The 119,049-nt window shown below is 34.9% G+C and overlaps 9 protein-coding genes across 18 annotated transcripts in view; 6 read left to right on the top strand and 3 right to left on the bottom strand.

Moving 5' to 3' along the window:
- Positions 1–9,163, bottom strand: part of LOC126657578 (2-isopropylmalate synthase 1, chloroplastic-like) — a 9,232-nt gene extending 69 nt beyond the window's left edge. The window contains exons 1-12 of the mRNA XM_050352289.2: positions 8,368–9,163; positions 7,165–7,378; positions 7,002–7,082; positions 5,552–5,644; positions 5,370–5,456; positions 5,080–5,180; positions 2,779–2,812; positions 2,611–2,685; positions 1,343–1,426; positions 1,118–1,252; positions 343–488; positions 1–258 (exon numbers count right to left, since the gene is read on the bottom strand). The exon at positions 1–258 is cut by the window's left edge and continues 69 nt beyond it. Of these exons, the coding sequence (XP_050208246.1) occupies positions 171–258; positions 343–488; positions 1,118–1,252; positions 1,343–1,426; positions 2,611–2,685; positions 2,779–2,812; positions 5,080–5,180; positions 5,370–5,456; positions 5,552–5,644; positions 7,002–7,082; positions 7,165–7,378; positions 8,368–9,083 (1,854 nt within the window). The 5' untranslated portion in view covers positions 9,084–9,163 and the 3' untranslated portion in view covers positions 1–170. The remainder of the gene's footprint in view (positions 259–342; positions 489–1,117; positions 1,253–1,342; positions 1,427–2,610; positions 2,686–2,778; positions 2,813–5,079; positions 5,181–5,369; positions 5,457–5,551; positions 5,645–7,001; positions 7,083–7,164; positions 7,379–8,367) is intronic.
- An 18,930-nt stretch (positions 9,164–28,093) lies between these two features.
- LOC126670305 (uncharacterized) lies at positions 28,094–29,128 on the top strand. The gene is made up of 2 exons (XM_050364006.1): positions 28,094–28,611; positions 28,939–29,128. The coding sequence occupies exons 1-2, from the start codon at positions 28,094–28,096 to the stop codon at positions 29,126–29,128; spliced, it is 708 nt and encodes a 235-aa protein (XP_050219963.1).
- Positions 29,129–45,974: 16,846 nt separating this feature from the next.
- LOC126664820 (plant UBX domain-containing protein 11) lies at positions 45,975–51,415 on the top strand. The gene is made up of 10 exons (XM_050357383.2): positions 45,975–46,141; positions 46,223–46,338; positions 46,435–46,490; positions 46,596–46,677; positions 47,098–47,163; positions 47,269–47,336; positions 49,106–49,318; positions 49,409–49,901; positions 50,486–50,752; positions 50,942–51,415. Exons 2-10 carry the CDS (start codon positions 46,233–46,235, stop codon positions 51,184–51,186), a joined length of 1,596 nt encoding a protein of 531 aa, XP_050213340.1. The 5' UTR covers positions 45,975–46,141; positions 46,223–46,232; the 3' UTR covers positions 51,187–51,415.
- A 9,696-nt stretch (positions 51,416–61,111) lies between these two features.
- LOC126665796 (protein GAMETE EXPRESSED 2) lies at positions 61,112–68,484 on the bottom strand. Of its 6 annotated transcripts, none has more exons than XM_050358739.1 (16): positions 68,400–68,484; positions 68,071–68,178; positions 67,666–67,992; positions 66,901–67,239; positions 66,224–66,550; positions 65,671–65,871; positions 65,495–65,580; positions 65,241–65,370; positions 64,199–64,507; positions 63,715–63,839; positions 63,182–63,393; positions 62,859–63,086; positions 62,309–62,538; positions 61,979–62,217; positions 61,710–61,866; positions 61,112–61,529 (listed from the first exon to the last, which is right to left on the bottom strand). In XM_050358739.1, exons 2-16 carry the CDS (start codon positions 68,147–68,149, stop codon positions 61,384–61,386), a joined length of 3,135 nt encoding a protein of 1,044 aa, XP_050214696.1. In that variant the 5' UTR covers positions 68,150–68,178; positions 68,400–68,484; the 3' UTR covers positions 61,112–61,383. The 6 variants fall into 6 exon arrangements, with proteins under 6 accessions (XP_050214696.1, XP_050214688.1, XP_050214679.1 ...); XM_050358731.2 differs by lacking the exon at positions 68,400–68,484 and adding an exon at positions 68,301–68,391; XM_050358722.2 differs by lacking the exon at positions 68,400–68,484 and having other exon boundaries at positions 62,309–62,523; positions 68,071–68,291.
- Positions 68,485–76,805: 8,321 nt separating this feature from the next.
- On the top strand, positions 76,806–77,732 carry LOC126670323 (NAC domain-containing protein 41-like). Its single transcript, XM_050364029.1, has one exon. The coding sequence runs from the start codon at positions 76,806–76,808 to the stop codon at positions 77,730–77,732; it is 927 nt and encodes a 308-aa protein (XP_050219986.1).
- Positions 77,733–77,986: 254 nt separating this feature from the next.
- On the top strand, positions 77,987–85,332 carry LOC126669666 (uncharacterized). 4 transcript variants are annotated; one of them, XM_050363210.2, is made up of 12 exons: positions 77,987–79,079; positions 79,180–79,286; positions 79,356–79,482; positions 79,651–79,728; positions 79,935–80,006; positions 80,158–80,234; positions 80,399–80,449; positions 80,867–81,097; positions 81,867–82,046; positions 82,799–84,359; positions 84,515–84,731; positions 84,936–85,332. In XM_050363210.2, the coding sequence occupies exons 10-12, from the start codon at positions 82,873–82,875 to the stop codon at positions 84,948–84,950; spliced, it is 1,719 nt and encodes a 572-aa protein (XP_050219167.1). In that variant the 5' UTR covers positions 77,987–79,079; positions 79,180–79,286; positions 79,356–79,482; positions 79,651–79,728; positions 79,935–80,006; positions 80,158–80,234; positions 80,399–80,449; positions 80,867–81,097; positions 81,867–82,046; positions 82,799–82,872; the 3' UTR covers positions 84,951–85,332. The 4 variants fall into 4 exon arrangements, with proteins under 4 accessions (XP_050219167.1, XP_050219150.1, XP_050219158.1 ...); XM_050363193.2 differs by having other exon boundaries at positions 79,367–79,482; XM_050363201.2 differs by having other exon boundaries at positions 79,367–79,482; positions 80,867–80,983.
- LOC126670335 (uncharacterized) lies at positions 84,952–85,269 on the top strand. Its single transcript, XM_050364039.1, has one exon. It carries the CDS (start codon positions 84,952–84,954, stop codon positions 85,267–85,269), a length of 318 nt encoding a protein of 105 aa, XP_050219996.1.
- An 11,386-nt stretch (positions 85,333–96,718) lies between the features above and the next one.
- LOC126683822 (uncharacterized) lies at positions 96,719–101,058 on the top strand. Its single transcript, XM_050379440.2, has 3 exons — positions 96,719–97,508; positions 98,408–98,737; positions 100,820–101,058. The coding sequence occupies exons 1-2, from the start codon at positions 96,832–96,834 to the stop codon at positions 98,670–98,672; spliced, it is 942 nt and encodes a 313-aa protein (XP_050235397.1). The 5' UTR covers positions 96,719–96,831; the 3' UTR covers positions 98,673–98,737; positions 100,820–101,058.
- A 559-nt stretch (positions 101,059–101,617) lies between these two features.
- LOC126683800 (U11/U12 small nuclear ribonucleoprotein 35 kDa protein) lies at positions 101,618–106,319 on the bottom strand. 2 transcript variants are annotated; one of them, XR_007642015.2, is made up of 9 exons: positions 106,046–106,319; positions 105,876–105,973; positions 105,753–105,804; positions 105,566–105,636; positions 104,346–104,436; positions 104,036–104,111; positions 102,745–102,823; positions 101,886–102,459; positions 101,618–101,798 (listed from the first exon to the last, which is right to left on the bottom strand). XR_007642015.2 is itself a non-coding variant. In XM_050379439.2 (8 exons), exons 1-8 carry the CDS (start codon positions 106,185–106,187, stop codon positions 101,953–101,955), a joined length of 1,116 nt encoding a protein of 371 aa, XP_050235396.1. In that variant the 5' UTR covers positions 106,188–106,319; the 3' UTR covers positions 101,834–101,952. The 2 variants fall into 2 exon arrangements, 1 of the variants encoding a protein (XP_050235396.1); XM_050379439.2 differs by lacking the exon at positions 101,618–101,798 and having other exon boundaries at positions 101,834–102,459.
- Between the last annotated feature and the right edge of the window lie 12,730 nt (positions 106,320–119,049).

A 119,049-nucleotide genomic window follows, 5' to 3' on the forward strand; every position in this document is an offset into this window, starting at 1 on the left:
AGAGTTGGTAAAAGTTAACCCCCTAAAAACGCATGCACATGAACAAATTCTCGAGTCAATTTGCATAAAACACTTCTTGAACACTCACTAGTTTTACACTTTGGCATGGTGGATAGAAACTTGTTCCCGCAGATACTCCTCTCCGTTGAAGAAACTCTTTTTGTTGGCAACTATTGCTTTAAAGCTAACATCTTATTCAATGCACCAATATACGCCTTCACACTCGAAACAACAATGTCCATTCCAGCACCAGACCCACTAGCACCCACCAAGAAAATCAATTAAATACAAAATACAGAAGTAGTTATGTCAAATTGAAAAAAGCATAAACAAATGTTGTACCTAAATGTCCGTTGGAAAGGTTCGCCTGTTAATGCATGAGTAGATGTGTGATCACTCTCACCACGAATTAGTACGCGGGTAGTGGCTATTGCATCAATACCTTCAGTAACAGCAATCAGGGAGTATTCAAGAAGTTCAACCCGTTCCTGCAAAAACCAATTTCTGGTTAATTCCCGCAAAGAGCGTAACCAATGTTTTAGTCGGGAAAAAGTTGTCAAATGCAAAATATTCACCAGTAGTAAGAAAACCAGCACAAAAACTACAAGCAAACTGTATGTGTATGAACATACAAACCCCACAACTAGTGACAACCAACAGAAGTAGATACTCTATTCCCAGGAGCTTTAAGCAACAACATTATAAATCAAGGTTAATGTTTGGCATAAATAAATTTTAAAATACACCAAGAAGCCTATTCAGGTGCCTTCAATTATATATTTATGATTGCTGTTGAGTCCATCCTTTACAATTTTTTATGCAATTAGCTATGAACACAAAGCTTGGAACAGAAATATATTCCTGGGAGCAAAAGCAACGCTACCAATGACCCATACAGTAACTCTATTCAACCTATATTCCAATCCAACCGAACATCTCTACATAATATTGGCGAGTTTTGGGAAGATCCATCATCTGAACTTTCAAATTAAAACCCAGAAAACAGTCAAATCATAAACCCTAATTCTAATACTGAGCATAAATATTTTTGCAGCTCCGGTTTATCTTTATATGCTAAAATGCAAATTTGTGAAAGTAAATTAAGATTGCATAGAACCTTCACAATGAGATCAACAGCCTTGTATCCTGCATCTACCGGTCCAGAACCAACAGAACATGCTACGTGCTCTTCACCATCAGCACTAAAAAGTTTGACTGTTGCAGTAGAGAGACCCAGTGTTCCGCAAGCGACCTATGAGCACAACCGATGTCTATCAAACACAATCATTTCAAATCTAAATAAAATAGCAAGATGAAGAATTGAGAGCAAATACAAATTTACCTGCAAATCGGCAAGCTTCCAAACTATTTCTGGCTGGAAAACTTCATCCGACACCAACGCTATCAGGTCTGCATCAGTAACTCTCTAGAACATGATCAATTTAATAAGAGTCAACAGAAGCATCTAAATGAAAAGAACCATAAAAATCAAGAACTCAACTACAAATAGAGCCTTCAAATCATGCTTTTCTTTCCAAGCCAGAAGCTGGACAAACTAATTACTACACTTCCATGTATTTGTTAGTAATTCTCGTTTTAATTGCATATCCAATCAGCATTTGGATTTAAACAAGAAAGTTGTTTACTTTATTTGGATATATTGTTTCACCCATTTTAGAAAAATCAGTTGGTAAGTGCATATCAGACTAAACATAAGAAAAATTTGAAGTATGTTCGTATTCAACAACAAAATCTACTTTTGGTGATTGACCAAAAACAATACTTCTAGAAATGAACTTGGCGTTAGAGAATGAGGTTAGATTAACTATCGCATCCATAAAATTTTGTTTGCAAAATTAGTAAAGTGACTCAAAACACACCAAGAAGTTATAACTGAACATAAGCATTTCAAAACAGCACACATCGAAAACAAACAATTTTCAACAGGTAAAATGCAGATTGCTTGAAAGAGGTTGGTCAGTAGGATAAAAGCTTGTAAATATAACCATGTCATTCTTAAAAGAAGAAAATTGAAGAAAATAAACAGTTTAAGAGAGTACAGAAGATCAGAGATTTCTTTCGAAAGGCCTTTTTTAGTACAATCTTTAAAAAGTCAAAATTGGTTAAAAGAGTGTAAGGTTACAAAAGGGAAAAAAACATTGAGAGAGCCAACACATGTTGAAAATTTGTGGGAGCAAACTTAAACAGTGACAAAAGCTTTAAATGCCGGAAAAGCATCTTCCAAAATTCACTGATGGCATGCCATCCAAAGACTAATAAAGCTCAGGCAACGTATCATTATGGCTTCAAAGTCGCAATAAACAACATAAAGAAGATTTTATTTTAAGTGAGTCACACTCTCATCTCATAATTTGCATGCAATAAATAAAAAACTCAATTGAAAACAATTCAATGAAAACATGCATGTTTTTGACATGTTTATCCCTAAACGAACAATTTAAAGTCAAACAATTTCCCGAGTCCTGCAAAAAATTTACAGCTAGGCAGAGTGACAGATATGACAAGTGTAATGCATATAATAACTTCTGCAAACAAATTAAAATAATAAATTGAAGGTACAGGAAAGACCAAAAAAAGGTTACTGTTCACCTTTTTGGTTTCAGCTACAGCCTTGAAACGCCAAAAGATCGTGCTTAATTGCTCATCATTCAGGTCATACCCAAGCTATAAGAAGCATTTAGAGAACATAGTTTAAGCACCCATCATACAAAAAGATTAATATCTAATGAACTTTGACATCTGTGAATCTTTATTTACCTCCGTTAGTCTATCCTTCAAAGCATGGCGGCCACTTCAAAAAAAAAAAAACAGAAATCCAAATTTCTTTAACTGAGTACATAAAAATCTAGAGAATGTATGTGGATATTAAAATATTCCAGTAGTAGCATAGCATCTCCCAATATTTTAAAGATATACTATGATAGCATGGCATCATTAATTTCTTCGTCAACATGGTCCGCAAATCAGTTAGCTCGAAACGTCATTCGTATTGCCAAAGAATAACCACTACACTTATGGGAATTTATCTTCCCAGTACACCTTCACACTGAGGAAAATTGGCTTGTTTCTAACTATGTCTTCCCTTTACTTGGCTGTTTGGAATCCCAAGTATGTTTAGCTTAGATGGACTATAAATTACTCAACTTTTTCTTGTACATGCTATTTATCTTATTAATCAAGCCAATACCTATCACTAACCATGTCTATCCTATTAGCAAGCTGATAAGCTTCACAACCTTTGCATGCATTCTGAGACATACCAAATAATATTGAGCAATGACTGAAACCAGTGGCGGAACCACGTTAAGGCTCGGGTGTGCTTTAGCCCGGGCTGGAATACATTATCTTTATATTTGTGTAATACTGAACAGCAGCATGCACTTTGGCTCAGTGGTGAATAGCTTATTTTTTTCTTTTGATGTCCAGGATCGATTCCCCTGGTTTTTAGGAAAATTCTTACCTAGTCCCAGTTCATAAATTTTCCATGCACCTATCCAATGAGGTGTTAGAAAATCTAACACAATTTTCTCTTTCTTTTTATTATTTTTCTTTCTTCTCATTTCTCTAACATCTTATTGGATAGGTCCATGAATTTTTTATGGACCGGGTCTAGGTAAGAACTTTCCTGGTTTTTATATCATCCTTATTTTTCGATTATTTTGCTAATATCTAGTAAAATTCATCACTTTTTACTTTGCTAATCAATAAAGTTCCATCTAGCCCCTATAAATTAAGACAATTTAAAAAATTAAGACAATTTAAAAAATTAACTCTTACATTTTTACAAAAAAATTATCGGTGACATCCAAAATTAATAAATTATGAATATCTTTTTATTCAAAATTATGAACTTATATTCTTTTATTTATTTTTATTCCAATTGGAGGAGCGAAATAATTTGTATTGAAATTATTTTAAAATTATAAACATGTGCATATTTATGTTAAAATTATTTATATTTACATATTAATTAGCCCGGGCTGGAAAAAAATTCTGGTTCCGCCACTGACTGAAACCATGTGTTTATATAGATAGTCTCATAATCGAAGTTCCTACTGAATTCCTTAGTTCTCTCCTCATAGAGCATATCTACCTCAACTTTTTTTCGTAGATTTGGTTATCTATAGTTTGGTTAGTTTTCAAATAAAAACTCCGAAGAAGATATTTATGAAAAACATTTCATTTTCAAGCACTATTCAAGGTATCAAAACTAGCTAGTCAAATGGAAGAGGCCTTTCCTTCAAATACAGAGGAGTGCAATTGAAATGGGAATATATTGATAACAAGTATCATATTTTGGAAACAATCTACTATCTAAAGAATTGGCACTCTAAAATCCACATAAATAAGGAACTGGACTTTTCCTGTTCCAATAACTCTATAGCACAGTTTATGACTAGCTAGCCCCAAATATGATTATGGGTTAAATATTTTTACGGTTACCCAACTACACTACTTATACAGAACAGTAACTGACAGTCAATTTGTTACAATTTGGTGGTTCAACATCATTTTACAAACAACAGGTGGTTAGCCGATCAATTTAGGCCAAATTTTGTCAATCTGGCAATTCGTTGGTCAAGTGACACAGTGGCAACCGATCAATTTAGGCCAAATTTTGTCAATCTGGCAATTCGTTGGACCAGTGACAGTGGCAACCTGTCGCCCACATAGGAAAAATTTACCTGAAATGATCGGAAACCTCCCGTTGTTTGAAAATTGAATGTTAGGTTACTAAATGTAACAAATTAAATGTCGGTAACTGTTTGTTAAAAGTAGCATTGTCGGCTAATCGCAAAAAATATTAAACACCATGATTCCATTTACTCTAAAGTCTAAACTTATACAGGCACCATGTATAAAAGGAACTCAATTTCAGTCCATTCTTACATTTCAGTCAAGTTCCCATGCACAATAAACAGAACAATAATTGTGCTTTTTTATTTTTTAATTTGATCACCAAATATAGCTTCTGAAAGAATGCACAAGAAAACCAATATTGAGGTATGGATGCATGCATTGGATCTGTTAGAACTAGAAGAACAAAGAAAATGATACCTAAGTTTTCCAAGGACAATCCCAGCATCATTAGATCGTTCGAGCCCAATATCTTCAGGAGAAATAATTTCATATGTGCTTTTGTGTTTTAGCATTCCATCCTAGAGGAAAGAAAAGGAATACAACGAGATATAAGATCAACTGCATTTAATAGAAAAAAGAAAAGATATAAATATTAATTTATCAAGAATTGATTCTACACTGCTGATAGGGAACCCTGTAAAAAATTAAACAAATATGCACAGGATAAACTGGAAGAGAGAACAAAACCTTAGTGTCACAGTACAAACCTGATGTATACCACTTTCATGAGCAAAAGCATTAGCTCCAACAATAGCCTTGTGTGGCTGAACTTGCAACCCGGTGTACTCTTCAACCTACAGAATCAAAGGCAAGTTTGAAATATAGAAAACGCATCAATAAAGAAGAGAGAAAATATTCTCGGCATGCATTGAAGTGCTCATTATGGTACCATCTTGCTTGTCATAGTGATGTGCCTAGGATTGATTCCGGTGTAAAGACCTCCTAGAATATGCTCTCCGCGGCATTTTATCGCCATTACAACCTACAAACATAAAATTCAAATTAATATAGAACAAAGAAAAAATTACATTAGTGGTGTCTGGACTCCTTCAAACTTGTCAATTTAGAGTCTGAACTCTATTTTGACTAAATCCGTTAAAAATTGTGTAAGTATGATGCTTTTGCCCGATTTAGCCTTATGTATAGTATCCCAAAGTGACACATTCGGCTTTCTGCATGTGCAAATTAGGGTCTATATAAATTAGATTTGGAATCTAATTTTGCACGGTCATCATTTCGTTGAGACATTTTAAAATTCATTTTTGCATAGAAAATTCAACTAAGGCGCATTGAGATTCAATTTTTATGGACAGTTATGAAGCTAATTGATTAAAAGCACCCTATGGATACTATTTCGTGAAGTTCAACAACCAATTTGATCAAAAAATAGTTCAGGTACTAAATTGGAAAATTTGAAAGAGTTAAAACACTACTAGTGCAATTATTCCAAAAACAAACTAATTATTGTGCTTAACAACTAAATCCAAAACCATATGATAAGATGAAGATCAACCTAAATGGACATGCTTCAACAGCCATTAAAACATTCAAATCCCACGTTTTCAAGCGGAATCCTTTCATATCTAAGTAGCAATTGACATCACTCCATTTGCAAAATTAAATTTAAAAAATATAATATTATCAACAAATGCACAAGTTTATGCAGCTTTTTTTTGAACCGAGATAAACAAAGCAAGAAAAAAAAAAGAACTCATGCAACATGCTTAATGACGAGCCAGAAAAAATTGCTTATATCAAGCAACAACATGGTGGGAAAAAAAAGTAAATTTGGGGCAAACAAAGAATTAATAGGAGTTGATTCGCATCAATATGAGTAGAATCTACTACAATTGAAATCTAGGAATAGGACTTTGACTGCAAGAAGCTAACTTTAGGATCCTTAAAATAGTCGTTCACAGGCTTTGAGCAATAGATGGTTTCAAATTTTAAAGTGAAGAGAATTAAACATAATTCTTGCAGACAAAACATGAAACAGACCTGTCTCGTCATGCCAATCTTCCAAATAGGCCACTTATAACCTATTTATAAAAATTGCTAAAACAAATGACAGCTTGCTAAAAACAGTGTAGAAATGGTGTCCTTTTAAAAAAAGAAATAGTAAGAAAGAAAGGAAAATCAACTCAGCTAAAAACATTTGACCTTTGATGGTGTATAAAATGGTAAACAAGGGCCAATTAACTCCCATGTTACAAAGAACGGTAAACTAATCTTATGGTGATTTTCATTTTCCCGCAACTAACAGCTTCATATTAATTTAGCAGAATAAAATAGGCGACGAGATTGAATCCCTCAAGTCCATGCCCAAGATAAATGCTCACCTCCTCTAGGGAAGCGTTTCCAGCTCTTTCACCAATGCCATTAATTGTTACTTCCAATTGTCTTGCACCTGCATAGGCCCCCTGAATTTAGTTCACATAGGGATGTGAGTGCTTAGTTTCCAGCTCGACATGCATAAATAGAATGGAAAGAGCAATGACATACTGCTAAAGTGTTGGCAGTAGAAAGTCCAAGATCATTTTGGCAGTGTGTTGAAATAATGACATCATCAATTCCTGCAGTATTGGCTTTTATGTCTGCAATCAATTTCCCAAACTCGCTAGGCAAAGTTATACCAACAGTATCAGGTATGTTCAGAGTTGTTGCACCAGCCTTGATAACTTCACCCAAGATATGATATAAGAACTCTCTGTCAGATCTGTGAAGGCGTATTGAAAACAGGATACCGTTGACCACAGAAAAGCAATTCAGCATCGCATAGCATAATTTCTAACAAGAGAATTGCAGATACTTGGGGCTAGACGTTCCCCAGTCATGTTAACATCACAATTCAACAATACAAGAACGTGGAAATCACTAATTTATTATTGAAATGACGCAAGCATGCAGACTAGAATTCCAAGAGGCAGCCTATGAGAGAGAATTACGGCTCTTCAGCAATCGGTTATGATAAATTTCATAACACCAAAAAACAATCTCAAAAGACAGCAAATACAAACAACGAACTGCAGCTTCCTAACATAATTGAATCATTTAAAATTGGAGATTTTGAAGGCATACAGAAGGGATCCATTTCCTTGTGCCATTTAAAAATTGATAATTTGAAATTAATTTGCAACCTCAGTGCATCATGTAATACCTACAAGTCCCAACCTAAAACTCAAATCCTATTTAAATGCCTAATCGAACATATGCAACCTGCAAGATTCAATAAACAGCAAAAGAACTTAATCGTAAATTCTTTAGATCAGCTTAATATATCCATAAAACATTTTCCCTCCAAATTGTCAAAACAACAAAATTCGGCAATTAGTAAAATTTAAGATTCTAGTAACGTTATCAGAATCCAAATATTATTAATTCCAAAACTTAAGAAAATAAAGGATTCTTACAAACTTAACAAGGGTCAATAGTGAGAAATTAAGCTAACAATGGCATATAAAATGTAGAATAAAACAAACATGGATTGATACATTTCTATAACCAATTAAAGAAAGAACAAAAGTTATCAATACTTTACTTACTTTCTTTAGTCTTTAGTAAAATACTAAAGAATCTTTCTTTATACCCCCATAAAAAAAAACAACACTATTTCACAAAAGAAAAAGCAAAAGAATCTTGAACAAAAGGTGTTCAATCAACAAAATAAATAATCATAACTAAAGAATAGATGCAATTAAAACGAACCTGCCAGCATCTTCAGGGCTAAACTCAACATCATCACACCCTAAACTTCTAGCAAACTTAACCATACTTCTAGCTATCTCAACAACTTCCTCTTTACTCTTCCTCAGCTTATACTCCATATGTATCCCACTCGTCGCAATAAACGTATGTATCCTCGCTCTTTTCGCATACTTAACCGCTTCCCAAGCTGTCCTAATATCATTCTCATTACACCTGGATAATCCGCAAATCACGGGCACATAACCATCCCCATCAACCTCATTTCCAACCTCTTTCGCAATTGTTTTCACTGCCTCGAAATCATCCTTAGAGGCGGCCGGAAAACCCGCTTCGATTATGTCTACGCCGAGCTTGGACAGCTGGCGGGCAATGTCGATCTTTTCCTTTGAAGTTAGAGTTGCGCCGGGTGATTGTTCCCCGTCGCGGAGGGTTGTGTCGAAGATTCGGACGTAGTTGGGGTCCGGTATGCGGTTGGGGATGTAATCAGGGCGGGGACGACGGAGAGGCTCGCCGGAGGAGGAGGAGGAGCAGACAATGAGGGGTGGTTTGTGGGTGGAATTGGAGGGAAATGAAATTGAAATGTTGGGATTTTGAGTGAAACGGCGTTGTAAGTGAAGCTGATAATGAGGGAGTAGCTTTGAGGATGTAATTCGAGAGATTGGGAATGTGCGTGGTGGTGTTGCTGATGAGATAGAAGAAGAAGCAGCAGCAGCCATTTTTGAACTAAGGATGACGAAATATGAGTGATAAACCCTAGCTAAAGCTTGCTAAGCTTTTTTAAGTCAAGTTGTCGCTCTCTAATTTTAACTCACTAAATTTTTATATTGTTTTTAAAATTCTTTTCAAATTTTAACTCACCAAACAGATGTGCATTATCTTCTTTAAGTTTGAATAAATCTTCTACTTAGCAACATGGTGGCAATGATTTTGATAGGTTGGATAAGATTTTAGAATTACACTAAGTTAGTTGTTAGTAAAAATTAGCGGAAATTAATTATTATTATTATATATATTTTAAACAGACAATTCACGGGCTATAGGAGTCGGGGATGAACTCCCAACCTCGTGCACTTAAGAAAAGGTCTTGGCTTTTAGGCCAAGCCGCTAATGTACTAATAATTGAAGCAAATATATATTTCAAAAAATCGTCATCAAATGGCTAGATTTTAAATTGTTTTTTCTCTCTACTCTTTTTTCTCTAAACGAATGTTGGGAAACAGTTATTTTCTTCTCAAAGCTCACGTTCTTGCTACAATGATGAGGATAAATCTGTGAAAAAAAGATAAGTCTAGTTGTTGGGTCATCTCAATCAAAAGATAAAGTAGATATGTTTCGTTGGTTTTTTTTTGAACTAGATGTGGATTGTCAAGCTGCTATTGAAGAAATCAAAGTGGCGGGTAACCCTAATTTGGTGATCTATGATGCAAAGATTATTGATGTTGTTGAAAGTGTGAATACTGATATTGTAGAGGATATACTTGCAGTTGTTGCACCAAAGAGCTAGAGTACTCTATTCATTGATAATCGTTTAAAAAGTTCTCATGGAGAACTCAAATTTGTTCCTCAAGCGGTGAAGGATGAGAGTCGATCTGTCTGTTTTCATTTAAAAGAAACTACAATTGAAGAAAGTAAATGAAAGAATGCGATTGTTGGATGTGTTCTAAGTATGTTCCTAAAATTTAAAAGAATTGTTTCATTTGTTATGAACAAATGTGGAAAAGTTGGGTTAATGGATGTGGTTATGATTAATGCCTCCATTTTTCTGTTTGAGTTCAAATCAGAAGATGATTGTAAGAATGTGTTAGGCTCTAGCTCTTATACTTTTGATCTGAAGCCTCTAATGTTGAAATAATAGCATCCAAGTATGTCTATGGCTCTAAGTGAGATAAATATATCCCTATTTGGATACAATAACCATGGCTCGCATAGGAATTTTGGTCTTTGAAATTTTAAGCAAGATTGATAGTATTGTGGTACTCCTTTATTCTCAAATCAATGCATTGTAAGAAGAACAAGACTTGGCTATGCTAGATTGTTGGTAGAAATAGAGGGTTTTGGATCCTTCCCTAGACAATATGTTTGCAAGATGAAAATGGAGCTTGTTTCAGTCAGAAGATCGTATATGAACGAAAATCCTTTATTTTGTGAAGTTTGTAAGAGATTCGGACATTCAAAAGGGTTCCACAAAGTGAATCAAAATGCTAAAAATCAGGCGAGACAAACTAAGCAAAAGAAAACAAAAAAGATCCTTCAAGATGTTATCCTAGAGGAGATTGTATCTGATTATTTATGTAAGGAGGTTCAGGAGATTGATAAAGGGATTATGAACAAAAGTACTTATAGAGTAGAGGTAACTTGTCACGACCCAATCTCAGGGCCGAGACCGGCGCTAGGGAATGGGAGTGGTTGCTCCGAAACCCGTAGCAAGCCTAAAATCGTAAAATAATTTTTCGCGAAACATAAACGTCATGCATGACATAAATAAACACGTGTCATGCAGAAGCACACATGCCAGGCACACATATCCTCTGGCAGTCACAATATATATAACGCAGCAAGCGTAAAACGTTAAAGTAATATTTACAGAAAACTTTACATACAAGCTGACTGACAAAATACTTATCTACTGCAGCTCTAGGAGTAAAGTACTGTTTCTTTACATACTCAAAAATACAGACTTCTGAGAGTAGGATAGAAGTCCGTTGCTTCAAAGCGTCTTTATCTTGAAAGGAAATCTGTGAGGGGTCAGTATACTGGGATATACTGAGTAAGTTCATAAATTTACTAATAAGTATTCACATAAATCATAAAATCGTAATCAATCATATGCAGCCAAGTACAGGACCCGATTGAAACCCTAATCTTCAAACATGCTAAACGTATGTACTTAGAGGAAAACTTATCCAATAGTCCGACCCGGGAGTATTCACACTCTACCACGTCAGTCGCGACAATTCTCTTAATCCCAGTGGTGGGTCTAACCCACTAGATACGGGGCTCAGGTTACACTGTAACCGAGTTCACTCTCGTATCACAATCATACATCTGCCTTCAGAATTCGTGTACTTAATCGTATTCACAACTGTATCAAATCAAAACTGGTGATCACACAGTCCTATTGCCGCTCAATAGGTAGCACGTTCCATCGGATCAATACTGGTTTCAAATCAAGCATATGTGCAATTCATATAAAGATTTAATGTATAAATCATGCAATTTAAACAGAAAGCAATATAAAATAATTGCTTGAATAAATACTTTAAAAGCAAATTGTATAAACTCACAGAAAACGCTTATCCAAAAATACGTCGGGGCTTTAGAACGTCAAGCTTCCCGAATTACTGGTCCAGCTGCTTCTTGCCTCGCCGGATCTAAAACAATTTTTTTAAAACATTTAACTTGAATTAGAATCCTATTCTAAGATTGACTCTAGACTTGAGACTCGACACGTTTTACTTTCATTAATCGTCGTGCTTCTCACGTATACTCCGATAAACGGTATCAACCTCGTTTATGGATCGTATAACATTTCTAATTCAATTCGCATTTAACCCCGTTAGGTTAACCATAACGCTAATCAATCATTTACTATTTGATTTCCAATTCTCGATATGTGCGTATAACAAACAGGTGTCCAACTAATTCAATCGGGTACGAAGATTGGGGAGGTGCACGTTCGTGTAGGAGGGTACACAGTCGTGTACCTTGATGGTACACGTTCGTGTACCTTGGTACACGGTCGTGTACCATATGTTGGTACACGTTCGTGTACCATTGATGGTACACGTTCGTGTACCACAAGTACATGATCGTGTACTGTCGTGCACGATCCCCCGGAATCGATTTCTGGGGTTTCCGACCTGCTATATACGTAAAAACGCTCCAAACTCAGCCAAAACGCGTATTCTAAGCTCAAAACGCTATATATCAATCCTATACTCGATAAAACGATAAAATCGTTTCGTGGCCTAAAACTTTGAATCGATATAACTCAAAATATATTCGTTTAAACGATAAAACGTCAAGCTTACCGTGATTACCCGTCTTGTTTGGAGTTATAGAACGTCGGAAACGGACGAGAAACGGAATCCGCGCGACGAACCGTAATGAAAACGGCGATGAAATGAAAAGAGAGAAAGATGAATCTGATGGCAATCTGGATCCTTCCTTATGAAGGAAATCTTATGTATATAACGGCTAATTTGCACTTTGGTCCTTGAAACTTTTCAAAAGTTTCAATTTAGTCCAAAACCTATTCAATTAATCTTTCTATTGATTCATATACGTATTATTTATATCTGAATAAATAATACTAACTCAATATATATATTTCCATCGAAAAATCCTCAAATTTCTATTTTCGGGGCTTAATTGGCTAATTTGTACTTTAGCCCCTAAACTTTTCAAAATTTACAATTTAGCCCCAAAATACCTCCACATTCCAAATTTTCAAATTAACTCCTTTAATCCCGCTAATTGACTCATTAAATTTTATCCTGAATTTCCAATATAATTAAATTAAATTCTCCTTAATTTAATTTATCGGAAATCACGACACGTGGCACGACTTAATTACCTTAAAATATTTTGGGGTATTACATTCACCCCCCCCCCTTAAAATAAATTCGTCCTCGAATTTAAAATTTAACCACGTACCTTGAGTAAATAGATATGGATACTTCTGCCTCATATCCTCTTCTGTCTCCCACGTGCACTCTTCTACGGATTGACTTCTCCAAAGAACTTTCACCATTGGAATCCTCTTCGTTCGTAATTGTCGTATCTGCGTGTCGACAATCTGCACTGGCCGTTCTTCGTAAGTCAGTTCCTCGCTCACGTCCACCACTTGCGGTTGGATTATTCGAGAAGGGTCTGGTACATATTTCCGAAGCATGGAAATATGGAAGACATGATGAACTTGCGACATCTCTGGTGGCAAATCCAGCTTATAAGCAACTGAGCCTATGCGTTGTACGATCTGGTAGGGTCCGACATATCTCGGAGCCAACTTACCCTTCTTTCCGAAACGAATTACTCCCTTCATCGGTGATACTTTGAGAAACACGTAGTCTCCGATCTGAAATTCGATATCCTTCCTCTTGGGGTCCGCGTAACTCTTTTGTCGACTGGAAGCAGTATTCAAACGCTGCTTTATCAATGGTACTTTTTCTGACGTAATCTGGATGATCTCTGCTCCAGTGAGCTTTCGTTCACCGACTTCGTCCCAACAGATAGGGGATCGACACTTGCGACCGTATAATGCTTCGTAAGGAGCCATCTCGATGCTTGAATGATAGCTGTTTTTGTAGGCAAACTCGACTAGAGGTAGGTACGTATCCCAACTACCTCCGAAGTCTAATACGCAAAGTCGAAGCATATCTTCTAACGTTTGAATCGTCCGCTCAGACTGGCCGTCCGTCTGAGGATGAAACGCAGTGCTAAAATTCAATCGCGTTCCTAACGCGTCTTATAAACTTTTCCAGAAATGAGAGGTAAATACAGAACCTCTGTCTGAAACAATTGACACGGGAACTCCATGTAGGCTCACGATCTTATCGATGTAAATCTCTGCCAACTTTGCTGCAGAATACGTCATCTTGATAGGAAAGAAGTGCGCTGACTTCGTCAAACGATCCACGATTACCCAAATAGAGTCAAACCCTTTCTGTGTCTTGGGCAATCCGATTATGAAATCCATCGTGATTTGCTCCCACTTCCACTCCGGGATGGGTAACGGTTGAAGAAATCCGTAAGGCCGTTGATGTTCCAATTTGACTTGCTGACAAGTCGGGCATTTTGCCACGAACTCTGCGATATCTTTCTTCATTCCGCTCCACCAATACGTTGATTTGATGTCGTGGTACATCTTCGTGGAACCAGGATGAACGCTATACATCGTTCCATGAGTTTCCTCCATGATCTTTTGTCTTAAATCTTCCATATCTGGAACGCACATTCGATTACCGTATTTCAAGATTCCGTTGACGATACTGAAATCTTGACTCTTTTCTTGTTGAACTTCCTCAATTAAATGCTTCAATTGAGGGTCGTCCGCTTGCAACTCTTTGATCTGATCTATCAACGTCGATCATATCGTTAGCTGAGCCATTAGGTTTCCGAGAGATGAAATCTCGAACTCAACCCCTTGGCTAAACATCATATGAATTTCGTTGATTAATGATCTCCGCCATGTCGTTGTAACGTGCGCGAGACTTGCTGCTGATTTCCTGCTTAATGCATCCGCCACGACGTTGGCTTTGCCTGGATGGTATTGTATCGTGCAGTCGTAATCTTTTAATAACTCCATCCATCTCCGCTGTCTGAGGTTCAATTCTCGTTGGTCGAAAATGTATTTCAAGCTTTTATGATCTGTAAAGATCTCACATGTAGCACCGTATAAATAATGTCTCCAGATCTTCAGCGCAAAAATCACCGCTGCTAGCTCTAGGTCATGCGTCGGGTAGTTCGCTTCGTGCTTCTTGAGCTGTCGCGAAGCGTATGCAATTACTCTACCGTGTTGCATAAGGACGCATCCTAGTCCAATTCTTGACGCATCACAGTATACTGTCAATCCTTCTGTTCCTTCCGGTAACGCTACACTGGTGCCGTCGTCAAACACTCTTTCAGTTTTAGAAAACTGAGTTCACACTGGTCCGTCCAGCCAAATTTCGCGTTTTTCTGAGTTAACTTCGTCAAAGGTACGGCGATCTTTGAAAAATCCTGTACAAATCGTCTGTAGTACCCTGCTAAACCAAGGAAACTTCGAACTTCCGTAACTGATTCAGGCCGCTTCCATTCTATTACAGCTTCGATCTTCTTTGGATCAACCTTAATGCCGCTTTGTGACACCACATGACCTAAGAAAGCCACTTCCATTAGCCAAAATTCACATTTAGAGAATTTAGCGTAAAGCTGATGCTCTCTTAGCGTCTGTAGTACTATTCGCAGATGTTGAGCGTGCTCTTCTTCTGAACGTGAATAGATCAAAATATCGTCGATAAACACGATTACGAACTGATCCAAGTATGGTTTGAATATCTATTCATCAAGTCCATGAAGGCTGCTGGAGCGTTCGTCAATCCGAATGACATAACGAGGAACTCGTAATGTCCGTATCGAGTTCGAAAAGCGGTCTTCTGAATATCATTATCACGAATCTTCAGCTGATGATAACCTGATCTCAGATCGATCTTGGAAAAGTACTTCGCTCCTTGTAACTGATCGAATAGATCGTCAATTCTAGGTAACGGGTACTTATTCTTAATTGTCACCTTGTTCAGCTGTCGATAATCGATACATAGTCGAAGCGATCCATCTTTCTTTTTCACAAATAACACTGGTGCACCCCACGGGGATACACTCGGTCTGATGAAACCGCGATCAAACAATTCTTCTAGCTGATCCTTAAGTTCTTTGAGCTCTGCTGGCGCCATTCGATAAGGAGGTATTGATATCGGCTTTGTGCCAGGAGCCAATTCGATACAAAATTCAATCTCGCGATCTGGGGGTAATCCAGGTAATTCCTCTGGAAAAACGTCTGGATATTCCGACACAACTGGCACGTCACTTAAATTTTCACTTTTCTTCTCCATGTCACGTACTATCGCTAAGAATCCTTGACATCCCTTCGTCAATATACTACAAGCTTTAATAGCTGAAATAATACTCGTAGAAGATTCCATCTTATCACCCTGAATTGAAACCGCTTCAATTCCAGGCGTGTTAAACGTCACTGTCTTCTTCCGGCAATCCACATTGGCATAGTGCTGAGCTAGCCAATCCATTCCTAGTATGACGTCAAAAGCTAATACTTCGAGTAAAATCAAGTCAACTAACAAATCTCGTTCTTGAACTTTCACAGGACAAGACGGGTAAACGATACAAACTTCCACACTCTCTCCAACTGGCGTAGCTACGGATAAAGGGTTCCTAAGATATGCTGGTTGCACTCCTAACTTACTAGCGAAACTAGGCGAAACAAACGAATGCGTAGCGCCCGGATCAAATAAAATTAGTGCGTCTTGAGAAGCGATAGAAAAGGTACCCTGCACCACTGCATTGGAAGCCTGAGCCTCCTGAGGATTCAGTGCAAAGACCCTAGCCTGACTTCCGCCAGCCTGCGAAGTCTGACCAGTACCGCGTCCTCCGCCATTTCTTCCTCCACGATTTCCATAGGCACGGCCTCTCTGGCCAGTGAAGGTACTTCCTGTCTGATCATATCCTGACGCTATCTGCTGCGCAGTTCTCTGCTGCTGATAAGAAGGCTGTACTACAGTAGTCATCGAGCCTTGGGGCATCTGCCTCGGACAGTCTCTAGCAAAATGGCCCCATTGACCACAGTTAAAGCATGCTCCATTAGCATTGTAACATGCGCCGTAGTGCCTTCTATTACAGTTCAAACATACAGGAACTCCGCCTCCCATTTCACTTATAGATCTGGCACCAAATCCGGTGCCTGAGGTACTAACCCGTGTTCCACGTCGACGTCTTTTGCGTTCTCGCTGACGTTGTGTGTATCGAGAATAATTCCCAACATACGACTGAGTAGGCGCACTCTGTACGCTACGAAACGTATTATCTCTCACAGGTGCAACATTGGAAGGGTCAGGAATTCTTCCAAAACGGATCAGAAAAACTTCCATTTGCCTAGCGCTATCAATCAGTTGCACTAAGGTTCTTTCGATATCAGACGTCAGACTCACAAATTCAGCTCCTAGACCCTCTACAAACCTCGAGTTCACTCTGACTGGGTCTGTAGTCAGGTCTGGTGCAAACCTACTCACTCTGGTAAACTCTGTCACATACTCTTGCACAGACCGATTGCCTCTACTCAGGGTCAACCACTGACTACGATAACTCTCTGTCACCGCATATGGTAAAAAGTATTCCCTAAAGTGGTTTGCAAATTCAGCCCAGGTCATAGTGTCCATGGTTGGCTGAATATGCTGCCGAAACCAATCTTTCACAGGTCCTTTCAATGACATTTCCACCATAATGATGGTCTGTCTCTCATTAGCTTGCAGGTGTCGAGCATTACGTTCTACTTCTTCGAGAAAATCGAGAGCATCGCCTGTACTGTCAAACTTAGTTGGCTTGAGGCGCATATAAGCCAAAACGATATCTCGGTCAGTGAAAGCAACATTGCGTAGCTGTTGCTGTTGAAGTTGTTCACGATGCATATTCTGCACCTCAGCCTGATTAGCTTGCATAACCGCAATTCCCGTAAGAAACTGATTCAGATCAAAACCCACAACATTAGGTTGTTGGGCTTGCGCTTGCACTCCAGGTGCCTGCGCCTGGGCCTCTTGGCCACCACCTCCTCCACCCTGAACAGAAGACTCATCTTGAGCTTCTGGATGGACGTCATGCGCCCCTTCTATAACGTTTCGTGTTGCAGCGGCAGCTCGCTCTACTTCTTGTCGTTGGTCAGACATCCTGACCAAGACAAACAGCGTTACTTAGCCACATGATCGCATATTATCGCATATTATCGCAAACGCATACTGTATTAAACGCGCATCTCATCACATGCGAACACACACGTATGACAAACTCACATCCTTGAGGGAAAGCTGAAAGTTTGAAAATCAAATGAATACGTAACAAAGACAAGACTCGAGCCCTATATGCTGCAGTAGAATCCTAAGAAAATCAATCACTCTTCTAACATAAGCAATGGTATCTGGACCATGCTCTGATACCAACATTGTCACGATCCAATCTCAGAGCCGAGACCGGCGCTAGGGAATGGGAGTGGTTGCTCCGAAACCCGTAGCAAGCCTAAAATCGTAAAATAATTTTTCGCGAAACATAAACGTCATGCATGACATAAATAAACACGTGTCATGCAGAAGCACACATGCCAGGCACACATATCCTCTGGCAGTCACAATATATATAACGCATCAAGCGTAAAACGTTTAAAACTTTAAAACGTTAAAGTAATATTTACAGAAAACTTTACATACAAGCTGACTGACAAATACTTATCTACTGCAGCTCTAGGAGTAAAGTACTGTTTCTTTACATACTCAAAAATACAGACTTCTGGGAGTAGGATAGAAGTCCGTTGTTCAAAGCGTCTTTATCCTGAAAGAAAATCTGTGAGGGGTCAGTATATTGGGATATACTGAGTAAGTTCATACATTTACTAATAAGTATTCACATAAATCATAAAATCGTAATCAATCATATGCAGCCAAGTACAGGATCCGATTGAAACCCTAATCTTCAAACATGCTAAACGTATGTACTTAGAGGAAAACTTATCCAATAGTCCGACCCGGGAGTATTCACACTCTACCACGTCAGTCGCGACAATTCTCTTAATCCCAGTGGTGGATCTAACCCAGTGTTTTAAAAACCGAAACGGTGGCCGAACCGGTGAGGCCACCGGTTTCCGGTTCAACCGGTTGAACCGGTTTAATGGCCGATTCAACCGGTTTGATAAATTTAAAAAAATTAAAAAAAAATTCTGATTCCCCGGTTTTTTACCGGTTCAATCCGGTCCGATCCGGTTCAACATCCGGTTTTTTACCGGTTTAATCCGGTTTTTTACCGGTTTAATCCGGTTCAACCGGTCCAACCCGGTCCAACCAAAAGATCCGGTTTTTCGCAGTTTCAGACCGGACCACTGGCCGGTTCGCGGTTCAACCGTTCCGACCGGCCGGTCCGGTTTTTTAAACACTGGTCTAACCCACTAGATACGGGGCTCAGGTTACACTGTAACCGAGTTCACTCTCGTATCACAATCATACATCTGCCTTCAGAATTCGTGTACTTAATCGTATTCACAGCTGTATCAAATCAAAACTGGTGATCACACAGTCCTATTGCCGTTCAATAGGTAGCACGTTCCATCGGATCAATACTGGTTTCAAATCAAGCATATGTGCAATTCATATAAAGATTTAATGTATAAATCATGCAATTTAAACAGAAAGCAATATAAAATAATTGCTTGAATAAATACTTTAAAAGCAAATTGTATAAACAAACGCTTATCCAAAAATACGTCGGGGCTTTAGAACGTCAAGCTTCCCGAATTACTGGTCCAGCTGCTTCTTGCCTCGCCGGATCTAAAACAATTTTTTTAAAACATTTAACTTGAATTAGAATCCTATTCTAAGATTGACTCTAGACTCGAGACTCGACACGTTTTACTTTCATTAATCGTCGTGCTTCTCACGTATACTCCGATAAACGGTATCAACCTCGTTTATGGATCGTATAACATTTCTAATTCAATTCGCATTTAACCCCGTTAGGTTAACCATAACGCTAATCGATCATTTACTATTTGATTTCCAATTCTCGGTATGTGCGTATAACAAACGGGTGTCCAACTAATTCAATCGGGTACGAAGATCGGGGAGGTGCACGTTCGTGTAGGAGGGTACACGGTCGTGTACCTTGATGGTACACGTTCGTGTACCTTGGTACACGGTCGTGTACCATATGTTGGTACACGTTCGTGTACTGTCGTGCACGATCCCTCGGAATCGATTTCCGGGGTTTCCGACCTGCTATATACGTAAAAACGCTCCAAACTCAGCCAAAACGCGTATTCTAAGCTCAAAACGCTATATATCAATCCTATACTCGATAAAACGATAAAATCGTTTCGTGGCCTAAAACTTTGAATCGACATAACTCAAAATATATTCGTTTAAACGATAAAACGTCAAGCTTACCGTGATTACCCGTCGAAATACGATTGTTTGGAGTTATAGAACGTCGGAAACGGACGAGAAACGGAATCCGCGCGACGAACCGTAATGAAAACGACGATGAAATGAAAAGAGAGAAAGATGAATCTGATGGCAATCTGGATCCTTCCTTATGAAGGAAATCTTATGTATATAACGGCTAATTTGCACTTTGGTCCTTGAAACTTTTCAAAAGTTTCAATTTATTCCAAAACCTATTCAATTAATCTTTCTATTGATTCATATACGTATTATTTATATCCGAATAAATAATACTAACTCAAAATATATATTTCCATCGAAAAATCCTCAAATTTCTATTTTCGGGGCTTAATTGGTTAATTTGCACTTTAGCCCCTAAACTTTTCAAAATTTACAATTTAGCCCCAAAATACCTCCACATTCCAAATTTTCAAATTAACTCCTTTAATCCCGCTAATTGACTCATTAAATTTTATCTTGAATTTCCGATATAATTAAATTAAATTCTCCTTAATTTAATTTATCGGAAATCACGACACGTGGCACAACTTAATTACCTTAAAATATTTTGGGGTATTACATAACTTTAAACCCTTTTAATACTTTCCAATTTGGTGATCATAATGTGATTCCTAAAACTAGATATAAACCAAGTAATAGGAAAAGTTTTAGTGTGATTGGTGAGGGCTAGGGGTGTCCAATCGATTTGAACCAAACCGAACTAAATTTTTGATTTTTTTTAAAAGTGAGCTGAAATTTCAGGGAAAAATATTTTCGAACCAAACTGAACCGGTCGGTTTGGTAAGTTTTTTTGGTTTCGTTCGGTTTACATGAAAAACTATTTGAAATTTTTTATGCTCAAAACTGAATTGAACTGACCAACTAAATTTTTTTACAATCTTAAGCAGAACCAAATTTATCGGTTCAAATTAATTTATCGGTTTCGGTTCAATTTTGCATACTCATAGTGAGGGTAGGGTGAAACCTACTTGAAACCCCAAATACTACCTTAGAGGGGGTAAATAAGGTTATTTTAAGAAATTAAAAATGGATTAGTGTTTAGGTTAAGAGTTTTAGAGATAGAAGAAAAACACAAGAGATTTAGAGTAGTCTGAATCACAAGCCGATTATACTCCACCCAATCAAAGATTGAGATTTGCAATTAATCCACTAATGGGGTATTTTAAGCTTAACACCTAACTAATTACATAGAGTGTTTTTCTAAAGTTAAACCCAAACTCGCTAAGTGAGTTTTCAAGGCTAATCACAAACCTACAAACACTAAATGATAAATCAAATTATTGATTATCAACAGCAAAGAAAGGCAATCAAATAATTAATGCATGAAAGGAGTAAAATACTCCTATTTACTAGGGTTGTTCTAAACACTTTTATGCCATATTCATAGTGTTTTGAGATAATTTGAGTACCTTATTACGTGCTTTACCTTTTCAGGGCATTTGAGTGTTTTTAGAGCGGTTTTGGCTAAGGGAAGCGAAAGAATCGTTAAGGAAACAAAGAAGCGAAATCTTCGAGAAGTTAGAAGCTTGTCTCGATCGAGACAGACACAAGAGGAAGTGTCTCAATCGAGACAAGGCCAAGAAATCAGGCAGTAGCTTTTGAGCTACTAGTGTGTCGATCGAGACACACTCCTTTAATGAGTGTCTCGATCGAGACAAGGGATAAATAATGGGCTCAGATTTCGAATTTTGAAGAATCAAGACTTAGGCCCACTTCCTTATTTGGCCAAACACTCATGCAATAGGATGTCTTTTATTTCCTTTTTGGGAGTACTATATAAACCCTTTTATCTCTATTTTAGGTCATTACCTTATTGTTGCAAGAATCAACTAAAAAGTAGATAGAATTTCCTTTTGCTCTAGAAAATATTTCTAGTTATAGTGTTCTTGAAACTTTTCCAGATTTTGGGATTTACACTCACTTTAATGCAAGCTTTTATGATTCAATCTTCATTATTTTGTTTATGTTGGTGTTCTACTTTCTAATTAAGGTTATCTATCCTACTTTCATTATGCTTATTAGTTATTACCTTGTGATTAGTGCTAAATTAAATATGGTTGGCTAAACTCTTTGTTTGGGGGTTGTTAATTTAGGTTGTTAGTTGATTGGGATTGGGTTTGTGATTGGCTTGTGTTTGTTTTGGCTATGTGTTCTTAATGCCTAGGTTGGTGTGATCTATTAACCTAGGATTTTGGTCTAATTAATTAGGCGAGGGTCAATTAATTATACGGAATTGACTAATCATGAACCTAGGACCTAATCACGCGAGGGCGGTTTAGGGAATAGGTGGTCCTTTAAGTTTGCTTGATTAATTGTAATTTGCTAGTTTAGTCGATAACTAATTACGCTAGGGCCATTTAGTTATCGGTTAATTAGTTCATTGCAATTTTCCTAGGTTTAGACTCGAGAGAGCAAAACTTAGGGCTTTCGAATAGCTTGACCAAAAACCGGCGCCATTCAACAATCCCGACTCCTAGGATAATTCCAACTTAAGCTAGCAACACTTGAACTTACCTTTATTATTGTTTTAATCTCTTAAATATAATTGAGTAGTTGTTTGTTAAATTGAGTTTTGTTATTTAGTGAAGTGTTGTAGTTGTTAATTAAAAAAACCAATTGCTTTTATATTGCTAGACGAATTAGGAATTGAACGAAAATCATTCTCGCTCAACCACTATCTCAGTGGGTATGATCACTCGGACTTAAAGTCCACATTATTACAAGTTGTGAAGTAAAAATCTCAACAAGTTTTTGGCGCCGTTGCCGGGGATAGTGTTATATTGAGAAGATTGAGAGTACTTTAATTTTTGGTCGAACTAGCTTTTATTTTTTGTTTTACAATTGTTCTATTTTCTTTTTCTCGGTTCACGCGTGGTTTGTGTGATTTTGGTTTGTGTAGGAGATCAACTATAGTGTATGCACAATACATGAAGGACTAATCTTCCGCTAGAACCGTTTCAAGACAACCTCGGGGGCTTTGAAAGAAGCGTGAGGCGGGAAAATCGTAGACCCGCTATCATGGAACATGGAGAAGAGGATTATGAGGAGGAACAATATCACCCTCAAGTCGATGGAGTGAGGCAACACCCGCCCCCTCCACTTGATGAGGCAGTTCGACAAGGGCACCAAGGGCAAGACTGCCCTCAAGTTCAAGGCCATCAACCGCAAAGGCAAACTTTGGGGGAGTTTTTCCTCCCGAATGTGGATAATGCCACCTATGGATGATTTGCTCAACCGGTCCAAGCGGCCACCTTTGAAATCAAGCCTATCACGATTCAACTCCTAGAGAATTGGTGCGCCTTCTATGGGTTACCAAGTGAGGATCCAAATGACCATATAGCCAAGTTCTTGGGAGTTCTAGATACGTTCAAGCTTCACAATGTGACCGCCGATCAAATTAAGCTTCGATTGTTCCCAGTTTCATTGAGAGATAAAGCTAGCTTGTGGCTACATTCGCTTCCCAATGCATCAATCCATAATTGGAGAGATCTCGCCCAAGTATTTCTCAATAAGTATTTTCCGGTGGGGAGAACCGCAAAGTTGACGAAAGACATTATCGACTACTACCAATATGATGGGGAATCACTTTATGAGTCTTGGGAGAGATTCAAGGACCTCCAACGTCAAGTCCCTCATCATCGCCTCAAACGGGAGCATGTGATACAAATCTTCTATGACGGTTTGACCGAAACAAAAAGGGCCACCATAGATTCGGCATCCGGGGGTTCATTTATGCAAAAGACCTACGATGAGGCGCTTGAATTGATTGAGAAACTAGCTATGGTTAGTAGCAATTGGTCTTCGGACAGGAGAAGGCCACGGCTCACAAAGCTTTGATGACACTAGACCAATCAAAAGAATTTGAGGCTATGAAGGTTTCGAATGTATCTATGCAAAGTCAAGTGGACGTTTTGAAGAAGCAATTGGGTCCACGAAATGCTCCGGTGGCATATGTCCAAGTAGGGTGTGACCATTGTGGGGACTTCAATCATAGTGGTGGTGAGTGTTATGTCACGGGGCAAGCTTGGAGTGAGCAAGTGAACTACGTGGGAGGTCAAAGGCAAGGGAATGATCCTTACTCAAATACCTATAATCCCGGATGGAGGAACCATCCTAACTTCGGGTGGAGAAATCAAGAGGGGCAAGGCAATGCTCAAGCGCAACAACAAGCGGGTCCTAGTTTCCAAGGTGGGAATAGGCCCCAACAACAAGGTCCTTATCACAACAATCAAGGACAAGGAAACAATTATGGTGGTAGACCTCAACACCCTCCCGGATTCCATCCACAAAAGAATACGGATGAAGGAAATATGCTTTCCAAAGTGCTAGAGAAGTTGGAAAAAATGGAGCAAAGGGAGAAGAACCAAGCTTCCACCATCCATCATTTAGAAACTCAAATTCCCCAAATGGCAATTTCGCTTCAAGGTAGACCTCAAGCGGGATTGCCATCCACTACAGAGAACAATCCAAGAGAGCATCTTAAAGCGGTAGAGCTTCGAAGCGGGAGAAACCTTGAGAAAGCCAATGGGAAGAAGCATGTTGTTGAGGAGGATGAGCCTCAAATGGTGATTGATATTGCTAGCTCTAGTCAAGAACTACCTAATGCTAGTGAGGAGGTGGCTATTGATATCGAGGAACCATATGTGAGACCTCCACCACCTCCACCTTTTGTTCCGAAATTACCGTTCCCAAGCCGGCTAAGGAAGGCACCGGACAACCAAAAGTTCCATAAGTTCCTTGAGGTTTTCAAAAAACTTCAAATCAACCTTAGTTGGCGGATGCTCTAAGAGAGATGCCCCAATACGCGAAGTTCTTGAAAGATATAATTATGAATAAGCGTAGTTGGGAGCAAGGCGGAACAATACCCCTCACGGAGAGTTGTAGTTCTATCATCCAAAGCAACCTACTAACAAAGCTAAAGGATCCAGGGAGTTTCACTATCCCTTGCACAATTGGAAATACTAATGCTAAATTGCTTATGTGATCTTGGTGCAAGTATTAACTTGATGCTTTTGTTTCTTTTTAGGTCCTTATTTGGTGAGCAACCAGTGAAGTATACCTCGATGGTGTTACAACTAGCCGATCACTCTCTCTAGAAGCCGTATAGGATAGTAGAAGATGTGCTTGTTAAAGTGGATAAATTCATCTTTCCGGTGGATTTTGTGATCTTGGACTATGCGGTGGATAAAGAGTGTCCTATGATCCTTGGTCGCCCATTCATGAATACCGGGCGTGCACTTATTGATGTGCATGCCGGAAAGCTTACCTTGAGAATTGATGAGGAAAAAGTGGAGTTTGATATGAAGAGGGTGATGCGGAACACCATCGAGGAGGAAGAGTGCATGAGGGTTGATTTGGAGGAAGAGTGCACGAGGGAAGATCACTTGAAAGAGAATGTGGAAGCCATCAACCAAGGAGTCTACGAAAATTGGAAGATTTTGTACTGCAAGGGGTGTCTCGATCGAGACAGTAACCCAGAAGAGTGTCTCAATCGAGACATATGTAGCACAAAAGCTACTGCCTCAAAATTTGGCCTAGTCTCGATTGAGACAGGGGTGTCACGATCGAGACAAGGGAAAATCAATCCTTGTCTCGATTTGGACCCCTCTGTCTCAAAAGAGACAAGCTCTAATGGGGAAATTGCTGAGTTTTCTCGAGTTTCAAGGGTTGTCTTCCATTCCGATGACCTTGAGGATGAGTATTCCGAGGAAGAGGAGCCAAAGCCGGAGATCTTGATAAAAGAAGGGGGAGTTACACCCCCATCTTCCGAGGTGCCACCAATTAATGAAATGAAGCGCACTTCACCTCCAATATGCATTTGTGGGGTAAAACAAAACGCTCCCCATCATCATCTCCGATAAGCTTTCGGAAGATCAAGAGAAGAGGGTTGTTCAAGTAGTGAAGAGTCATGTGTTGGCCATGGGATGGCAAATTTCCGACATCCGAGGGATAAGCCCTCAAGTTGTGATGCACAAGATTCATCTTGAAGACGAGTCGAAGAGGTCAACTCAAAGGCAAAGGAGATTAAATCCGAATATGAAGGAAGTTGTGCACAAAAAGATCGTCAAGCTCCTCGACGCCGGGATAATCTACCCTATTTCGGATAGTGGGTGGGTTAGCCCGATTCAATGCGTGCCTAAAAAGGGAGGTATGACGGTGGTGGAAAATGACAAGGAAGAGCAAATCTCTACAAGAACGGTGACCGGTTGGAGAGTATGCATCGACTACCGAAAGCTCAACACGGAAACTAGAAAGGATCACTTTCCACTACCTTTCATCGATCAAATGCTAGAAAGAGTAGCGGGCCACAAGTTCTATTGTTTTCTTGACGGTTACTCCGGATACAACCAAATATTGATATTTCCGGATGACCAAGAGAAAATGACCTTCACATGCCCCTACGGTACCTTTGCTTATCGGCGGATGCCCTTCGGCCTATGCAATGCACCTGCCACCTTTCAACGATGTATGACCTCGATCTTCAACGATATGGTGGAAGACATAATGGAGGTATTTATGGATGACTTTTCTGTTTTTGGTGATTCTTTGGACAGGTGTTTAGCGAATCTTGATCGTGTGTTAAAGCGGTGTGAGGACACCAACTTGGTACTTAACTGGGAGAAATTCCACTTCATGGTTGAATAAGATATTGTGCGTGGGCACAAGATCTCAGAAAAGGGTATTGAGGTTGATAGAGCCAAGATGGAGGTAATCGAGAAGTTGGTTGCTCCGGTAACGGTAAAGGGAGTTCAGGCTTTCTTGGGCCATGCGGGTTTTTATCGGCGATTCATTAAGGATTTCTCATCTATCGCAAGGCCGTTGATGAATCTCCTAGTGAAGGATGCCCCATTTGAGTTCACAAAGGAGTGTTGTGAGGCATTCGGGAAATTGAAGGAAGCACTTGTGACCACTCTGATTATTTCAACTCCGGATTGGAGCTTGCCTTTTGAGCTCATGTGTGATGCAAGTGACCAAGCTCTAGGGTGTGTGTTGGGGCAACGTAAGGAGAAGCGAGTCCATGTGATTTATTATGCTAGTAGAACTTTTGCGGGGGCTTAATTAAACTACATCACCACGGAAAAGGAGATGTTCGCCGTGGTTTTTGCTCTTGATAAATTCCTCTTATCTACTTGGGGTCAAGACTATTGTTTTTACCGACCACGCGGCATTGAGGCATCTCTTTGCCAAGCAAGATGCCAAGCCTCGCCTAATCCGGTGGATCCTATTGATGCAAGAGTTTGACATCGAAATCCAGGATAAAAAGGGAATGGAGAATGTGGTTGCGGACCACCTACCAAGGCTTGAGAACCCGGAAGCAATCCCAATTGGAGTGGAGATTAATGAGCGATTCCCGGATGAAATGTTGATAGTGATCTCGGAAGTTGAAACACCTTGGTATGCATATATTGCAAATTGCCTATCTTCGAGCATCATGCCTCCGGATCTATCCCACCATCAAAAGAAGAAATTTTTGAGCGATGTGAAACGATTTTTGTGGGATGAGCCCTACCTATTCAAGATATGTGGAGATGAGATAATTCGGAGATGCATACCATTGAAAGAAATGATGCCAATCTTGAGCCATTGTCATGAAGCGGATTATGCCGGGCACTATGGGTCATCAAGAACCGCCGCAAGAGTTCTTGAGAGTGGTTTCTTTTGGCCGACCCTATTTCGTGATGCCAAGGACTTTGTGGGGCATTGTGATCGTTGCCAAAGGGTTGGTAACATTTCAAAACGAGATGAGATGCCATTGACCTCCATTCAAGAAGTGGAGATATTTGATGTTTGGGGGGTAGACTTCATGGGGCCCTTTCCAATGTCTCATGGGAAGCTCTTCATCTTGGTATGTGTGGATTACGTGTCAAAATGGGTAGAAGCGGAGGCTTTGCCTACAAACGACGCCAAGGTTGTCCTAAGTTTTTTCAAGCATCTCGTGAATCGTTTTGGCACTCCGAGAGTCATCATAAGTGATGGGGGGGTCCCATTTTTGCAACCGACAATTTGAAGCCTTAATGAAGAAGTACAACGTACATCATCGGGTTGCAACTCCATATCATCCCCAAACTAGCGGGCAAGTCGAGGTGTCAAACCGTGAGTTGAAGAGAATATTGGAAAAGACGGTGAATGGGTCCCGAAAGGATTGGTCCTTAAAGCTAGACGATGTTTTGTGGGCATACCGGACGGCTTTCAAAACACCGCTTGGTATGTCCCCTTTTTGTATTGTCTATGGAAAGGCGTGCCACTTACCGGTAGAACTAGAGCAAAAGGCTTATTGGGCCATTAAAAAGTTGCATTATGATTTCAAGGCGGCGGGTGAGAAGCGCATGTTACAACTCAATGAATTGCATGAAATCCGATTCAATGCTTATGAGAATGCTAAGCTCTATAAGGAGAAAACAAAAAGGTGGCATGATGCTCATATTTCACCCAAGACTTTTGAGGTGGGAGCCTTTCTGTTGCTTTACAATTCAAGGTTGAGATTGTTCCCGGGAAAATTGAAATCTCGGTGGAGTGGGCCTTTCAAGATCCGGTATGTAGCGAACCATGGAGCTTTAGAATTGGAGAATCAAAAGGGGGAAACGTTTAAGGTCAACGGACACCGTTGCAAGCCCAACTTGTGACCTTTGACGGATCAAATAGGCGAACAAGTCTATCTCGCCCCTCCTTTGTAAGTCTCATGTGCAAGAACAGTCGAGCTTTCGACTTGAAACAAGCGCACTCGGTAGGCAATCTCGAGAGGTTCGATTTTTAATCCTTGTCTTTTGATTTTCTTAGTTAGTTAATCTTAGTGTTTTAGTTGTATTTTTGAATTTTTGTTGTTCGATCTTATGTCGGGTGTGTTGTTTGTGTTGTGTAGGAAAAAGATAGAAAAAATTCAATTCCTCTCAGTTATGGGTGTCTCGATCGAGACAGTCATTGAAAGAACTATCTCGATCGAGACAAGAGGAGAAATCGAGGCAGTAGCTATTGGGCTACTAGTGTCTCGATCGAGACACACACCAAACCCAGGTGTCTCGATCGAGACAATCATTAAAGAGGGGGATTGAATTTGGTTCAAACACAAGCACATGGATTGATGAGGTGGCACGATCCTAGCCATTCTTGAGAAACACAAAAGACATGGATTGATGAAGTGGCAACATCTTGGGCTTCCATTTTGAAATTAGAAATTTTCCATAAAAGCTCACCCACCACTTCATCTTCTCCATCTATCTTAGCCATTTTTAGCAAAATCAAAGCTTCTTCATCTCTCCTCCAAGAAAATTCGGCCACCCTATTGCCACCACCAAACTTCAAACAAAGTACGTTTTCGGATACCCTTTTCATCGTTCTCATTATGGTCCGAACCGCTAAGTCTGTTAAAGAAGCTTCCACCGCCACCACCAATGCCGCCACAAGCTCAATTCCTCCCACTCAAGAACAACCAATACCCAAGAGAGCTACTCGCAAGCAATCTGCCCCCGGTGCAAGAAAATTCGGACCGAACACTCCCGAGGCCCTAACAAGACGTTTTGAAACTCCATTCCAATGTCGCTCGGTAAAGGAGAGGGAGACATACAAAAAACTCCATGCTAGGGGTATTGTCAAGCCGTTCAAGATTGATTGGAAAGCTATGAGGGATTTGGGGATTGAAGCGGATGTGAAAAGACACTTGGATGTGTTGGGTTTGCGTCACATGGCGGAATTTCCGCATGATTATGTGGAGGAATTGACATATGAGTTTTTCTCCACCATCAAAGCCGGAAAAGAGGAAGGTAATATCATCTTCCGACTTAGGGGAAATGAGTGTGTTTGTAATACTCACAACTTGAGTGTGAATTTGGAGATGCGGGAAAAAGGGATGAATACTATGCCGGACGATTTTGATGCAGATGTTGTTTGGAAGAAATTATCGGATGAGGACTTCTATGATCCTCACACCTCGAAGGTGAATGAGGTTAAGGACACCACTATTGTGGTGGTCCTAAAATGGTATGGACATTCGTTCATGGGGCGTAATGAATACTCTAAGGTGGAAAAAGAGGATTTGCTTGCTTTGAACTCCATTTTGCATCCGGAAAATGAAGACATCCGGCTAAACCTTTCATTCCGTTTGAAGCAAATGCTATTGGAAGTTCCGACCAACAAAACAAAGAAAGTGGGGTTTGGATGGATGATTCTAACACTTCTAAGGAATTGGGAGCGGGGCCTCACAAATGAGGATTTGGCGCCATGGGTTGTTCATGCTCCAAGGCGGCTTGGGATCGATCATTTGAAAGCAGCTTCTTATGTGCATGATGGGGAAGTGGTCCCCTATTACAAGCGTGCTAGTTGGATTAATAGACATGGAGCCGATGCGGCGTTTAGAGTTGAATTTCCAAGTACGGGTCAAGAAGAGGATCAACCGATTGCTCGGCCGGCTAAGGAGCGTGTGAGGAGAAAGGGAAAAGAAAAGGTGGGAGAAATGTCTCAACCCGAGCAAGCCACCGAAGGGGCCGAACCCGAGCTAGGGGGTGCTCAATGGTCGACTTTTAATTATCGCTTCAAGGAATTGGCGGAGGAAAACCGCCGGGCTTGGGAGGAGTAACGATTGATGCTAGAGCGAATGGAAGCGGCACAAAGGCGTGGAATGGCGAGACTCGAATACAAGCAAGAGCGCTTGAGAGCGAAGATGGACCGCCAAGATGAAAATTTCCGCAACTATGTGAATGGCTCGGGAATTCAATGGATCGACACTCCACCTCAATCCCCCGCCACCCTGGAATTCGACTAGCGAGATTTGCTTTTTCTAACTCTCTCATTACAATTTCTTGCTTTATTTTATATTTCTATGCTTTAGGGACTAAGCTAGAAATAGTGTGAGGAGGGTTGTGAAATTGTATCTCGCTCTATATTTATCGCTTTATGTTTGTGTGTTTCCTTATGTTTGTGTCGTTTGTGTCGTTTTGAGTCTAGTTGTTGTAGGATGTTTGAGTCGCGTCCACTAAACTCTTGTACCAAGCTTGAAATGTTGTTAGTGAAGATTAGTGAATTTGGCAATATCTTGAATTGCATCAACTTTTACTATCTCTTGTACTTAAATGTCATAATGCATATGTCTAGCCTAAACAACTATTCTTGATGCTTGCTTAATGAATTGTGATTGGTATGACATGTTGCAAAGAAATAGGGGTGAAATTGACCTTTAGTTGTTGATTCTTGAAAATGACGGTTTAACTTAATATGGATGCATGATTTGCGGTAATTTTGAAAAATTCGTGTTATCTTAATTTTGGGCATAATCTGGCATGAGAACATAGGAATTGAGCATAAGGAATAACACCACATTTATTTTTGAGCATTTTGAGCCTAATTGATTATTGTGAGTGTCGTTTTGTCAGAAATTCCTAGAATTTGCTCGGTGTCCATTCAAGATTGCATGGTTGAGTGATTGATAATTAGATGAGTGTGGTATTAGGTGTAACCATTTCTAAAGACCACTTTAAAGCTTACCTTTTACCTCTAGATAGCCAATTTTGGGCATAGACCTTTGTTGATATTTCCACATTCACATCATAATCTGTTCTTCAATTTCCACTTTTAATCACCCTAACTTGACTTGAGAACTAGTGTGAGGAGGAGAGGGTATTAGCTTGATGAAAATGAAGAAGTGTGAACTTGAGCTCCAAAGACAAAAATCTACGCCTAAGGAAGAAAAAGAAAGAAAAAAATTCAAAAAGAAAAGAAAAAGTGAGAAAAGAAAAGAAAAATATAAAAATAGAAAGTAAGAAAAGAAATAAAGGCGTTAGAATGAAAAGAGAAGTTCAATTATGCTAAAAAATCCAAGCTAGCCTAAAAACTCGATGTTAATGTAATAACTAGTTTAAAGTCAAGTTTTAGCCTAAATTATCAACTTTGACCTACCCCGACCCTTGGCCACGTTACAACCCGTGCAAAGTCCACATGATAATTGTCAAACACCGAGCTAAGTAGTGGAGTTTAGGACTATGAGCAAACCTATGGGAATTTCGTGTATTGTGTGCTTCAACTCTTTGCTTTAAACATTTATGTTGTGAGGACTTTATTGCCTTTGTTCAATGCCTATGTTGGATTTGCCATAATTTGCCCAATACTTGCTTGACCAAATATTCGCATGTCCCGTGGATGATGGCGATAGCTTGACTATTCAAATTGACAATAGACTAATGCAATGGTATTCTCTTTGTCTTCGGAATATGTCATTACAATTTCAATTGCTCATTTGTTTGCATTGCCTCTAGTTGTTGATGTTAGACATTTGCAATAGTTCATTCTTGATTCGGAGTTTGATTGTTGATGCTTGTTCATTATTTCCAAGTTGCAAAGAGTAAGTTGTGGTTCGATGCATTTCTTGCTTGAGGACAAGCAAGGTTTAGTGTGAGGAGGTTTGATAGGAGTAAAATACTTCTATTTACTAGGGTTGTTCTAAGCACTTTTATGCCATATTCATAGTGTTTTGAGATGATTTGAGTACTTTATTACGTGCTTTACCTTTTCAGGGCATTTGAGTGTTTTTATTGCGGTTTTGGCTAAGGGAAGCGAAATAATCGTCAAGGAAGCAAAGAAGCGAAATCTTCGAGAAGCTAGAAGCTTGTCTCGATCGAGACAGACACAAGAGGAAGTGTCTCAATCGAGACAAGGCCAAGAAATCAGGCAGTAGGTTTTGAGCTACTAGTGTCTCGATCGAGACACACTCCTTTAATGAGTGTCTCGATCGAGACAAGGGATAAATAATGGGCTCAGATTTCGAATTTTAAAGAATCAAGACTTAGGCCCACTTCCTTATTTGGCCAAACACTCATGTAATATGATGTCTTTTATTTCGTTTTTGGGTATCTCTATTTTAGGTCATTACCTTATTGTTGCAAGAATCAACTAAAAAGTAGATAGAATTTCCTTTTGCTCTAGAAAATATTTCTAGTTATAGTGTTCTTGATACTTTTCCAGATTTTGGGATTTACACCCACTTTAATGCAAACTTTTATGATTCAATCTTCATTATCTTGTTTATGCTGGTGTTCTACTTTCTAATTAAGATAATCTATCCTACTTTCATTATGCTTATTAGTTATTATCTTGTGATTAGTGCTAAATTAAATATGGTTGGCTAAACTCTTTGTTTGGGGGTTGTTAATTTAGATTGTTAGTTGATTGGGATTGGGTTTGTGATTGGCTTGTGTTTGTTTTGGCTATGTGTTCTTAATGCCTAGGTTAGTGTAATCTGTTAACCTAGAATTTTGGTCTAATTAATCATGCGAGAGTCAATTAATTAGACGGAATTGACTAATCACGAACCTAGGACCTAATCACGCGAGGGCGGTTTAGGGAATAGGTGGTCCTTTAAGTTTGCTTGATTAATTGTAATTTGCTAGTTTAGTCGATAACTAATTACGCTAGGGCGATTTAGTTATCGGTTAATTAGTTCATTGCAATTTTCCTAGGTTTAGACTCGAGAGAGCGAAACTTAGGGCTTTCGAACAGCTTGACCCAAAACCGGCGCCATTCAACAATCCCGACTCCTAGGATAATTCCAACTTAAGCTAGCAACCCTTGAACTTACCTTTATTATTGTTTTACTCTCTTAAATATAATTGATTGTGAGTAGTTGTTTGTTAAATTGAGTTTTTTTATTTAATGAAGTGTTGTAGTTGTTAATTAAATGAAAACCAATTGCTTTTCTATTGCTAGACGAATTAGGAATTGAAAGAAAATCATTCTCGCTCAACCACTATCTCAGTGGGTACGATCACTCGGACTTAAAGTCCACATTATTACAAGTTGTGAAGTAAAATTCTCAACAATGCACAATAAATGAAGTAAAAGTTTAATTGAATGCTTGTACTTGTTGTTGTTCTTAGAGTGTCTAATCACATAAATGTGGTGGTTGTGGGGTATTTATAACCCCCAACAACTCTCCTCAAAGTCATCTGGAAAGATGACAAAAATTGTGCTAGAAGCAGACAGGTCGCGCCTGTGTTGGGTATATCGCGCCCATGACCTTTAGTTCCAAAGTAGTCCTCCAATAAGCTTGAGCCAAGTGTCAACACCTCAATGGGGTGCTCAAAAATAGTCGTTGGGGCTCCAACGGTCATATGTGTTGTCCCGTGATCAGGTTGCAGCGCTCGCGATCCAAGTCAAAACCTAAAAGCGTTTGGTCAGCACAAATGTTGTGCCCGTGATGCTTGCTTATCACGCCCGCGATTCAAGTGTAGCGCCCGCGATTCTGAGAGTGCAGCGGGCACAAAATCCTATTGTAACTTATCGAAAATGCAATTGTTTGATTTTCGCTAGAAAGCTCTGAATTGATCAACGATGGTTTCTATAAGTTCATATACACCAATAAACATGATTAGAACCTTTGAATTGATTGTCAAACTTAAAATTAGGGATCAAAAAGGACTTGGTCCAACAATCTCCCCCTTTTTGATTTTGAAAATCAATTTACTCATGTGGCTAAGTTTGTGGGTGTTCAAATGAACTTTGGCTCCACCTCACTTTATGCACTAAAAATAGAAGCGATAATTAAGAAGCATAAAGTAAATGTGATTTAAAAAATTAGGCATTGAAGTAAAATTTAATTTTTTTGAGAGATATGTAAAAATTTAGAAATGCAAATATCTCTTTTCCTTTGTCAAAACCAAAAAAAACTAAGGCATATGCCAAAAGAAATGATAAATAAGGAAAATAGAAAAATAGAAAAATGCTAAATATGTAAATAATTGCAATAAGAATTAGAGCACATAAATCACATTAATTTTAATTGAAGTATAGGCTTGACATAAAAATTAAACATAAAAACACGTATTCCACAACTAGGTTAGAATACAAGGCATTTTTGGTAATAAGAAAAAAAATAAAAAATAAAAATGATAAGAATATGAAATGCATGAAATGCAATGGATCATTCTTCTCCCTCCTCAAAAAAATCTTCAAATTCCAGATCATCGCCACCATTAGGCATATGAGGAGTTGGAGGAGGATATTGAGAATCAAACCGAGACCTCAAAGAGCCAAAATCGAACCGATCCTCCAAACTTGTCAACCGATTGTCTGTATTTGTTTCCAACTTGTTCATCCTCCCGAACATACACTAGTTTTGGCAATAGATGAGTGTTGATGCTAAACCGCAAGTGACGATATCGCGCAAGTAATATTATCGGAAAGTACGAATATCGATCCCATAGAGACAATGGACTTAACGACTAATTTAAAGAATTCTTTTGACCGGTTAGCTGCAAAAATGGTTTGAAAATTTATGACCAAATTAAATAATTAAAAGTAACCAATTAACAAATAAACTTTAAATAATTTAAATCATTAAATTTAAAAGATTTAAAAGCTAGTATTTGGAAATAATAAGAGTAAAGGGCTCAAGGGTTGATAATTCCGAATAAAAATAAAAAATAAAAAATAAAAATGATAAGAATATGAAATGTATGAAATGCAATGGATCATTCTTCTCCCTCCTCAAAAAAATCTTCAAATCCCAGATCATCGCCACCATTAGGCGTATGAGGAGTTGGAGGAGGATATTGAGAATCAAACCGAGACCTCAAAGAGCCAAAATCGAACCGATCCTCCAAACTTGTGAACCGATTGTCCGTATTTGTTTCCAACTTGTTCATCCTCCTGAACATACACTAGTTTTGGCAATAGATGAGTGTTGATGCTAAACCGCAAGTGACGGTATCGCGCAAGTAATATTATCCGAAAGTACGAATATCGATCTCATAGAGACATTGGACTTAACGACTAATTTAAAGAATTCTTTTGACCGGTTAGCTGCAAAAATGGTTTGAAAATTTATGACCAAATTAAATAATTGAAAGTAACCAATTAACAAATAAACTTTAAATAATTTAAATCATTAAATTTAAAAGATTTAAAAGCTAGTATTTGGAAATAATAAGAGTAAAGGGCTCAAGGGTTGATAATTCCGAATAAGAATATAAAATCATGAACAATGAATATCTTGGTGATTATCTAGAATCGAGCTATTCTAAAACATTGAATCCCGCTCTTTCGAGCCTCAAAGACCGAAATAATCATAACTCAGTTGTATTGCCAAATTATGGTTCAGGCTAGTCTAAAGCACATATAGCTCTCTCTCGAGTTACTATAGATAAAAATAAACAAATAACTAATTAATAGGCAAATACTCACTCTCGTGTTATAATGAACCTAGTCAAGTGATTAAATGATATTCATTAAGAAAACCCTAAAGAACACGTATTCATTAACTCACTCTCGTGTTATTAATTCATATGTTGTTGATTAACTGATCTATTTTAACTAAGCTCTCTCGAGTCAGAATTAAAACACAGTGCAATGAACGAATTGATCAAATACATTCAAGCATGAAGAATATTAATCAACACCAAATTTTAACACCTATTAATTAATCGATAAGTAACTCGCTCTCGTGTTATTAAAAACCAATTAACCAACTGAATCATAATTATGAAGCAAACTCAAGATTACTTAAATTCCAACCCACTCTCGTGGCGCTGTCCTTTAAGTTTCTGATTACTTAGGTCTATTTAATTAACAATTTCTCAATTAGTTAACTAAACATGCATCATGAATCAATTTCTAAATTAAATCCAAGCATTAAGTTCAATAATTGAAACACGATAAATCGCACTATATTCAAAGTCAATCAATTATATAATTAAACATTCATATCAACCCTCGAATGAAAGGTTTAGTTACCCAGTGTCATATGGATTATAACAATCGATAAGTTATCCTTACCTCCAAAACCGATACTGCCCAAAACGCTAAGCAATACGATCACCAAGGACCTGATCGGCCAACCGAGCAAGACATACCCAAGAATACGATACCATCTCGGCATACCGGAAGAAACCCCAAAAATAAAGGACTCGTTCGGTCAACCGAACAGGACCCCTAAAAGCACAAAGACCATCTCGGGCAGTTGAGCAGGATCTGCCCTGATTATAAGGATAGAGTCTGACAGAAGATACATTCTCTACACAAACAAAGAGAACTACATCAGATATGTCGGCCCAGAAAAAGAGGCAACAAAAGACATAGTATAAAAGGATTAGAAAAAGTAGGTAAGAAAGGTTAATACTCTTTTTCTCTCAACTCTTAACTCTTTTCACTCCTCATTTCTTTCTCTCACTAAAACATCTATTGACTTGACCGTCAGAGAGGTTTGCCAAAATCCCCTCATGGCGCCCTTCTAATGAATGTATTGTGGTTTTCAGGTACACTCCTGAAGGTATTTCTGGACCTAAGACAGCCACCCCATCCGCAAGTTATCAAGGTATTTTTGGAAGAGGTTTGCTATTGTAATACCCCAAATATTTTAAAGTAATTAAGTCGTGCCACGTGTCGTGAATTCCGATAAATTAAATTAAGAAGGATTTAATTTAACTATATCGGGAATTTGGAATAAGCTTTATTAAGCAAATTAGCGGGATCTAAGGAAATAACTTTGATAATTAATATAAAATAAATTATAAATCCCGAGATAATAATTATTCCATCAAAGTCCGCGAAATATTTTATAGTATTTATGCTAAAAGTCTCGAGTCAATCAGAGACTGTTTAAAATTTGGACGCATATAGGTTTTGGATTAAATTGCAACTTTTGAAAAATTTCAAGGACCAAAGCGTACTTTAGCCACTTATATATAAGGAATGAAATGGGAAAGGAATGACCCAGAATCCATCTTCAGATCATTTTCTTTCCTTCGTCAAAAATCCATCGGTTGCGTCGCTCGATTCCGTTTCTCGCCCGTTTCCAACGTTTTATAGCTCGAATCGAACGTATTTCAACGGGGAATCATGGTCAGCTTGGCGTTTTATCGTTTGGATGGATAAATTTAAAGATATATCGAGTTAAATATTTAGGCCACGAAACGATTTTATCGTTTTAACGATATTAGGATTGATTTATAGCGTATTGAGTTTAGATTTTGAGTTTTCGATGTGTTTGAGCGTTAATCGGATTGCGGGAATGCGGAATTTAAAAGGAAGCACGTCGGAAACGAGGCTGGGCGAAAGCCCGTGGCTGTGCGTCGCACAACCGAGCTATGCGCGCGCAAAGTCTGCGGACTGTGTGAGCGCACAGTTAGGAGACTGCGCGGGCGTACAGTCTGCCTGGACTGTCCGAACGCACACTCCCCTGTGTAGCCGCACAGGCAGACGCGCGCACGCATAGTGAATCCGCCGATCGACCCGTTTTTGAGAAATTTGTCATACACGCGTATCGAGGTTGAAATCGATCAGTAATTGATTAACGTGAGTTGTTTGACCTACAAGGGTAAACGAGAATTGATTCAGAGAAGAGATACGAACCGTAAACGAGTTAGATACCGTTTATCGGAATGTACACGTGAGAAGCACAACGGTTAATAAGTTTCATATGTCGTGTCTCGAGTCTAGAGTCAATCTTAGAATAAGATTCTAATGAGAGTCAATTGTTTTTAAATTGTTTTAGATCTAGCGAGGCAAGAAGCAGCTGGACCAGGAGCTCGAGAAGTTTGACGTTTCAGAGCACTGACGTATTTGGATAAGTGTTTTCAGTGAGTTTCTATAATTTACTTTTAAAGTATTTACATAAGCAAATATTTTTATATTGCTTTACATTTGATTTGAGTATTTGCAATGCGAATTCTTTATATGAATTGCATACATGTTGGTTTGAAACCAGTATTGATCTGATGGAACGTGCTACCTATTGGGCGACAATAGGAATGCGTGATCACTAGTTTTGATTTGATACAGCTGTAAACTTGATTATGAATATGAATTTCGAAGTTGGATATATGAATGCGATACGAGTGAGAACTCGGTTAAAGTAACCTGAGCCCCGTATCTAGTGGATTGGACCCACACTTTAGGATTAAGAGGCTGGTCGCGACCGACGTGGTTGAGTGTAAACACTCCCGGGTCGGACCATTTGGATCAATTTGATTTGATTATATATGATTGATATGTTCGAGGATTACGGTTTCAATCAGATTCTGTACTTGACTGCATATGTTTTGAATGCTATTGCATTGTTTATATTTTATTTGAGAATACTTACTAGTAAATGTATGAACTCACTCAGTATATTCCCATATACCGACCCCTTACAGCTTTCCCTTTCAGGTGAAAGACGCTTTGAAGCAACATATTTCTATTCTTGATCAGAAGTCTGATATTTTGAAAGTATGTAAAGAAACAGTACTTTACTCTTAGAGTTGCAGTAGATAGATGTTTTGTATCAAACGGTTTTCAGTAAATATAACTTTAACGTTTTAAAGTTAGGAATGTTTTACGCTTGCTGCTTTATTATGGTTTATGATTGCCAGAGGAAATGTTTAGCCTGGCATCTTTGTGGCATGACACGTGATTATGTTTGTCATGCATGATTTTTGATGTTTGCAAAAAATTTGTTTACGTTTTTAGGCTTGCTACGGGTTTCGGAGCTAGCACTCCCATTCCCTAGCGCCGGTCTCGGCCCATGAGATTTTGGGTCGTGACAGCTATGAAGTTTTACATGCTCTTATTTCTTCTTTTAACAAGAAATCGTGAAACATTTGTTAGAATATTGACACTTTGCCTTTTCTATATCCCTATCATTTGTCTTTAAAGCACAATCATTAGCAAACAAACCCAAACCTGTTTTGTTTTAGAAATTTAATGAGTGGCTTTCACACATTCTTTCTTTTGATTTAAACATGTTGTCCCTTGAAGGCATTACTTCTTGAACCATGAAATTTCCTTTTCCCCTCATGGATGGTGCCCCCGAGCATTGAGGTTTAAATTGAGATTGTATAACCTCTTGCTCGTTGACACTATGATGAGTTTTTTCAACATTTTGAATAGGCCTAAGATTCTGGCCTTTTTTAAGTTCCACTTCATAGGTTAAGACATTGATATCCTCCTCTATTTATGGTGGAACATTGCTTTTATTGGGGGCCGATGGATTTGAGATTGGCACATGATTAATGCTTCCAACCTCTTAAATTTTAATAGATGATTGCCTCCCGACCTTTTGATTGGTGTTGTGTTTGGCCGTGTTTGAAGCCTATTGGTAAGCTTTCATCCTTTTGGTATGATAGTTTCACTACAACTATTAATTCAGCCATACAACGTTCTATTTTAACCATTGGTTGGCTCATTCCATCCATTACTTGGCCCATTTCACCCATTGTTTGGCTTATTTTAACCATTGGTTTTAATATTATTTGTGCATCTTGTCCAACCTCGGCTCGGAATTCTGCCGAGTTGGTGTTTGTTGTCCTCTAAAACCGGATGGCACATCTATGTTTGCCTCGCCATACATTCGAGAATGAAAAGGTAAGATTTCTTTTTTGATGTTTATGACCATGTGAGCCACATAGTCTTTATGTCCTACATTTGCAGCAGTAGGATCATCCATTATATCATGAGATACAATCAAATAATTTCCTTTTTCACTTTGAGTTTTTCGCATAACTCATGTGTCCCACTGGCGTGCCAAAATTGTTAGTTTTTTTTCTTCCAATTTTAGCAAGAAACCGTAACAAATGTATGTTGAATTACAGGCGTGCTAGGAAGCGGATTCCAAATTGTTGTAAATTTGACTTCGTAACAAGCAACTGGGACTTGGTTAATCTTATAACAAGTACTCCAAAAGTTTGCTAAGTATACTAGAATGAAAATAATACAAATAGCTTAAATTCAACTGTAAGTGTGTTTACAAATTGAAAGATAATAAAAAATAACAAGTATTTGTGTAAGCTTTTGCCGCGGGGCGGTGTTTTTTGGATGTTTGATCGGGGCTTTAAAATGAGAAAGTGTACTTTTATTTATAGGATTGTGAAAACAGTTGAAAACCTCTTTGAAAACTTGTTCATCACTCCAAAGTTTCTTCAAGTATCATTTTGTGCTTTTTGAGCATGTAAGTTGCCGTAACTTCTCTTTTAATACAACAAACGGTCTCAATGTTGCATATTTCATGTTTCACGTCCACAATCTCCTAAATACGGTTATTTACTCATGTTAATATGTTTGGTTGACTTCCCAACTCTCAGAAGTTCGTTTTTCATGTTTTTGGATAAAAGGCAATTTCTTCCCTATTTCCCTTGCCTCTTAAATGGCTCCAACCTCTTGTGTTTTTGAATTTTCTTGCCTATTTCCCTTGTCTCTTAATGGCTCCAACCTCTTGTGTTTTCACACTTCTTGTGATTCTTTGTTTTTGTACAATCTATGATTCATGGAGGCTTGAAATAAGCATTTATATAACAATTTAAGACTATATTCTACCCGTTTTTGGAGCACAAAGAACAATTCCACATAAAAATCATCACTATTAGTTTGCCTTTGCTGCAAACTCTTTCATATTTCCCTTATTATCTTTAATAGCTCAAACCTCTTGTATTTTTTGAGAACCATTTATAACTCTTTGTCCCTCAATTATTTATAATTTATGAAGGCCTATATAAGCCTCCATATTATTATTTGGGATCGGTTTAGGACCAAAAAACAAGGGTAAGAATGACAATGTTACTTAGCTTTCAAGTTGTAACCTATTTTTACATGCATGATTCCATGCAATACGTCCAAAACCTTGCAAATATGTTGTTAACATTTGAAGTCATACCCCCATCACTTCCTAACCTCTAAAAATTTGATTTTGATAGTTTGAAGTGAAGGCATTTGCTTTCTCCTTATGATCCAACTTCTTGTGTTTATGAAACAACTCTTGCAATTCTTTGTTTCCACATTATCTATGATTTATGGAGGCTTGAGAAAGACCTATAAGGAATGGCTTACAGGCAAAATTCATCGGTGCGGTCAAAAATGGCCATTTCTCTTTGAAACGCACTTTAGAAATGGAGGTGCACCTGCTGTCGAGCTGACCATTCTCCCCGAGCATGCCTTCCTCATCGAGCATGCCAGCTGGCCATGCTCTGAGCAGGCCATTGTCGTCGAGCTGGCTATGCTCCCCGAGCAGGCCATGCTCAACGAGCATGCCTTTTTTGGGATGTGGATTGCTTCATACTCTCATGGGTGGTTTTAGAAGAGTCTTGATCAAAAGGTTAACCTCTTTTCAAAATTGGGATGCTTCATATCGTGTATATTTAATTATTGAATGCCATCTTCTGCTTTTATGCATCATTTAGTAGATTCACACTAGTTGCTAATCCTAAGGCTTGTAAAAACTTCTTCAAATGCTAGCAATGCTACCCACTAGTTGTTCCCTGACAGATCACCAATATTTCCTTTCTTGTTTTCCCATACATGACAAGCTGAGAGGTTTAAATTCAAAACCTCTTAAGGAGTTTCAAACCTCTTAAAAAGTTTTCAATCTCTGAAGAAGTTTTCAAGCCTCTCAAGGAGTTTGGTTTCTCGAAAAATCCTTGGACCAAATAATTTTTTCTTAAAAGTGAGAATTGGTCTTGGATTTATGGTTTTAGGCCGGGTTCTTCTTAGGCTCGCGCTTTGTCAAAATCCAAATATGGGCTAATGAAATAATTTCAATATTTCCATCAATACTGGCACAAGACTTCCTTATGCATGCGATTTCAGTTGTGCATGACTTTACTCGACATTAGTTCTATCAAATAATTATAATATAATAAAAATAAAAATTAATTACCAACATAATAATATAATAATTGATGGAATAAACAAATAAACGAAAGAAAAACGTTAGAGCCACAAAATCCTTTATCGACTATGAAAGGAGGAAGAGATAAAACACGCTACAAACACTATAAAAGGGACACAAGCCCATAGGTACAAGACACGCAATCCGGACCAACAAACGCCCATTGTACTAAATACCATCCTATTAAAAGTCCTAAAATATATCTGAGGTCCTATGCTTGAGGTCCTAAATCCTCTTCTCATAGTCCGTACCCCAAGCCCCGAGTCGCACATTTGACTTCCGGATTTATCATTTGGCGTTGTCCGTGTGAATTCCTAGAACAAATTTCACTGATCAGATCCAAGGATGGCGGACGTTAGAAAAGGCGCTACGAGACAAGCAACTAAGGAAAAAGGCACCTTGCCAGGTGGACCAGGAGGATCGGCTAAAGATAGTCCCCAGACCCCCATAGCACCGGGGGCAATCGGAAAATTCGAGATTTTCTTCCAAAGCTTCGGCAGTCCAACACCCTCTTCGGAAGACGGTTTAGACCAAGACTTTCAAAAAGAAATGGGCCGCACGATGGACGGTGCAATGAGACGTTTCTGACAAGAGGTGGCCACTACAGTCGAAGAAGCAACCGAATGAACCAGGTCCCAGACACCCAACGACAAGAACCGAGATGTAACCGCAGGACGAGCGAGCGAAGGAGAGAAAACACCTCACACAGTTGACAACCCAGAAGGAAAAGAGCCGGAGGTGCTCACGGTAGAAGATGACGAAAAAGAAGAAGCGGACTTGCCCGCTCCGAGACGATCAGAAATAGGGACGGAAAGCGTGGATCTGAAGGAGGTGCAAAGTCTCATTTCAGAGGCAATGCAGAAAGCCGCCGAAGAGAAGTCAAGAGAGCACGTCCAAGCTTGCAGCATCACGGAAGGAAAGTCACCCCTAACAATGAGCGTGTTATCCGAGAAGTGTCCGAAGAGGCTCAAGATACCCAACTTCAATAACTTCGACGGAACCCGTTGTCTGGAGAGCCACGTCACAAAGTCTTACAATAAAATGATCTTATTGGACGTTCCAGATGCAATACTCTGCAAGACATTCCCGACCACACTGAGTGACACAGCATAACGATGGTACAACGGGTTGAAAGCCGGATCAATAGCTACATGGAGACATCTAGACTGAGAGTTCGTGATAAGATTATTCACGAACATCCCGCCCAAGAGAAGCTCAGAAGAACTCTAGAGATGCAGGCAAGGCGAAGGAGAAACGCTCGGAGCGTACATCAAAAGATTCAACAATGAAGCCAAGAAAATTGAAGACCTGAATAATGAAACGGTGGTGCAGGCCCTAAAGAAGGGTACACAAATGGGAGTGCTAGGGGATAAACTAAGTTTGAAGAAGCCAAAGACCTACCAAGAAGTAATGGCGGTAGCTCACAAATGTATAAATGTGGATGACATGAAGGAGACTGAAGACTAACGACGCGCCAAAAAAGGAGGAAACTAAGGGAAGTGCCTCCCAAAGACAATCATCACACTTGCGAAAAGATTATGGAACAAGCCATTGCAACATCGACAAGTACACCCCATATGAAGAGAGTAACCATTGGAGGAACGATAACTGATACACCAGAAATTATCGTTCAAGGTATGGCGACAGAGCCAAGGCATTCAAACCGCTGAACACCACAAGGGCGAATGTCCTGATGTCGGTCAAAGAAAACCGGACACCTGTGACATGGTCTAGAAAGATGATCCATATGACATGAGCGAGAGATGAAAACCGATACTGTAAGTTCCATGAGGACTACGGGCATGACATAGAAAGTGCTATGATTTGAAGAAGGAGATAGAAAAACTAATAAAGTCTGGAGCGTTAAGGAAGTTCACAAGCTACAAGGAGGAAAAAGAGCAGCGGAAAGGAGGAACCGACAAGGAGGAAAAGAAGGAAGAAGATAGGGGAAGGAAGAAAAAAATTGCGGGAGTTATCAACGTCACTATTGGGGGGAAAAGCATGAAAGAAGGGAGAAAAAAGAAAAGAAGAAAAAGAGTAAGGCCGTACCGGCCGCCTTAGATGTCAAGCGTCAGCAAAAGAGGAACGAAATAAGACACGAACGACAAAACGACATAGACTGCAATGATCAAAGCTCAATGATGGAATAAACAAATAAACAAAAGGAGAATATTAGAGTCACAAAATTCCACATCGACTAAGAAAGGAGGAAGAGATAAAACACACTACAAATACTATAAAAGGGACACAAGCCCATAGGTCCAAGACACGCAATCCGATCCAACAAACACCCATTGTACTAAACTACCATCCTATTAAAAGTCCTGAAACAGATCTGAGGTCCTATATTCGAGGTCCTAATCCTCTTCTCATAGTCCATTCCCCAAGCCCCTGAGTTGCACATCTGACATCTGAATCTATCATAATAGTTTATGCAACTATTAGAGCATGGTAATCACTCTTAATGCATGTTATCTCCACTCTGTTGCTTTTTTTTTTCTTCGTAATCTCTATTATAATTTTTAATATGTGTAATAATATTATAACAAATTGTTTTTAATTACTTATTTTTACGCCAGTGAGATCTAGCCAAAGTGGCTAAGACGCTTCAGTACATTCTTGAGATTTCGGCTTCACGTTTCAATAGAGCAAGTGGTTTAAGGCCTATTTTAAAATAAAAATTGAACTACTAACTACTAATTTAATTAGATTCTACCTCTACAAAAAAAAAACATAATAATTTGTTTTTATAAATTTTATATTTAATAACATTCAAATTAATTATTCTAGAAACGTTACGCTAATTAAAAAAAATAAATTTATTAAAAATTTGTTATAAATTTATTAAAAATAAATTTGTATTTGTATTATACTCCCTCCGTCCCACTCTAATTGACAAAATATGGAGTTTTTATTGTCCCATTCTAATTGACAAAACTAACATAACTATAATTTTATTCTTTAATTTTCCATCTTTACCCTCATTTAAAACCATGTCTTTTATAAAAAATGATGAGTATTTAATGAAAATTTGACTAATATACTAATAGCATTAATTAACTCCATTATTAATAGAAGGGCATATAAATAATTTTCTATGTCATTTATTAGCTTGTCTTGGTTATTGAAATATAGTTATTTTGTCAATTAGAGTGGAACGGAGGGAGTATTTTTTTTAGATTTTAAATTGATTTATACAAAAAAAAATTGAGAGACTAAATTGCACTTTATTTTAGCTGTTAACTCTCTATGATGATGTGGTAAACTCGGTCTACCTAAGAATTTCTCGAAAATCAAACCAGGCAGGCCAGACCGGATTGATGACGCCCCTGTAGTTATTTGTGTAAGCAAATTGTTAGTCATTATTACTAGAAATCGTCCCCGACTCGCGCTCCTACTATTCTAGACTACCCGCTGATTCCAACTTCAATTCCAATCCAACAAGGTGAAAATTATTATTATTCAATTCCAATTTAGGGTTGATTTTGTTCTTAGTGTTTAATTTTGTGGTGTTGTTCTAATTTAGTGTTAAAGAGATGGAGGGGGATCATTGTCTATCTGCCCTTACTTACAAAGGATCAATTCCTCAAGCCATTATTGAATCTAAGAACCAGAAGAAGCTTTTTGTTGTTTATATTTCTGGTTAGTCAAATTCATCTTCCTATTTATTTTTCTGACTTTTTTTTCTAGGTTAAGAAGTAATATTTAATTTGATGTTGTTGGGCCTTCTGTTTTCAGGTTCTGATGATGCTGCATCACTTGAACTGGAAAGATCCACATGGACTGAATCCAAAGTAATCAGCTCTATTATTATTATTGTTATCTTGGCTATTTTTGATTTCGAGCTGAAATTTGTATCCATTTCTTATGTTTTTTGTGTGTGTGTGTGGTGTAATCAGGTGGCAGAGTCGCTTTCTAAGTACTGCATTTTATTGCATCTTACAGAAGGAAGTCCTGATGCTGTCAATTTTTCTGCTATTTGTATCCTTTTTTGGTATTGTAAGCATTAGATGCTTCGTGTTATATTGTTATGTAACAATGTTTGAGCTGTGCCAATATTCTACGATTTTGTTGTGTGCTTTTCTATTGTAGACAAGGTATCACCAAAATAAATTAAGACATTGGATAGGATAACTCAGTTATTGACACAGAGGAAACTCTTACACATGTCCAATTTAAGCACTGAATTCAATTTCCAAACTTTAAAATTTGTTATAGTATTTTTGCATGAGATTGCATTCCAAAACTAGGGTCGGCGTAAAATTTTGTTCATTCATTCCCTAGGTATGACGATTACATTTGTTTCATATTGGTGGTATTTTCTACTTCATTTACTTTAAAAGAGTCTTTTTTGTAATTTACTTCAAAGCAAGACGGTATCCTTGCATCAACTTGTTACAGATCCATATAAGATTGTCCCATCTATAATAGCTATCGGTTACAATGGAGTTCAACTTTGGCAAAATGGTAATTCTAATTATATGACAACCTATGTTTCAAGCAAGCACTTGAATTTCGATTTTACAATTAACAAAAAATTCTTACTACTTTTTTTTTTGTATAATCCAACAGAAGGATTTGTCACTGCTGAAGTTCTTGCCTCCACTTTAGAGAAAGCGTGGTTGAGTCTCCATATTCAGGTTCACTTCTTCTGCCAATTGATATGCTTTGCTATAATTTTTCTGTAATCCTTTTGTTGGAAATTTATATCACACTTGGTCGTAATATATAAATGTTGACTCGAAGCACTTTAAACTTAATCACTACTTTGAGGCTTAAGGTTATTGAAATATCTATGTCTTAAGGAGAGCATTCGATACGCTACGGCTTAATGAGAGTCGAGAGCAATAAAGAGCATTGCATCTTGCCATCTTCTGAAAACTATTGTAGGATTAGAATTTCTAAGCATATTCTCTGTTCAATCTACATGTTTATTTTGGTTTAAGTTCATTTTTGTAACATGCAATCAATAATAATCTAAATACCACAAACGGCATCGCGAAACAGAAACTTCATGAAATGGATACGGAGAACAATATTTTCAAAAATAAAAGACTCAAATTTTGAGAAAAACATGTTAATATTAAACAAATTTGGGTTTGTCTTTTTAATTTTAATCTTTTTTATATATATTAAGCTACTTTTAAATAAAATAATTTTAAAAGAAAATCTTTTTAAGAAATTCCAAACAAATAATATATAATAACTTAAATATATAATAACTTAAATATATAAATAATCAAATTCTCCACATATAATATTTAAACTGATATACAAAATATAACACAAAACACAATAATGAAAACTAACACAAAATAAATAAAGTTTTAAAAGATAAAAATATTTTTTCCAAGAATTAATAATTTAACATCAAATTTTAAAAAGAAAAATTGCTATCCTACATGCATAGTCTAAAGTCTAAAAAATTTAAACATATTCAAAACTCTATTTTCATCCATCCTTACAGAAATTCAAATAAACTTTATTTATACTTTTTATTCAAATAACGTGTAACAGTAAAGGAAATTCAGTTTTGAATAGAAAACAGATTTCCTATATTATGTTAATTGCAGACACAGCCTGACATGTTTTTGTCAGTTTCTCAAAGGATTCCGTTTCTAAAATGTTGGGAAATGCTGAAACATTGGTCCATAAACTTTTCCGTGCTTCAGAGATAATAATACCTAATACATTGCTAATTATCACACCTCTATTAAGTCTTGCAATTATTATATGGCAAATCATAGTTCTCTATGTTGTTATTAAAGGTATAATTTCCGTCTGCCTCCATCTGCTTCTCAAGTCAAATTTCATAGCTATTAATTACTTCTGCAATACCTCCAACAAAAACATTACATAGTGCGTTTGAAGGTTTTTGGAGTAAAGTCCCACATATAAGAGCTTTTATTGAACTTAAAGTGAAGCCAGCTGATAAAGTTTAATCTCGGACTGAGATTTTTCCTTTTTAGTTATTCTTTTCATTTTCCGGTTCTTAATAAACATGAAATCAGTCAAACATACATCAATCTGGCACTGATCAGATGACATGCTACTTTTAGATTTTTTTTTCTTCTGAACACAGAACTTAAAATGTATTGTAGTACCCTCTCTTTCTACTTCCCCTCCTTCCTGACATGTGTATAGATGCATAATATCTGTACAGCTTACAGAGCTACTTTTCTTTGTGAGCCCACCAGCAAAAGTTTCTCTAGCATGGACTCTACAATGCGTTATTTTAAGGCAGATCAAAGTATAGACTATCTTGCTGTTAATAATTATAGGTGTATGTCCACTGATCCAAAGTTGCAAGGCATTTTGTACGTTAGTTATATGAACAGTTGATGCGCTCATATCTCACAGTTAAATTTCAACAGTCTCTTCAAATTGAATTTTCTGGTTATAATTACAGGATACAACTGCAACTGTCCTCACCGCAGCACTTGCTGCTAAGAAACCTGAACTATCTGCATCTACTTCATCAGATGTTGGCCTGTCTGGTGAAGGTAGTACTTCAGGTATTGCTGTGTCAAATTCAGCTGATAAACATGCACAGTCCTCAGATGCTAGACGACCAGCTGCTGCTGAGACAACGAAAGAAAATTACAATTGTGAAGTTGTTGAGGTAGACTTAAGCTTCAACTGTCTTCTTATTTGCTTTTTAGTATCTCAATAGTTAAATTAAGTGCATGGCTGACTTATATGAATCAAACAGGAAAAAAGTACTGAAGACATTGACGAGCAATCCCCAAAGTCTTCTAATGCTGTCAAGTCAAAAAGCAGTGAGCCTAAGGATTCCACATCCTCTACTAAAGAAGCGAAGGGGTTACCTATTCCTATGGTTATTGACCAAAACGACTCTTTTGCTGAGGGCATGACTTCTAGCTCTGAAAATGATCCTGTGGAAGAAAAGATTAGTACTCATCATTCAGGTGGTGGAGGAGATTCACATATAGCTACTAATGAAACAAATAAAGAAATGCGAGAGGAAGGGAAGGATGACATTGCTTGTGATGATAAGAGAGTCAATACACCTAGTGACGTTTATTTAAATATCCGATTGCCCAGTGGTGCTAACTTACAAGATAAATTTTCTCTGACAAGTACTTTAAGAATGGTCATAGACTATGTGGACAGAAACCAATCAAGTGGGCTTGGCTCGTATAATCTTGCTATTCCTTACCCTCGCAAGGTGTTCAACAATGAAGGTACGATTATTATGCATGTCAGCATACATGTCGAGGAAATGATTTAGCTAGCCCAATACTATCCTGAGTTGTTAATTGTTGCAGTTAGAACATCTATTTCACATGAAATTTATTGCATAGTTTGCTACAGGCTACATCTCTCTAAAGCTATGGAGGCTGTGACGAATTGCATTTCTTTGCCCAGTTCATTTTGGTATTCTTCGTTTTGCATACTAATATAGCATTAGATGGTGCAAATTTGTCATATTTGATTGTCCATGTGGGTTTAAGTTGTATTATTGGAGAAGATGAGTGGAGCTTGTCCAATTAATAAAATGTTATTATGTATTTGGTCAACTGGCTATGCATCTATGTCATGTCCACAATTCTACAGAATGAGCCTGATTAACCTGGCATTATTGCAGGGACTTTTGTGCTCTTTTAATTACAGTTTTTCTATTATTTAGTTTTGTATTTTATGATTTGGTACCATAGGTCTTAATCTCTAAGTTTAGTATGCAAGTGAAGAATTGTTTCATCATTAATCAATAGATTCGGACTGATAGTAAGGGGTTATGACATCAAACTAATTTTTTTTCTTCTAGATTTAAACAAATCATTATCAGAGCTGGGGCTGTTCAACAGACAAGCATTGATAGTAGTTCCTCATCAGAAGTCCACAAGTTATCTCAGAGGGGGTTCTTCTTCTGACCAGGCAACTATAAGGAACAGTGATTCAACAACTGCAAGCAATGGGGGATATTTTGCATACATCAGAAGCATCTTATCATTTATTAATCCTCTTTCCTATCTTGGTGGTAACACAAGCTCGTCAAATCCTGAACGGCCTCAACCCGGCATGTGGGAGTATAGTAAGTTTCCGTACTTTTTCTGACTTTTTTATATTCTGAATGCAAGTATGTCGAAGAAGTTGCTTTACTTATGCAGTTTTATGCAGACCAATATTTAATTTCTCATATATGAATTATGAAGCCTGTAAAATTTTTCTATATCCTCCATGGTTGCTGGATTTATAAATTACCTGATCGTTTCTAATACAGGTCCAAATCCAGCACTCCAAAACAACCCTGCAAGAGAAGAGAGGCCTTATTCCAGCAACTTGCAAAACCGAGACTCTTCTGCATCTGGTAGAAATGACATCAGAAATAGGCAACCAACAACTTCTCGTATTGGAAGCAATATTCATACGCTGAAACATGACGAAGATGATGGTCGGTTTGATGATAGGAATGCCTTCTGGAACGGAAACTCAACTCAATATGGTGGGAACAATGATGGTAAATAAGGTTTCTGGGATAGGGTTGCAGTACATTTTTCTTTTTCTTATCAGCTACTGACTTTAAATGGGTGCTGAATATGAGTACATACTTTACCATACTAAGACAATAATTTAGTAGATAGAAGAAACAATAGTTTCCGTAATGAATATGAAGCACTTGAAATTATTTTGTTCTTGTAAATAGTTGGAGCTGGAAGTTTATTGGTTTATTTTTAATTGAACTGGTTTTTATGTATGATCATCTGTGTTGGCATTAGGAGTGTGCAAACATTCTATCAAACTGAATGACTGAATTGAATTTGATTTAGTTCAATTTGATAATATAAATAAAATTAAGTGATTTTGGTTCGGATTGTTTTTTATTTTATACAAATACTTTTAGTGAAATTTTTAATACAAATCTAATTGAAAAAATTGAGTTGAATCGATTGATTTGAAATAATATTTCTGTTTTTTCGACTTTGTTTTACAATTAGATCTATCTATACATTTTCTTTCTCTAAAAATCTAGTTCTCTATCGATTGATTAAAACTAATAGGAAATTTATTGAAAAAAGAAATAACTTTATTGTAACTTTATTTGTAAACTATACTCAGATGATTCAGATTCCCCAGCGGTGAAAAGCATCGAGGTATTTAGAATTCAAAAGGATGCAAGTTGCAACCTGAGAGTGGCGGATCCAGACATTTAATATAGTAGGGTTTCATATAAATATATTAAAAATTTAAATTACAATTTTCATAATCTTTTGACTATATAAGATTTAAATAATAAAACAAATTAATTATAATCATTCTCGATGAAGTTAAAATAATATTTTTAATCATATAATATCTAAAATAAATTTATTATAATCATTTTCACGAATTTTTAGTTTTAAAAGTATCAAAGAATTGCATCATTATCACACTACTAAATCCACATGTATGTTATTAAATAATCATTCAATATTCATCAAAAAGTTCGATCACTTTTCATAATAAATATAATAAATATACACTATTAAGTTTAATAGAAATTAATAAACAAAATGGATGAACAAATCTATGTAATTTTTTGTATTTATTTATTATTGAATTCAAATATCTTAATTTTTATATATATAAATATATATATATATATATATAAAAATTAAGATATTTAAATTCAATAATAAATAAATATATTAAAATTGTGTATATTATATTGAATTTTTACTTTTATTATTTAGAATTTTAATTTTAATTTCATATATGTAGGTATTCAAAAGAGACCTACTTTGCTCATTTTTTTAGTTGTCCATTTAACCAAAATTGTGCATATCAAGATAGTACTTCTTTTGTCTTAACTTATAAAGAGAAATACTAATATAGCTTTATTAGTTAATAAATGTTTTTTAAATTAAAAACATAAAGTCATTTATTAGGGATGGATAAATTTGGAAGATAAGGATTAAAATCATCTTAAATATCTAAATGGAAAAATAAGTATAGATAAATATATTTTATTAAATGGACAACTAAAAAAGAACGAAAAGAGTAATTTTTATTATTTCAGTTTATAAATATAAATTACTTTTTTAATGGATAAATTAGTAAATAATAATTTTTGTTAGTTTATGCCCTATCTTCAATAAAAAAAACTCATAATATTTATTTTACTAAAATTTTACACACAATTATGAATTTTTATTAATAAATAATTTTCTTTTTTCAAAAAATGGGCGGTCCATAAATGGATCCCACCCTCTATTATGTGCATCCGCCTTTGCAACCTAATACTCCCCCGAAGAGAGCATCATTATAGTAATCCCGCCATAATCCAAAACTTTGGACATAGGAGAAATTGTTAACGTCAGAAGACTCCATAAAATTTTATATGCAACAGTTTAAAATAAACTTCATACGGTTCTTTATATTGTGGAACAATTACAGAATCTAGAAATTCAAACAATTGAATGCCCTTTGAGACGGCCGAGGGGATGTTGTCTCCTCTACAAGACACTTACAAGATAATTGACATTCAAAAGTTGAAATGGCCTTCGGGCCAGCTGAGGGGATGTTGTTCCCTCCGCGAGGCATCATACAAGATAATCTCCAAACAACCTTCAAGTCATTGAACGACCCTTGAGACGACGGATGGATATAGTTTTATTCCACAGAGTAAATTTTAGACAGTTCAGAAATAACGAATGACATTCATAACGGTTGAGAAATACTATTTTTAGGGGTAGAAGACAGTTGCATGAACTTTTCAAAAGCAGATCGGTAATAAGAAATTTAACCAGCAATGCTCATGCTAGACATAAGTGTTTCAAGCCACTTGTGAGTGAAAAACTTTATAGGTGGACAATATCCTTATTACTTGTTAAATAACGAGTCTTGTCTTTGGCAAGAATCTATTTTCTTTGTCAATTCTCGTCAAAGAGAGGCAAACTGTAGATACCTTCTTTTTGAGACAGGTAAAAACACAATAAGAGACTGAAGCGATCAATAATAATTTTCAGAGACATCCGTCCATATGACGAGCTAGTGATCCGCTTGAAAGAATTCAAGGGAGTATATCGACGTGCAACACCAAATTTGAAGGTTTTGTCGCATATTTGGAAGCCCTAAGAGATTTATTTTGGGATTGGTTTATAAGTGTCTATTTTCGTCAATTATTTATAAAGTATGCTTCTTCTTTTTTTCAATAAAAATACACTTTCTTTTCACATTTTTTTCTTTCTAAAAAGTACGTTTTTAGTAAACTTTAGTATATTATTGGTAAAGTTTTGGTAATTTTTTTTAAAAAGCGTATGATTAGATATTTTTAAAAATATGTTTTTATAGAAAAAATTAATAAAAAGCACATATAATATAATAGAGGGAATTTCCTACAATACACTATTTCCTATTTCATTTACAACTTTACCTTTTTTTGACAAAAGGTACAAAAAAACTCTCGTAACTTTTACGAAAGTACAAATCAGATCTTTTATTTTTTTGTGTATAATTAAGCTTTTTCAATTTTCAAATAGAATAAATAACCTCTTTTGTCCAACATGATTAAAAACACTCGTTAGTGGCTGACATGTCTCTCATAATCGTAAAAAAGTTCAAAAATAATTTTAATGTTTAAAATATTTATTAAAAAATTGAGAAAGTAAGTATCTCAAGAGTAAACTAAAAGAGTTTATTTGTTCGATTTTAAAACAACGAGAGTTTAGTTGTCCAATTTAAAAAACACAAGGGCTAATTGTGCCCAAAAAAAAATAAAAGGGCTGATTTGTATTTTAAAAAACAATCAAGCTACTGATCTGTACTTCTCTAACTTTTTTTACAAAAAAATACCTTTTTTTTTTTTTTTTTAATTTCACAAATACCTTTTCTCATTTTTTAATGATTTATTTTCTTTTTTTACAGATTTTTTTTCTTACTATTTTTTTAGTATACCTATGGTGTATAATAGTGGAATAATTATCCAACACAACGGTTGCACCATGTCATTCATGCAATAAACCAATGAGACATTAGTCATGTGCTCATATTTAATAATAAAAAAATAAACAATAATTAAAGATTCCCTATCGCAAGTGCTCATTGGTTTTATTTAAATGACGTGGCACAACCGTTGCATGGGATAAACACTCATAATAGTGTATCTATTGTGTTTTTTTAGTGTAATTATGATGTCTATAGTGTAACAATAGTGTAGTGCATTTATGACATTTTTGTAGTGTTTTTATGGTGTATATCATAAAAACACTGCAAATACACCATAAACACTGCAAATGCACCATAGATATATTAAAAAAAGACAGAAATACAACAAAAAATATGGATACACCGAAAAATACCAAAAATACACTATAAATACACTAAAAATACACTATAACGTAAATTCATTATAAATACATTATAAAAACACTGTAAATACACCATTAATCAATTTGTTTTTTTTGCAAAATTAGTAACAGTAGAATAAATAAAAAAACCTATGAATAAGAGAAAGAAAAAATAATTATATTAATAGTAGAACAATTTTATAAACAAAAAAATCACAGATCTACAATCATTTATAAAAATATTTAAATTATCACAAAAAAACCTAAAAAATTACAATAAATCTAAAAACGATGTCGAGAAATCCATAGCGCGATTGGAAGAGCCGAATGAAAAGCGCGAATGGAAGAAATGAACCGAAAATCGACAGAAAGAGACGAGAAATGCATCGGAAGTAGACGAACGGAAGCGCGAACAGAAAAGCGAACGGAAAAGCAACCGGAAAAGACAAATGGAAAATCAAACGGAAAATAAGGAGAAAATAAGAGAGAATTTTGAGAGAAAGAAAAAGAAGAGATCTAAAAGAGAGTGTGGTTATATAAAATTTTAACCGAAAATGAGATAATGTTGTAATATATAGTAGGTGTTTTTATAAAAATATTTGTTATTAGTGTAAAGTGGAAAACTATAAAAAGATGGACAAACTTGTTATAAATATGTTTGAAATAAAGATAATTTCAATATAATAGCCTCTTTTTTCATTAAATATATAAATAGTGAGAGACTAGATCCTAGCCGTTGAAAATATATAAATTACACTATATTATTTTTGCTGCTATCAGTCAGAAACTACATATGTATTACTACGGGTTTTTTTTTTCATTTTTTAAAATAAAAATTCCCACATCTATACTAAAAGACCCGGTAAATATATATTTAAAGATTTAGTATTTTTTGAAAATGCCTCATATAAATATGAGGAGATTTAAAATTTAATGTTCTAATTATTAAAGAATTTAATTATATTTTTAAATAAAAACTTAAATACCCATCATAAAAATGTCCAATAAAATTATACTTTATAAAAAAATTTAATATATATTTTTTAAGGAAAAAGAGTCATTTATGCCTTTAAGATTTGGCTTCATAATCAAGTAAGCCCTGAACGTCCAAAAAGGTTCAAATATGCTCCCAAAATTCTAAAAAATGAACAAGCAGGCCTTCCAATTTTGACAACTAAACTCCCAACGTTTTATTTGTATATTAAAATTGGAACCAGATTGTCCACTTTTTAAGATGTTAGGAGCATGATTGAAATTTTCCGGACGTATTGAGTGTTTACTTGATTCGGAAGTCAAATATTGAAAAAATATATGATCTTTTTTCCTTTTTTAAACCACATATTTATATAGGGCACTTTAAACTTTGGGGCCCCTATGCATTGGCCGTAATGACCTATGTCTAGGGCCGGTCTGCCAAATAGCCTATAAAAATTTGAAGAGATTATAGATAAACATTTAAAAAATTAAATTAATTTCTATACTAAAAAATAATATAAGTCAATTTGTAAATTTGATTGGCCAACGAACCGGTCATCCCATAACCCATCCCGTTTTACTAGGCCATGCACATGCTAATGCCTTATTACAACCTTCACAAAGGAGGATAAAAACAAGGCCAAATCTTAAAAAAATACCAAACATTTGTGATTTTTGTCAGTTATTAATAATTTTAAAAAATATTTATAAATATAATCCATTTTAAAAATTATGTTCCTTTTATAGCCATTTTTAAATCGGTTTGTTTTTTTTTATTGTGATTAATCCTTTTTTTATGACACAACATGCAAATATTTTATATTTTATTGTGATAAAATTTATATACATAGTTGTTATGTTGGCAAATAAATCGGTTTAATTCGAATTTGGCTATAAAAGGAACATAATTTGCTTAAAAGGGTTATATTTGCACATTTTGAAAGATTTGGTCATAACTGATAATATCGCAAAGGTTTGGTATTTTTTTAGGATTTTGTCATGAACTGATTTCCTCCTCGAAACTCGAGCCGAGACCCGCACTAGGAAATGAGAATGGTTGTTCCGAAATCCGTAGTAAGCCTAAAACCCCTATAAATATTTGCAAATATAAATCTAGATCATATCTCATATATGATCCGTTTCACAAAATATCGTTAAAACATTTTTTCATTTAACGTAAAGATAGTTCTGAAAATATTCATATAAGCAAAATGCGTGTTCAATAATGCTAGTTAAACAACTTAGTTGTTTTCACCCCGCCGCTTCTTTCTGAAAACCGGTGTGGTGATACTGAATCCGGGGACTTGGCTCATATGCCTTACCTAGAATGCAGTCCCGTTTCAAATCACACAAACCGAATAATATGTTTAATAAAATATCTCAAACACCTTTAACTTCAGAAGCGTTATATTAAACATATTACATAATCACACAGCAAACCAACCACACAAGGCCAACAAGCCTATACACAATGTTTTTGTGAACCAAAAACATAAGGTCTGGCCTACACGCAGAGGGACATAAACTAAATACCAAATGTCAAGTAAGTAGCCACCTAGTAGGTATAAACAAAAAGAGGTCTCTGTCAGAGTATATAGACAGAGGAACAATGACATGGCTACTCGCATAACACTCATATAATACACTACTGCATCAGCTAAGAGTACAAAGTTTTATGTACATATCAAAAGAGAAGCTTCCCTGAAACAGAAGACTGGAAGCTTAACCGGACCCGAAGCTAAGTACCTGAAAATGATAAACAACAACGGAGTCGGAAATATAAATATTTCTTGGTGATCAAACAGGTTTACAATTAAATACCAAAATCGCATATAGGAAAAATTTGTAAAGGTTTTTAGGCTTACTACGGGTTTCGGAGCAACCACTCATTCCCTAGCGCCGGTCTCGATTCGAGTTTCGGATGGAAATCGGGTCGTGACAAAGGTGGTATCAGAGCAATGGTTCTCAGACTCAGGAACTTAAAAACATTGCAGATACATGATTTTGGAAAATGGGGTAGTTGGTACAAGGATAAGTTTGAAAGTACTGCAGTTATAGGATCCGAGTCATGTCTTTTATACCTATTCTTAGGTTTCATAGGTTCTCAGCCTTCCATTTTGGGATATAAGACCGCGATATACGTGTGCGTGCTGTCTAGACGACTCGATATCGATGCTTGAATATCAAGCATGAAAATAACATGAAGACACTGTCGAAGTCATTCGATAGTAGTACGAGGAGACGATTGATAGAGAGAGTATGGAGTTAGAGAAGTTGAGTAGTTGTGGAGGAAATCTTACTAATTACAGAGTCTAGAGTCAGGAGGAAACTTACAAAACCAAATGATATAACCTATTATAGTTATTCATTTAAATGATTTTAAAAGTATAATTGTGTCTAGACATGAGACCTCATCGCCCTATGCACAACTATGCAAATGTTTAAAAAGTGAGTCTTTGAACAAATTGTTTTGAAAGGTCCCAAAGATGATTGGATTGTTTCAAACATATTTATTTTTCTTGTAAGTATACCTAAACCAAAACTCTGCAACAAAAGTAAATACTTGAGGTCAAGTTGTAAATAATCCTCGAGGAGGCAGCAGAAGAATGTAAGAATAAAAGTGAGAGAGTATAATGGCGGTTAGAAAAGTTTGAAGCGAGTTTGAGGTGATGTTTAGAAACAGATAGGATTTAGTAAAATCCTGATATCTTTTGATTGGACCGTTGAATCGGTTCAATATTGGAGTATGGTATTCTTGAGACGGTTACCTAAGGATTAGTTGCGATCCTCGAACGGAAAGCTAGACGATATGGTTTTGTGAAAATTATGATTAGAAATATGTGTGAATTTTGGAGATGAGCTAAAAGTATAAGTAACGGAAAAAGAGATTGAGAGTTATGAAGTTATTTGAGTCACCTGGTTTATATTGAAATTCGAGGACGAGTTTGTTTAGGGTGTGGAGAATGTAACACTCCATAAATTTTATTGTCGGAATATGCCACGTGTTAAGATTTTATTAGCCGGAAAGACGTAAATTAAATTTAAATGTAAATGTAAATTTAATTTATAAGTATTCTTAAAGATATATCGTATTAATAAGAGTTTAAAATTTAAATTAAAAATTTAAATTTTAATAAATGGATACGATCAGGACTAATAAAATAGAAAATATGACTGAACGTCATAAATAAAAATATATTGATAATTAATATATCAATATATTACCACTCTAATTGGAGAGGTTGTTATTTTGCACAAAATCTCAAAATTAAAATATCAAAATTCGAAAGTTTCAACGTTAAATTAAAGATTATAAAAAGATCAATATATATATATATATATATATATATATATATATATATATATATATATATATATATATATATATATATATATATATATATATATATATATATATATATATATATATATATATATATAAACAAATTCAGAGGCGGTGGTGAAGTGGGCATGAAGTAAAGGAAAATAGATTGTTTTAATCCTTAAATTTTTACTTCAATTAGTTTTCAATTATTAATTAATTAAATATAATTAGTTAGTCCGGATTAATATAAATAAATTGTACATACCGAGCGAATAATTTTAGCGTCAATATTCACGAAATAATTTGACGAAGTTACCTCAATTTTTTATGAAATTTAGACTTAATAATTTTAATCAAGCGGGATTGATTTGAACCTAATAAATTTTTCGGGATTTATTAGAAATAAATATAAATCGGATACGAATAAAAAATTTAGATTACAGACGACTAATTAAAAAGTTAGATTAGAATATATGATTGAGCTAGTAATAAATAGCACTTTGGCCATTTTTATATATATGTTGCCAATTCTTATAAAATCAGCGGAGGGCTCATTTTCTTCATTTCTCCTCGTTTGTTTCACTTGCTAGGTGAAACAGAGGACGCTTAAACTAGAAACAAACTAAGTTTTGATTATTTTCGATCCATTTTGCGATTCCGACTCCGTTTTTTTTTTTTGATAATCTACACGTATTCGGGGTAATAACCTTTAATTTGAATTCAGTTATTTAGAAATTGGATTATATTTGAGTTTTAAACGATTATCGTATCAAATCGATCGTATTCGAATCAATTCAACGTTCCGGTTGCAGAATTGGATAGTTTAGCGTATTTAGTGTTCGGAGCAGATTAAGCAGATTAAGCACAAACTCTCTGCGCGGACGGACCGCGGCTCGGATGTCTGGTACTTTGATGTTTTCGATTTTTATCGAGCCGTACACTCGAATTTGATTAAACAGACTCTGAAAAGTTAACTAGGATGTTTTAAAAGATTAAAACGTTTATTTAAAGTTAGAGATTCGATGTTGGAATATATTTTGACGTTTGAATCCCAATTAGATCCGAGGAGGTTGCGCAATAATTTTTCCAATATTTTCCCTTTCAGGTTATCAAGTACGAGGTCAGACTCCACAATAATTCCGGAAGTCGTCGTATGTATCTGTAGAGCTACAAGTAGTTGGGTACCAAGAAGTCGGTCTTTCTATTTCTGTATAAAAGATAAAATTTGCTCAGTGTATTGTATTTTAGAGATACAAAAGTAGGTGTAGTATAAAAGTAAAAAAATTGGAAAAGTTGGTTATTTGGATAAAAAGCCCTTAAATATTTTAGAGATATACATAAGCTCTTTTAGTTATTATTTTTACAATTGGGCTCTTAATATTATTTTTTTTTGCATTTTTTAGACAAATACCTATTAAACACCTATTTATTATCAGAAATACCTTTTGACCAAAATTAGTTAAAATTACGGATTGACCAAATTTTTTTATAAAAATATTTTTTTCATTTGCAAAAATACGATTTCAGTTTACTAATCGTTTACTAACAGTTTACTAACGGTTTACTAAACATCTGTTTACGGTAAGTTCACTAACAGTTTACTAATGATCTACTATTGGTTTACTTAAAAATTAAATTACTATTTTTTATATTTAAATTATAAAACGTTAAAATAAATTATTACTTAATCTACTAATATTATTGGTGGATCAGTACTAAACCATTAGTTAACCAACAACAAAACCATTACAAATAAACAAGTGAAAATCTTTTTACAGAAATAATCAATAGCATCATCAAAAAATAATTTATAAATTTACAAAACTAAACCAATAAACATCATCTACAAAATGCCATTCAATATAGTGATTCCAATAGTCAAGTTCATCGATACATCAATGCACGCAGAGAGGATATGCAAAACCTCGCTTTTTGAATCTGTCTTCTGCTGAGAAATCTGTATCTCTAATATATCATACAAATCGTAATCTAAACATACAAATTTAGCGAGTCAGAAATAACAGACTACAGTCATGTTACAAGTGTCTTTAAATAAGCAATGATAATAACTGGAGCTCTCTTGCACCTTCCTTCTGATTATTCTGCAGCCAAATTTTGCTGAGAGTTCTCGAGTTTTCGTCTTTCATTTGTGAGAAGAATCGCACATTTGCATGTAAAAAATAGAACAACAACTCCAAGACAAAGTACCACCAGGAATTCAAGAATGACAGCTGATCCAAGAGCTGCACCCACAAAATGAAATTGATCTGAATTTACAATTTATCAAACTGAATATGACTGCTCCTAACTACAAAAAAACATTCATCACAGTTTTTTCGTGATGAAAAAACATTCTGCTACAGAAAATGGCATATCAGGAAAATCTCATACCGAAGAAACAAGAATAGTAAAGTGCAACTTACTCTGAGCTGTGAAGGAACTCATTGGGGTTCTCCATATAAGATTTATAGTAGCCTCAGACTGCAATGGTATTGAAACCTTTTCGCTGCAATCTAAATAACAACCATAATGACCCAAATCATTTACTTTCACTGTTAAAACACCCCCATTTTCTCCGCCCTGTGCTCCAAAAACAAACATAATAGAATAAAACCAATTATATAGATAAATTACTTGCTTTAACGTAATTCATGTTTTCTTCTAAGACTTTCAAGTAGATGAGCTCACTCACATGATATGATAGTTGTTGCATTACAAGATTGCAATCATTAATGGTTCCACGGAATCTGATGCCATTAGCTTTCACCGTAAAATGTTTAGATATTGAAACATACGCCTGAAGCGATTGCCATTGGTAGCTATTCATTAGCTTCAGTTCAGTTGTATTTATGAGCTCAGCTGATAGACTGGTTACCAAAAATCCATCATCAACTTCTACAGAAAATGTGACTATAAAATGAGACTCTTCGCCTGTAACATGGCCAAAAGTACACAATAAACACCCGAAGAAATTTCCTGCTGATAAAAATAAATGAATAAAGTAAATGGCAATAAATCTTACCAGGAAAGTTGAGAATGTCTGGATCTCCAACGCAGAACTCAAACTTATCTTTAGATTTGTCAAAGATCAATGCTTTATCTCCGTCTCCATTCAAAATGATAAATTTAGGGACATTAATAAATGGAGGGTCATTGATAGGTTCAACAAAAGTTGGAATTTCCACATCATTTTTCCCATTTATGTTGCTGGCAGAAACTCTGATAGTATCACCGCCACTGAAATTATCAATACTGATTAAGATCGCCAAGTTAGTATTACACAAAGAAAACAAATTAGCACATGAGTTTCATTATATACTATTAATAAAGCGAAGGCACATAAGTAAAGCTATAGATACTATCTTCCAATCACACTTTCAAGGTCCAAAATTATTTGTTTCAAGAACTACGGTTTATGAATCATATTTGTACTGAAGTTCATCAGCGAAAAGAAGTAAGAATTTGAACCCTTAATAATATTGACAGGAGCATTCTGTGGGAGGTACTAGGCCAAAAACTTCATATATCTAAACTGAAAAAATAATTCCAGGAAAATGATAAGTAGATAGTACCCTAGATATTGAATCGATTGAATGGCTAGGTTAATTACTTCTACTGAACCCTGTAAGATTAAACTCTTGGCATCACCATCCTCTTTCTTGACAGAAAAATCTTCCCAAATTGGGTGCCAAAACTGAACCAGCATAGGAGACAAGAACAGGGTCCCAGAATCTGCTCTGAAAGTGACTGCAATTTTCTCCATTGGTTCAGAATATTTCACCTCAAACCCTGACAAACCACTGCAATGAGCAACAATCATGATAAACGAAGAGCACGCGGCGTCCAAAAGCATTGAGCATATACATGAAACTGCATAACAGTAATGTGCCCATACCTGGGACTAATCATGTCCTCAGTTGCTTGCAGTAAACTTGGAAATAAAATGAACTGGGGAGGAATATGGAGGATTGAAATGTTCACAATAGCAGAAGCAAGATTGCTGTTCACATCAGCCATTGTATACATAAAAGAATCGTTTCCAAAATAATCTTGATAGGGAGTATACCGAAACAGATGTCCATATTGTAAAAGTGAACCACGAACTGGCTGACGAGTAGAAATATGGCACAGTAAGCGGATTTTGCAACCATACATTTCCAAAGAAAAAATTTGCAATATAAGCATAACCTTAACTGTAAAGTTACTAATGCTATAGTAAATCTCAGGTACTAAAAACTTATAGTTATCATTTTTTCTTCAGCGCAGAGAGTAAATGGTGCATGTTTATGTCTGTTTCACATGGAGTCAGTTGTAATGCCATTTTAACAAAGTTGACAGATGAAAACATCATATGGTAGAAACAAAAACTAGATCGTTCTATATAGAAGAAGAGAGGATATTGTAGATAATAAGATTATTGGATCTTACTTTTGAGAACTCGACAATAGTTGCATTGTTTTCAGCATAGTAGTCATTCGCTAAAACATCCAAGGCAATAGATTCATCCTCCCATACATCAATATTATCATCATTGGCTTTGGGAAAATATTCATCTGAATTACATTGAAAACAACCATAGTGAAAAAGAAACTTTTTGGTATTGTGGATTATTTTAAAAAAGGCAATATAATCACATGCCAAGAGAAACCGTTGGAAACTGCGAGATATTTTTGTTTTAATAAATGAGGACAAAGATAAAAGATAAAGCAAATTCAGTTAAGACATTAGCAAAGGGATGATCCCTTAACTAAAATTCCTATAAGATTATGTTTTAAATCTACATAAACTTGAGTTTTTAGTTAACGTTCCATTTGAAACATCTCTGCATCACATATGAAGATCATAAACCAAGTTCACCAGTAAATAAGAGAGAAATCTCTGCATCACATATGGTGGTATTGTTATAACTTACCACTGTAGACATTGACGCCAAAGGGGCAGGGCGTGAAACGCTTTCCATCATATGAAACACACATTTCATAGGTGCCAGCATCCTTGGCTAGATATTGACATGTATATGACCCATTCTTATTATCCACAAACTTCCCAACTGAAAAACCTGACCTGTTAACTGAAGAAACCTCCAGGTTTAGCAGCGACTGTTGAGATAAGACAGGATTAGAAAATGCATCCATCAGTTGCACCTCTATTTCATTTTCAATCATCTTCGGAACCTTCAGATCATATTTCACAACCTTTGAAAGTGATACATCGACCTCTCCTATGCAAAGTAAGAAAAACTTTAGTTCAAATAGAAGGAGAACCTATTCATATGCCAAAATTATTGGTTAGCATAATTCAACTAAAGCGATAAAAGTACACCATGCAAAGAATTGATATTGCTAACAATTTTGATCGTTTATTAAATTCATATATTCTCCACCCAAGCAGCATCATATTTTTAAAGGTCAGTTTATATCACAGCATAAACACAGTTTCACTTTCACAGCTAAATAATGTGGATAAATGTACAATATGTTGTCTTTATTTCTTTTCTCTCCGCACTTGAATTCCATGCAGCATTCCAATTAGATTCCTTCATACCTTCTTTTTATTAGCTCAAATCTTGAATTAAAACATCAAATAGAAAAGAAGGAACATTATTGTTACAATCTTTTGGACCAGATAAAGAACATGCCTTTCTAGCTAGAGATTACTTCATACCTAAAGGGTTTAGGAATGTATAAATTTGGATAATGTATGAAAATATAAAGTAGATATCCTTGGTATCATCAGCTAAAGTGAACTAATTAACCTCAATGCCTCATTGTTAGCCATTTGAAATCTTGGCTCAATGTTTTGAAAAACTGAATCAATCAAAACATGTAGTCTTTTATTGAGAAAAAGAGTATTTCTGTATTTTTGGTCAAAGATGGGGATACCGACACAGACAGATGATTATAAGAATAAAGTAGGATTAATCCAACAATTAATAATCTACAGATTGTACATACCTGCTTTCACTTCCTTTCTGAACGAGTGACCGCCACCTAGTAAAATATTTCCAACAAATATATATATTTCATAGATCCCACTCTTCTCAGGCTTATAAGTTACAGTAACCGCACTTGTCAGACCTTTTGACTGTCCCACAGACAGAGTAAAAGAGAAGAAAGCAAATTTATAATCTAAAGAAAGAACCTGAATGAATATATAAATAAACTACTCAAACAGTTCATTGAAACAATTGATGGTTCAGACTACTCACGTTGTTCAATGAAACAACAGATGGTGCAGCAGCAATTTCTGTTTGCCTGATAGCGCCGAAGCTTAGTTCACGAGCAAGTCCACTCCCTAAATTCAGAGACACGAAATCTTTGCAAAATACTTCTAAATTTGAACATTAGAAAATAAACAACCTAAAATATACTAAAGTGTAGATACCATTGATGATTGGATGGATGGTCGGTTGCACATATAAAGACTCATTTTCCATTACTATCTGCACTTCAATGATTTCTGATTCAACAAAAGAAGGATACTGGAAAGTGTCAACCAAGTAAAATGAAAATTCTGCAATTTCTCCAGCAATCGAGTCATTTAAACCAGATCCATTCACAATGCTGGCTGATCCATCACAATAACCTGTTGAATTGAAATGCATAATTGCAATTACTTGATAGTATTAGAGAGTAAATATAAACATAGTTAGGAAAAAGAAGCATATTCTAAATTACTTGTTACTGCAAGAACTGTAAGAAAACTCCATTTAAAAACTTCAAATATAAGCAGATAAATAAAAATATATTGATCATAGAAGTAAAATATGCATGTGAAGAGTAAGCAACCCTAGTGGCAATGCAATGTCTGTGATGATTTAATAACAAATTAAAATTTTACTGCATTTTAAATAATAAGGGAACTGGAGTAGAAGAAGGTAAGGAATTGGCACTTGTATAGTTATACCAAAGATTAGTTAGCAGCTATATACACACACCTATGAACACATTATAAGAAAATGGCATGTTGGAGATGCTTGTATTATGCTTCGCATCAGAAATGGTGAGCAAGAAGTTTCCTGGTTCCAATAGACTGAAAGATAATAATTGAATTCCTGGTGAGACTTCTTCAAATTGCAAATCTGCAACTGGTATAGACAGATTTGTCTCTTTTTCAATGATATCAGCATCAAAATCATATAATCCAGAAACAAGGTTCCCATATTGATCTTGTTGGTTAACAAATATTTCCATCTTGGAAAATATTTGCCAAATGTTTGTCTCGAACTTCCATTTGGCCAGACAATTAGAAACATCAAGAGGCCCTGAAGAAACAGTTAAATCTATATCTTTTAACCTCATAACGAAACATCAAATAAGCTGCAATCATGCCAAATAGAACCAGGAACCGATAAAAAATAAAATTCCGAATTTACTTTCCACTAGAAAACAACAACACGGAGAACAAGTAAAAATTGCTTACATGATGAGAAAAGAAATAGACTTTAGGACAATTTGGCAATAACACACTAAACATAACTGTTGATTTCAATCATTATTGAGACAAAGAAACCTCACTCAGTTGGTTTTGGTTGTAAAAATCTAATGCACATTTGCAACTATACTACCTCTAAAACCATGGTATGAACAAATGAAAGAAGTCATAGAATATCACCTGGGTTCACTTTAAGGGGAAGCGGAGAGCCATTCAAGCTTTGGTTTCCTCCTTTCACATCCAGTAAAAGAATTCCAGCTTTTTCTGCAACAAACTCAATAGTAATCAAACCAAACTCATTCCAACCTATATGGCTGATGTTTGGAAGACATGCAATGGAACCGTTTGCATAAAGTGCAGACACTGAAAAATTATGAGGTTTCAAATCTTCAGCAGTCGAAGAAACGTTGTTCCCAAATGCATCTCTAGGAACAACAAAGACAACAACTTTTGATCCAGCTTCAAACTCATTCAAACCTCCCATCCATGAAGCTATGCAAACAGAAGGATAAATTTTCGCTACAATTACACGATAACAATATATGTTAGTATTCATCTTTATATGTACATGATATTAAAGAAATACTTGAACAAACAAGTGACAGTATTTTGGTAAGAATTTGTTGACTATAAATAGAGAAAAAGAGCACTAGATCTAAAATATCAGTAGCCATTCAGCAATTCAACTGGGATCAAGAACTAACTAAAGAACATTAGGGGTTCAATTCTGGCAACCAACCGCTACAAATGTCCACAATTTGAATCATGGAATTCAAAATAACTCCTAAAGATATAGTGTTTGAAATCCTAGCAAACAAACTTAAACTATAAGATCCGGATGCATAAACGCAAACAAAATATCAAGTTATTCATATAAAAGTAGAGTAAAATTGGAACACAAAGCATTCAATGCTACAAGTATTTAAGCAAATGAAAAAAAAATACCTGATACAGCATTAAAATGGAGAGATGAATCAAAGACTTTAAAAGGGTCATCAGCGACAAAGACATTAAAAACCCCAACTCTGATTGGAGTGAAGAGAATTTTCCAAGTGGAAGTATCCCCTGAAGTATCGACAGAAACCCCGGAAACAAACGAACTGTTCCCTTTCTTGCCATTGACTGTAAGTATAGGATTGAAAGCAAGTGAAGCATTTCCTTTACTATCAAACTCTCCTAAAACTATAATCTTAATGGCCGCAACTTCACCCGCTTCGAAAGTGTTGTTGTCATTCAACCAACCGAAAGCAAAACTGGGTACTTTTGGTTTGTCTGAAAACATATATATATACAAGGGTGTCAGATTGTTGAGTCAATTTTTTGAAGTGATTCAACAAAAGTGGAGTTTACCTGATGCAAAGGATGTGGGAAAATGAAAAGCTAAGACGCTGAGAATGAGAGTACATGACCAGATTTGAAGAGTCATCATAGTGATTCGTAAATTGCATTCTTCGAAACCTGCCATATTCATTAAGAATGCAATTAGAGAACAGCTAACTCCAAATTGCAATTTGAAAGAATCCATTTTGGAGCCACAAACAAACAAACAAAATTAAAATACAAAATCATTTGATGGGTGCCTGAGATCGTTGTTTTAATGAATGTGGAGGAAATTTGAATAGTCTTCTTTCAAAAAAATTCAAAGTGGTATAGTATAGTGATTGTTTTAGAGCAGTTACCAGCGGTTTTTAGCGCTCAATTTACAGGTTTTTGTTTTCTTTCAATAAATACTAAATAACATGCCCTTAACGGGCCAAGAGTACAAAACACCCTTTAATTTTTCTAGAGAAGCATATAAACTTTTTTAGTTTTTTCTTTGGATTAAGGTACAAATATGACCCTAATGTTTATCCTTAAGCTCACATTTTCTGCTAATTTTTTTTCCGGCTAAAAAATGACCCTAACATTTAATAAGTGGAACAAATAAAACACCGGTTAACGGTTGGGGTTTTTTTTTCAAAAACAACCAAGTTTTCACTCTGGTTATGAAAATATACAATGTACATTTTCATATTGTGAAAATACGATACACGCTGCCAATTCTATTTTTAATACGACATTTTTTTTCTCCTTCATCTTCCATGCCAAATTCTTCCTCTTTTTCATCTGATAAGTTCTTCAAAATATAACTGATAAGTTCTTCAAAATATAACTGTAATGTTGTCACCGTCTTTCAGTCCGCCGTCGGTCCCTCTTCATCATGCTTCCATTGCCGCCACCAATCAACCTCCACCATCCTTCTGCTGCTGTCGCAGTTCCGCCTTCACCGTCCTTCCGCCGCGCTACCGTATTATTTATTGTATGACAGTAAGCATTCATCAGGCCCGGCACTAGGGCTAGGCCACTAAGGCCTAGGCCTAGGGCCTCACAATTGTAAGGGCCTCTTAATTTGACAAAATTAATTCATAGTTTTAAGGATTATTTACTACAACCGTACTAAAAGAAAGATAGAGGGTCTAAAATAGGGATTATTTTTCAAATACCTGTTTTGGGTAAAGTATTTAACCATTTTGACTCATCTTTTCCTTTTATGCTACATTACCTAATAAGCTAACTTATTTACCAAAAATACTCACTATATAAAGAAGTCTTATCTCATTTTAGGTTGAATTTTTACATAGCCACTTTTTTTTTCTCTCTCTTCTCTCTCTTCTTCACTCTTCTTTTTTTCTTCTTTTTCATTTGATTTTCAATTTATCTCCTTTGATTACTTTTCCGTTCGTCTTTCCGGTCGCGCTTCCGTTTGTCTACTTCCGATGGATTTTTCGTCGTTTCCGGTCGTTTTTCTGTTCGTCTTTTCCGTTCGCGCTAGTCCGTTCGCCTCTTCCGTTCGCGCTAGTCCGTTCGCCTCTTCCGTTCGCTCTAGTCCGTTCGTCTCTTCCGTTCGCGTTATGGATTTCTCGACTCGTTTTTAGATCTGTGTAATTTTTTAGGTTTTTTTTAATGATTTAAATATTTTGTAAATAAATTATTGTAGATCTATAATTTTTTGTTTATAAAATTGTTATATTATTCATATAATTATTTATTTTGTCTTCTCTTATTCATAGATTTGTTTATTGCTACTGATTTTGTAAAGAAAATATTGATTTATGGTGCATTTGTAATAATTTTATAATATCTTTATGTTTTAGTGTATTTTTGGTGTATTAATGGTGTATTTCTGCCGTTTTTAGTATATTTATGGTGCATTTACAGTGTTTATGGTGTATTTGCAGTATTTCATAGTTAAATCACAAAAAACACTACAAAATGCCATAAATACACTACTTATACACTATATATACACTAATTTTACACAATATAAATACCATAAAAACACTATATATACACTACTGTTAGACTATAAAAAAATAAAATAAAAAATTTCAGGAAAAAAATCTATAAAAAATAAAAATTAACACTATATATACACTAATCTTACACTATATAAAAAAACTGCCGGTCGGTTCGGTTGACCGAACCGAAAAAACTGAAAACCGAAATTGAAAACCGAAAAAGGTATTTATGAAATTAAAAAAAAGGTATTTTTCGTAAATGAAAAAAGTCAGAAAAGAAAAGTCAAAACTTGCAATGTAAAATTGTAAATAAAATGCCAAAACATGTATTTTGGAAATTACCACTCCAAAATACTTTCTTTAACTAAACTATTTTTTAAGATTTAATATTTTTTATCCAACTCTAATATCCCTTTCCAAACAATTACATACAATTAATCATTATTTTTTGTTTTCTTAATTATTAATTTAGGTAATATAAATTATTTTAAAAAGCTAAATCAATAAATTTCTAAAAAGTTGAAGTAATTAATTTCTTTTCTTGTTTGTTATTATTTGTTATTTTGGTCAGTTTTATTATTTTTAGTTATTTTAAATATTTGATTGTTTATTATTTTAATAATGGCCTAATACATGACCGTGTCCCTGCACTTTAAATTTTTTGCATGTAAGGTCCCTACACTTCATTACTCTTATTATAAACCCTTGCACTTCTTATATCAGCAGCCCGTGGTCCCTCCGTTAACAGAAGTTGGCGAGTGTTTTGCACGAATTAGTCAGTGTTTGACACTGAACGCATTCATTCATCCACATCATCCAAGAATAGTCAATTCATTCAGCCACATCATTAAAAGAAAATAAGTAAAAAAAAAAAAGCATTTACCCCTTTCTCTCAATTCCTAATTCACCTTACTAATTAACCTCACTTGGTTCTCCAACTCACCCCACTCCACTCTCTCTGATTCTCCTCACAGCAAACTTGCTATTTAATCATCTTCTCCAAAATGGCTCCAAAAACTAATTCAAAATCACCATTAAAATTTCCTGAATGGCTGCAGAAATTCATCAACTGCAATAATTAAAGTATGTTATTTGAAATACCTAGGCCATCTTAATCCGTAACTCGTCAACGTTTGTTCGAAGAAAACTTGGAACTCCAAATCTCCCACTTGCAACCTGTTTAATTGCACTTCTTTTCGAATTCATGGACCCGTCTGAAAGAGACTCCATGAGACATGGTTGTCTACCTTCCTCGCCTTCAAGAACAAAATAAAGAAAAAGAGAGAAATATTTGTTGGAAAGCTGAGACCACACCACTTAATACTTTATCAGTCAACAAATATTATTATTTTCAAAAGGAATGCAATTTTTAAGCTGAACTATAATCTGGGTTCTGTGAAAAATGAAATAATATTAAGTGAAGAAGAAGAATGATGAGGAGAAGAAAGAGTAATGTAGGAATAAGATAGCGGCAGCTCCATGGTAATTAAATTTCTCTCTAACTATACCAATTTCTACTTTATTTTTTATTTCCATTGACCTAACTCTTCCTTATCCTCCCTTTCTCTATCTCTGTCTCTGGAAAATCAAAATAAGGAATTACTCCTATTCGTCTTGCTATTGCTGTGTGTATTATGCATCCATGGTATTAAAATCCATGTTGTGAGGGAATTTAATGAGTTTATTGCAATAACAAGATCATGATTGGATAAATCTTAAATTCATTTCACTAATTAGTCATTGTCACTTATTTTAGAAAACTGACGAACTTGGACGTGCATGTGCTACGGCTATAGCGATCGACGATTGTTTTGTTTGAATTTAGGACAAAGAAAAGTTGGATTCCAACAATTTCAGACCGGTTTGAGGTATAACGGCAATAGCCAGTAAATTAGTTGAAATATTCGGTGGAGAAGACGGACTTGAAGGAATTGGTCATTATCAGAAAAAGGAAGATGAAGAAATCATGATCAGACATGGTATTTTCTTGGATTAGTAGGAAATCAAGTTTAGCTGGTAATGAATTAGGGTTGACATATAAAAGTTATAGAGATGGTCACCTACTGTCATCTGCCACATAAGCAGATGCATTTGATAAGTAAACAAATGGATGGATGTCTCTAACGGCGTCATCACTCGCTTGGACTCAGGGACCACGGACTGCTGACATAAGAAGTGCAAGGATTTATAATAAGGGTAATGAAGTGTAAGGACCTTACATGCAAAAAGTTCAAAGTGCAGGGACACGGCTATGTATTAAGCCTTTAATAATCGATAACAGTAGCACTATAATGTCATCATAAGTTACTTCGTGAAATCAGATTGTATTTTTTTCATTTGATTTACCAATTTTAGTTTATTTTGATTAAAAAGTGGGTACTAAAAAGATATAAATCAGATATGTAAAATAAAAAATACTGCCTATAGCCTCATTTCACCTAAGGCCAGCCCTGGCGTTTATAAGGTATCAAGAAAAAAGTTTCAAAAAAATTACACGAACAGAGATAAGATTTGTTTTTGAGATGTTAATAGAGAAAGAAATTAATGATTGAATCGAATGTAAAAGGGATGGTTTTTGAAACGGCAGCGACGATCTCCTAGAAGCGGGGACGGTGATCTCTTTACGGCTTTGGTGGTTAGGTTTGTTTCATATAGGTTTAATACTGAAATTGATCGAATATGTCTCACTGTACTTTTAATTGCGTTTCTTTAGGTTATGTAAATTGAAGTAATCAATTTGGATCTGTATTAGAAGTTGTTTAAATTTTATTTCAAATCTGGTGGGTTTTCTTCCATTATTTAGTATCATTTAATTTGTTTTGCTGTCATTTTAAATATTTCATAGTTTTGTTCCTTTGTTTGAAGTAATTAGATGTTTATGGACACGATTGGCCTTGTCAGATTGTCTGTTTGTACAAATGAATGGGTATGGTGTGCATTTTCTTAGACTTTCAGTTGCAGAAGGTGGATGTGCTAATGTGGAGTTGACGGTGTACGATGACCAAACGATTAAAGTTGTGGATATTGTTGACACATTTAGGCTCTAATGAGTTTGTCCTCTGTGATATTGATATGAATTGTTAATGCATTTAGAAGTGAAAATGTTCAAATTTGTAACAAATTTGAGAGATAATATTATGGGAATTACAAAGACAGCAATTGGTCGTTTGGCTCGCAATAAAAAATTATAATTATGAATAATTGTATTGTTATAGTGTTGATTTTGTATTGATATTTTGTCGATTTTCGCATTAGCGAGAAAAACAATTATGATGTTGAATTATTTTAATTTTATATTGTCGATTTTGTGTTGATTGTGTGTTGAATTTCGGTTAATATTTTGTTGATTTTAGCATTGGTGAATAACATATAATGCTAAATTATTGTAATATTACAATGTTGATATTGTGTTGATATTCGGTTGATATCTGAATGATTTTAACATTAGTAAAAAGAACAATATTGCACGTGAAATAAAATAAAAAAATAAAAATTAAACTGAAATAATGCTGAAAAAATAAAAATTAGTGTAAAAAATTAAATTAATTAGTTTATTACATGTTGATTATCGATTGATCTTGTGTTGATTTTATGTTGATATATGAAAAAAATTAAATATGTGGTAAATAACAAATAGTGGTTAAAATTGAGCAAAAATTAAAGATTAAACAATATTTAAAAGTAAAAATCAATAAAAAAAAATAAAAAACTAATATTAATCAATTTATTAACTGTTGTTGATATTGTGTTGATAAAAACTGACGAAAAATGTCAACGGTAAAAAAAAGTCAAAATCCAAAAAAAAATTAATAAATATTAAGTGCAGAAATATAATGGTGACAAAAAAATTAAAAATAATGAAAGAAAATGGTGGAAAATAAAAGTTAGTATAGAAAGTAAAGTTTTTAAAAAATAGTATAAAAGAAAATTAAGTTGGTATGGAAAGTAAAGATTTAAAAAGGGTGGTATAAAAATAAATGTTGTAAAAAAAACAGTATTTTGCATAAAAAGCCTTTAACGGTTGTGCGTTGCAGCGTTAAGTCTACTGACATGAAATTAAAATAGTTGTTGCCAACAGTCTATGTGGCATTTACTCCTGCTACCTACCCCTCCCTTCATGCCTTGAACGAATTGAAGATCCTCTAAACCCTAAAATTGAAACAACAAAATTGAAACTTCATTTTCAAACAATTGAAACGTGCAACTTCAATCAAAAACCGAAGAACCCAGCATGTTGTCCTCCTCATCTACAGTCGACTCACACACTCGTTGGAATGGACTAGCTCTTCAATTTAATTATGAAAGGCCTCCAAGGTTCTATTATTGTAGAATTAGGAGAGTGAGGTTGAAAGCTCCATTAAAAACATCAAGGACTGTTGGGGGGGGGAGGGGGGGGGGGGGGCGGAGGTTTTTTAATTGTAGTTTCTCAGTTGTAAATTAGTTTTTAATTTTGTTTATTATTTAATATAAAATTGCAAAGTTGATAGGTTAGTTAACTGTGTTCTAACTTGGTGTAATTGTTGGTGAATTTGTTGAATTGATTGCTTTGTATTGGCATAGAAATCAATTGAATTCAAGCAAGTGCAATTATTTCGAGTGGTTTGATGATGCAGGTAGGAATGTAGATGTGATTAATGATTTTGTAGAAGAGAACTTTGAAGAGAGAAATTAGAATTCTAAAGTTGCAACTGAGGCAAGATGGAGGAGCAGATCATAGTGAGTTTGAAGCTGAGGTTGATGGTATTTGGACAGATTTGAGGAAATTGAAAAAAAAAAACATGTCATTGGCAAATAAGAAATCAAGACTGCAACAAGGAAGAAAAATGCGGCATATATTTATGCTTTTCTTTCATGGATTGTATTAGCATATATTCTATTAGTATAGGATTATTTGTTTTATAATTAGAATTTCCTCAGTAATATGAATGAGTTATTATTAGAGGTTCATCTATTTTATGAAAAATCCTTGTAGCAGTCACAAATGCATTACACAAAAGCTTGCAAGAGGAATAATCAGACCATAACAAATGGAGCATAAACAGTTCTTGTCATCACCATTGCACCAACATGATTACAAACCTATTGTTCATTACCCCTAGTAAATAGAGCATAAATATTTCATGTTCAGTGCCCTAACTTATAAAAAAAAATCCTATTTAATCCAGTTTGTTTGTTGAAGTGGCCAGGAGAATTTTGTTGTTTAAATAGTTTGATTTTCAATTTTGTAAATAGAATGAAAGAGATTAATTTCGTAATTTAAAATTTAGCAAAAAAGAGCAATCATAGTGAATTCTTTTTTTATCAACAATAAACTATTTATTCCACAAATTCTTAATAGTGGAGCTGAATTATGATGCTCTTCAAAAGAAAAAATAGAGCGAGAGGTAAAAGAAGAACGTACAATACGGAATTTGTTAAAGAATAATGGAGAAAAAAATAAGAAAAGTAATTCGTAAACTTTAAAAAATTACACAAATAAATAATTTCACACGTGATTATAATTGTTAATGGCAAATCTGTAAATAATATGGATATATATTAGACTTTAGCATATGCTAAACTTCCTAACAAATTTGGCACAAGTTTTAGCATATGCTAAATTTAGCACATGAAATAGTACAACAATGGAGATGTATTTTCTATTTTAAATGCTAAATTATAGCATTGTGAGGTTGTTTAGCATATGAGTGGAGATGCTCTAAGTGTAGTTTAAGCGCGCCAGAAAGAATGGCGGTGGAATATGACCGTTAGGAAGGAATAGCTAGCCCTAATTAATTTTGTTATAAATTACTCCCTCCATTTTTTTTAGTTGTTCATTTAGCAAAAATTATACATAGAAAGTGGGGTTTTTGTTTTAAATTATGAGAGTAAATACTCATATAACCCTACTATGTAATAAATACTTTTGTAAATTGAGTTATAGAGTCATTTATTAGGGAAGGGATAAATTTGAAAAATAGTAGCTAATGTTATCTTAAATTCCTAAAAAGACAACTATTGATAAAAAAACACATTTGCCTAAAGTGACAACTAAAAAAGAATAGAGGGAGTACTATGTTTTCTTCTCCGCGTTTATTAACAAGCAACACAAACAAATTTGATGAATATTTTTAAGATACCGAAAACTGTGATATCCGATTTATATTTCATTGCAAAAAGTATACACAATTATTTTAATCGTTTGTAATTAAGGGAGAAAAAATTATGATAAAATATAAAAAGATCGTTGGAGATATAAAAACATAAATATAAGACAGAACTTTACAAAAAATAACAAAATATTTCGTAAATATTTAGTATATGTTAAATTTTCATTTTACTTTAATTTTATTAGTTTGGAGATTACAAATTTATTTTGATATTTTTAATTTCAAAAAAATATTATTTATATGCGTAAATACGTGGACATATGACTAGTAGGAGTGTAAGTTACCGGAAAAAATAAACAATCATAAAAATAAAATGTAAATCTTCTTTATGTAATTTAAAGGTATAAAATATAAAGTGGTAGCATAATTAAAAGGTTGTTAAAAAGATTTATCATCTTACGTGGCATTTAAAATGAATGAATGGATTGGGGGGTAAAAATGTTTCCTTAAAGAAAACAAGTGAGTGTAATTAATGCTTAGACGCGGGAAGTGTAGTTTAAGCGCGCCAGAGAATGGCGGTGAAAATATGACCGTTAGGAAGGAATAGGTAACCCTAACTGATTTTCTTATAAATTACACTCTGTTTTCTTCTCCGCCTCTAATTCACTCTTCTCCGCCTCTAATTTCGACTCTTATCTAAATTTCCAAGAAAGAAAGTATGAAGTGGTTTAGTGGGTGTCCCCCTGGGATCAGGTTTTGTCCCAAGGACGACGAACTGTTCTGCCATTATCTCTACGGCAAAATCAAGGGTCTTGCTTTCTCCCCTCTCGAACTCTCTCTCGTTCAACACTGCGACTTGTACGGGGATCACGACCCCTGGACTATTTGGGAGAATTTCGGCGGGGAGTCCTCCACATTTATGGACGATCTTTTCTTCTTCACGCAGCTCAAGAAAAAAAGCAGCGCCAAACGATTCGGTCGAACCGTCGGCCGCAATGGAACTTGGAGCGGGGAGGGTAAGGGAGACGAATTTGAGTTGGGCAACGTGAAAGGGCTCAAGAAGCGCTTTCATTACGACAACTCGACGGTGGCCGAACAGGATGGGCGCTGGATCATGCACGAGTACAGCCTTCCGGAAGAAAGCGCCAACTGGGTACTGTGTCTACTGCGGAAAAATGACGCGGAAAAGAAGAAGAGAAAGCGGGATCAAAGTGTGAAACAGAGGAAGCCATCCAAGAGACAGGCCCTTTCTGAAGAAGTGGAAGCGATGGCGTTGAACATGCGTTCAGAAACTGGGCCGAGGAGCACTAATGCTTCAGATGGTTGTGCTAATGGTTCAGATAGTTGTGCCTTACAGCTCTGCCCCAGTAGCTCGTTTGGTTACAATTCGGCTCAAGCTGAAATTGGTGATGAGGCGTATCTGCAGCAACAGAAGTCAGCATTGGCCATGGAAGCCATGTGGATGCAGTCGGCTAATGCATCATACGAGCAGATGAGCCCAGTGGGGCCTTCTTCTTCTTCTTATTGTTATGGCGGAGTTGAGGGAGATGATATGTTGAAGTTGGGTCGGGATGAAGATGGCATGTGGCACTTGCTTGATGATTTTTGGGAGCAGAATATTGGCATAGACGATCTATTGGACTGATACTGAGTTAGATGGTTTTGGATTATTAGCTGTAGTTATATATTGTGAAGCATTGTTGTTACTTTACTTACAAGTCCTAACTTAGGACTCACTGAGTTGAACATCTTTAGCTTAGCTTTTTCAATTAGCGTATATATGAATGAATGAAGTTTTCAGTTTTTTTTTAATCATTAGTTTTGTTGTTATAGCATTTTTTTGAGTTCAAATGTGTTTGGATAAGCTCTCTTCATATATTCTGTATTTTTAATCCGAATTTCAGTTCATTAATTCATCAGAATTAGTTTAGAATTAATTGTTCCCAGAATCCATCTAATTTATAATATTTAATATTTGAAATTTTGCGTGTGATTTGTGAATGTTTATTAGGTTTAAAATTGTAGTGATTCAGTAAAATCAAAGGAAGATGAGGTGAGTATCCGCTGCTTCTTCTTTTGGTTCAGGCGACTGCTTTTTCTTTTCTTTTTGCATTCTCATCTCAACTTTTTACTTCATAACTAATTTCTTTACTAAGTACCAATTTGTCTTTTATTTTCTAGCAATTGCACTTTACCTGTTTGACAATATGCTTCAATGATGGTCTTAACTTTTTTTTTTTTTAAGAATTCGATGCTTACCCTTGTTCTAACGCTAGTCCTTAATGGTCTCGGCTCTCTTTTCTTCTCTTCAATTGTTGTTCTGGTGTTACTTATGCACAAGTTAAATGGATTTTTTTCTTTCTTTTATCAGTTTGAGTTGCTGTTTATTAATGCTAAACAGACTTGTTATAATTACTATGGCTCGTTCCTCAAAGTTGAACCTTGCAGCTGTTAAAGATTCTTTCTAGTGTTGTTGATACTATATCATCTAGTGTATCTGGAGATGAATTGCCATATCTATTGCTTATCACAAATCTGCTTTTGCTTAACGGGTCATTGCTGAAAGCCTGTCTGAAGAGGAAATTGCAGGACTTCTTCGATAGGATTGCCTATAGAATTGTTGATATTCAAGAATCTGGTCCTAGCGACCAAACAGAGTTACATACTAAAATTCTGGATTTTCAAGACCCTGGTCCAAGCAACAAGACTGAGGTTCTTAATTCAACTGTTAACGATGAAACTTTCCCTCCAGAAACTGAAGGTTTGCATGACCATGTTGATGCTTTTAGCTCAGAAAACCTCCATCTGCTGTTTACCCACCATCAACATGATGCATCGGAATCAAGCAGATCTTTAAACCAAGGTTTGAGTGAGAAACTAGTTCCTTCCCCAGTTCCGGAGGCAGTCCCTACCATTTCAGCAGCGTTCAGAATCCCCTACATCTGCATCACGAAATGCACCTCTGAAATTTTGGAGACACGGATTTCATTTGGTTAGTGCCTGACTCCATACATTTATTGGACCAAGATGGAAAGATGATTTTGCCCATGTCATTTCTATTTGAAACCAACTTTTCTTTTTGTATGTCTCAGGCACGCATCACCTGAACTTGCCTTAAATTCGCACCATCTGTTCAGCGGCCAAGTCCAAGGCCAAGAAGTAGAATGCAGTTTGATAAGACCACAGTATTAACTAATAGGTACTTCTCGTGGTTTGATTTTTAATTGGACTTTTATCATTTGACTCTGGTTATCTAATGTATGAATAGAACTGTAATAGGGTCATAAAAAAGGCTTGAAGACAAAGGCTGAACAAGCCCTCTATTTCTTTGGATATCTGGAAGTCGAGCAACATTTTGAGAAAGGAGCAAGTCTTTTTTGAGTCTGCATTAACTGGTGGGTAATCAAAACTATACTTTTGCACTTCTATTGGGCAATTCCCGGTCGTTTAAACTTAATGGTTGAAATCTTTTGAAGATATTGATGTTTTGTTTATTAGCAGGGTCTTGTGCTGATTTCTGTATATCCACGCTTTATAATAGTTGGTTTTTTATTGAATTGCAGGGTGATGATGTGGATTATGAAGGTGTCGTGCACCGTGATGGCTCCATTCTCATGTCAGTTTCGCTAGATCAGTTAAAGGTACTTGATTCTAATTGTTATTTATTTATTTTTCTATTTCCCAGTCTTGAATTAATTGCGAACAAAGTGTGCGATAAACCTCACCTCTTGTCTCCTTGTTCAGGTATCTGAACTCCTATACAAATCACTGGCAGTATATTACATTTAAATTTTTTGTTTTTTGTGAGAATAATGGTCTTATCATTAACACAATTATTTGTGATCAGGACCTATCAACTGTTTTTACTCAACCTTATTGAGACTTGAGAGAGCTACCACATGTTGCTGATAGTAATTCTGTAAGATTCTAACTCCTTTTGTTCATTCTTTCCGGAAAATATATATTTTGTCCATTAGAAGGCTGTGCCTTTATGATTGAACCAGTTTAATATAAAGATAGTCACTCCAATGAAAGAATCTGAATGACTTTATATTCTATCCCTTGACCAGCAACTAGCTGTCAAAAGACTTATCCATGAGCGTGGAAGTCATTGCTCCTTTGATATCTTGAAACAAGCTGCTAATAGGTTAGAATTTATGTTGATTTGGATTTGATATGTGGAAGTTATGAATCTAAGTGCTGTCAACTAAGAAACCTTGAATTGGTTATGAAGTAATTATTATAATTGTTCAATAACCTGTAAAAGTATATATACTGTTTATGAAGTATATCCAAAATTTTGAATTTCAGGAGGTCATAATATGGAAGAAAATGCTGGAAGAGCTTATCATCAAGCTGCAAGTAAGTGTTTGGGTCCCTTTACTCATTTAAATTCCCATTTTAACCTTGTTTTTCTTAAAAAAATCTGCAACATTTGTTACTAGAGTTTAATTTGATTTTCTTATTTTTCTAGCTGAAAAATTATCAGAAAGAACTTGAAGAAATGAATGGCATGACTATGATTTGATTAGAGGAACTTATCTTTACTCAAATAATAAAAATTGCCAAATTCATTCTTCACCTTGAGGTGAAAAACGTAACTTAGAACAGCCGTTTATGTTATTAACTCTTGTTATTTTGTCAGAGTTCGAAATTTTTCCAGCTTGCTTTCTTCTTTACGAATCCATAGTACCGAGATTGTTGGTCTTATATACTATATGGTTTTTGTGATGCACCAACTAATTTTTATCTAATTTAGTGTACATATTTGAGCTGCAGGTTGAGCTGCTACAGCTAAAGTTGCAGAAAAAGAAATATATGCAAATGATGCTCGAAAGAGCAATGGGAGGAGTTTCAAGCACTTTATCTCCTAGGCATAGGCATTTTGCAACACTGGTGATTTTACTTTGAAAGGTTGAATTCCAATTGAGAGGTTGTTTTTTGGGTTGGAAAGGCTACCTTTTTGGTTCAGTCGCCATCTTTTGGATGGGTGTCTCAGCCGGGAACTAAGTAAGAGACTACCTTGCATATGATGTTCCAATTCGAATTAATTGTTGGTTATTTTGCATTTCTTTACTTGTCATTGATAGATTTTGAGACTTCTAGTTGAGGTAATACGATAAAGTTCCCCTTTTATGCGCTTTAAGGCCTAATTACTTAAAAACCACCCATCTTGAACTTTTTTTTAGTTTATACCCTGACCTAGAAAAAAATTCATTTATACCCTGATGTATGTGTTTATGTTTCACCTCTACCCCGAGGCACTAAATTAATCTCTTTTTATTTAGAAAAAAGTTTAAAATAGTCCTTCATTTAAAAAAAAATTCATTTATAATTAAACTCTAATTAGCTTAGGTTAAAAATGAAGAACTATTTTAAACTTTTTTTAATGAAAAGAGGTTAATTTAATTGGTGTCTCGGGGTAGAGGTGAAACATAAATACATACATCAGGATATAAATGAATTTTTTTCTAGGTCAGGGTATAAACGAAAAAAAAGTTCAAAGTGAGTGGTTTTTAAGTAATTAAGCCGCGGTTTAATGAACTTGAATGTGAATTTCTAAAATGGATGAATTTTTTGTTTTAGATAAACATATTATGATGTGATGGTTATTAATTAGTAAGGTTTTCTGTTGAGTTTTTTAGACAAATACACCTAAAACGGCTAAATAATCTCACGGCTACCACAACAATTTAATGCTAACCATAATACCGTTTGTCATAAGTTTCTTATAATAAATAAGCTTCCTGATTTGCCAAATTACGACTCTCTTAAATAGGAGCTGTTCTCTTCCAAAATTGAATCAATCTCCATGTCGCAAGATTCTCTCAAGATCAAACTTACAGTTTCCATTCATAATCAGTAATTCAGAGACGATTCCAACAAAATCAAACGCAGTACGCGATTCAAGATAAAAATCGAGGAATCACAGCTGATATGAGTTTACTAAGTGATTCAGGTTAGTCTCTGATCAATCGCGACTCGAATTCAACAAATTCTTTTTCAATTTTGAAATTGATCAATCGCGACTCAAATTCAACTCATTCTTTATCAATTTTGAAATTGATAAATCGCGACTCAAATTCAACTGTTATATCTGATATATCGCATAAATAGGTTTCTGTTTTCAAATTTAAATTGAATGATTTTATAACTGGATACATTGAATTTTTTTTTTGCAGTTCTTAATTGATAATTCATTCAATTTTGTGATAGTTAGTGATTTTTGAATTTACTAAAGCTGTTATTGTAGTTTTAATGATTATTGATGTGTTATAGTTTGCTAAATGGTTAATAAGGTTCTACTAATAGTTTGAATGAACATTCATTCAATTATGTGATACTTAGTGTATTTTTAGTTTGATAAAGCTGTTATTGTAGTTTTAATGTTTAATGATGTGTTATAGTTTGCTAAATGGTTAATAAGGTTCTACTAATTGTTTGAATGAATATTCATTCAATTTTGTGATAGTTAGTGTATTTTTAGTTTGATAAAGGAGTTATTGTAGTTTTAATGTTTAATGATGTGTTATAGTTTACTAAATAGTAAATAAGGCTCTACTAATAGATTGAATGAATATACATTCAAGTTTGTGATAGTTAGTGTACTTTTAGTTTTATAAAGCTGTTATAGTAGTTTTAATGGTTATTCTGTTTATAGTTTACTAATGGTTTAATATGTGTTACTAATGTTAAATCATTAAAATGCAGCAAAATGACCACTGAAGGCTCTTGTGCACTATGATGGAGTATGGGATGAGCATTTTAATTACTCCAACTACAAGATGAAAGGAATACTGATAAGGGAAAACACAACCTTTGAAGAAATTAAGGAATTGATAGCAGGTAAACTAGAGGTAAACAGTTGGGAAACCAAAATGGAAATCAAATTTCAGTTAAAAAACAACTACCAAACTTTACAAATTGAAGATAATGTCAGCCTGCAATTCTACATTGAAATGAAAAAAGATGAACCGCGAGTAACCAGTTTTCCATTATGTGTTACAACAAACAAATTTGAAGGTCAGCCACAAATACAAAATATCAACAGTGAAGCTTCTATTGGAATTATTAAAGAACAATTTGTGGATACAACGTCTAGTAGTGGCACAGCAATTGATATTATAAAATATGCAGAAATATTATACAACCAGACAAGAAAAGAAGATGAGGAAGCTGAAAGTAAACCACAAGAAATCAACATCGTCACTGATCCAAAAATAACAGAAATCTATGTTGGACAGATCTTCAAAGACAAAGAAACTATGAAGACAAGTTTCTGTTTCTACACGATTGCTAACCAATTTCAGTATAAAGTTAGTAAGTCTTGCAAAAGAGAATATATAGTCATTTGCATTGATGAAGATTGCAGGTGGACAGTGAGAGCTTCAAGAGATGGAAAGACAAATATGTTTGTGATTAGAAGAATGATAAACATCCACACATGCCCACCAAATATAAGAATGGATGACAAAAGGCAAGCAACAGCTTCAATAATAGGGGAACATATAAAAATGAAGTTCTTGGATATAAAAACAATCTATACTCCAGCTGATATTCAGAGAGATTTTGGGATTGTTTTGAGTTACAATAGGGCATGGAGGTCAAAAGTAAAGGCACTAAACCAAATTAGAGGTAGTCCGCGCGACTCGTATTCAATTTTGCCTGGATATTTGCACATGCTTCTACAAACTAATCCAGGGTCAGTTGTAGATCTTCATACAACTGATGAAAACAAATTTGAATATATGTTTATGGCTCTAGATGCTTCTATTAAAGGTTGGAGATACTGTAGACCAATAATTGTAGTAGATGGAACATTTTTGAAGTCGAACTACGGTGGAACATTAATAACAGCAAGTACACAAGACGGAAATGGTAAGATTTTCCCCCTTGCTTTTGCAGTTGTTGATTCCGAAAATGATGATTCCTGGGAATATATTTTTTTTAAATTGAAAGAAGCATTTGGTGGAAGAAATGGGCTATGTATTGTTTCAGATAGGCATTTGAGTATATTGAATGGGGTCAAAAAGGTTTTTCCTGAAGCAAGTCATGCAATATGTATGTACCATTTGCTAAGTAACATCAAATCAAAGTTCAAACACGATCCGGATACATTGAGAGACTGTTTCTATGGAGCTGCAAGATCATACACAACTAAGGGATTTGACTACTACATGAAAGAGCTTGATGCCATTAATGCCGGAATTCGAAAGTACCTAACAGATATTGGGATCGAGAAGTGGGCAAGAGCACATTGTAAAGCTAATAGGTATGACTAAAAAAAAATTATATTAGTTAACTGATAATTCTTTATAAGTTTGATATGACTATTCTTTATATAGTTAACTGACAGTTTCCTTTATATTTACTGTAAGTTTGTTATATAAATTACAACAAGTTTGATCATAATTTATAAAATATTAGGTACTCGACAATGACATCGAATATCGCCGAGTCTTTGAATGCAGCAATCAAAGCAGCTAGGGAATTACCAATAACAACGCTCCTTGAAAGTTTGAGGCGTTTGATGCAAGAATGGAGTTATGCTAACAGAAATATTGCAATTTGTACATTTACTAAGCTGACAAACAAAGCAGAACATGAACTCAGAAATCACTATGCATCATCTTTAAGAATGAAGGTAAATTTTCAATTACAGTACATTTTAATTTCAACTATACTATATTAGCTAACTGTTTTCTAAGAGTTGCCTAATGGTAAGTTAACTGTCAAATATATGTTTTTCACAACATGCTTCAACATCTGTTAGAGGTTTGCACAGTGTGGAAGATGGTGATAAAACCTTTATAGTAAAACTTAATGAAAGAACATGCACATGCTGCAGATTTCAATTGGATGAAATGCCATGTCCACATGCTATTGTTATATTAAGCAAACTACACCAAGAACCATATCAATACTGCTCAGACTTTTTCACTAAAGAAAATATGCTTGCCACATATGAAGGAGTTGTCTATCCAATGCCTAGCCAAAATAATTGGGATTTACCTGCCAATGTTGAAAGTATGGAAGTTCTTCCGCCAATAGGAGCAATTCCAGCAGGAAGACCAAAGAAAAGAAGAATCACGGCACCAAATGAAATAAAGAAGACAAATCAGTGTGGAAGATGCAAACAAAGAGGACATAATAAGAAGACATGTAAAAATATACCAAAATAATAAAATTTAGTTTTCAAATACATTTCCTAAATACATTGATTAAATGATTTGTAATTCATTGAATTTTGGCTCAATTAAAGGATTTCCTTCTTTTTTTTATTTGTTTCTTATAATTTTAACCATTTACCAATTATTTACTACTGTGTTACCAGAGATATATCAAAAAATTATATGTCACTACATATTAAGACAGTGATAAATAATAAATTACTTACATATTAAGACAGTGATAAATAATAAATTACTAAACTATTACTACATGTTTTATAAATTACTAGAGGTTTACTAATATGTTGCTTAACATATATTTATAAAGTTACTATAGGTTTCCTAATAGGTTACTAATAAGTTACGTAGCATCTATTTATAAAGTTTTATTAAAAAGTTTTATTTATAGTTTATTTTCTTTACTTAAATATTAATAATATTTATAATCTCATTTAAATCTATCAACTTTTTTAATATATTTAATTTGATATTTAAAATGATATAATCTTAAAAATTTCTTTATAGACTACTAACTATAAAGCACTACCTTACTATTAATTTACCAAAACAATATCAAAAGTATACTACAACATACAACTGATAAAGGAAATTTAGTTAATATCTATAAAATTATAAAAAATATTATAAGTTTACTAACCAGTTACCAAAACATTACTAACAGTATAAGTCAATTACCATTTACTAAAACTAAAACAGTAGCCATTACAAACAAAGTCATACAAACAAAGTCATAATAGGAAAAAAACAATATTGTTCAGATCTTGTTCAGACAAAACACTAAAAAACTTAAAAGTACTAAGCTAAAATGATAAGCTTCAGATCTTGTTCTTCCCTTTCCTCTTTGGATTTGGGACCTCCTCTTCAACCTCTTCATCGCTAACAATATTTCTCTCTATCTTCATATTGCCATAGCGGTACAGAAGAAATGCAACACGCTCACGATAATTCTCAATATTAAATTCAGAAGGTATTTCTTTACGCATACACAAAAACTCCGCAAAAGCAAGCAAAAACGCACCACAATCGCTGAATAAAAAACATAAAAATGAATTATTCAACAAAACTGCATAATTTTACAAATAGTAAATTTGAAAACATACCAATCCTTTTGATTTGGAAGATCATCCACAGTTTCAATACGGAAAGCATCAGTTGAATTCTTATTCAAATAAGGCTGAGAAGTCAGATCAATGTCACTGCGCAACTCATAAAAATTCATCTGAGATAAAAAAAAGTGGAATTAGAACAGAATATTTTGTAGTTGCTTCAACTGCAGACTTCTTCGCCACATTTGAACTCATAGAGTTATACACATATATGCATCTTCCTTTGAAGACCAAACGCCCCAAAATCCAGTGCTTCTGCTTCTTCATGTTCATTGGAAACAACACCTCATCTACATTCTCCCAATGTGTATTGCAAAGCATCTTGTATCCACAAATATACTTTGCAATAAGACTACGATCAGTAACTGAAGTAGATTCAGGCTTCTTCCTCTTCAAGTATGCCACATAGTATGAAGTCATTCTATCATCGAAGAGGCAGTCAGTTGTCGTAATTCGCACACCACCAACAGGTCTATACTTGGCTCTTTTACGAATGTAGTACATAACAATGTTGATATGCTGTAAAGAAAAGTAGAATTATAAATAACTATAACAGTTAGTAAACATTTAGTAGATAAGTAGAACATAACATCAAATGGTAAAAATAGAAATACTTACACGACACTGTAATAATTCACCCGAGTAATTAAGCGAATGAAACCAATTTTTGTTATCCACCTGATCCACGCCATAATTGAATGGAGTTTCGATAATGTCGAAACCTGCTTCATAAGCATTTCGACTACAAAAAAAGAACAAATAGGAGGTAAAAAAACATTCAAGCAATCCTTCTAGCAAAAAATGGTAAATATAACATATCACAATTATAGTCTTACTTAAACTTTTCGTCAACCCAGTTATTAAACTCCATCTGTCCCGCATAACCTATATCTCTACAAATATCATCATCAAGAGGATACAATCCCTTCTTAAGAACCACATCCGGCTTAGCCTTAACAAATGCTAGAGGCACCACATCAGTAACTTTGAATTTAGAGGCAATCTTTTCAATTTGCTGTAATTGAGAAGAAAAAGAAAAATGCAATGAATAAATGATAGTTACTATTATTAAAATAAATATGATAATAATTAGTAAACCATTAGCAAACAATTAGAGAAAATATGAAAAGTAAAACTGTTCGAAAACACTTAGAAAAATAACTGTTAACTACATAGTAAACAACTAGTAAACTCTTAGAAAATAAAAAGTTAAACAAAAACATGAAAAATTCTATAGAAGTACTATAAAGGTAATTTTTATTTATATTTATATTTACAAAATAAATATGGTAATGATTAGTAAACCATTAGCAAACAAATTAGAGAAAAAAATAAAAAGTAAACTGTTAAAAAACAATTAGAAAAATAGTAAACCACTAGTAAACACTTAGAAAATAAAAAGTAAAACAACAACATAAAAAAATCTATAGAAGTACTACCTCAGATGGACTGCCTCGATACACAGCAATTTCTTTCAAAGCTGCCTTCTTTATCTATATAAAAAGCATAAAAAAATATATTGGTAAAGTACTAATATGCAAATAATAAAAAAACAAAAATTTTAAAAAAGTAAGATAAAAAATATACCTCAGATTCTTGTTTTTCAACAGAACCAGCAGCTTCCTTTTTCAACAAAGCATCAGTAGCTTCCTTTTCAATCTTATTGACCATATCAGTCAGTAAGGACTCATCATATCCGACATCCTCATCAACGCCATGGCCCAACATCTTATCAGCAGCTTCTTTCTCAGCAAGCTCTACAGCTTTTGTAAGGGCATTAAGTTCGCTAGAATTGAATGTAGAGCAGGTTTCTGCCCCAATGGTACTTTGACTACTTAATTCATCGAACTTAAAACTTGGACCGCTATCAAAACAGAAACCCTGAAGAAAAAAAAATTAATAACAATATAGAAAACGCAGCAGACAATTTACATTAAAAACTTAAAAAGTAAAAGTACCCTTCCACTATATTTCACAGCTGTGTCAACCACTTTAGAAACTATATGACCCTCATCATATTTCTTCTCGCCCCTATCAACATCATCCTGCTGCTCATGTCCACTATCATCAGCGACATTTCCATGACTTGAACCATCGTTCTTCTCATTATCCTCGTCTTCATCCGGTTTCTTACCATCTTCTTTAGTCTTACCGTCATCATTCTCATTATCATCGTCATTACCGTCACTATCTTTATTGTCATCTTCAGAATCTTCATTTTTATTGTTGTCGTCAACAACATCTTTCTTTGCATCTTTCCCACAAGCCTGATTAAAAATACAAAATTAGTTAACCATTAGAAAACTACAAGTAAATTATTGGTAAACTAAAACATAAAATAATAAATTCAAAAACTAGTAAAGCATTAGCAAACAGCTGGTAAACTACAAGTAAATTGCTAATAGTGTAAAAACCTCAGCAGGAGGAACAGCAACTTCTTTTTCAGATTCCATTTTCAGAACAGCAGCTTCCTCAAGGGCACTAAGATCGATGGAATCAAACGTCGAAGAAGTCGCTACACCTATAGTACTTTGAGTGTTGACTTCTTCAACATTGGAAGTTGAACCATCATGCAGTGAAAATGCCTTAAAAAAATAAAGTTTATTAGTAAAAATATAGATATTAGACCTTTTACTTAAAAATATAAATTAAAATTAAAATTACCTTGATATAATCTTTTGTAACATTGTGACCCTCATCATCATTTTTTTCACCACTACCAACAACATCATCATCTTCCAACTTATATTCATAATTGAACCTCTCACTCAAAACAGAATCAGAAGCGAAATTACCAGCACCATCGTCCTCTTCATCATCGTCATTTTCTTCTTTCTTATTATCTTCGTCTTTGTTATTATCCTCCTCTTTCTCGTTGTCATCATTACGATGAAAATCATTCACACCATTATCATCATCTTCAACCTGAAAAACATTTCAATAAAAAACAAGTAAATACACAATTAAAACTAAATGAACAAATTTGGTTTACTAACTGTATACAACATAGTAACTAAGTGATTACCTGAATAGGTTGTCCACCAACACCATTTTTTTATCAAATCTTTCAGTTCACCAAACTGAGTATTAATACCAGAGAACTGAGTCTCTACAAATATCTTGAAATTCTGAAACTCATGGTAAAACTTAGATTGATCCCAAAACAATTTATGAATTTTAGTTTTCATTGAAATCCCTTCACTTGCTTCTGGCTCATTCTCAACTTTCCGCTTTCCTTTGACAAACAAACCTTCTAAATCCAGCGCTGACCTCTCCTCGCCAGTGGGATGTAAATTGCTTAATTTCAACTAAATATAAATGATAAAACTGAGTCAGTTAACTTAATGGTTACTAAAAGTGAACCACCAGTTTACCAGAACTATATTGCACAAATAGATATTTAATGAATAGTTAGACTAATATATTAAAATACCTGGTCAGCAGTTTTATCAAATAGGTTTCGCAAGAAATACGATCGTTCTTGGACCTCTAACACCTCCCAACGCAGTATACGAGGAATTTCATTTCCTGAACTAGTAGCAACTGCGCTTTCAATTGTAGGGCAACACTCAAAAAACCAAGTTTGGAAAGCCAAAGGGAATCCATCATATCGGGAGGAATTAGGATGACCAGTTTTTGAACTTTTTCTCTTTAAAAAATCACAATTTTTCCAAGTACTGAGTTTACTTTTCAAATACTCCACTGTAAAATGAAACAAATCCTTCCCCCAAGGAAAATTTTCAAATTCCCCACTACAAACAAGATCAAAATTCTTATCACGAACATTTGACTCATCTTTGTTGTTATATAGAAAATTCTCAATAAAATACAAAACAGCCATTTGAAAAGCCTCTTCCTCATTATTCCAACGCTTAGAAACAAAGCTATCCTCCAAAAACTTTTTTGAAACTTTTTTTACATTTCCAAAACAGTTTTTTCTAAAGTCAGAAGACACAGTATTCTGAGACTTAAAATCAACACTGCCATTAACTTTCAAACCGGTTATTAAAGCAAATTCGTCGATTGAAAACTTAAGAAACTTTCCTGACACCTTAATCCACAACTCATATTTAACAGGCTGTTTAACTTCTCTAAGCAGTAAACAGTGAATCAACTGCCCTTGAAGTTTATACTCTTTCATGCGTAAAAAATATCCAAAAACAGATTTTGAAAACCTTTCTAAAGTTTCAGGTTGTAAAAGTTTTTTGATATTAGAAGACAGAAACACCAGCATTATGAAGAATCTTGTGGGGAAAATGCTCATGAGGCCTAATGAAATAGTCCCAATCCTGAAAAGTAAAATTAAAACTGATAAACATATGAATAGTAAAATATATAATATAGCAAAAAGAAAAAACATCATTAGAAAACATATAGAAAACCATATAAATATTACAATAATATAAAGTAAAAAACTAGATTCCCATTAACAACCATTAGGTAAACTATGATTTAAACTAAATTTAAACAAAACATTTGTAATAAAAAAAATGAATGAAAAACAAGCTCTTAACTAACACATAGTAACACAAAAACAAACCTATATACAAATATATGTATATTATAACAAAATTAGAAAACAAAAATAAAAACAGATAACCATTAGAAACTAGTAAGATAATTATAATATAAATTAACAATATTAAATAAACGAGTAAATTAACCACATAAGCATTTATAAACTGATTAAAAATTCCAAATCACACAATATTCACATTATTAACTAATAAATAACAAATAAAATGCAATTAATAAAAAAATGTAACAAACAAAATAATTAAAATACCTTAACATTTCTAATAGCTTTAGAACTTTCACCAACAGAAAAGTTTGATTTCATTTTTTTCTTAACTTGCATCGGAACTTCCTGAAAATCGTCGTCATCGTCATCATGATCATCTGAAACTCTCATTTCAGTCTCCACAAAATCAATCTTCTGTTTCATCGCTGGATTTTTTCGTTTAGGGATTTTAGAGGGAGATTTAGGATTTTTTTTCGAAACTGAGCGAGTAGTAACCATTTTGTGAAGAGTATGAAATTAAAAAACTGAACGCAAAGAACACTAAGTAATCGTGGTTGAGCAGTTAAGAAAACACAAAGTCAGTAAGGAAATGGAGCGGTTAAAAGAGAAAAAGAAGGAAATTTAAACATGCAATGACAGAAAAAACACCTAGATTATAGCGAAGGATTAATGGCTGAGAGATAATTGAAATGAGATTAACGGTAAAATAAGAAACGAAAAGTACTAATCTGCAATACAAAAACAATAAGATCGTAAAAAAGATGGAGGATGGGCCGCGCAGTGCTGATGAGATTATTTAGGCCTTTTAACGTGCTGGGCCTAATTTCCACTTTTCTGTTTGTCGATGGGCCTTTGGTGGAAATAGGCTCATTTTTATACAGACTTAACTTTTTCATTGTTAAACTACGATACACAGAGTAAAAATAACATTTATACGGACTTCCATTCTTTCCCATCTTCTTCCTCTAATTGTTTTCATTTTCTTCAAAAATATGCTTCTTCTTTTCTTCATCTATGTCCTTCGCCATTCATCCACCAGAGTTTCGTTGTCGTTCTTTTTTTAGGTCTTAAAATTTTGGTTTTCTTTTCTTCAAGTCCTACATCTCTTCGGCGTATTGCTTCAGTGAAAAGATAAGCATCCTCAACTATAAATTTTGAATTCACATGCGTTTTGATCGGTTATTTGCAATTAGGTTGTGGGTATTATTAGTGTTTTTTTTTTTGAACAGTCGAATAATCTCTCATTAATAATAAAGAGCAGTTACAGGTGTAAGAATTCAGAAAGGGTATAACCGTTCTTAATAATCTGACATGGAACAAGATATAAACCTTGATTCGCAGATCGACTTATAAAATAAAATAAAAATTATATAACTGCTCTAACACAATAAGATCCAATCCTTTTCTGTCTAATAGAAAACTCACAAACTCTTCATAAAAAATAACAAATCTTTCATATAAAAAGAACAGCAAAACTTTCAAAAAATAAAGACAATCGCTGTAAAATAGTTTTCAAAAAAAAACTAATATAACCTATAGCGATTTCATCTTCAATCTTAAAAGATCTTGATCCATCTCTGATTTTTTATTTGCATATATATTGAAATTGATGTAGCTCGTTGATAGATTTACCAACCAAAATGAGAAAGACAAAAATGAATCAGTCATTTATTTTATTTTAAAGCAATAAAAATGAAATGCCTACCGCCAACGGCAAAAATAAACCATTGACGGCAGCGGAAGCGAAAAACAAAAGAAGAATGCTTGACGGTTAGGGTTTAATTTTTATAATTTAAGTGTTCTATCTTACATGAGTTGACTTACTAATAAATATTCATTTTGCTTTGTTGCCATGTCTTATATTCTATTCTTTTTATGTTTTTAAAACACATTTGATGCTCAAATGATAGTAAACTATTAGTAATCCGTTAGTAAATTAATTTATCTTTTTAATAAATTGATAGCAAACCATTAATACATTTATTTTTTTTAAATAAACTGATAGTAAACTTATTTTTATAGTAAAATAAAAGTAATAAAGTTAAAACTAATTTAGTATATTTTTTATAGGGTTAATTTCATATAAATGACCTTTACACAAAGTTTCAAAAATAACATTACCTTTAAAACGTGTCAATTATAGACAACACCTTTCATTTTTTTCGATTTCATTATGTGCACAATTTTTGGTGAATTTTTGCTGACTTGGACAGCCGATGGGTCTGCCACGTGTCATGCCACGTCAGCAAAAATGCCACTAAAAATTGCCAACGTTATTTTTGAAAAAAAAAATGAAAAGTGTTGTCTATAATTTACACGTTTCAAAAGTTATGTTATTTTTGAAATTTGGCGCAAATGTCATGATTTTATATGTAATTAACCCTTTTTATAATACTGTTGGTAAAGTGATAGTAAATCAAGTAATAATTCATTATAACATGTTATAGTTTAAAAATAGAAAATAGTAATTTGGTTTTTAAATGAACAAAGGATCACTTTACCCCCTGAACTTGACACAAAATATCAAAAACGTCCAAATTAACGAAACGAGGTCACTTTTATCCTGAACTTGTCAAATTTGGTACAAAACCCCCCTCCCCACTCTCACCAAAGAGAGTGAGACACACTCTCTGGTTTTAAAAGTGGTTTCTTTTTTCTAGGTGGTTTTTGATGGTAAAGTATTTAAAATGATCCTAATTTTTTAACATTGTATCAATTAGTCCATAATAATTAAAAAAGCACATTTTAATTTTAAAACCTTACATATTAAAATTATATTAACTAAAAATATAAACGACCTTTTTATACTTTTTACATAAAAATTTTAATTTTTTTTGTTTTCAGATGAGCAGCTGCCGGAAATCTTTTCCGGCAGCTGCTCAGTTCGTCTCTGTGAGACGAACCCGGGTTCGTCTCACAGAGACGAAGGTTCGTCTCACAGAGACGAACTGAACCCAGATTTGGGTTCAGATCTGGGTTCGTCTCACGAACTCGGCAACTCCGATGGGTTTGGGGGGCGGCGGGTGGTGTTTTAGGCGGTGGTTGATGGAGGAAGAGAGATATTGGCGGTGGCGTAAAAAAAACCGATTGATTTATCGTTTTTAAAAATTAAATTGAATATTTAACTATATTAAATTAATTAGAGTTAAATATTTAATTAGATTAAGTTTTTTTTTTTAGAATTCAATTAGATTAAGTTAATTAGAGTTAATTAGGGTTAATTAGAGTAAAATTAGTATCTCACTCTCCAATTAGGATGCCACATCAGCATAGGGGTGTTTTTGAAACGGTTTTGCCAAGTTCAGGATAAAAGTGATCCGGTTTCGCTAATTTGGACGTTTTTGATACTTTGTGCCAAGTTCGGGGGGTAAAGTGATCCTTTGTTCGTTTTTAAATAAACCGATAGTAGATCATTAGTAAACTATTAGTAAACTTATAATAAACAGATGTTTAGTAAACTGTTTGTAAACTGAAATTATATTTTTGTAAATAAAAAAATTATTTTTGAAAAAGAAAATTGTCAAACGGTAAATTAAACTAATTTTGGTCAAAAGATATTTCTGAAAATAAGTAGGTGTGTGATGAGAAATTCTTATGTAAACTCAGTCCATCACGTCATCCGTGGTAAACCTGTCACATTATGACACGTCAGTAAAATAATGGCAATATCGTAATATTACTATTTAAAAATGTAAAAAAGTAATAAACAAAATTATAATAGTGTCACTATTTCAATGACATGTCATAATATAATAAATTAGGTCATATATAACGTGGCAGATTGAGTCTACCTGATAATCTCTCGTGTTTGATATCTTAATTTTGTGATAAACACATTTTGAAATAAGTTTATTTATATATAAAGTAATTTAGAATTTTTAAAGTAAATTGACTACTAAATAAAATAAATTTGAAGTAGAATTGAATTATATAAAGACAATTAGATTTAGATTCTGCATTAATCAAGCTATAAAATAAGAATAGTTTTTTTTCGACATAAGATGTAAAAAAAATTCATTTTTTTTAAAATACAGATTAGCCCTTTTTTGGCACAATTAAGTCTTTGCGTTTTTAAAATTGAGCAATTAAACACTCGTTATTTTAAAATAGAACAAATAAATCTTTTTAGTTTACTTTTGTGACAATTATCCACTCAAATTTTTGATAAGCATTTTAAATATTAAAATTATTTTTGAATTTTTTGCCTATATAATTATGATATACATGTCAGCCATTAACGAGTGTTTAAAAATGTCGGACGAAAGGGGTTATTTGCAGTGGCGGATCTATGTGTACAAGGGTAGGTTCCATGGACCCCACCTTTTTTTTACTAATTCATTACCTATATATGTTAATAGGAAGTCATTTATCTAATATATGAATTAATAAATTTTAATAAAAAATTAAATAACTATTATGGACTCTAGTTGTTAAATTCAGCCCATAAAATAACAAAAATATGTTATCTAATCTATTTACCTATTTATCCATTATAAATTTAATATTTTCTATAAACACAAGGAAAATAAATAGATTCTTTTAAAATTTTAAGTTGTCCCAAGTGTTAACTAGAAATACAAATTTCATGTTAATAAAATGGGTACAAGTGTATATTGCAAATTCTAAATTGAAAGTAGAACTCAATGCAAATTACAGTTGTAAATAATCGAATTACAAAATTAATATATGTAAATATAAATATACAAGTGAAAATTATTCATAGTTATTTACATATTCACTTATCAAAAACTATTAATTTTAAAGTATTTATATTTATTCATTTGCTTACTTAAGTTTTATTTAATATTTATAATATAATTTTTTTTATTGTTTAGAATAATAGAGTTAAAAAATTATTTTAATTTTTATTTTTAATTTATAATATATGGACCCCACCACACAAAATGTCTGGATCCGCCACTGGTTATTTGTTCTCTTTGAGAACAAAGCAGTTTAATTATATTCAAAAAAATAAAAAGACTGATCTGTACTTCTATAAAAACTATGAGAGTTTTTTTGTATCTTTTGCCTTTTTTTTTTTAAATTAAAACATAAAATAGGAAAACACGAATATGAATATGCCAAAGGTGTAAGAAAAAGGCTAAACCTATTTTAAGATCCTTGAACTATACGTTTTTGGTTTATTAGATCCCTCAACTTTTATTTGACTTCTTCAAGTCCTTAAACTTTTTTTTTTGGTTCATCAGGTCCCTCAACTTTTATTTGATTTCCTCAAATCCCTAAATTTTTGTTTTTTGGTTCCTTAAGTCCTCAAACTTTTGTCTTTTTATTTCATTAAGTCCTTAAATGGATTTCCCTTTAAAGACATAATGAACCAAAAAACAAAAGTTTAGGGATCTGAGAAAGCCGAATAGAAGTTGAGGGACCTGATAAATTAAAAAATGAATGTTTAAAGACTTAAGGAAGTCAAACAGAAATTGAGGGACCTGATGAACCAAAATTGTACTCACTCCGTCCCATTTAAGAAGGGACATTCATTTTTATTTGTCCCACTTAAAAAGACCATATCGTGTTTTTTGTGTCAATTTATATGAATTTTTCTTTTTTATCCCCTTTTCTTTTTCCATAATTAATGACTATAAACTTATACACAAAAAACAACACTATTATAAATAGGGGTAAAATAATAAAACACTATAGTAATTAATGCTTTCTTAATATATGAAAAAGTTATTTGTCCTTTATTAAACGGGACGGAGGGAGTATAGTTTAAGGACCTCAAAATGGGTTGGCCTAAGAAAAACGAGTTTAAGACCATTGGATGAATTTAAAAAAATCTGATCGAAGGGTACTGAAAACATATAAGTTTCCGACAACTGAGCGGTTAAAAGACAGACCCAACACAACACAAACATCTTTTCTCTCTCTCCACCAAATCCCACTTTCTGTTTCTCCGGCGAGTCCATGACGGCGGCTTCTAAAAACAACCACCAACCCTCTTCTTCCCGGCCACCCAAAAACCCCAACCCTAACTCAATTCCAACAACAGCAACATTAAATAACTCCCAAAATCAAGACACCAACCCTAATCCTTGTACTAATAATTCATCACCACCGTTAATTCTATCGGAACAAGACAATTATCTGTCACGCGCCACCCATCTCACGCGCTACGAGCTATTAAAGCGGCGGTCTTTCAATCTAAAACAGCTGTCAAAATGTTACAAAGACCATTACTGGGCTTTAATGGAAGACTTAAAAGTTCAGTACAGAGAGTACTACTGGAAGTATGGTGCCAGCCCTTTTAAAGAAGATCAACATCCCTCTCTACAGCAACATAATTTGGAGAGAGAAAGTGGTGGTATTTTAGAGAGAGAAAGCGGCGGCGGCGGCGGCGGCGGTGGCAATAATGTAAATATTGAAGTAATTGGAGAAAATAATAATAATAATAATAATGGTAATTATAGTGGAGTAAAGGGTGATTTGGAAGTGAAGAATAGTAATAATAATAATAATAAAAATAGGTGTTTGTTTGTTGGATGTAAGTTAAAGGCAATGGCTTTGACTAGTTTTTGTCATCTTCATATTCTGTCTGATGCCAAGCAGAAGCTTTATAAGCCTTGTGCTTATGTCATCAAGAGGTCTGTTATTCTCATCCCCCCTTTTTTTCATTTTTTATTGGCTCCAAAAATTGTATCTTTAAATGCTCTTTGATTCACAATATGATAGTGTGATTGTATGTCAGTTTGGTTGTAATTTGATGTTTGAATTGAACAGTCGGCATTATATAATCTTGCTGTGGTTAAATCAGTTGGTGCTAGATAAGAATTTTTGGTTTTTTTAAAGGCTTGTGGACATTCTTATGGCAATTTATAGGACAATTTATTTGAAGGCACTAACTGTGGCATGTGTAATGCAGTTGTAATTGTGCCTTTAAACTCCCTTTATCCTTTTTTTTTTTGGTCGTTGCTATTGTTGCAACCGCTGTATGCAGTGCTGAATTACATTAGTTGTAGCTATACGGACAACAAAAACTAGTATTACGGAACCTGGCCTTGTTAATTAGTGCTTCATGTATAGTTGGAGCCAGCTCTTGAGCTTGACTTTAAACCAAAACTTATGTTCAAGCTCAGGTCCTCTCTTCGGAAACTGTCTTTTGTCCCACCTTAAACTTGCTAAGAAGCTTTCTGATGCCAGATTGTTATGCAAGTTGCTCTCAAACAATTTAGATTTTGAGCGGCAGTTTCTAGTCGGTTGGAGTAGCTGCCAAGATTTGGCGAGTTCATGAATTAGTTTTTGCATCAAGATATGTTAACTGTATCATATTTTTCTTTCTGATATTGATATCAGCTGTGATTGAGTATTTCATTATCTTTGTAGGAAAAGATAAAATTGAAAGAGTTCTTTTTGCTTTGTGTGATTGTGTGAATTCCTAATTTTATCTCGAGTTGCTTCATGCTTTTTTGTCTAATTTATGAAATCATTGTTCTTTCATGATCATTGATCCACTAACCATTTTCACTTGAATTTATACCTCTAGTGCTCAGGCAGGGCCTATAACATGTGGAAAGCCAATACTGAGATCAAGTGCTCCTTCGCTATGCACCGTACACTTCCAAAAGGCTCAGAAGCATGTAACACGGGCTCTGAAGAAAGCAGGTCTTAACGTTTCTTCATCCAGTAAACTAGCTCCTAAGTTCCATGTCATAGTGGCAGAATATGTACATCAAATTCAATTCAAAAGAAGAGCTGCTAAAAGGGCAAATAGATTTAAAGGTTCAGATAAGGATGCCAGCACTAGCTAAGCCATTTGATCGTGGATATGACTGATTAGCAAGCATGGCATTGTAAATTTTAGCTAGAATCAAAGGTTAGATCCTTTCCTAATCAATCACTAATTGAAATATTAAAATGATTTATGATTTTGCTGGTCTTTAACATAGTATCTTGTACTAGCATGCTATTAGCATATTTCCTAAGCTACTCTTTATTGCTCTATTTGGGTCCCTCGTTGTCTGTTAACCAGCAAACTTTCAAACAATGCTGTCTACATTATTTTAACTAGTTCATATCAGCCTGTGATCACTCTTCATCTAGATATCCCATGGCCGTCAAAAGTAGGCAAGGGTGACATAAAGAGTTCAAGGTGTGCATAATTTAATGTATCTGACGTTTATCAACTTAGGTTGCTTTATGAGACAATAAAATTGATAAATTTAGAATGATGAGAACGGAACGATTGCAGTCCCAAGTAAAATGCGCAGCTTGGATGCAGCGACATATTTCCATCCTTAAAACCTTATGCTGGTGTTTCAATTTAAGATGCTTCTTTTTTCTTTAGCAATTAAGAAATAATCTGATTTAAGGTCTGCCTTAGACGCTGATGGTTTAAGTGTGTGTGTGTGTGTGTGTGTGTGTGTGTTTATATATAGAGTGAGGAGATCATTTGGAATTTTACATCACATTACTAGATATAGACTTGCATTTTACTATTTTAGAAGCATGGGCTGATTTAAGCACTGGACTAAGGGAATAGTGGCTGTAATTTGTTTATGGTTTAGTAAATGTCTAAATACCATTTGGTCATGGTCTTTTGCTTTTTGAGGATCCATTATAATAGGTGTGTGGCAAGTTTTATACAAGCTTGCACCTTTAGTATATCTAACCAGCGTTGAGGCCTTTCACAGTTGAGCATGATGGACATTTGAAACTGTTCATTACCATGTAGACCTGGCTTACAATTGGGGATGACCTTACATGGAAGTTTAGAAGTCTTAATTGCCCTTCTACATTTGTGATGTGATTCTGGATTATTTGTTACAGCAATATTTGATTACATATGTGTTATGGACTTATTCTATGGTAAGTCTTATTCCACGAAAGAAGAATCAAGCAATTAGGTTTAAATGGCAGTTTATTATTTAATAGCTATTAAGTAGTATTATATTTCTTATTTAGTTTGTTTCTTATTTAGTATTGTTATGTTTCCTAGTTATATTCTAATTAGGAATCTTCTTTTATTTCCTAGTTCTATTAGGAGTCTTGCTACTCAAGACTAGTTGTATTATAAATAGCTGTTTCAGCTTATTAATAAAGACAACCAGAAAATTATAAACAACTCAGATAGGCAACTCTCTCTAACGAGTTCCCGGATAGGCAGCTCTCCGTTTAAACTCCAACAATCACCATAGCTCGAAAACGTAACAAGTCAAGTACAGGACAGCCTTCAAACGAAGGTCATCGCCCTGTGACTCGATCCATATCAACGGGTCATAACAATATGTTATCAGTTCTATATAGATGACCATCACTTTCTCACATTTAACTACAAATAATTTCTTTATGTACCTGTCTTGCACTATGTTGGTCTCTTCCGAGTGTTTTTTTAATACTTGCATAATTTATATATAGTACCAAAGCCATCTTAAACTACCACATTGTTTGAAGAACTGCTTTGCGAACAACAAATGTGTATAATGTCTGTAGCATAAGTTACTATGCCAACACTTGTAAACATAATACAAATGGTGAGGCAGGGTTGGTGGAACTAGTCTAAGTTTTGATAATCTCAATCTTTCTACGGAATTTCATTTTATCGCCTGTGAAATTCAAATGATGTATCATTCAAAAACCATTCGAAGTTTAGGACCCCTCCCAATAATTTTGTTATAACAGCCAGCAGAATTTACTCACTGTATTGACATTATTTATTTTTCTTCTTTTTCCAGAAAACACGAGTGTAGTGTAAAAATTGTACTATGTTCAGGAAGTGAGTATTGCTGATGGGAAAACTAATTCTTTAGGCATATTTTGTCAGAATCATACTATTGCGTTACAATTAGTTTTTCTTTTTCTTCTTACACATTGTGACTTTAGTTTCTTCTCTTTTTTTTCGAACTTTTCTCCTAGAAAGTAGTTCTGATTTATTATCTTAATCTACTTGTGATGCCAGGATTTTTTCAGGTGATGATCTTGCTGCCATATGAGATGTGACTAGATAGTAGTGCGAGGGTTTCTAATGTGTATCTATATAATACCAACCACACGAAAGCCATTTGTTTTAAAGTTTGTCTAAACAACTGGCCTTTTCGATGAGCCTGCTAGATGTTCTAATTCAAGCCCTTGAACTTAAACTGTCAAGAACAATGGAAATCGTTTGCTTAAGCTTATTGTAGAGAGCGTTATTTTGAAGACCTGTGTCAGTTATAAAAGTTTGTATAGCTATTCAGCTTTAATTGGTACATGTTTGGAGTCTCATGTGTAGCATAAGTATAGGTGAACTGATCCAGTTCCATGACCTTGGTTTGCTTAGTTTGGGTCTGCATAGCGCGAGCATCTTTTCGTAATTAATAGGATGAAGATGAGTTGCGACTTAAGTTGTCTGCAGAGATTGACCTGTTCGGACACTACACTACTGTTCATACGAAGGATGGTGAAACATTTGGAGAAGAAAATGTCTTTACTGATCCAAATTTTACAATTATTGTTATAACTGCGACAAAGGAATGGTGGGATATCATACTGATCATTGATTTTATTTTATTTGGGTAGAAACTATTGAATACTTATTCGGGCAGCTAGTTGACTTGGAAACTTGTTATTCTTGAGAAGGTGCTCTTTTAGGTAGATGTACTGAATGCCAATGAGATGTTACATCAAACTCCAAGTCAGTCTTGTACTTTGTTCCCAATTTCATGTAGTCTAATTTAAAAAAAAAATTGCTTGTTTTTCTGTTTTCCACACATAATAGTTGCTCTGTATAAAGTCTAGGGTTTAGCTGATTAATCATTAAAAAATTTAGTAGCAACTGCAGAACAAATTTATTTAAGCAACAGTTGCACCCTCCCTCAACTGTATTTTCAACTTTAGTGAAGCTACTTACAAATAAAAAAGGTCATTTATGTACCGGAATCTCACATAAGACTTCTCACCTGCATAGAACAAACATATCTCATTACAGCTCAGCTGCCAAAGGTTATTTTGATTATGTCAAAAGAGTCCCAAATGCACAAAAATACCTTACTACAGCTAAACAAAAAGACTCCCTTGCCATCTATGGTTTCACTGCAACTAACTTGTCTATAATCATCTTTCAGAAGAGTGATCCCGCCGCCTGCTTTTATGTCTATCAGATTTACTACTGTGCTTGTGGCGCTTCCCTGAGCTTTCTTTTCTATCCCTAGAACTTGTATGATAAAAACCCTCAACATCTGAGAACTTTTCTTCACTGCCTTTAAGGTTTCTTTTCTGGTTGTGCATTTCTCTGTCCAAGGAGCTCCTTGAATAATGGTAATCCTCTCTTTCAGGGAAGTTTCCATGGAGAGGCTCCGATATATCAACAGAGCTCCCTTTGTGGTATTCTGCCTTCTCTTTGTAGTCTTCTTTGCTCCTGCTGTAGTTTTCTTCCCTCTCCACTGATCTGCTTCTGTGTCTGCGTTCCCTGCTCCTAGTGCTTCTTTCGCTGTGGTGTTCTTCCCTCTCCACGGAGCTACTTCTATGTCTGTACTCTTCCTTGTGGGTGGACCTAGATCTTCTCCTGTGAGAACTTTCTTCTTCTATTGAGCTTCGATTTCTTCTAGGTGGCGATGGGACCTAAAACAATAATTGAAAAGGAGTCTAATTCTGATTATGTTTAGTAAAACGACACTTGGTAATCCTTTCCGATACAAAATACTAGAGGTGCCATTTAATATATTGATGAATCGCAACAAAATTAAATTCTGCAATAATTTTGACACTTCTAACATACAAATATATCTAATCATGCCCTGCTGGTGAGATTTACGAGTAGCAGCAGCAACTGCAGAACAGGTTTATAAAAGCTGCTTGCATCCTAAGATGAACATTTAAAAGAGCTTCAGATTAAAATACTTATACCTGAAAACGTGACATGTATCTTCCTTCTGGTGGAGGAGAAATGCCAAGCCTCTTCAATTCATCAAAAGGAATTGATTGCCTGCCTAGTATTCCATCAGTAATGTAGTAAATGCAGAACATTTTCCATTTACATGACGTTGTAAAGCAACAAAACAGAATAAATTCTATCCTCGGCCGTAATTACTACTTCCCCACAAATGGAAGAGGCTACATGAACGGTAGCATATGTGACAGGTATTCGGTAGTTTAGCCCTCCCTATGTTTTCTGCTTTTGAGTTCGATTTGGTTGGATAAGTTTAGGGAACAACAAAGCAGAGAACAACATGCAGATAATAATCCCTAAACATATCCAGCTAAATCTAATCCAAAAGCAGAAAAAAACATGCAGACGAAAGGTATATCACTCTATCACATAGTCAGAGCTTGGTTTCAGCATAATATTAAGCCAATCCACCAGAAATCTGCTAAAATTGACCAATTGAGGAGAGTACAATGAAGTAAAACAGTGTTTAATGGAAAATTAACTTTGAGAGAGTTGGCTACATACATATCAACTTCTACAGTGATGCAACATCTTACTACAGTCAACTACTACAAGTTTCATATATCATGCATGTTTCTCCATGAACTTAAAGATGGTAAGTTGCTAATATGAACGTATAGCTAAAATAAGCGCAAAGCCTAATTTTAAGGAAATCAATGACATCTCCCGGGTTGAATTTCTCTGATGAGTTCCTTTTATCAAATTATTACTGTTGTAATGTGCAATGAGAAGGGTTTGTATTCAAGACGGAATGAAGTAAATAAAAAGGACAAGAGAAGCATAGGAACTCGGGGCCCGGGCTTCAAGTAACGGGTGAAGTAATTTGAAACAAAAGCATGTCTCAAATTTCTACTGTCTTCTCCAATAACCTTTGAAATCGAATGAGAGTTTATAGTTTGTTGCCCATCATTTTGATATCCAATAAGCAGGAACGATAAATCCAATTCAATAACAGTCACTCAAGAGAAAGATGATGATCATCATTCAACTTCTTGTATACTGGGGTCATAAAATTCTGTAAATCCCTTTCCGTGTTCACTCCACCATTCAAATACATAATTTAACATAAAGCTCAGATACCATGTTTGATCAGTATGAAACCAAAATCAAATGAACACGTAAATTAACTATATTTACTGATACGAAACAAAACAAATAATTGAAAGCGTTAACTGACAGATGCTGGGGAAAAAATCCAATGTACAAGTCAAATGCAGCAGAACACATAAAAAAACAAATGCTACATACAGAGGAGCTCGAAATGGTCTTTCCCGTCCACCAAAACGCAGCTGTCCAGACTCTTTCCTTCCACCAAGGCCTCCTCCTAATTGGAAATGTAATAGAAAACAAGGAACAGACTTCTCATAAAAACATAAAATCACAGATTGTTATATGAATGCATGAGATTCCTGTTATCTCTTATGCAACTACTCTGAGATCACAAGGTTATGAGACACTTCTTAATGGGAATACTATCTTTAGATGGTCAAGAACCAATTAATTACTTGGTGGGCCACTTAGCATGATACTATAATAAACCAAACATGATTAAACTGACCTAACCTTCTTGGGATCCAGCCACGCATCAACTGCTGCCTGTTATAATCAACTAGTACTTCCGAGTCATCAATGATGGAATGATGACCATCCTGCAATACAGATAATTGCATCATTAGTTAGTTCAAAACAAGTTCACAACAATGGAAACTGACATAACCTTGCACAAGGCACTATGCAGGCATGGAACCGATTAAACAAATGGTTGATATGTTCAAATCATACATTCATTCAGTAATACCAGCAATGACTGTGGGTTCATCCTTGTCTGCTACCATATAAATGTCCACAAAAAGTGACATGGTCTTCTTTTATTTTATCAAGAAAAAGGAAAGATGTAGGGCTACTGGATCTTATGCCCCAAATGTACTAAAAAGAACTCTATGTAGTCTATGTTAGTGTGTCTTCACAAAGCACTAGTTACCTGTTCAAAACATTTCAATACCTACAAAGTCGCATATCAATTAAATTTCCACACCATCTCAATTACTTGCAGATTTGCTTATATCTCTCTTCCTAAACACAAAATGAGCCCATATTCTCTATACCTCATTATTAAACACCAGTTCTGCTATCATTTAACCAATACACTTTTTAAATGGGAATTTTTACTAAGGATTAATACATGAAAACTCAATATTTAACAAAAGTGGCCAATTTTCACAAAGAAAATTATGGCATAAGAAAGCAAGTAAAAGTACAAGAAAAGAAATAGAAAAAGAAACTCACTAATTACTTTTTTCTCAGAGATTAAAAGAATATAAAAAAGCATGGTTCATGATCTTGTTCATCATATTACCGTGTTGCATGGAAATGCTGAATAGGAAACATTATTTTTTACAATAGATTATAAATACATAGTTTTGACATTTCGAAAGCGTTCACCAAACAGAAATGAAACGCGGAAATGTAAGATTAGATAAGTTTCCGAGCAACATAGCCATATTATGGAATAAAATAAGATGGGAAATCTTTATGGTGCACAGTTCAAGTATCACACAACATGCTAATACAATAATACAAAATACAAACAATGTTTTGTGCTATGCAAGAAAATGTTCATGAATTAGACACGAGAACCTGATCAGCATACAAGGTATCTAAAAATCAGACATCTAATTGACGTCATCGTCACCAACCAATGCCAATATACAAAAGAAAACAGAAGAACAGGTTTTGTGTTATTTTGCAAAAGAAAAGAGAGATAGGTATAATAAAAACCATGTAAGCACGGCGCATCTCTCTTTCAGTCTCGTATTCAACAAAGGCATAGCCTCGCGACGCACCAGTTACTGCAAAAACAATCAAGCATAGAGTTAATTAGAAAAGGCAGTACTATATCAAATTGATAATTCAAATAACAAAACAAGTATAACAAACGCATAGAGTTAAAAAAGAAAAGAAATACCAATGTCTCTGACCAACCGCAAGTTCTTAACTTTGCCATATTTGCTCATAGCCTAAGATCACAAATAACAGTCTTATTAAGACAAACACAAGCAAAAGGGCATTGAATAATCAGTTAAATTACATTGTGAAGAGTTTGTTGAGTGGTGGAATGAGAAAGGCGACCCACGAAAACAGTGCAGTAAGGGTCGCCGATAACTTTGGGGTCGCCAAATGGGTCATCTGCATCGGCAATAAAAAATTAAAAAAAAACATGAATTTGAAGGTTTTAAGGAGGGGGGGAAGAGGAATTACAGAGGGCGGCAGAAGAACAGAGGAAAGCACGGTAAATAGCGCTGTCGTGGGGGAGGATATCAGTGCCGTCGATGCTTCCGGCTTGAATTGGATGATATGATTTTGCATAGAACACTGAGTTCATACCGCTGCTTTCCCTCATTTTCCTCTTCCTCTCCTTCACACTCACTTCATGCTTCGGCCTACCGTCGCTTCAAATTGCTTCCATCCTTCTTCTTCTTTTCTGGGGAAAAACCACTCACCGGCAGTATGCCTATTTAAAATATGTATAATATTATTAATTTCCGCTAACTATCAAAATAGGCTATCTATCTTTGACAAAAAAAAAAAAATATATTATATTATATTTTATATTTATATATATTATATTATTTATTATATATATAATATATTATGTATTTATATAATATATAATATTGTATCATATATGTATTGTAATTTATACTATAATATTATATATTAAAAGTTAGAATTAAGTCTTTCCTCTTACGAAATTCAATGGCATAAGTTGTCCCAGGGAACAGAAGTTTTGTTCCGCTCCAAACCTGCTAAATAAACCGCTAACGTGAAGATAAACTAAAGCGGAGACGGGCAGTCGGACCGGACAAAGCAACCAAAGAATCAAATAAAAAACCCTAACCGTCAAAAGTTCTCCTTTTATTTTTTACTTCGACTGCCGTCAATTGTTTATGTTTGTCGTTGGCGGTAGCCATTTTTTTTATTACTTTAGAATATAATAAATGACCGACTTCTAAATTATTACATCTGTAACTGTTCATTATTGTTAATGAAAGATTATTCGATTGTCAAAAAATAATTAGAATATTATTTTTTAACACAATATAGTTGGTATAAATTTTCAATCAAATTATGCTTTTTTACTTTTAAAGTCAATTTTTTATATATATTTTTACTGCTACATATATATATATATATATATATATATATATATATATATATATATATATATATATATATATATATATATATGCATTATTTTAGTGTTATATAATTAACTTTTGTCTTAGTTAATTGTTTGTTAAATATAATAGGGTTATTCCTACCATATAGCACAACATTTAGTGTTTTTTGCAATTTAAGCACATACTACTATTTGTCTCAAATATTAGAACAATCTTTCAAATGTTTTTATTTATTAGCCTGTCTTGTTTCCGGCCATTGGAATTCAACGTGGCTCGCCGGATTGCCCTGTCAGCGCCGGCGTGGCCTTTTTTATGCGACGTCGTTCTGGATTATTCCCACCATATAGCATGAACTATCATTTTGTCTCAAATATTAGCACAATCTTTCAAATATTTTTAAATTTTAGCCTAAAATCTGTTTTCGGCTATTGAAATCCAATGTGCACATTTAAAAATAATAAATGCACATTAAAATAACATATGTAGGGTTGTGAATTTATGTTATAAAAATTTGCTAGGTATTCTGAACAAGACTATGCTTTAGAGGTACATCACTTCTGTTATAAAATTATCGAGTACTAAATTAATTTAGTTATTTGGATGTTTTGATTCCGACATCTTTTTCTTAAATTTTGTTGGATGTTTTAATTGAAAGATTTTATACTTCTAATTTTACGTTATTGATGTTAAGATTGTGAATTTCTAACTGTGATGTTGGAGTTTATGAATATTTCTGGCCAGTAGGTTGAAGCCCACTTAGCAAGTCGCTGTCCTTTTTGAGACAGTTGGAATGACTTACATGTTGTCAAGGGTAGGACCTATTGAGACAAAATTATCTCTGTAAGTGTTTCACTTTCTTATACCAATTATTCAATTGACTAGTTAAATAACTCGATTTTACCATATGTGCATATTAAAACGATTGAGCATAGCATTCCCATCAGGCAAGACATTACATAAATGAGTAAACCTAGAATTCATCATCAACTCTGGAATTCAAATAAAATCAAATAAATAAATTGTTCAAAAATATCTGAATGCGAAAATAAAAACTAAAACTAAAACTAAAGCTATTATAAAGCAGGATAGTTTAGGAGAATAGATCTCCGAGTGCCCCGAACATGGGTGGGTCACCACTTTTGTTTGTCTGGTTGCATCATATATGCTGAGGTTGACACAGGACGCCCCGCCTGCGGAAAATCGAGTTTGCTTGTCTTTGATATTTGATCCTTTATGCGTTGATTTAGGCTTCTGTCATTCTCTGGTTCTTTTATTCTTCAATAGAGTCGATGCATCGTTCTTGCGCAGGGAGACCCAAACCTTGTAATACTTGCCGGCAATGTCATTCTTGTTTGTGTTTAAATTTCTTGTATTCGTCTTCTTGGCCACTAAATTACGACCTTATCTAAGAAGCTTTGCCTGAGAAAGAAGAGAGGAATTCCATGATTTCATGCGTCATCTCGTACTGTCGACACAATCGGTTCAGTTCATAACAAGATACGGCGTGCAAGCCTTATAAGGGGCGCATCTCTTTATCTTTCTCTTCCATCATTTTTTTGTCTCTCTACCTTTTCTCTCCTTGGCCACTGCTTTTGCCTTTTTTGGAGACACACTTCTTGAGCTCGCCCACCTCGATCATCCTTTCGATTTCTACTTTGAGATCTCGACATTCATCAGTGTCATGTCCATGCTCATCATGGAACTTGTAGAATCTTTTGGTATCCGGTATCTCAACGCTTAGCTTTAATGGCCACTTTACGTTCCGTACATTCTCCTTTATCCAATTAGGACGTATGTCCTACTTATGCTGAGCGGTGTATAATTTAGTTCATCGTCTCTAGGATCGTGTCTCGCTTCGTACCTATTTTATGGGGCGAATCGCCTGCTTTCCTCATGTCGATGACTTTTCTCTTCTAGCCTCGACATTTGTTTTTCTTTTGATTTTTCTTGTTTAGATTCCTTCGCTTTCGGTTCTTTCCCTATTATATCCCTTCACTCATCGTCGAGGTCGAAGTATTTCTCTGCTATTTCCATCAGGTTCATGAAAGTTGTAGGTTTGTTGATTAGCAATTTATCTAGTAACTTCCTGAATCGGGTCCTTTACCTGAGGGCTTCAATTGTCATGTCGATATTGAGATTGTCGATCTTCATCACTTTTTTGTTGAATCTTTCAATGTAGCTTCTCAGTGTTTCTCCTTCCTCTTGGATGCATGACCTCAAAATGTTTGTGGTGGTCTTGGCTGGTATATTTGTCATATATTTGTTCAAAAATTCATTTAACAGAACTGTGTAATTTTTGATAGATCGTGGTTTCAGCTTGCTGAACCACCTTTGAGCGGTCTCGATAGGAATAGTGGGGAAAACATGACACATGACAACATCTATCATATTGAGTAACCCCATTGCTGCATAAAATCTGGATGTGTGGTCTCTTAGGTCTCCTTCGCCGTTGAACGTCGACAAAATTGGAAGTTTCACATTGCGGGGGATGATTTCTTCATTATTTCAGCTGATAGGGGAGAGCCCTTTAGCTTTAGGTCGTCCAAGTCTAGCTCTTCTAGTTTTATCCTTTTTAGCGCTTTGGCGATCTTTTCTCCTAGATCTTCCTCTACTACATGCGTAGCCTTGCTCCGATGTGGAGATTCGGAGGATTTGCCTTCATCCCCATTGTTTTTCTTCTTTGATTGTGCCTTGTGGGGTATTTTTCCTGCTCCTTCTTCCAATCTTTTGCTTCTTATGGGAGTTTCTCCATCTTCTCCTAATCCGTTTTTCCTTGCGTTTAGTTCACTTCTCGCGTCATTTTTTTCTTCGCCACTTCATGTGGTGTTTCTTTGATTTTCTGGGACTTTTCCTTCGCCTCCATTATTTTTGGTGGTGTTTTGCCTGGTTTCTTGGGCTCTCCCTTCTTCTTCAATTTCATACGTCTTTTCTTGAAACTCTGGGTTTCTTTCTTCCCGATTCCTTTTCTTTGTCTCTACTCATTGCTTATGGCAATCATGAGGTGGGGTCACGAACTGAGTCTTTGTAAGTTTATGCTCTCTACATGCGCGTTTGCAAAATTTCTGGCTTCTTCAGTATTTTTATCCAGGTTGGTTTGGATTGTTTCTAGCATCTTCTTTAACATATGGTGGTATATTTTTATGAAAACTACCGTCAGAGTTGGTTCATCAGTTCCATCTGAACAAGAAAAAAATAATAGGATTTGATTCTCTTATCTGCTGCATTTGATGTTGGGGTGTTGCACTTAGGGGGTTCAAACATGAACTCCCTGTTGTGGTTGAAGTCACTCCGGTGATATTAGCAGTGTCAACCCCGGTGACGTTGGAGGATCATAACTTTCAAATCTTCTGGATCCATCGGTTGTTTTTTTTTTTGGATCAGTTAAGTTGGAACTCATTTTGTCAATAGATTTGTTTGAGTTCAGAAAAGCTCCTTCAATATGCGAAGTTGTCAAGATTTCCCACAAACGGAGTCAATTAATGGAGTCTGCCTTCTCAACGAAGATTGAAGCTGCAAAACAGTGGTTGTCTTATTAGCGCTCCGATGCTTAAGGCGGTATTTGAGCTTAAGTGAGTTGTATTGGATGTAATTGTGTTGTAGTCATACCTCAAGTCCTTTATATGGTAAGTATGATGAATACCTTTTAGAGTTGGAATAGGAAAATGATTCATATTCAGTTGTATGAATCTAAATTGGAAATTCCTATTTAGCAAGAGTCCTATTTATGAATGTCTTCCTACACAAGATTAGCCTTCTAGATAGGAATATGTTTTCAAGTAGGAAAGTGATTGCACAAGATATAGTCTTCTAAATTTTTTATAACATTTGAGTTATTCACATAATCAGATTCGATGGCGACGCACTTTAGATGTGATTCCGAGATTCACCGAATCTTATAGGATTCAGCCCTTTTGGAGATTGGGGAGAATTCTCTTGAGCTTTCATTAGTCACGGCTGTAAGCAAAATACTTTGACCTAAATCAAACAATTGCAAGATCTATAACGCAATTTAATTCAGCCATATTTACATACCTTGATCCATGCTTTCAAACCTTAGTGAATAGATCGAAGATAATCTTTGTTGCGGAAACCTTCTTCTTCGATCAATAGACGAATTTCTCGTCTCTCTTCCTTTAACCTTTTTTGCTTTTTTGATGATTAGAAAACTGCTGTAATTTTGTATCGTATGTGTTGTTCTTTTCACTTTAAGGTGACTTTATATAAGGGAGAGGTGAAGGTATTGAAACCCTAATTCTAACCCTTAAACCTAACAACCATCACATTGGGCGCGTACTGTTAGAATTAACCATAAGTCACATGGGCCATAAATTGGATTAATTAAATAAGTCCTACATTCTCCCACTTGACCCATGTAGACGACTTGATGATCCAACTACTTTAAGATGCGCACTTTACGTTGAACATTTCAAGTCATCATCTTTACTTAAGTTAAACTGTTGGAATCATGGCGGTCATAAGTCATTTAATCGACATAATTCCTTCCATGTATCACGCAACAATCCAACTTAAAGAAAACCATAATTTGAGGAACACTGTACGTCTCAACTATTATTATCTTATGAAAACCATAATGTATACCATAATACAAACAACAAGTGAACAAAGCAAAAACATAACCATAATTGATATCATCAAAATGTCACTGTAATATGAGCAAACAAAACCATAAAGTATATATACTACATAACTATCATGTTAACAAGGACTTGTCCTTAATACCCATACGTTCGACATGACCCATAAATGTCTTGGGCGGCAAACCTTTGGTTAACGGATCCGCTACCATCAGATCAGTACCTATATGCTCAATTGACACTTTCTATTTTTGCACTTCTTCTTTACAAACAAGTACTTTAAATCCATATGCTTAGCACCTTTAGAGTACTTGTCATTTTTAGAGAAGAAAACAGCTGCGGAATTATCACAATGCATTCTCAGCGGTTTGCTTATACTGTCGACAATACCAAACCCTGAGATAAAGTTCCGCAACCACAATGCATGAACTGTGGCCTCAAAGCATGCCACAAATTCGGTCTCCATAGTGGAAGTAGCAATGACAGACTACTTACCACTCTTCCATGAAACTGCTCCACCTGCAAGCAGAAACATGTAACTAAATGTAGATTTTCTAGAGTCTACACATCCGGCATAGTCTGAATCTGAGTAACCTATAACATCAAGACTGCTTGATCTCCTGTACGTGAGCATGCAATCCTTAGTGCCTTGTAAATACCTTTGAACTTTCTTTGCAGCTTTCCAGTATTCCATTCCTGGATTACTTTGATATCGGCCTAACATTCTAACAGCAAAACTGATATCTGGCCGAGTACATGTTTGAGCATACATCAGACTGCCAACTACTGATGCATAAGGAGTATTGCCATTTCTTTACGTTCTAAGTCATTCTCTGGACATTGCATTTCACTGAATTTGTCCCTTTTCTGAATTGGAACTATCCCTGCAGAGCACTTATCCATTCTGAATCTCTCTAAAACTTTGCTGATGTAGCTTTCCTGAGACAGTCCCAACAGTCCTTGTGATCTTTCTTGGAATATTTCTATTCCAATCACATAGGATGCCTCACCCATATCTTTCATTTCGAAGTTTTTAGAGAGAAATTCCTTTACATCATGTAACAACCCAACATCATTTGCAGCAAGAAGAATATCATCAACATATAGGACTAGTATGATAAACTTGCTCCCACTAACCTTCATGTAGATACACCGATCAACAATGTTTTCTACAAAACCATAAGACAATATGGTACTATTAAACTTAAGGTACCATTGTCTAGAAGCTTGCGTTAGTCCATATATTGACTTCTTTAATTTACACACCAACTTTTCCTTTTCTATGGTCACAAAACCTTCAGGTTGATCCATATACACTTCTTCCTCTAAATCATCATTCAGAAAGGCGGTCTTTACATCCATTTGGTGAATCTCCAAATCATACTGAGCTACCAAAGCCATAACAATTCTTAAAGAATCCTTTTTAGAAACTGGAAAAAAGGTTTCTTTATAGTCAATGCCATCCTTCTGAGTGTAACCTTTAGCAACAAGTCTGGCTTTATGCCTTTCGATGTTACCATTTGAATCGTGCTTGGTCTTAAAGACCCATTTACAACCGACTCATTTTGAACCTTCTAGCAACTCAATTAATTTCCAAACTTTATTATCGCTCATTGATTTCGGTTCTTCCTTCATAGCATTGAACCACTTTTCAGAATTGTTACTTTCCATGGCTTGTCTGAATGAGACTGGATCTTCATCAATACTTATGTCACATTCATGTTCAAGTGCATAAACCACATAGTCATTTGAAATAGCATGTCTTCTTTGCCTTTCAGACCTCCTCAATTCTATTCCATGTGGCTCCACATTCTCTTCTGTTACTTGTATATTGTCAATCGGTTCATTATTGATATTTTCATCATGTGGGTTTGGATAATTCATTTGTTGTTCTTGAATGTTGTGTGGCTGTGATACAACAATAGGAACAACAACTTGAGAAGAAACATTGGGTATTAATGATTCACCCATAGTTTCTTGAATATCCACCTTTCGTGGTTCTCCACTCCTACTGATTTGCCCATTCTCAATAAACCGAGCATTTCTAGACTCAACTATTCTCGAACTATGGTTATAATAGTAAAATTTGTATCCTTTTGACTTCTCAAGATATCCTATGAAGTAACCACTTATTGTCCTTGCATCCAATTTCTTTTCATGTGGATTATAAAGCCGCACTTTTGCAGGGCAACCCCAAACATGTAGGTGCCTTAAACTGGGTTTCCTTCCTGTCCACAGTTCAAAAGGGGTCTTAGGAACTGCCTTACTAGGAACCCTATTAAGCAGATATGTAGTTGTCCTTAATGCGTACATCCACAAGGATAAAGGAACATTAGTGTTACTCAACATGCTTTTAACCATTTCCATAAGAGTACGATTCCGCCTTTCAGATACACCATTCTGTTGTGGTGTACCAGGCATTGTATACTGTGCACAAATGCCTCGATTTTCAAGGAACTTTGCAAATGGACCTGGACATTATCCATTCTCATTAAACTTTCCAAAATATTCATCACCTCTATCAGACCTCACCACTTTTACCTTTCTATCTAGTTGCCTTTCCACCTCATTAATGAACACTTCTAGAGTGTTCACTGATTGAGACTTTTCATGCAGTAGATACACATAACAGTACCGTGAGAAGTCATCTAAAAATGTGATGAAGTACTTTTCACCACCCCAAGATGGAGCATCAAAAGGACCACAAATATCAGTGTGTATCAATTCAAGCAGTTCACTGCTTCTTGTGGCTGAATTCTTTGATATGTGTTTGGTTTGCTTACCTTTAATGCAATCCACACACACACTTCCCATTCAACAAAATCCATTTGAGGTAGGATATCATTTTTCACCAACCTCATTAACCTTTCTTTGGATATATGACCTAATTTTTGATGCCATAAGAAAGTAGAAGATTCATTATGTGCACTACGTTTACTACCAATACTATGATCAACATGAAACAAGGACTCAACAAAATCAACATTAAGATTGAAACGATATAAACTGTCAATTAAAGTACCATGACCATAAAAGTACTTGTGTTTATATAAAGAAAAACAACCATTTTCAATCTTAAAGTTAAAATCTAAAACATCCAACTTTGCAACAGAAACTAAATTTCTAGCACATCCAGGAACATAGAGATACTTTTCAAGATCTAGGTGAAAGTCAGAATCCAAGATCAATCTATACATCCCAGTTCCTTCTATTCGTGCCTTCATTCTGTTTCCCATATACAAGAACTTTTCAGTTTCGTCTATGGGCTGGATTGAAAGGAATCCCTGTGTAACATGAGGTACATGAGTAGTAGCACCAGAATCTAGCCACCAAGTATTACTAGGAACTTCAATAAGATTTGATTCGAAACATACTGAAATATAGTACATACCTTTCTTTTCAAACCATTCTTTTCTCTTTAGGCAATCCTTCTTGAAGTATCCCTCCTTACTGCAGAAGTAGCACTTAACCACCTTTTGGATCTGACCCTCATTAACCGTTGCAGGGGTCTTCACCTTCTTCTTAAATTTCTTTTCTGGTTTGGCTTACTGTTGCTACCTTCATTATGGACTGTAAGGTGAACTGAGTCCCTTTTCATCTTCTTTAATCTCCCTTCCTCTTGAACCAGCATGGCCTTAATTTCTTGAAGGTCCCATTTTTCCTTAAGTGTGTTATAATTCACATGGAACTGGCCAAAATCTGATGGAAGTGAGTTGATGATGAGCTGTACAAGGAATGACTCACTCACATCCATACCCAAAGTCTTCAACTTTGCTGCTAGGTTCACCATACCTGTTACATGATCATGAATAGGACGTGACCAATTAAATTTCTTGGTTGTCAGCTCACTCATCAAAGTCCCAACAATTGACTTGTCAGTTATGTCAGATTGGGAATGCTCTTTGATCTTCATCATAAATTCCTTTGCATCTTCTGTTTTGGGCATAGATGGCTTGACATTTTCCGCCATCGTCATTCTCATCAAGTTCAAGCTCCGCCTGTTGGATCTCTTCCAAGCCTCGTCGTAGGATTTTTCATCCTCAGTATTGGCTTCCGTAATTATTGTAGGTTGTTCTTCAACAACTAAGGCTAAGTCCAAATTCATAACGCCTAGCTGAAAGAGCACTTGTTCATACCAGTCAGCATAGTTAAGTCCATTGAACTTGACTACTCCATTTCCCATAACAAACAAATTAGTAGTAGCTACAAAGACATTACACATGCTCACACTTTTAATACTTTGACTTAACCATGATTCAGATTCAAACTATAATAAACTTTAATAATGTATTTAAGTTCACCTTTGGGTAATCCTTAAACACATAACCATAAACCATAATGATGCCAAATATATAAACTTTAATAGATAATTCATCATACTTAACCAAAACACAATTTCTTTGGAAATTTAGTGTAAAACTTTCATGTGATAGAATCATGTAAATAAATACTTTTCAACAATATTTTCACATATTGAAATATGATCTCTATACAAAGTATGATGATTTATCTCTTTAATTTCATTAACAATAAACAATGGTCTACCTTTGGGTCACCTCATAGCGTCATAGTTTATGAACTCAATTGTTCAATTTATCTCAAATGTCATATAACCGCATCAATTAATATAAACAATTGAGATATGCACATTTGAACGTTAAACATTTTATAGCAAGGTTACTTTGGCAACTAATATGCCATACCATATACAAACATTCAATTTAGCAAATAATCTTTAATAATCAAACGTCTAAAACCTTCAACACGGTCACTTTGGTAACTAACATGCTATTCAATATCTAGACATTCAATTAAATAAAATAAACTTTAACAATCAAATGTCTAAAACCTTTAACACGACCACTTTGGTGATTAACATGTTATCCAATACACAGACATTCAACTTAGCAAATAATCTTTAATTATAAAATTATAAACCCTAATCTTTACTTGTTGTAAATAAGCAACTTTAATTGGTTTATAGAATTTTATAACGCCTAAATATGATTAGAGCATCCAAATATGTGCAAATCAAAACTTGTAATTAATCTGAAATTTTCAATTTGCATCAGTTTTACAAAACACTCGTTTTGATATGTCAAATCAATTTTGTTTCGAGAACTGAAAAAAACTCAAATCAGTATTTAAAAATATATTGTAGCTCCCGTAACTCATCCGGAGCAAAGAGTTATGACTGTTTCAAGTCAGCTGATTTGCAGTGACAAAAAAACTGCGAATCTACACTTTAAAAAATCAATTCAAACAATTACTACCAACAAGCAATTACATCAAATCACAAAATCAATTCATGTAATTTGAATAATCAAAAACTTTAATGTGTTTAGAAATTCAAAACCCTAAACACCCATTAATGGTAGTATATGAATAAAACTTTTCATGGCGAATCAAAAGCGTTATAACCGCTCTGATACCAACTTTAAGCAAAATACTTCAAATAATTGCAAGATCTATAACGCAATTTAATTCAGCCATATTTACATATTGTGATCCATGCTTTCAAAACTTAGTGAATAGATCGAAGATAATCTTTGTTGCGGAAACCTTCTTCTTCGATCAATAGACGAATTTCTCGCCTCTCTTCTTTAACCTTTCTTGCTTTCTTGATGATTAGAAAACTGCTGTAATTTTGTATCGTACGTGTTGTTCTTTTCACTTTAAGGTGACTTTATATAAGGGAGAGGTGAAGGGATTGAAACCCTAATTCTAACCCTTACGCCCAACAACCATCACATTGGGCTCGTACTGTTAGAATTAACCATAAGTCACATGGGCTATAAATTGGATTAATTAAATAAGTCCAACAACGGCGAGTCTCCATAATTCGGACATAGCTAGATTGGGCGAGTCCTTAAATTCACTCTGGTGAGCGTATCCTGTACGACTCGATTCATTATATAATACTAGAGTTTGGTTTCCATCAATTAGTGATATGATAACAAAAAAACTAAACATATTTTTTTTATAAAAAGAATAGAGTGAAATAAAAGAATATCTAATATTATCTTGTATTGAAAATAGTCTGATAGTTCATACAGACTCATATCTGTTGTTAATATTTTTTTGTGTATGAATGTACCTCCTTCTTCTATTTCCTGATTTGCTTGTATTTTCGTAGTATTATTTTTTTCAAAATCTTTTTCTTGAAAGATTTTTTTGAAGGTTGTAAAGAAGGTTGCATAGTCAACCATATCCAAATTTATGTAAGATATTTCCTTTGATCCATATAATTGTTCATGTAGTAGTGATTTACTGCCTTCACAAACAAGATTTGAACTTTTTTCTTTGTTGGCAGCTGATGATGATGATGATGATGATTCCAGTATGTTAGATTATGTCTTATTAAGAATAACACAAATAGGATATTTTTTGAAATTATTTTCCATCTTCTTTAACTCTATATAGAATCTAAGACTTCTTTCGTCTTCAATTTTTTATTGGAGGATAATCTTCACTTATTAGATATTGTATATCTAACTGAATTATAATTTGTTATAGTTGCACTCGTTGATAGATTAGTTTAATAAAATCTTTGAATGTACAATCCATTTTTAATAAATGCCATGTTATTTTAAAGTCAATATACTTTTCATATTCAATCTATTGTCCATCATGTTGCATTAGCACTTAACTATTTTCCATACTTGTATACTATAAATAGATAATAAATATATGATAAGTTGATGATAAGCATATGATAAGTAGAGTTTTCAGAGTTAAAACTGTATTATATTATTATGATATCTGTAATGATACTATTATGATAACTATATAATAATATTAAGTGACAGTATCGTTACATTATCATACTACATTATCAATTTTTAACAGTTATCATCAAGGTATCACTACATTATCATACTACTACTAGAAATTTATATGACACTAGTTTTAATACATATGATTTCTTGATAACAGCTTACTCCAACTTTTTCGCAGTTATCATCAAAATATCACTACATTACCATACTATAATCAAAAAAATTTATAATACTAGTTTTAATACATATCCTGTCATGATAACAACTTACTCCATTTTTTGACGTTTATATCATAATTTTAAAAATAAATAATAAAAACAACCTTGAAAAATCTCTGTATTTTTGAAGCAAAACGATTTTTGATGAAGGTCTAACAGTTCGTGAAATCTGTAATTGAATAATTCAGCTAAATAAAATTGTGATGCAAGAATTTATAGAAACAAAATTGATTGTTTTTAAAATCGCGAGGTTGAAGACGAGCAGAAAGAGAAAAAGAAATCTCGTTGAATAAAAGTGTCAGCTGGAAGAAAAAAATCGTATACAGCAAAAGTATATTCCTAAATAAAAATATACGGAGAATTGAAATAAAAAAAATATATAATTGTTCGCGAGATTTTCACCTTACTCGAACCTTTGAATTTGTTAATGGGTAACTTTAGGTACTGATGTTTTAACTGAGGTGATCCTAGATGAGGTAAACAGGATTT

The sequence above is a fragment of the Mercurialis annua genome, linkage group LG1-X (assembly GCF_937616625.2).
Source record: "Mercurialis annua linkage group LG1-X, ddMerAnnu1.2, whole genome shotgun sequence".
In the NCBI taxonomy this organism is placed as follows: Eukaryota; Viridiplantae; Streptophyta; class Magnoliopsida; order Malpighiales; family Euphorbiaceae; genus Mercurialis; species Mercurialis annua.

Excerpts from the sequence above, each read along its gene's own strand:
- LOC126670305 (XM_050364006.1), top strand. The coding sequence starts at position 28,094 with ATGAAGAAGTACAACGTACATCATCGGGTTGCAACTCCATATCATCCC. Across the intron at positions 28,612-28,938 it reads AGTGGGCCTTTCAAGATCCG|GAAAAAGATAGAAAAAATTC; the intron begins GTATGTAGCGAA and ends TGTGTTGTGTAG.
- LOC126664820 (XM_050357383.2), top strand. The coding sequence starts at position 46,233 with ATGGAGGGGGATCATTGTCTATCTGCCCTTACTTACAAAGGATCAATT. Across the intron at positions 46,339-46,434 it reads TTTTGTTGTTTATATTTCTG|GTTCTGATGATGCTGCATCA; the intron begins GTTAGTCAAATT and ends TTCTGTTTTCAG. Across the intron at positions 50,753-50,941 it reads ACCCGGCATGTGGGAGTATA|GTCCAAATCCAGCACTCCAA; the intron begins GTAAGTTTCCGT and ends TTTCTAATACAG.
- LOC126665796 (XM_050358715.2), bottom strand. The coding sequence starts at position 68,245 with ATGGATTCTTTCAAATTGCAATTTGGAGTTAGCTGTTCTCTAATTGCA. Across the intron at positions 65,371-65,494 it reads CTGTTGTTTCATTGAACAAC|TCAAAAGGTCTGACAAGTGC; the intron begins GTGAGTAGTCTG and ends TCTGTGGGACAG. Across the intron at positions 61,530-61,709 it reads GAGTTCCTTCACAGCTCAGA|CTCTTGGATCAGCTGTCATT; the intron begins GTAAGTTGCACT and ends TTGTGGGTGCAG.
- LOC126670323 (XM_050364029.1), top strand. The coding sequence starts at position 76,806 with ATGAAGTGGTTTAGTGGGTGTCCCCCTGGGATCAGGTTTTGTCCCAAG.
- LOC126669666 (XM_050363210.2), top strand. The coding sequence starts at position 82,873 with ATGAAAGGAATACTGATAAGGGAAAACACAACCTTTGAAGAAATTAAG. Across the intron at positions 84,360-84,514 it reads GCACATTGTAAAGCTAATAG|GTACTCGACAATGACATCGA; the intron begins GTATGACTAAAA and ends ATAAAATATTAG.
- LOC126670335 (XM_050364039.1), top strand. The coding sequence starts at position 84,952 with ATGCCATGTCCACATGCTATTGTTATATTAAGCAAACTACACCAAGAA.
- LOC126683822 (XM_050379440.2), top strand. The coding sequence starts at position 96,832 with ATGACGGCGGCTTCTAAAAACAACCACCAACCCTCTTCTTCCCGGCCA. Across the intron at positions 97,509-98,407 it reads TGTGCTTATGTCATCAAGAG|TGCTCAGGCAGGGCCTATAA; the intron begins GTCTGTTATTCT and ends TTATACCTCTAG.
- LOC126683800 (XM_050379439.2), bottom strand. The coding sequence starts at position 106,187 with ATGAGGGAAAGCAGCGGTATGAACTCAGTGTTCTATGCAAAATCATAT. Across the intron at positions 105,974-106,045 it reads CTGTTCTTCTGCCGCCCTCT|ATGACCCATTTGGCGACCCC; the intron begins GTAATTCCTCTT and ends TTGCCGATGCAG. Across the intron at positions 105,637-105,752 it reads GCGGTTGGTCAGAGACATTG|TAACTGGTGCGTCGCGAGGC; the intron begins GTATTTCTTTTC and ends TTGTTTTTGCAG.